Source organism: Marmota flaviventris, chromosome X, assembly GCF_047511675.1.
Source record: "Marmota flaviventris isolate mMarFla1 chromosome X, mMarFla1.hap1, whole genome shotgun sequence".
NCBI lineage: Eukaryota > Metazoa > Chordata > Mammalia > Rodentia > Sciuridae > Marmota > Marmota flaviventris.
The window spans coordinates 22,640,658-22,784,836 of NC_092518.1; positions in this window are offsets into that span (position 1 = coordinate 22,640,658).

Sequence of the window (144,179 nt, forward strand, 5' to 3'; positions counted from 1 at the left end):
CAGTCTATAACCTATGAAGGAGGCAGAAAGAATACACTAAAGTTTATAATGAATATATAATTGTGGTTACTGCAATTGTGATCTTCTGTATTGGACAGACTGAAAGAAAATGATAGAATGGTAATATTATATTAATGCATGGCAATTAGGAACTAAGTCACCCTATATAAAATACAGAGTACCACATATGCGAAGAGATGTTCTTTAATGTCTTGCAGATTTTACTTTGATACAACTCCACCTGTCTTAGTCTGTTTTGTGTTGACTTAACAGTTTGTCATAGACCAGGTTACTGATAAATTTAAGGAGGCTGAGAATTTCAATATGAAGGTGTTAGTAACTGGTTATGTCCTACTTTGTTTCATAATAATTTGGCAGAATTTATGATATCATGAGAAAACATAGAAGAGGGCACAAATAAGAGAGCTCATTTTTAATAACTCACTCCCATGATTAATTTATTGATAAAGGTGGAGCTCTTATGACCTGTATACCTCTGAAAGGTCCTTCTTCTTTTAATTAAAATTTTAAGTAATACAAAAACCATAAAAGTTTAAGTACTTATATAGTAACATGAATTATGTGTGTATGTTGTATAATGTTTGAATCAGGTTAAACATATCCTCTAATATATATAATTTATTTGTGCTGAAAATTTTCAAAATACTTTTTCTTAGCTTTTTAAAACGTAAATTTTTCTTATCTTGCATCACCATACTGTGCAATAGTACTCCAGAGATTCTTGTTCCTATCTGACTATAACAGTGCACATTGACCAACTTTTCCTGATCAATTCCTTCCCTACACTATTCCCAGCCTCTGGTAAAAACAATTCTACTCTCAAATTCTATTCGATATACTTTTTATAGATTCCATATGAGTGAGATCATGTGGTACTTGTATTTATGTACTGACTTAGTTCATTTAACACAATGATCTCCAGTTACATATATATTGTTGAAAATGACAGGATTTCATTCTTTAAGACAGAATAGTATTCCACTGTGTATATGTATCATATTTTCTTCATGCATTAATCCATTGATAGACTCTCAGGTTTTTTCCCTACCTTGATTATTGTGCATCATGTTGCAATGTCCATGGGAGTGAAAATGTCCTTTTGACATTCTGATTTCATTTCTTTTGCATCTATAACTGTTCATGAAGTTGTTAGATCATATAGTGTTCTATTTTTAATATTTTGAGAAATCTCCATACCATTTTCCATAATGGCTACACTTATTTATTTTCCCAGGAACAGTGTGCAAGTGTTCCATTTTCTCTGTTTTTGCCAGCATTTGCTATCTTCAGTCATTTTAATACTAGCCATTTTTATTCAGTGAGGTGGCATCTCACTGTGGTTTTGATTTGCATTTCCCTGACGATTTGTGTTGTTGAGCATTTTTTTCATATACTTGTTGGACATTTGTATGTCTCCTTTTAAGAAATGACTTATGAATCTATTGCCTATTTTTAATTGGGTTGTTCATTAATTTTGTATTTTTTTTTTACTTTTAGGCTTTAGGAGTCTCTTTTTTATTCTGGATATCAACCCCTTTTCATATATACACTTTGCAAATATTTTCTCCCATTATGTAGGCTGTCACTACATTTGGTTGAGTGTTTCTTTTGCTGTGCAGAAGGCTTTTAGTTTGATGTGATCCCATTTGTCTATTTTTGCTTTTGTTTTCTGTGCTTTTGGAGTCTTTTGAAAACATCTTTGCCCATTCTGAAGTCTTGAAGTGTTTATCCTATCTTACCTTTTGGTACTTTGATGGTTTCAGGTCTTATATTTAAGGATTCAATCCATTATGAGTTTTTCTTTGTTACTGGTGAGATGTAAGGGTCTAACTTCATAGTTCTGCATGTGGATATCCAATTTTTCCATTACTAACTCTTGAAAAGACTATCTTTTCCACAGTATATGTCCTTACCACTTTTGTTGAAAATCATTTAGCTATAGATGTGTATGGGAGTTTACTTCTACACTCTTTTTTTTCCATTGATCTCTATTTCTGTTTCTATGCCAATACTCTGTTATTTTGATTGCTACAGCTTTGTAATATGTTTTGTAGTCAGGTAGCATAGTGCATCCTGCTTTGTTCCTTTTGCTTAATATGACTTTGGATGTTTTTTATAGTTCCATATAATTTTTAAAATTGTTTCTTCTTGTTCTATGAAGATTTCTAATGTTTTTTAGATAGAGAATGCCTTGAATCTGTAAATTGCTTTGAGTAGTATGAACAGTTTAATAATGCTGATTCCTCCAATCTATGAACATGGGATGTTTTGCCAATTTGTGTGTCCTCTCCAGTTTGTTTAATCAACATTTTATAATTTTACTTGCAGAGACCTTTAACATCTTTGGTTAAATATATTCCTAGGTGTTTTATTTTTATGTGACTATTGTAAATAGCTTTCTTGATTTGTGTTTTATATACTTTGCTATTGGAATGTAACAACCCTAATAATTTTTGCATGTTGATTTTTTTTTAATTTATCCTGCAACTTTGCTAAATTATTTGTAATAGTTTTCGATGGAATTTTTAGAGTTTTTTCTGTATAAGATCACATCATCTGCAAAAAGTGACAGTTTGGTTTCTTTTCCAATTTGGATACCCCTTATTTCTAGTTCCCTTTATTTTTCTAGTTCTTTGAGGTGTGGTGGTAGGTTGTTTATCTGAGTATTTCTCCTTTTTGATCTTGGCAGAGACTGCATCATAATTTACTGCTTAATGTTCCTTTTGCTGTATAATGTACATTTTGATATGCTGCATCTCCATTTTTATTTTTTTAAATATATTAACATTTCCTTTATGATTTCTTTTTTGATCTATTGGTTATTCAAAAATAAGTTATTCACCTTTGCTGGTGGGACTGTAAATTGGCACAACAACTTTGGAAAACAGTATTGATTCCTCAAAAAATTAGAAATGCAACCACCATTTGACCCAGTTATATCACTCCTCAGTATATATCCAAAGGAGTTAAAACCAGCATACTACAATAACACAACCACATCAATGTTTATAGCAGCTCAATTCACAGTAGCTAAGCTATGAAACCAACATAGGTATAATGGAATATTACATATCCATGAAGAATAACTTTATGACATTTGCTGGTAAATAGAAGGATCTGGAGACTATCATGCTAAGCGAAATAAGCAAATCGCAAGGAAACCAAAGGTTGAGTGCTCTGTCTGATATGAGGATGCTAACGCCTAACAAGGGGGTTGGAAGGGAAGAATAGAAGTTCAGTGGATTAGACAAAGGGAAATGAAGGAATGAGAGTGGGTATAGGAATAGAAAATACAGTGGCATGAGTCTGAAACATGAATCTGAAATTTTCCTATGTACATATATGAATACATACAGTGAATCTTAGCATCAGTGTACATCTACAATACTGGGTACCTAATTAGAATAAGATATACTCCATGTTTGAATAAATATGTCAACATAGACTCTATTGTCACATATAACTAAAAAGAACAAATAAAAAAAACTAAAATGAGGACATTAAAAGGTATTGTAGAGGGGCTGGGGATGGGGCTCAGTGGTAGAGCACTTGCCTTGTATACGTGAGGCACTGAGTTAGATCCTCAGCCCAAATAAAAATAAATAAACAAAATAAAGGTATTGTATCCATCTACAACTAAAAAAAAAGATATTGTAGAATATGAATTGACCTGGAAAGATGGTCATGATGCATGATTAAACAGAATAAAAGAAATAAAAACTGTGTCTGTGGATGGTCCTATAAGATATGTATATACATTCTTAATATGATTTTAGTTTTTAAAAATTGCTCAGAATTGTTTTGTGGCCTATCTCATGATCTATTCTGGATAAAGTTCTATGTGCTGATAAGAAAATTTGTTTTAGAGATCTACTGATGGAATATTCAACCAGATATATATCTATTAGATCTATTTGATCTAAGGTGCAATTTACTTTTTCTGTTTATTTGTTGATTTGCTATATGGTCCATTGCTAAAAATCTGCCATTAAAGTCTTCAACTATTATTACATCAACTGCTCTCATTTACTATCTATTCATACTTTATTTTTTTGAGGTCTCTGATACTGAATACAAATACATTTGCATTTATTATTTCTTCTTGCTCTATTGAGCATGTTCTATAATAACATTCCTAGTCCCTTTTTAGTGTTTTTGATTTAAAGCCTAATTTATCTGTTACTAATAAGCCTGATCCTCCTTTCTTTGAGCTCTATTACATGGGATATATCTTATTCTATCCTATCACTTTCAGTGTACATATTTTTTTAGAGATAAAGAGAGTTTCTTATAAGCAGCATACAGTGGGGGATATATAGATATGGGTTTAACAATTTAATTTATGTAAATTAATTAGAAAATTTTATCTATTTACATTCTAAGCAATTTTTGGTAGGTAGGCAATATTTTTCTTTTTTATAGATATTATATAAATATTTTTCAAGTTTTGTAGTTTGTTTCTCTCTTTTCTCTTTTGTTCATTCCTATACCCTTCCTTGGTGGTTAAGTGAATTATATTAGTTGTATTGTTTGACTATTTATTATTTTTGGTTTCTCTGTTGTAGATATTTGCTCCGTAATTAGCATGAGGCTTACATATCTCAAACTTTTAATCATATCAAGCTATTTTGAAATGCAGCATCTTAACATGATCACAAAGTTAAATACAGAAATAAACTAATGAACAAGAGAAAATATGAAACATCTCTCCAGTTGCATTCCATTCCTTCCTACATTTTGAAGATTTCTTACCCTATGTTATATCCTTCCCTATTGCCTATTGTCTCACATATTAATGTAGTCATTGTTATTTTAATTGTTCTTTAGCCTTTGTATTAAAGATGTACCTTGTATATGCACCATGCTTACAATATTGAAACATTTTGCATTTGTATAATTACTGTTACTCAAGTGTTTTATGCCCTCCACGTTTTCTTCTTTCACATTAACATATTTTTTTTTTCAGTTTAAAGAACTTCCTTTACCATTTCCTGAAAACAGTTCTGATAGAGATATATTCCTTTGGGTATTTTTTTGTTTGTTTTATTTTTATTTATTTATTTTTGCTCTGGGAATGTCTTTATATAAACTTCTTTTCTAAACAGTAGTTTTGGAGGTACTTTACTTTTGGTTGACAGTGTTTTTTTTGTCACTTTATTACTGTGAAAATCTTATGCCACTCTCTTATAAGGTTTCTACTCAAATGTCTGCTCTCAGTAAAATTGAGGCATGCCAAGTGTTAACTGTTTTTTTTTTTTTTTTCTCTTACAGACTTGAGAATCTTTACCTTTTATCTATAAGAACTTATTCATAAGATGTCTTGGGGTAGACTTAGTTGAGTTTGATTTTACTGGTGACTTTTGACTTTCTATTACTTAGATATTTGTATCCTTCTCTAGGTTTGTGAAGTGTTCTCTTATTATTTCTTCAAATAAGCTTTCTACCATTTTTGAACTCTTTAGTGTTTCTTTCATCCCATTATTCCAAATATTCAGTCTCTCAGTAGTGTTCCAACATTCTTATGATGTTTCTTCATTTGTTTTCACTTCATTTTCTTTTTCCCCTCCAAGTTTTTTTTTTTTTTTTATTTTCAGTTAGCCTGTCTTGAACCCATTGTTTCTTTTATTTGATCTAACCTGGATTGTTGCATGTATCGTGTTTTTAATTTCACTGTATGTATTTTTTTTAGCTCATGAATTTATTTGATATTTTTGTAAATGTCTTCTTTTTGATAAATTTCCCTGTTAGAGTATTTAAACAATTCTGTTTACTTCAAGCTCATTGACTTTTCTTAAATAGCTGATTTAAATTCTCCGAGAGCTTTGCCATACTAATTAGTGCTTGATCTGTTTCTGGTTCCCTGTTTTGAGTACTATGTGAGGTCATGGTTTCAATAAAGTTTGTGATGCTTGTTGGCATGTGCCATTTTTCTAAAATGGGCATTATAAGATTAGGTGTTGTCTACTCTTCTCAATATGGGTTTATTTGTCCCTATCTTTCTACAAATTCTAAGCAGGCTGTTTATTTTCTCTGATCCTGTAGTCACTTCCATTCTTTTCGCACTATAGGATACCCAGGTCCACATTTGGCAGGAGTTTGTTGTTTGTTGTTTTCACTATTTCAGTACTGAAAGAAATCTAAGTCCTGGTTTATACCACATACTCCATTGGTGCTTTGTTCAGAAATAGGGTACTGCCATAGACAGAGTAGTCTGTTCTCACAAGCCCCTCCCTAGGACCAGAGTAGGTGTGCATAACTCATTCACAGTTATTGACCTGTGTTTACACACTGCAGTATTCTGCCCAGGTTTGAGTAAAGTCACTGTAGGTGGAACAGTTCCAGTGTCCTTTGTCATTACTCTGGCCACCAATGATGTCGAGCCATGTATACTCTGAATCCCCCTTCCCCAAGACAAGCACAATACTGGCTTAGGGCCTAGGTCCACCTTTCTGTGTGCTTCTGATGGCTGAAGTGGATTCATGGTCCATAGGTGATATATGATGGAATAGATATCCAATGGGCTGGGGCCTAATGACTTCTCCTTGCACTGTTTTCTTGAAGCTGTTCCAGAATCTGTGTCCATAAGCAGGTCTGTCAATGGATTACTCTTGGATGTTCCCAGTGTTAGATTTCACCAGCTCATTACTAATTTACTCTACTGAATATACTGTCCTAACCAAAACATATAGAATCCTGTCCCACACTATGCTGGGATTGGGAGAGTGTTGGTGACGACAAACCCATGGCTGCCAGGGCTGATTCTAGCTTCAGTTGTGTCTTAGTCTCACACATATAAGGATGTGCACATCCTCAGTGATGCACCAAGTCTTGTGCGATAGCCTGGGTTAATGCTGGCGCAAATACCAACCTCTGTCACTGGAGTGCATATCTCTGCCTGACACCAGGGCATTTCTAAAGCCCCATCTTTGAGCAGTGGTCTGGCAACAGTTATGCTGCCTGAGCTTCAGGGATGGGTGGTGGAAATCTTGCCTCAGTCACCAAGGCTGGTGTTCTTCCTTGGTCACCATGTGTGGACTTCCACCATGGTCTCCAAGGATGGGTTGCAGCTAAATGTCCCAGTTATAGGGGTATTTATAGTGTCAAGAGGAGTGTGGGTATTCCCCAGGCCCAGTCTAATATTGGAACTGATATGGTTGAAACTTTGGTCTGTTCCACAGCATCACGGATCTGTAACTTATGCCAGACCTGGTCTTGAGGATCTGTCTGTGAGCTCTGGCCTGCATAAGGGAACTTCATTTTCTTTTGGGTGGTTTGTTTTACTATGGTAGACTTGGCAGTAGACTCTGAGACACAGTCTTGGCATAGCTTTTATTCCCTGCTTTCTATTGTCAGAATCCTGCTCCCTACTATGCCATCCAAGGTTGATGGTAGAAGCATTGTCTTTATTGCCTGGCCCAGTGCAGTTCCAGTAACTCATTCCGTGGGTATAAGCCAAAGGGTATTGGTCATGTGGCTTTACCTAGGCCTGCATTTCAATGTGGGAAGCCTGGTATAGAGTTCCAACTCTAAGGCCAGGACATAACTCTATTTTCCTCCCCCTAACAGAAAGAATGTCTCTCAATGCTGGGCTTTTTAAGAGGTGGGGATGTGCAAAACTCTTTTGTTTCTGCCTTCTTCAAGACAGATTTTCATTTTGTTATACTAAAAGCAGGCACTGTGGTTTCTCACCCAATATTCAGGGATCATGTGCTAATTGTTTCGTGCCTGAATATCTGTTCAACTTGTATCTGTGGGGAGACAATGCAGGAGGATCTTGCTTGGTCATGATCTTGATCAATCCCCAAGTTGCTAGTTTTTAATACAGTTATAATGACTCTCAAATTTCAACTTGAGTTTTGGAGGGGACATTCAAACCATAGCAATATTTTCTTACGTATTAAATATTGTAATCCCTAAATGACCTTTGGTAGACTACAGTCTGACCTTTTGAATAATAAATGTGAAATGAGGATTTCAGGTTAGCGCATGCAGATGCTGCATGCCAATCAAAAACTCAGTACAACGGATATTTCTCTCTTTGCCTAGTGAATATATTTTTTAAAAAAAGTTGTCCTTTTAGTTTATGAAAATAAATGGAAATAAAAAATGAAATGCTGATATTTGTAAGAAGCATAGGCTCATGGAGACCATTATGCATGTTGCATTAGCCTCAGGTGGATCTAAATGCATTAGATGCATCATAAACTCTTAGACAGTGGGCTCCATTGGGAAGAAAAGTAACAAAATCAGAGTACATACAAAATACTAATATGACAACAAAAAAAGTTGTGTCTAAAAGTTAAGATCTAATTGAATATTTTTAAAAGTAGGTGCTAGATCTCATGGAATAGAAACCTTCCTATCATGTGAGCTATTAAATTTTGCATATTAAAAATTCATTTAGTTCCATAATATGCTATGTTAAATTACATGGGAAATTTCTTATACATTATTTTTTACCAAAAGTGTTATTACTTCCCATTTTATGTATGATAAAATGGATGTTAAGTAACTGGAGAAACATAATGTTTCTGGAAAATTGCATAAACAGGATTCAAAATTAGAATAATCATGTTTAAATTCCATGTTATTTCTAGTTAATGAATTATTTTTAATACATTTATCAGAATTTTACATAGATCACCACAATACTGTTATCTTTCATTACATATAGATAGAATAGAGAGTGAACTTATAACATAAAAAGGAGAAGTCGGAGTATGCTCATTTTTTCTTTTTGTCAAGGATGAAAACCTCATATCCTGCTTTTTATTTAAAACTCACTTGCTTCTCTGCACAGAAAAGATACCCATTTATATTTAAAAATTTACCAAATTTTTCTTCACTAATCCTGAAGAGAGGATTATTTTCTTAGGCTTATGAGTAGTCAATTGTATTAGTATATTGGAAGTAAGGAACAAAATTCTATTAAGGACTTAGTGAATTGGATTTATTACCAGAACAGCCACTTTTCTGAATGTTTTTGTATATGCAAAGTTCATTTTCAACTTGGAGTCATATCTTTGTATTTTCTGTTTGAAAATATTTTCTTGAAAAATATTACCTTATTGATTTTTATAACCTATTTATATATCACCCTGGATACATACACATAAAACTAACTCCTTAGTATCAATTGGTTTTGATATACTGCCTATGACTAATGCTGCCTTCAGAGAAGGTTTGGTTTTAGCTCACAGACTGAAAGTCTACTTAGGAATGTTTTTTTCAGAAGTTACTTGGTTTAGTAGCAAAGTTACTTCAATGTTAGTTTGCTTTTCAAAAATCTATACCTGTCTGATACTTAGATCTCTATACTATGTAAGAAAATTATACTGGCTGATTTCAGAAGTTACTGTGTAACAGGGTTTGGCACAGTTTTACTGAAGATACAAACATGTATGCTTTGGTCTTCCTGAGGTATCCAAACTAAAAAAATATGAAACTCTGACATCCTACATACTCCCTTATCTGAGTTAGAAATATTTGAAAAGAAAACTAAGACACAGGCCTACACACAAATTTATATACTTGAGATACAGACACATTCACATACTTGGGCATCTTTGCATGAATTGCCCCGTTGAATCTGTTACAGAACTCATATACAGATTCTCTTCAGGGAATACAAAATATTGCTATTATTAAGATATTATGCCATACAGTATCCTTACTGGCTACCTACCCTCTTAGATCTCCTTTTTATTAAATTTAAATAGAGAAGTCATAAGTATTATGCAGGAGGAATATATTGACTAATGGTGATTTTTATCTTGATGATTTTACCAAATATATGAATTTACTTACTCAGTTATTAAAATAAGTGTGCTGAATGCCCTCTGTGTGCATCAGGACAAGTGGTCTAATCAAGTTCAACTGTTCTGTGTCTATTTGGCTCAGCTTAATTAAAATTCAGCCCTGCTTTTGAGTAAGCCGCAGTGGTTTGGCAGACCTTCAAAGGGCTATACTGCAGCAAACAATAAAAGTGATAAAGGCACACAATAACTATCAATACAATGCAAATGCCCCTGTTACTAACAAATCAAGTAGAAAGTGGTTCCTTGAAGTATGTTTATTTACTTTCTATGTTAAAATTTTTGTATCACTGTGTTTGTAAGTTTGTCTATACTCCCCTTGTCAATTAACTGCTTTTATTCTTTCTTTTTTTTTTACTATTAATAGAGCAAAAAAAAAACTGACAGTAAGATAAATCAGCAAAATACAGATCTTTTAAACATTTTTATAACTCCATGTTTTATTTTTTGCACACATGGATCAAAATTTGCATGATGATTTTTTACCTATATGAAGAAGAGAGCACTAATTCATCTTCCATTCATTTGTGTGGGGAGTTATATTCTTGGTGATCATCTTTTTTTTTTTTTTTTTTTTCCAGTTCTCTGTTTTTGGCTAAATGCCTTGGTCCCAGATTTTCTCACAAACCGCCATCTGGCATTCTCACTGTCCCCCACATATAGCTCAGTCAGGACCTCCTCCAAGCAGGCTGGAGAATTTCACAGCTTGGGGGCATGGGAGTATGCATGAAGTTGCAGCCACTTCAGGGCAGATTTCTCACCTACAACCCACATATCTGTCATTGCTAGATGTTTAGTGGTAAGAGTTGCTAGGGCATTCAGGATCAGGGAGCCAGGGAAGATATACCAACACACCTCTCATTAGTATTTTTAGTCAGTCTGCTTTTTTTTTTAATCTTCATTTGAAGAATAGAGAAAACCCTCATCTTCTTTTCATATATTCATCTTGGAGCATTCCTGTGTGTGAATTTACATTGAAAATACTTCTAAAAATTCAAGATAGAATTAACTGATCATCACTTTTACAAGTGATTGTTATATCAAAGTTGTCAATGAATGATTTTATCTTGTCAAACTGCATCTGTAAATGTCATTTCATATTGTAACTTAGATATAAGATGAGGAAAGTTTCAGTAAGCATCCAAAATATTTACTCTTCCCGTTAAACGGAAACAGTAATTGTACAAGATACCTAGAAGTTTTTGTTAGTTTTTACCACAATGAAATATCACCTGTTCTTTGTGTATACCTTAGATGTGGCTTTTGGTTTTATTCAAGGAAGTTAATTCATATAAAGGTAGATTTTATAATTTTAAAAAAAGCTTTTTCACTAAATATTATTGCTGAAAGAGATGCTGTGGTATTATAGTCATTACAACTGTTCATAGAATTCTGGCCAGTGAAATGACTGGTTTCAAGTCCACAATTTTTAAACCATTTCTATATTTTATCTCAATATCTCAGTACATCTCTTATCAGGTATAATTGAAGTAATATGCTTTTCACTTTTTTTACATTCTGCCTATTACCTCTTCACTGCTCTTAAATTTCTGTAAGTTTGTTTTCGGGAGACTGGTTTATTGAGAACTTAAAGGCTGAAAATAAATTTTAAATTGCTCTTTTAATATTTAATATAAGAAACAAACTCTCATATCACACTAAAAATTATAAATACTCCAAATTTGAAAGGACAGGAGAAATGTTCATTTATGTTTGAGATGCCATGTTAAAATGATTTAATAATCTTTACAAAAAATATACTTGTAATGATATATTGACACATATACAAGATTTATTGATATTTCTGCTGTTTCTGACATTTCTATTTTGTTTCAATTATATAGATTCTAAATACTTATAAATACAAAGTTATATATAAAACTAATATTTCTTATGTAATTTAATCAGAATTATCATGTGAACAGAAAACTAGTCAATGATTATTTTCAAAGAAAATTTCCATTATTTCTTTCTATAGTAAATAATTCGGGAAAATTATGCTTGTAAAATGAAATTTTCTTAAAATATGGCATGAATACATTGTTCAGCTTCATTCTAATTTAAGGTAGAAATAAAGTACTCATACTCAATTATGTTAGATAGCATTGGGGCAGGCCCAAAATGGCTGTAGTTAGGCTCCCCCTGTGAGGCTTCCAGTAGGGTGTGGAATGGGGTATGTCATTGTTAGTCAAGGCCCAAAATACTCTGATTCAGTGTATATACTCGAGGCCACAAACATTAACTTGTGAGAATATGCCCCCTTATGAAACCTGTTGGCAATGTGCCTTCTTTGTTTGGTCTGTATATAAGAAGGGCCTGTGGAAAAGACTTGGGGTACAAAATGGGGGCTAATACGGGGGAAATGCTACTGACTGGGAACTAAGGCTCGAGCTGAGATCTGGAGGCTATTACCACCTCTGAATAAAGCATGTATACTATTCTAACTATTTCTTGCATCTTCTTCCACCTGCTGAGCCCCAAACTTTGTTTCCTGGATCTGAGTCCCTGCAAGACAGATAGTTACAACAAAAGCCAATGGATGTCTGGTTAACAAATCAAGTTCACAATATTTTCAATAAACTCAACTGGTATGTAAATGCTTGCATTTTAACAAACAGATATATTTTCTGCTACTGCTATTTACATTCTGAATTATAACAGGCAGAACCTACCAGCCAAAAAGCAAAGGTGAAAATCTCAAAGAGTTTCCAAAACTGGGATGGGCCAATGGACTCCAAGTTTGCATTCCCATTCCAACTGATCAATTTCATCCTGTAGTTGACAAAACCATAATCAACACTGGGCATTATTTTCAAACTTCATCAGGCTTTGTTTCACAATTTCTGAGGCAAATGCTCCAGTTTCTCTTTGAGGTCACATCTACAATAAGCTTAACTTTTTGTATTAGATCTCACATGTTTCTTAAAGGAATACTATCGATGTTAAGTGAAGTTTCATTGATTTGGACAGGTGATATTTGGCTCAAATGTGAATTAATCTAAAATCCTTTGACATATTAAATATCTCTCTATTTTATTGAAGCAGACAAGTTTTCATTGCTTCTTAGTAGCATGTTATCTGAAGTTTAGGTTTGCCACCTTTTTGTTCTGTTGCTCACATTTGACCCATATGTAAGATTGTGACTAAAGATATATGCCATGATTTTTAGAGGAGAGATAAGACAGGTGGAATCTAAGGCCAGTGACTCTACCAGTGAACATCCATTAAGGTTTTTTCATGTACAATGTCCACCAATTGCAGGATTTCTCCAAGTATAGAATCGAAAATGCCGTATTTGAAATACTACAATAGTGATGATCTCTATATGTAGTTCTGTTTTGAACGCTTTGCATATTGAATCATTGGTGGCCTTTGGAGTAGGGATTTTATTCTTCTGTAATTTAAAACATTTTGATGCCAATGAGAGATGAAACTCATAGCTCCAATTTCTCAAGCAAATTATAGATCAAATTATTGTTTGGAAAAAGAGCTAAACAAATACACATGAACACACATCAGGCATGCAAATATTTTGTTATTAAAGGCTTACTCCCAGAAATCACAAATATATAGTTTGTCTGCCAGTATATCAACCAATATTTGACAATGATTATTTTCAAATGTCACTCTGTCTCCTTTTTTATTTTTTTTAGTTGTAGATGAACACAATACCTTTATTTATTTATTTATCTATTTTTTTATTTATTCATTTTTATGTGGTGCTGAGGATCAAACCCAGTGCTTCATGTATGCTAGGCAAGTGCTCTACCACTGAGCTACAACCCCAGCACCACTGAGTCTCTTCTTTAGAATACCTTCATGATAAATTCAAAAGAGAAACCCATCAACAGAAAGAAACAGATACTATTGTATTTAAGCATGTGTTTTTTATGAGAACATGTACAAAATATTCATATTTTTAAAGAAGCTCTCACACGAAAATGTTAAAACTATAAACACTAAAATATAACTGTCAAGAGCTTCAAAATTCTGAGAACTACAATATGCTTACAAAAGAACTAGGGAATAGTGTTATAAGAATATAAGGTAGTTTGAAGGTGGATCAAGAAAAGACAGAGAAGATTATTTATTGTTTATCTGACCTTATGTATTATTAAAACTCAGTATTTGATTCATGATAAATAAAAAGTAAAAATCCCCTACTTTGAGATATTTCTGAAATATTATAGGTCAAGATAAAAAATTAAGAAGTTGGGGCCTGGGGATGTGGCTCAAGCAGTAGCGCTCTCGCCTGGCATGCGCGAGGGGCAGGGTTCAATCCTCATCACCACATACAAACAAAGATGTTGTGTCCGCCGAAAACTAATAAATAAATATTAAATTCTCTCTCTCTCTTAAAAAAAATTAAGAAGTTGGATGGAAATAATAAAATGTAATATTGATGAAAACTAGTTATTTTGCAAGGACAGATATTTAAAGTACTTGTTTTTAAGTGTGATATTGAAACATCCATCTATTTGTTAATATGAGCACTGAGACAGAAATTTATCTTCAACTATGATTTATAATAAGCCATATGAAAAATTTTAAAGTACAAAATAAAATATTACATAGGTACATACAGTATCATTCAATAGTAATGTTTATCTTTTATTCAACAATTATTTACTGGGTGTCTGTAGTGTAATAGGGGGAGTTACTACTGTAGATAGTAGTAATTATGTGGGTAATGAAACAGATGCAATTCCTGATTTCATGGACCTATTTTTTAGTTCAGTTCTATAAAACTTGGCATTCTTTCAGTTAAATATAGGTTAAAGATCTGGAAGTGAAGCTCAGTGGTGGAGCACTTGCCTAGAGTAAGAAAGGCCCTGGATTCCATCCCTAGCACTATGGAGTGAGGCTACAAATGCAAGTGGATTAAATACTTGACTTCCATGTTGAAAACATTTACTAACTCAGTACTTTTGAATTGGAATACCTCATTATAAACCTAAGCCTCAGATAGGATGTAAACCTTGATAGTAAATGATGGAACTGGGGGTAGAAAACAATCTTATATAACCTTGAAAGGAATGATTTTTTTCATTATTCTAGTTTAGAATTAGTATAGAATAGCAACTTTAAAACTCCCAAGTACTATACAAATAATAATTTGGTTTTGCTATTCAATCTGATTTAATATTCCTTGGACTTTTTTTTAACATAATCAACCAATATTTATTGAGTGCCTAACATTTGCCAAAAAAATAGTTTGAGACTGTGGGGGGTGTGTTTGGTATGCTCAAGTTGTGAAAATAGACACATTAATAAAAATACATGAGAAAATACCAAGTAGTAATAAATACTATGATGAAAATAAAATATAAGGTTATTTTTGTTTTGTTTTGTTTGTACTGGGGATTAAACCCAGGGTTACTTCACCACTGATCTACATTCCCAATCCTTATTTATTTATTTATTTATTTATTGAGACAGGGTTATGCTAAATTGCTGAGTCGGGTCCTGAATATGCAATCCTTCTGTTGAAACCTCTTGAGTCATTGGGATTACTGGTATGCACCACCATACCCAGCTAAATCAAGGATACTTCTTTAAATTTGATAGTTCCAAAGACTTTCCTGGATAGAATTGAATGACTGAAAGAGTCAACATACAGAAATGTTGGGGAGAATGTTTCAGACACAGGGAAAAGCTTGTGCAATGTTCTGAGAATAAAATGAGGTTGGTGTGATCAGGATCCAAAAAAAGGTAGAGCCATGGTTCTCAGAATTTGATTCCAAGACCAACAGCCTCAGTACTCAACTTGTTAATAGTGGTGAGAAAATGCTGGACTTTGGAGAGATTCTGAGGACAGAGCTAGTAAGATTTGCTGATAGATTAGATGTAGGGTTCGAAAAAAAATAAAAAGAAGTGTCAAAGATGATCCTTTGATTGACCTTAATGACTAAAAAGAAGACTTTGCCATATTTGAAGATGAAGAAGATAGCAGAAAGAGTCTATCTGGATTGCAAAACATGGTTAGGATGTCATCTTGGACCTGGGAGTTTGATAAGTCCATTAGACCTACAAGTGGAAATGCAAGTAGGAGAGATCAGAATTCAAGTAAGATGACCATACCTCTGAGTAGCAAATATCACTCCACTAAATTAAGGAGTAATGTTGCAAATACTTTTATTTTTCATTTGTTGTTGTTATCCAGAACTTAATATACAAGAATAATGTCTTGATGGTTTTAAATATAGTGAAGATTGATTTTAATTGTCCTTATGAGAATTTCATTTAATTTTTTTCATTGAAGAATCTGAAAGATCAAATGCAGCTTAATTATATTAACATTATTAAAAGAATAGGGACTTTAAGCATGCAGTAAATTTAATTAAAATATTACTATCTTATAACAATGTGATCATAGTAAAAGGCTTTTATCTTCTTAAAGGAAAGATTATGTCTTCAGTAGGAGTTATTTTTGCAGAATGTGGAAATTAAATAGAAGATCATCCTATTTTGTGGTAAAATAAGGAAGTACATGAAGCCGTGCTATGCTAGCATGGCTTATCTTTGAATCCTTTGATTGGGAATTGTTTACTTAACAGTGTAAATTATGTATAAGAACCAACTTTTCAGATGAATCTGATCTCAAATAGCTATTAGGTCATTGTGTAGGCTTTGTTTTCCTATCAAATGTATGAGACAACAATACTGATAATAATATATTTATGTTAAAATTGTTTTGTAAAGAAAGGTAATGCTATATGCCCATAAAAGTGAATATTTTCAATTATTCAAGAATATGTTCTTTGAAAGGATATGGTATTTTTCTTATATTTATCAGTCTTTTTGCAAGGAAAGATAACTTTCTGTTTGCAAATAAAGAGGTTTAAACATTAAGTAAAGGTTTAACAGAGGAACAATATTACTAGCCCTACTCTTTTTGTTGTTGTTGTTGTTGTTAATTTATTTTTTTTAGCTGTAGTTGGACACAATTCCTTTATTTTATTTATTTATATGTGGTGCTGAGGATTGAGTCCAGGGCCTTGTATGTGCTAGGCAAGTGCTCTACTGCTGAGCCACAACCCCAGCCCACTAGCCCTACTCTTTTACAGTTCGAGGAATAATTTTTAAAGTGGCCATATATTATCGTGGAAAGAAAAAGAGCAAAGCAGAAGAATTATGGGAAATGATCTCCCTTGAGAGTGTTTTGCTTTCATCAAATGATTAACATGTTTCTTCGAGGTTTTAATTTAGGATTCTTTAATAATTTTATTATTGCTGTCAAAGTATTTATAAGTTCCCAGACCTAGCATATCTATTAAAAAATGCAGAAGAACAGAAATAACCTGTTAACCCATCTTTGACAGATGACAGATCTAAGCTTCTCCCAAAACTTTTCTCATGGCCAAGCAAATGATTCTATTCCTCTTCTTAATGTACCTGGCAATTTCCTAACCTTCTACTTAGATCTTCTTTTGTCTTCTCATCTCTGCAATAGTAGAAAGGTGTATACTTCCAAAAAGAAAGACTTTCAACTAGAGGAGAAATGTTGAAAACCAACTTTGAGGAAATGAATATAGCAGATGAATCTCCTAAAACTTTGTGTAGACACATACTCCCACATAACATTCATGAATTTCTATGAACAAGAGAAGGCTCATTCTTTTTTAAAATAACTCTTATTGATATGTGATTCATATACCAGCCAATTCACCCATTTAACATGAAAATTGAATGGTTTTCTTCATATGCATTGTTATACAACCATTAAAACAATGAATTTTAGAACATTTTCACCACACCCCCCCAAAAAAACCCTCTGTACCCATATATATTCTAACAAACATACCCCTCTACCTGCCTCAACTCTGGGCTACCAGCAATCTACTTTATATCACTATGAATAGGCCTATTCTGGATATTTAATATAAATCAAGTTATATGACACATTGTCTTTAATGATTGTCTTTTTTTAATTTAATATAATGTTTTCAAGATTCATCCATATAGTGGCATATATACTACTCATTTTTATAGCCAAATAATGATCTGTTGCATGGATATACCACATTATATTTATCTATTTGATTTGTTTCCCCTTTGGACTATTACAAATATGCTGCTGTGAACATTTGTATACATGTTTTTGTGTGGACATTCGTCTTAGGTATATTCCTAAGAATGAAATTGCTAAGTCATATGGAAATTTTATTTGTAATACCTTCAGGAACTTCTAGATTGTTATCCAAAGTGGCTGAATCATTTTCCCTTTCAACGAATAGTGTATTAAGGTTCTGATTTCTCTGCATCACCAACCAATAATTATTACCTATCACTTTTTGTGTGCTCAAATATGTGTAACAAACTATTTTAGCCATTTTAATGTGTACATTTAAGTGACATTCAGTGTGTTCATGATATTGTGCAACCATCAACATTCTCTAGTTCCAGAAATTTTTCCATGATCTGATTATGGCCACTATGATGGGGATATGGACTAGCATCTCATAGTAATTTTAACTTGTGTTCTCCTTATCACAGAGTATGCTGTGAAATTATCTGGAAGAGGGTATTCATTTGATAAGTATTACTCTGTATTTGCTTACATGGATGTGCTTATTAATATGTTGGTGATATTAGGGTACTAGATTTTCAGAGCTGAATGGTACTTCTAGTTCTACAGTTTAAATGCAGTATATTTCAAGATTAGACATTGTATCTGATGGGTATTTTGTCACTTACAATGTCTATTATTAATTATTTTGTGCTTTCAAAATAAGGAAATCATCCTATTGAAATACTGTCATATAATTTATGCAGCAAACTATATAAATTATAATGGGAACACTGAGATAAGCAAGAGAGTGGTATGTAAGCTCAAATGGTAACTATTGATATGTCTAATTATTAAGATGAAAAGAAAATAATGGCAAATCAAGATCTTGTTTATCTTAACCATTTTCAGTTTCTCAGTTTGTTTTTGAAAATTTTGAGTCCATTCCAAGATCCCACATACTCCCCCCTCTAAACCAGATTTATTCCAAGCTATAGTAAATACACCTGGGATGGAAGGGAAAATATTCACTTTTAAAGCCAGTTTTGAAAGAGTCTCCAAGACACTGAAGGGATCCAGATGGTGTACAGACCATTCTACAAGGTTTATGATTACTTTGGCTAAAGCAGCTGGTCTCTGCAATGAAAAAGTTGTCATGACAGAAAAACCCCTCTTTCCCTCAGTGCAGCTGGGCTAGTCCAGGGAAGGCTTTTCCCAGGCGAATGTACTTCCTTCATTGGTCATTTGTAAAATCTGTTGAACTTAGGGAAGTTAAACCTTTTCTGGTGAACCAAATTGAAAAAAAAAAATACAAATGAGCCAATGTTATTTATTTTCAGCTCAGGATGGCTTAATTGACTTTTATTTTATTTTTTTTTTAAAGTTTTCACCTCTGAGCAGGCTTTTTCTGACCAGCATCAGAAATAATAAATGGGACTATTCAGGAAAAAAAAAATGGCACTCTTCCAAAAGAAAGTGAACTTCAACACAATTCCTAGATTCAAAAGGATTGCAAAAGGAGGATTATTTCTGCTAGCTTCGGTCATTTGACAGCTACAATTCTCCTTCTCCAATATGTCATCCCAAATCTCCCTCAATTTAACTAATGAGAATCCTACATTTAATTCTTCAATGTTTATGTGTATGTGCATGGTGTGGAATGATAAAGACCTATCATATTTATGTGCTAATATGTTTAAAAGTAATTAACCATTCTGCTTTTACCTTTAAGATGGTATTTTTGAATTCTTGTCATACTGATTTTAAATCAGCAATCCATGCTTTTGCTAAGGCATTCTTGAAGTTGCGAAATGATAGGTTTTATTGCAGTGAGAGGAATATTCATCTGAACAAATACATGAGTGTTTCTGTAAAGAATGGGTCTATTTTACTTTATCAGCAACTAAGGGGAAGGTTAATGGCTATGATGTATCTTTTCTGTTATGTGTGAAACATGTAGTGTTCTGTGCTGTTGAGATTTATGGTTTGGAAGACAAAGCAGGTGCTATTCCAAGCCTTCTTTCAACAGCAGAGTGTAAACTCCGGCCTGAACTTATCTGTCAAAAAGTAAGTTAAAATAACGTTAGGGAAAGCCTAGAATTTCACATTTTTCCATACCTTCCTGTCGCTAGCTCAGGAATTTAGTCAGCGTGATTAATGACCACTGTTATTTGTGAGCTTTCCAAGTCCCTACAGACATAATGAACTTGACTCTTCAGCCACGTAGAAGGAAGCAGGCTGTTAAAGCTGTATAACAGGACTTGTTCATAATTTTGAGCTCTTTGCAGTTGAGAAAGAGGAAAATTCTTCCCATGCTACAGTCACCACTTAAATTCTCCACTTCTTCTATTTTTTCTCTTTGTTTTGGTAATTCAGAATCAAATTCTGATTCTACCTAACCTTGCCTCTTATTTTTTCTTCTTATCAAGCCAGTCAAGCATGCCTATTGATTCCTTGGTTGAAATATCTTATGGATTCATCCTTTGTTCTAGTTTCCCTGTCAACTCATGTTTATGCTAGTCCCTGAGTAATTTTAGACCTCAGGCATTTTCCCCATCTTGAGGTCAAAAACCTCTAAGTTTCCTTGTATTTCTTGTTTTAACTCAGTGATTTCTTTGTTTTTCTTTTCCTAACCCTGCCTTCAAGCTTTTACATTTTTGTTATTTTTGTCCTAATAGACATTTCTTCTCTTTTTCAAATTCACCATCTATTTCCATCATAATATACTTTAGAATGAATCTTCTTGCATCCTCACACATTTGGCTAAGCTGCTTACAGAGTTTTAACTGCATAATACTAATCATATCTTAGGTTCATTAGTTAAAGGCAACTTCTTGTTCATGTGTTCTTTTTAGAAATAATTATTCTGCTGTGTGCAGTCAGTATCCAATGACTTATCAAATGTAATTTAAACCAGGCCAGTTTTCAACTTTGAAGAAGTGAATCGAAGAGTCATTAAATTTAAACTTCTAGCAATCCCACAGCAATTTCCAGCTCCTCAAGAGTATATGTGAAAATTATATTCTTCCTTGTAAACCTTTGAAAAAATTAAGTCTGCTGCTTGCTACAAGATTTCAGTTTGTTGATTATCCTAGTCCTGAAAACCCTGCATTGACCAAAGAAAACATTTACTGAATCTCCCTATGATGTGATCAGGAATTGGGAGGAAATTAATCTTCATCCTCACTGAAGTTTGAGCAGAATGCTGCTTACTTTTCTCCTTGTTACAGTGTATTCTTTGAACTAAAAAAAAAAAAAAAATTAGGTTACATCCTGGAAGAAAGACACAGTCTTGTAGAGTTTATGTGTATTTTCTTTAAAATTTTATGTTATCATGAAATTGCAAATTAGTGTTTTTCTTTCTTCCTTTCATTGCTACCCTAGAAGTCCCATAGATGGATGGCATTATTAGGATGCTGACTTTCTTCTGCATTGGGTTCTAATTCTATTTTACTCCATTCTGAGCCCCTTGAAAACTGGTCCACTCTCTTGTTTACCTTTCATTGCCTACAGTTATCTCTGCACCTTACACACAAGTGTTCAACAACTGCTGAATGGAATTGAGTAATTTAGAGATCTAGAGGTCTAGTAATTGAGTAATTTAGATATTTAGAGATCTATAGTCTGTATTGTGAACTCTGATGATTTCCTATTATTCAAAAATGTTTTTCAAACTAATTTTTCTAATCAGTGTCATACCACTCAAAATACAGCATGCTTTTCTATCAGGCCAGATATATACACCAGCTGCTTAGGTATATGTAATTCCTTCTTTTCATCTAGCCTTAAAGATGTTGGCTATATTTTTCTTATGGAAAGTAGTAGTTTTTTTTTTTTTGTAGTGTTTTTACATGTTTGTCTTCCTCATGGACTCTGACATTTATTTTTTTAAAAGAAGACTATTTCTCAGTATCTCTTGGACATAGTATGATGGTTGATAAATAGTTGTTGCTTTGTTGGGGTAAGGGGCAGAGATTGATCTCCACATGTTTTCTTCTTGTTGTTTTTGCATCTTCTTTTTCATATTTTTAATTTCCTCCCAATTCCTGATCACATAAAAAAATTTCTTCAGCTTGTCATAGGGTCTGTGTGTCATAGTCCCTCCTGGACCTATATGTTACTGCAACCTTTTTGTTCACTCTTCTCAGATGAGAACACATTTATCTTTACTTGTCCTGTAAGGCTTTCTCCTTAAATATTTTCACATATTAAGTAATACACATTACATATTCTGGAAAATGAAACATAATATATGTAAAAAATGTTTCATTGTAATTCAAATTTAATTTTTTGAAAATTTTCCTTGCAACAATAATTTTACACTTTTCTCAAATATCTAAGATAGCTTCATTTAATGAGAGGAAAAAAAATGGATCCCTAGAAGGTAAAAACTAGAAAACACTGTAGGGAGGTTACTTGGTACATATATGAGTAAAACGTAGAAAATTTCTTCATAGCACACAAGTTATAAGTAACAGACTGTCTATATAGCCCAGATTTTCTGGTTTAATTATAAGGCCACATACTGGTAATGGAGAAATATGACTTCATTCATATTGACCCCAGCTTTAATTGTATGGATTATTATTAAAGGGGGGTGTTTCATAAGGTTGAAATGAATTAATACTTTCTGTTATGTACATTCATTTTTTTTACATTTAAGTGTGATTTTAATTTGTTTTGATTTTAAAAAAGAACTACTTGGAAAAATAAGCTTAAATAATAATTTTTTTTAAAACATTTGACCTTTTAGAAGTTAATCTAAAAAAAGAGAAACATTATGTGAATCAGTGGAAAATAAGCAATCTTAAAGTAACATTAATTGCAAATTCTTTCTGGTATCATTAGATATGGAAACAATGAATTTAATGGCACTATTATTCATATTACCAAACTGAAATGATTTATAAGTCTATCAACAGAAGACTGGAAAAAATTGTGGTAAATTCATACAATGGAGAACAATATACAATGAAAATTACAGAAGTCCAAGTGGATGCTATTAAATATATGAAGCTTAAAAATACAATAAAAACATTTATAATTAAAATAATGTTTATGAATTTTATACTTAAAATATTGTTTATTCTATGAATCTGTTTATATAAGATTATAAAGTTCCAAGATTGTGAGGTTAGACATGATGACAGTATTTACTGTTGGGAGTTTGGAAGGCACAATGATTGGTAGAGGCCTGAGGGGACATATGAGTACTTGTAATATTCTATACTTTGGACTAGTTGATGGCATAAAAATGCTCATGTTGTGAGAATTCATTAAATTTTGTATGTACGAATTTTTCTGTATGTAAATATCAAAAACCAAAATTTTGACAAAATGGGAAAACCATTAAATGCTTATTTTTCTTATGTCTTTAAAAAGCATGCACATTTTTTTTTGTTCAGTGTTATTGAAAAATTCTTAACCAAGTAGAATGTGATAATAGGTTTAACTTCAAATATCTAAAGAGTTACTGTTTTTCAATAAAAGATGTGAGGATGGAAAACTGGTTAAAATGATCATAAGGATCAGAGAGAAATGACAGTTTGGGTATTTTCTAGGGGTACAGTGTTAAAAATTACAAACATAAGTTGCCCTTGTGTATCATCAAAGAGCTAATTGAAAATTATGAAGTTCAAACAGTTGTCCTGTGTGTCTGAATACTCACACACACAAAATAAAAACCCCACAAAAATACAAATTTACAAATCTCATAAAGGTTCATTGTAATACTGATTGAATCAAAAAATGTACAAGAAAATGGATATATTTTAGTTAAATGACACAAAAAGTGAAAAAGTTGTCCTTGTATAATGAATTAAATGTAGGAGGAAGAGGAGCAGGTTAGGCCTCCTATGAGATAATGTTTATTTAAGATATAAAGATTTTCCCAAAAATAAGAAAGGGAAGTAGAAGGCTTTCCAAGCATAAATTACAATCTGTGTAGAACAAAAGAGGTGCCAAATCACATTTACTCTTCTGTATACCATAAATGGGTATGTGAGGGTGGATCTACAGATGGAAAGGTAGGTAGGGTTCATGTTTTCTAGACTTATTTACTAAAAAGTTTGGATTTATTTACTCAGGAATAGGGACATCCTGAGTGGTTTTAATCAGCAGGGATATCAGAGACCAAGTCCTCACAAAGTCCTTTCAAGAAGAATTAAAGAAAGTAATGTTTGTATGATTGCAATGATCATGAAACATTTAACAAACATTTAGAAATAAAGTTGGTGGATCTTGTATTTTGATTGGATACGGATGAAAGGTGGTAGAGAATCCACTGAGCATTATTTCTGAGCTTCTATTTTCCCAGGACTTACTACATTGTATTGGAAAATACTTTTAAAGGAATCTGTGTTCTTCTCTAATTTTACTCAATATATTTGCATGAGATCCAATATAGATTGGAACTACAATGATTTTATTCAATTCCACAGCCTCAGTGAATGCTATTTTGTTCAGTTAATTGAAAATGAAAATATATCTGACAGTAAGCTGATTACTTATATGCTAATATGACAGTATTGTAGATCATAAAACACATAATACCTATTAATTTGGTAAATGGGAAAACCAAAGCTGTGCGACTCAGAAAAGAACCTACATTATGTATATAAAGTATAGTTGGCTTAATAAATGATTATGATCTGTGTATATTACCATATTTGGAAATAACAAAACTTGTGTTTATTATAAATTTGAATAGATACTTTAAAACCACAGCAGACATTAGAAATAAAATTTGTTATAGAAAAAGTAATAGCTTAATGTGCTTAATCTAACAAAATAGCATAAGAAAAATATTATGGTTTTTAATATTTTACAGATGCTAAAATTTAAAGTAGGTAAAGGATAGGGTATGTAAAATTCACAGACTCTTACATTAAATTTATCTGTAAAAAAGTAATTTTTGTATGCAATGAACACATAGGAAAGTGAGCCAAGACTTACCAAATGAACATAAGTAGATAATAAATTATCTTTGAGTATTCAATAGGAATAACAGTAAAGCTACAAAGAAGAAAGACATAGTCTATAAGACACTACCAAGAAATGTATATTCAATTTTCATTAAAATCTTTGGGAAAATTCTTATAAATCTAATAAGTACATACCAAACAATGAACAATTCCTAGTGTAATCCTATTGTAGCCACTTTTCATGGCAGTGACAGGTACAGACAGTATTGTTGACCTACTGAAACATTGATGTGAGTCAAATAATGTTGTTTAATGGGTTCCATTTGACATTTTGAACTTGTTTAAGGACATAGCAAATGGAAATATTAATAGTGTACTAAACGTGAATTAATATGATCTGACATTGATTGAATTGTTGAACTCTTCTTGTTAATATGGAGAAAAACCATCTTAAATTTATTAATAACATTCAGTTAAGACATTTTGTAACCTAGACATCTTTAAGCTTATTACCCATGAATAAAACATTTACTCACATGATCTGTTTAATAATTCATTATTGTTGCTTTACGTGGCTTTAAAAATAAAACACTGTAGTAAAAATTTCCCTCAGGTTTGCTAATGATAAGGAACATTGCAAAGTGAATGTGATAAAATACCACATGCACATATACACACATATGTATAATCTGGAATATCTAAAATTTTGTATTAATACTATGTATATTGAATTTCTTAAAGTGAAGTTAAATTCATACTAAACATGCTAATATAGAATACATGTGATTGCAATTAGGTGTTTTTTTTCTTCCATTTTAAATTTTAGCAAATCAACAGTAGCATGGATAAGTACTGTTTTCCTTCAAGGCCTTGAAAAATGAGTCTTTTGTGTCATATTTTATCAGTTCTTTAACAAAGAGTAAACTTTGCATGTTGAGAATTCTATAAAAGCAATTGCAAAAAGCAATTCTATACCTTTAGAGTTTTCATTATAGCCGCAGAGTGGTAAAAATCGACAGCCATTCTTCTTTTAGCAGCAAGAAGGATGTTTGAACATTATTTTAGTAGCTGCTACTTTTAAAGCCAAATGCCTAGGGGTAAAATAGCTCACAGTTTTCTCTGCTTGGGTTTGTCTACATTTGTGAATAAAGACATATCTTAATTAAAAAGTTTTAAATAAGTAACTAAAATCAATATGGGAAAGTCACAATAGAAGGCAAATTCTTCTTTAGTATGGTTCCTAAGTATCAAATTTCCACTTTGGTTCTACATACATTTCTGAAATAAAGTGAAAATATAAGAAACAATGATATGTCTTGACATTAGCACTTTGGTAAAACTATTTGGCTAATATAAAATCTTGTAAGTGGATTATATTTTCACAAATCAACTTAACTACAATTCTAAATAAATCTTAGTTATAACAATAGGTATGTTAAAAGGGAGAAGTTGCACAAAGTCATTTTTCAGGTATATTCTCAAAGACAACGTTTTGGATATCTTCAGTAAGTTTTCCGAGGTTCACTTTCTTCCCCATCATGCAATGCACCTTGGGAGGAGGAAACTGAAGGAATACATTAGTAACCTCCCTGTTCTCTTCCAACCGGGTGTGACCAATGAAAAGCACCAGAAGGAGATCAGTGAAGGGGAGAGTATTGAGTTATAAGTCTTTGTCTCCTTTATTTCATTTTTTATTAAGCAATCTTTGAGGTAAATTAATGACCAGATGAAAATCCATAGCTCCTTTAGGAGAGCCCTTGATATCCGGCTTGCCCTCTTTCTCTTCATTCTGGTTTCTCTTTCATCATATAGTTTTGTCTTGACCACATTTGTATGTATGGGTATATATTTTACTAAACTCTCATCAGATTTCCCAGTTCACCTATGTTATTTGTCTTCTCAAAATAGGAAAGCATCTGGAATCTACTTTTTCTATGTGACTTTGGAAATAATAACAGTTGGAGGCTCAATACCAAATACTTTGAAACTTCAAATTTATATCATTTACATATTTATAAAATTCCTATATTCATTCTTTGTTAATAACAATAAAATATACATTGAGTATTTTGAGAGGTAGTTTGAAAGCCCATTCATTTTGCTGCTTTATAAAATGTTTTATGTAGGTTGTTTCAAAGTTTGGAATTTGACACCGTATCAATTGATATGTGTTTTACTAAAGAATTATACCCTACTTGTAAAATGTCTTTTTGGTAAAGATCTGGAAATTAGATTTAACGTTTGTGAGTTTATACTCCTTAACACAATCAAAATCCATGACACTTTCATTTCTAGATAGTAAATATAAATTGTAAAACTAATGAATAATGAAAAGAAATATGCTGTTACTATTAGCGCTAAGGATTTAGATGATTTTTCTTCCTGTTGCAAGTAATCCTAAATTAAAATGATTACATGTATGACCATTTTTATGTGTAAAATTTCTAGCAGATATGAAGACTTCAGAATTGTTTAGTAATTTATAATCTGAAGGCACATAGATATATAGTGTTTTTGTTATTGTTAAAATTTTATATTAAGAAAGGCTATTACTGAATAGTTAGTTTAAACAAATTTAACCACCATTTGATAGTAAAAAGTCTTTGTAAAAATATGCATTTGGCAGTGGAACTTCTGGCTACAGCTGAATATGATGATCAACAGAAACTTTCATCAAAAAACTAAAAATAAAGCTGGACAGAATTTATGAAACAATAACTTGAGTACTTTGGTGACTGATCAAATGCATACAATAATATGAGGAATATTTCATAGGTTTGTAGTATTGGCATTCAGTGAAAGTATGTGGATCAAGGGAGGGAGGGTCATGTTGTGATTAAAAACTGAAACCTGTACCCTTCGGTTGCCAAGTTCGAAGCCTGACTTTGTCAGTTATTCATTTTGCATCCATGGGAAGCTTATTTATTCCCTGAGTTTCCTTATCTATAGGATGTATTCAGTACTCCTGCAGGGTTGTTATATATAGGTCTTTATATGATATAATGCTACTTACTACTTAGAATATAAGCAGACATATGGGATCATTCAGAAAATGTTATTCTTATTTAATATATGTTCCTTATCATAGATTGTTACTTTTGAAAGGAAAGGAAAAATCTAATCTTGTAATTGTGTGGAAGAGTTAACTTATGTTCCAGTTCCTATAAAATGATCTCATCATACATAATATATATTCCATAGACAAGGGATGCTTCTAACATTTTTTTTGGCCTCAAACCCTATGTTTTTAAATTTTTTGTTAGTGCTTTATGATAATATATAGTAGTTGAATTCATCCAAAGTCATAAATGCATGGAAATCAATTAATCTTAATATACAGATATACAGCCTATGGGGATCAATTGACGGTAGGGATGGAAAATAGCATCACCATGTTGGAAAACAGTTGTGCAGTTTCTTATGAAATTTAAAATGTACTTATCATATAACCAAGCCATTCCACTCATATGTGTTTACCCATGAGAATTGAAGGTATGTGTCCCTGGATAGTTGCACATGAATGAGAAAAGCAGCTGTATTTGTAAAAGCTAAACCCTGGAAATAAACCAAATGTTTATGAAAAGGTGAACTGAAATTTAAAACTACATTTTATCCACACAGTGAAACAGAACTCAATTTAAAAATAAAGGGAATTAACTATCATTACCAGCAGTAATACTGGAAGACTCTCACATTGAGTAGAAGAAAGCCCCCCCCCCCCAAATAGTGTCCACTTGTTTGATTCTATTCAGATTAAATTTTATAAATTGGAATTTGGAATCTAATCTATAATGATAAATAATAGATGAGTAGTTGTTGGGGTTTTTAGCCCCCCCCCCCCCCGTTCCCTCCTGACCTGCGGGAGAGATGGGGAAAGCACACCCTGACCAGGAAGAACCAAGAAAGGCAAAAGTCGACTGACCACCTGCACCCAGCCCTCCCTCTCCAGAGGACAATCAGAGGTGCCAGGGAGACCAGTCAAAGCAGGATCTCATTTAATGAGAAAACACACACAGCTAATATAATGTATAGGAGCCAATCAGGATAAAGGTCAGCAGGGTGGGGAGAGTTCACGTGTACACCCATCCTACAGGTCATAATGGGAGACAAGAGCTGTCCATGAGGGCGGAAGGGTTCTGAGCCTATGCTAGAGGTGGTCCGATTCTTCATCACAACCCACAGCAATGCCTTCTGGCTAATCACCAGACGCTATCTTAGCCACATGTGCCGCCCCAAGACCTGAACCGGATAGCAAGTTAGGTTTTCCTCTTTTCTGATGCAACAAGCCCCACATGTTACATCATGCCCTACAAGTAGTTGCCTAAATACAGTTGAGGTGAAGTAGAAAGGAAAAGATTATAAATGGACAGGAGGAAACTTTTTAGTGTGATGGATATATTTATTATTTTGAATTCTTAGGTGTATACCTATGACTAATCTTATCAAGGATAACACTTAATTTAAAATACATCTTTCCATAGACTAAATTATTCTAATATTTAATATTGTCTTAATTTATGTTATTGCATATTTTAATAGTGAATTCAGTTAGAATTCTCTCACTAAAATCTGGACTTCAGTTTAGGTTCTCAGTCAAATTAATGTCCTGCATTCTGTAAAAGGTCATTATGGCTCAGAGATAAATTATATACCTGGGAAACTGACATTTTATTATATTTCATTTGAGTGTGGTATGTCTGTAATGTACAGGGATCAGCAAGCTCAGTGTGTGTGTGTGTGCGCGCGTGTGTGTGTGCGCGTGCGCTAACACCCCCACATTACATCTATACAAAAATTATATTGGTAGAAGGTTTATGAAAGCATTATCCATGAGTGAATTGTCCTTGATTTTTTTATATACAGTGATCCAATCATATATTTATATAATTATAGGGAGATAATTCATTCAAAGGGAGGTAAACTCATACTGTTAATACAACTAGGCATTTCTTATTTATTTTTAGATAAAATTTATCAATAATCCAAGCAAACTTTGGTAGGATTTTTTAAACAGTATTCTATATAATTTTATGTAATTTTTCTTCTCATAGTGAGGTTTGCAGGAATTTTGTTCTTTATTGTTACGTGAAGTCATCTATGTAAAATAGGCTACATTTATTCCAAAACGGGAATTAATTTTATACTTCTAATGCTTAGATATTTAAATGCCATGATTATGCTATAATGAATATTAAAATCTTTGAAGTCAGACATAGTTGCTACTAATGCCAATCAAATCTAGGTTGACCAAAGAAACCCTGCTTTCATGAATAAGTAATCTTTCTCCCTGTGAGTTATCTGAATAGTCTAAGAACTCATGTGGGAATAGGGAGAACACTGCTTGAATGACATTTTAGCTAATAAATGGAGCAACCACAGGAGCAGATGTAGTATATTAGAATCTGCCTGACCTCCTCACAAGGCTTTGTGAGTTTTGAACTCCAAAAAAAATTCTTTGTTTGATTCTCAACTATAGCTAATAGTGTTGGATCAGTGATTGTATATCTGAATTCTTTATTATTCTCAGGAAATATATGTTGGTCACCTATTATAAATTATAAAATAATTTAATACATGCTATTTTAACTTTATAATGATGATAATAGTAAGGCTCCTACATTTCAAATGTTAGTATTTCATTGGAGCTTTAGTGGTGAAATTTCACACTGACCATATTACTCTGTTTAAAACAATTTCTGAATGTCACAGTGAATTGTATAGAATTCTATTTAAAATTTGAACTGCATTATAGAGATGCTATACTTATTTTGGATATCATGGGTTGTTCATGTTAAAGACAGATTACTAGAGGAAATAATTCAACGGGATAATTAAAGTTGAGTTGTAAGTAATACCTTATATTAGACTTATATCTGTACTGATATCAAAAGCCATGCTATCTATTTGGTCAGTATCCCTTAGGTTTTAATATAGTGCATTATCCATTGTGTCTGTAAGGCCTTATAAATCCATTGCCCCCAAAGAAAGGACAAGAAATATTATTTTCAGATATAATATCAACTCAGAAACTAAAGCAAGTATATCAAAAGCTTAATGGTTTTGGGGGGCAAAATTTCTCCACTGTACTCAGAAGAAAATGCAATAAAAGAAGTAGTTAATTCAATCTAATAGAGTCTTTGAATAAACAGGAAATTTGTACTTTGTACTTTTACATCTTTTTAATTTTATACATATTTAGTTAAATTTTAATAAATGTTCATCATTTGATATGTGCTGGTTTGTGTGCTGGAGAAAGATGCATGCACATGTACACATGCAACAGTCTTGCAGTTTTCAAACACTTTTTTTTAACTTAGATAATGAAAGTGGTCATTAGGAATGTATACAATCCAGGACTAAGGATGTGGGCTCAGTGGTAGAGCGCTTGCCTAGCATGTGTGAAGCCTTGGGTTAGATCCTCAGCACCACATAAAAATAAATAAATTAAATAAAGATATTGGGTCCAACTATAAGTAAAAAATGAATGTTTAAAAAAAGAAATGTATGCAATCTGTAGGAATACACAATAGATTATAATACGTGGCACTCATTTATCATCAATCATAAATTCAGTATATAATCTATTTCAATAATATTTTAGCAATATTGCTAGGAAAATCAGAATGTCTCAAGTATGGTCCCTGGTTTCAAAGAGCTCACAGTCTGATGTGGGAGATAAACCAATTCAATATAAAATGATATAATCTATACTAGACAATTCACAGTGAACATAGAGACAGAGACATCTCATTCTATTTGTGAACGTATGGAAAGTTCCTGAGGAACATCTAGTGGCTTTGGTGATATAAGTTGTGTTTTCAAAGTAAGCATTATGAGTGAGGGAATAATTTAATATATGATGTATTATTACACTATAGTTCCGTTTTCAAGATACATAGGTAGATATTTAATCCAGGGGGATCACATGGATAGAAATATCATACATTAATTTAATATATTTCTAAAATTTATCACCATATTTTGAGCTAAAACAGCTTTTTAAAGCTATTCACTATTGGGCTGGGGACCTGGTTCAGTGTTAGAAGATTCAATACCCAGTACCACCTACACACAGAAGTGTGCGCACGCACACACACACACACACACACAAGCCATTCAGAATAATTAAAAATTTTATTGTAAATATCATAGTGGATTATATTTCTAGGTAATGTAAAAATCTTTATATGTATGTTTATGAGGAAAGAGAACAAAATGTATATTTATTAATGATCAGTTCTTTTAGAATGCCAATGTATCATTTACTATTGATATTTTCAAACCAGTGTTCAAAAATATCATGTTACTATAGCATCAGTACAGTTACTCGGTGATATAATTTTTTAAACATATTTTATATAGTTCTCTGTGATATTTAGAAAATGTTTTTAAGCAGAGGAATACATGCAACTCACGAGGACAAACACAGATAAATAAATATATTTACAATAGGTGTCTGAAAATTATATATTTCAGCAAAATATATTTATTGTACAAGAACCACTGGTGAATTAGAAAATAAGCAAAAGTAGCATGATTTATATTTTTGAAAAATTGAGGATTGAATATTTCACTTGATAGTATACCAACGTCTCACTTTTGCCTTTATTCTGAATGTCACTATTGAATTAATATGACTCTTCCCTGTATTCTCTGACCAAATTATATGATTCAGTGGGAATTAGTTAGAAGCAAAGAGAATAATGAAAAATGTTCTTAGTATGTAGTTGCACTATGTCATTTTAAGAGGAGAGAACACATGAAAGGAACATTTTGAATAAGTGGCGAGTCACTACCATGCATTACACGCTGCCTCAATCAATTAATTTAGTGTGGATTTGTGTGTCTACAACCTGCTCCTGTAGACTACAAATGAATGTGGAGTCTTTACCTGCTTATAGCAAATGCTTATCATTGAAAAACCTTTAATCATCTGAATATCACCAAAGCAAAACAGGACCCAGGTGAATCAGAGAAACGAGTTATTTCTTTGAGCCTTTAGGAACTAGATATTACCATAGCAACAAGGGACTTTCTTTTATAAGGTTTTAATACCTCTGCTTTAGTTTCCATTGCAACAGACGTTTACAAAGCCATGCTTGAAGGCTTTGTTAGGATTTTCTAGAGTGTCAGCATAGCTATGGTGGATGTTGCAGTGAAGGAACCTTACGTTTATGCAGGGGAAAAAAATGTAAGCGTGATTAAAAAGCCAAATTTTAAAGAGATACTCAATTTCTTTGGTTTGGACAACTAATACTCCCTTTATATATGAGACAGTATTTGATGTTTGAAGAATGTAGTATTTATAATAAAGTTGAAATATATTCTCTTATAATATTACATGCAAATCTGAACCTATTAAGATATTAACAAAGGCAGGTGTGTAGCTCATTTTAAATAGTTAATATGCTTTAAAAATAAGTTAGACCGCTCCTTTTTTTAGTAAATATTCCCCTAATGATTGCCTAAGTTAATAATTTTTCTTGACTTTCATTGTTATCCAGTTTGTCTATTTTTTTGTGAATCTTCAGGACACATCATTTATTATTGTTGCATAATAAAGGAAGGGAATCATGACTTTTGAAATCATGGAAATCATTGAGTCTGACTCAGTTGAAAGCATAATTTTCTCAATTCCCCATCTCCAATTCATGATCATCTGCCCTTGCATTGAAACGTTCTAATTAAAAGAAATTCTCCTTGTCCTAATTTCCAAATTTGTACTCTCATTTTTCTACATTTTTCCTCCAGCAATTGGTTGTTTTTTATTCATACAACAGATTATTCTCTCATGCTAAGTCTAGTTATATTTGTTTATTGAATTAATCAATGCTCAATGGATTTACAGATTAATTAATCCATCAATATATCATTAATATATGCATGTGTAACTATGTTTTTAAGCCCTACCTTTTTTCTCATATTTTAGGAATTCAACAGTAAATAGGACTAGAGACTCTGAGTAAATAGGACTATGTTGGTCTTCAGATCTCTAAGACTTCATATTGTTGTAAGGGTGAGACATACTTGAGTAGATGACTATAAAATAAGTGCAGTCATATGAATCAGAATGGGATATTCTGGAACCTTTCAGTAGAAGCATCTGATTTAGTTTACTGTAGCATAAAGAGCTTGTTGAATAATCAAAGATTAGTTTTAAAAGGGAATTGACTGTGGGAAAGTAAGAATAATATTCTGAGACAAGGGACTTTAGAAAAGTCAAATTCAAGTTAAATAACTGGGACTTCATATGTAGGATGTTAGTAACTATTGAGGGGTTTTAATCAGGTGAATGAACTCCTCAAATTTCTGCTTTAGGAAAATATTTCTACTGGCCATATGTCACAGGAATATGTTAGAAGATCATCAGAGTCGTCCATACAAACAGTAATGGAGTTGAGTATTTGGGCTGTAGAAACTATTACATTAAAATAACACTAAATTGAACACAAAAGATGACACTTTTGTCATGAATCTGTGGAAAAACCAAGGATATTAGTGGTTTTCATGTGCTGGGGAATTGGGGAATGGGAAATGACTATTATAAGTACAAGATTTGGGGGGCGATAAAGAAAATGTTCTGAAATTAGAAAATGGTGATATTGCACAACACTGTGAAAGGACTAAAAGCCAGTGAACAGTTTACTTTAAAGGGTTAAATTTCATTATGTGTGTAATTCTACTACTAAAAATAGAATTATAGGCTTAGTGATAAATGGAAAATGGAGAGAGCTAGAGGAAACTAAGAAATTCTCAAGATACTTGTTTTGGGATTGGGTACATAACTGTGCTATCAACAAAACTGAGAACACTTGGAAAGCTGGGAATGAACCACCATTCAACCCAGCTATTCCCCCTTCTCGGACTATTTCCAAAAGACCTAAAAAGAGCATACTACAGGGATACAGCTACATCAATGTTCATAGTGGCATAATTCACAATAGTTAGACTGTGGAAGCAACCTAGATGCCCTTTAATAGATGAATGGATAAAAAATGTGGCATTTATACACAATGGAATATTACTCAGCACTAAAAAATAACAAAATCATGGCATTTGCCGGGAAATGGATGGCATTAGAGCAGATTATGCTAAGCGAAGTTAGTCAATCCCTAAAAAACAAATGCAGAATGTCTTCTTTGATATAAGGGGGGCGACTCAAATCAGAGCAGGGAGGAAGAGCATGAGAAGATTACCATTAAACAGGGACAAGAGGTGGGAGGGAATGGGAGAGAGAAGGGGAATTGCACAGAAGATGGAAGGAGACCCTCATCACTATACAAAATTACATATAAGATGGTGTGAGGGGAAAGGGGAAAAAGAGAGAGATAAATGTGTTATAGTAGATGGGGTAGAGAGAGGTGATGGGAGGGGAAGGGAGGGGAGATGGGGATAGGAAGGGGTTAGGAAGGGCAGCAGAATACAACAGACACTATCATTAATATATGCAAGTGTTAGGTTAAGTTCACATATCAACATCTTGGTATAATTTGCTGATGAATTCCGGGCCTTTAGTGGTATTAGATCTATGAGAATCATCATAAATTCATAACTTTTCAATTGTTATGGCAGTATGTATAAATGTGGCTGTATAACCAATGTGATCCTGCAATCTGTACACATGGGAAAAATAAGAATTCATACCCCATTTGAATCAAATGTATGATATATGATATGTCAAGATCATTGTAATGTTTTGAGCAACTAATAAAAAAAAATGAAAACACTAAAGAAGGGAACTCTAGTCTCACTGTAAGGTGAAAGTGGGGGTGAAATTGTGGTTCAAGGTATCAATTTATGTTTTATTGTGTTTAAGATCTGTGTTAGCTTTCCAAGTCTGTGACTAAAACAATATAAAGGAAGAAACATCTATTTTGGCTTATAATTTCAGAGGTTTCCAACCAAGGTTGGCTGGCTCCATTGCTATGGATCTGTGATGAGGTAGAACATCAAGACAGAGGGCCTGGTAGAGCAGAGCTGCTCACCTCATGGTGATCAGTAAGCAGAGGGAAGAAGGAAAGGGCCAGGACAAGATAAACACTTCGAGGGCATGCCCCCAGTGATCCACTTCCTCCTGCCAAATCCCACCTCCTACAATTTTCAATACCTTCCACTAATTGTCATCAAATTGATGGTTCATCATGAATCCATTCATGATGAGGTTAGAGTCCTCCAGGTCTAATCACTTCCTGAAAACTCTACCAGTGAACATTGATGCACTAGGACCAAGTCTTCAACACATGAATCTTTGGGGACATTCCAGTTCCAAACCATAACAAAGCATGTGTATTAACTCATTATACTTGAACTGGTGGTACACATACTTCATATATGTAAGTTTGGTAAAGCTAATCCTGGAGGTTCAGTGTTACTCCTCATTTTTCTGCCTTCACATATTCCATAGGTACAATATAATACCAGCTGTCTTTTTGTGCCTTTGATTTTCATTCAAGGAGTGAGGTATATTATAATTTACCATGTATAGGATTGTATTTTTAAAAGGCCAACCTACCAGAGAGGACAATGTAAGATACTGAGAGTTTTTGTGCATTTCCCAAATGTTTTTCACTGGAAATTATCGATATTGATGATGACTAAAACCACAGGGTTCCATGCAATCACATACGGCTTTATGTCATCTGAGGAGAATAAATGAAGACTCAGAGAAGGAAGAGTAGTAAAGCTCAAATAAAGAAGGAAAAACTCTAATATTCTCTGCCAAAATAGTTTTTAGTTCAGTATTTATTGGGGAAATGAATGAAGGATTAAGTGAATGAATGGGTATTTAAGGAAACTAATGGAAGAATTTCAAAAAATATAGAAAGATCAACCATTTTAAACAAAAATATAAATTCAGTAATACAAAAACTGAAATTCATGCATTATTTTTGGCAATTAGGTTACTTGGGTGACTACTATAAATTGAATTTCAGGAATGACAGTTAAATAGTAGGAGGGGATCAGCAGACAACGGGTTAGGAGAATACTCATAAGAAAGGTGGATTTTAAAGGAGAGGAACTGATAATATAGAAGAGCTCTAGATTGAAGAAGAAAGGTTTATTTCATTTCCATATAAAGTTATTTTACTAAATAAGAATGTCTGATTTTATCAAGTATCATATGTAATCAGTGTTCAGTTATTCCATGAAGCCAGAATTAGACTCCACCAAAGTTCCTGGTAATTCAGTTTTAATTTGTTTAATGTCGACATAGCTTTGAGCTTATCCCTTTAAAATGTCATCCTTCTCCATATTTTATGTTATTATTTAGTAGGAGGTTAAGTTCACATATCAACATCTTGGTATAATTTACTGATTAATCCTGGGCCTTTAGTGGTATTAGATCTATGAGAATTGTCATAAATTCATAACTTTTCAATTGTTAAGCATTTGGAAGCTGCCTGTGTTATTCATTCCATTCCTTATTCTCATTACAGTTCTGTTTTAAAGCATAGAAATAAAATTTCTACAAGTATTTTGTTTAAAAGCTATACATAATGATGCACAAAATAATTTCATTATATGTAATTTAACCACACTAGTTTCTACAAGCATTTGTGTCATAAATATATGGATCCATTTTTCTTCCTACTTTGTGCTTTCCTCTTGATTCTTCCTTAGATCCTTCTTTTCCTCCATCTTTTAAAATTTATAATCCATTTATACACTGTCTTCTTTGCTCATGCCTAAAACCAGGAACTTGTTTTTCTATTCTATGCAAAAGCAACAACAGAAAGCTTTCATGAATCATTTACATGTGCTTTTGGTTTCCCTTTCCTTCTTTTCAGGAGAGAGAATTCCAGAAATATGTTAATAAGAAGATTTTTGTGGGCAGAATCTGTGCTGTTACTCACTATGTGATTCAATGTATTATATTCTATATAAAATAATTGCTTTTTGAATCTCAACAACAAATATGGATTTCAGGAAAGTAGATAGATCATCCCTAATTAAGGTACTTTAATGAATTTGGTAAACACACCTGATATCTTTCAAAGTAAAAATCAAAGAAGATTTTTCTTGATGAAATTGCTCTGACAGGCAGTGTGACCCAATGTTTAACAGCTGAGATTTCTAAGCAAGGCCCATTTAGGTTCAAATGAAAGTTCCACAATTTACTATCAGTGTGATCTTGAAAAAGTCATTTAATTTATCTCCATGATAATATATACTTCATAGTTTCTCTGACAAATTATATGAAGTAATTGTCAGACATAAGCTAAATAGTGATTTATTATTATTTGCACAATCAATCTCTAAGATTCTGAACTGCTAATTCTTTGAGGGTAATTGTTACAGAGTTTCTAGCTAAATCAGATATATTTCTAATACACTGACTTTCGCTAAAAATCTTGTAAAAGAGAAATCTAATGCTACTAGTTTATGTATGATACTCTGATAGAAATAAAAATTATATCGAGATTTAATTCACATATTCACCTAATTAATACAGATAATCCAGAAAGTCCCCCATAGGAACATATTAAGACATAAGTGGTATTTTAGCCAAATAGTACATGCTAGAAATGCAATTTTATATTATATCCACTGTATATAATATCCCTCTTTTGCATAACACATCAGTGACAGTATCTAAAATTAAAATGACTGTTTAAACTTTCTAAAGAAAGCTTTTCAATATCCAAGTTTTTTATTTGTCTAGGAAAAAAAGATTTGGATGCTCTGTTATTTCCTATTTGCAGATGCATAAAACAATCACTTTAGCAAATGAACACTTTGTTAAATTCATAGCTGGTGTGTTCTCATTTAGACTAATCTATGCTGCTCAGCTTAACTATTGCATTGTCAGTTCCTGTCTCACTAAACATACCCAATTGCACAATGGCCAACATTCTAATAATGCTTTCTATATATTTTTCAAACACTATAATGTAACTGCACACTTTATACAGAAGGAACAACAGGAGAAAATTAAAGGGGGAGAAAAATGCAATAAAGTTGATTTTCATTAACAGCCAGACACCTGAACATTGACATCGTTACTTATTTTCTCACTTGCAGATTAATGACAGTGTTTACCCCTTGATATTGACAAGGACATAATACATCTTGACAAATGATTAAAGAGGCTGCAGTAGAGAGTTTATTTTGTGGTAGTGTCAACTGCCCTTCCCTTGGCATAAAATGAAAAGCTTACATCAGCTGTAATTTTTAGTAACACCCTTCGGTGGGGTTCTTTTACAACTTTATAAAACAAGTGTGATAAATTGATTATGCTAACAAATTTGAGCTGCAGTGGGTGGTTTACTGGAGATTGCATCTTGTTTGTAAATCACAAGAATGATGACAATGTTATACATTAAAATCAATAGTTGTTTAATATTCCTATAAAGCCTAAAGTTTTGTGATAAACTGTTAAAGATAATCTATTATGTCTTATAATACTTGAAACAAGATTGTTGCATTAAATTAATTCTCAATAAGGAAATGAGTAAGAAAATGATGTGGAGATTTGAGTGCTTAGTGAGAGAGAATTATGGCAGCTTTAAGCATAAGCCCTTGAAAGGGGATTTTCTTAATTTTATTTTTAAATTTGAAACAACATGTCTGAGTTAATTGCTCGGTAGGAGTCTGGCAACCAAAAATAAACACTGCCAAACTTTTAACATCACTGTGGCACATTTGAGTTTCAATACAATTTAGATAGTATTTGGAACTAATAAAAATATTTTTGTGTTAAATTTCTATTCTGTTTTTTCTATATTCTGATCAATTGAATTCTGTTTGAAATATTTTTCTGGTGCACATCATGAACTTCACTGAAGCAGCCTCTCTGTCGAGAAATCCATTTATTTATAATATATAGCTTTGAGCATATGAAGATTAAAGTTACAGTAGGAATGATAAGTGAAAGTATCCAAGCAAAAGTGTGAGAGAGTAGACAAGGCCTAGAAGAAAGGAAAAGACTGGGGAAGGAGATCCAATGGAAATTTGGTCACAGAGGCAGTGAAATGCATCTTCATAATAGAGAGGAAGTATTGAACAAAAGTGGAAGAAAAGTTCAGGAAGAAAATTTATACCTTTAAATATATATATACATTGGAGGTGAGGAGGATGAACAGGAACTGATAAAGGGCCTGGTGTAGATTCCAATGGGATACAGATCACCCAGGCAATCATAGTCACCAAACTCCAATAAGGTACCAACAATTGAAAGGGAGGTATAATTTTACTCTAATGTTTCTGGAACTTTAAGGAGAATGAGGATTTATAACATGACACTAGATGATAATAAGGGGATTACTGTATTTCAAAATTACAGGGTAAGTGATATTTTAGGGCAGTAAGTTAAAGCGTATGTATATGTAATTATGACTGTGATATTTCATTCATATGATGTTATGAAAGTTACTTAACCACTCTGTTTCATGATCTATAAGTAGACATAATTACACTGCTTTATCATAAATATTAAATGTGATAATAAATGTAAAGCAATTGAAATAGGGCCTGCAATATAATAACTATTCACCAAACAACAGAAATATCTTACCATTTAAAGAAGCAATATGTTGAGTTCATATATCTATTATGAATGAGAATAAATACCCCTTTTAACTCCATAACATTATTAATATCAATACCTCTTTTCCATTCTTTGCCTATTCCTATCTTTATGGGTTTGACTCAGCCAGCCATCCCACCTGCCTGTCTTCCTGCCTCCCTGCCTTCCTCTCTCTTTAGAATGATATAATTCACATAGGATACAGTTGATTCATTTATAATGTACTATTCAAAAGACAATATATTCACAGGGTTATGCAACCATCTGCACAACCTAATTTTAGAATATCTTTGATTCATGTAACTGAAACACTGGATCCATTAAAAATCTCTCCCCATCCCTCTCCACCAAGCCCAGGCATCCTCTAATCTATTTTCTGTCTCTATAGATTCCCTTTTCTGGATGTTTCATATAAAAAAGTTAGGTACCATACTTTTTTGTGCCTGATTTCTTTCACTTAAAATAATATTAGCAAATTTGATCCATGTCGAAGCATGTGACAGCACATGACTCTCTTCCTTGTGTATAAAAATAGTTCATTTTATCCAATACAATTTGTATCCATTTGTCAGTTGATATTCATTGGGATGTTTCTGCTTTGTGGCTATTATGCATACTACTACTATGAACATTCATGTGGACATATGTTTTAATTTATCTTTGACTTGTACATAGGAGTGGGACTGTTGGGTCAACAGCCTTCATTGTATTTTATTTGAGGAACCAAGTTTCTGCTGGTCCTGTAGACTCTGACCTGGTTTATTCCGTGAATATTTTTACACTCTTTTCCAGAGTGATCTTTTTTAATTTTAAACTGAGACCTTACTATATGTAGAGTGTCTCATCTGTTATTTTGGCAATAAATGATTAACACCTTTACTTGATATACATTTAATTATTAAATATTTATTGCGTTTCTACTATGTCCTAGGCACTGTTCTGTATTTGTGAGCATACATCAGTAACTAAAACAAAAATCTGTTTTATTGTAGGGCATATACTATTGGATGGACTTTTAAAATATGTCCTCATTTTGTTTCAACCTTTTTACCATTTTCATCCTCTCCCCCCACTTTAGCTATGCTTTTTGTTCTCTTTTTCTACATTATATTTACTAACTCCTCAATGTTATTAAAAATTTAGCTGAAGCATCACCTCTTCTTCGAATTCTTTTCAGATAGACTCCTCTTTGTATTCTAATCCCCTTTATAGCAAACACAGTTTTCTCAAATGGCCTGTAATGTGATCTTCAAACACCAATAATAGCCCAGAAGATAGTCCATTATAATTAAGGAGTTATTTGTCTTTGCCATTAGAGTGTGAGAACTTATAGCAAAAACTTCATTTTACGGTGTAGTGTGCATTGCCAGATGAAAGAACTCATAATTCCTGGACAATCAAATTGAAAGAATGGTGACTCCACATGGAAATAGTAGACAATTACAAATGTCACTACTATACATCACCCTTGAAATCAAATCACATTGGAGAAAATTTCCACTAAAATCAGAATCAAAATTCTGTAGGATCTTTGGTAGTAAGAAATAAATTCTTGCTTCAGTATGTTTTTTTTTTTTTTTACTAAACTATGGTGCTGAAGGTTAAAGAAAAATATGAAAAGATAATCAGTTGCATAACTTTTTAAGTTGTATTATTGGAAAGACTTTCTGAGTAATTGAATAATAATGGTATGTTTACTTGTCTCTTTCCGAAGATGCCTATTTTATGTGAACTTCTTACATCCCTGTGAGAGGGATATGGCAAATTACTCATTTCCATCTTAAGCCAGAAAATGCTGAGATCAGATAAGCAAATAAAATACAGTGCTTCCTCTCATGAAGGTGATAAATATGTGTGGAAGTCACATTCAAACTTACCATGAAACTCACTGGAAATTTTAAGAACTGAGTTTTAATTTTCATCTTTACTACAGGAAAAAAATATACAATATAGGTAAATGAAGGGTGAGAAGGCTCTGTCATCAAATTATGATCTTAGTATCCTAGATATTTTTTCATCCTCATATTTTTGGTAAAATATCCCTCTCATGTAATTGTTCTCTTTATAACTTTAATGTTATATTAAACAAGTTGAACCAAATGATTGGTAGGGTTACCACTGAAATAATTTACCCAGAAGATTACCTTTTTTTCTGAAGTACATTCTAACAGCCATTAATGTGCAGCAAGATTTGCTTTTAAAGCTTTTCTCAAATTTCAGCACAATAATTGTCTTCATGCAAATATAACTCTTACTGTATTGTAAATTTGATCAAACGTATTTTGAGAGAAATTTGATCATGTGCTTATTTGACTATGTTCATGACTTATTTTTTCTTTATCCATTTATCTATTGAAGGGCACCTATGCTGGTTCCTAGCTTAACTATTGTGAATTGAGCCACTATAAACATTGATATAGCTGCATCACTGCAGTATGCTGATTTTAAGTCCTTTGGGAGTAAACCAAGGAGTGGGATAACTGGGATAGATGGTGGTTCCATTCTATGTTTTCTGAGGATTCTCTATAATGCTTGATGGAAAGCTTTTAATTTCTGATATGATTTTCTTGCACATGACTGGTTTGTTCAGATTTCTGTTTTCTTCATGACTTAATCTTGATAATATATATGGTTCTAGGATTTTATATATGTCTTCTAGGTTGTTCAATTTGTATTATTTTATAGTAGTTTAGTATTGTTCATTGCATTCTTGTGGTGTCCGGTGCAAAGTTTCCCTTTTAAATGTATGATTTTATATATATTTTTCTTTTCTTCTTAGTATAGCCAGAAGTTTATCAGTTTGTTTGTATTTTAAAAAGTAACTTGTCATTTTATTTACCTTTCTATTGCTTCTCTACTCTCTATTTCATATATTTCTTCCATTATATTTATTTCCTTCCTACTACTATATTTTGGATTACTTTGTTCTTTTCCTGCTCCCTTGAGGTATAACATTAGGTTGCATATATGAGATATTTCTTTTATTTTGATGTATATTTTTATTGTTATAAAATTCCCTTTCAAAACTAATTTTGTTGCATCCCATCAGTTTTGCTATATTTATGTCCATTTCAATTTGTTTGAAGATATTATTTAATTTCTTCTTTGAAGTGTTTGTGATTGGAAAAGATACTTTGTTATTTTTTTGTCTTTAATAAAAGTTTAAGACTTCTTTTGTGGCCTAACTTATGACCTCCCCTAGATAATGTTCTCAAAAGAGCAAATTTTCACATTATACGACTTCAAGAAAAAAGGATAGGAATGAACTCCAGGCAATGAATTTCCCTCTTAAAACTGCTTTCATTGTGTCCCATAGATTCCGATATGTTGTGTCTGTATTTTCATTTATCTCTAAGAATTTTTCGATTTCCTCCTTTATGTCTTCTGTAACCCATTGATCATTCAATAACATATTGTTCATTTTCCAGGTGATGCAGGATTTTTCCTTCCTTCTTTTATCATTGATTTCCAGTTTCATTCCATTATGATCAGATAAGATGCATGGTATTATCTCCACACCTTTATATTTACTAAGAGTTGCCCTATGGCATAATATATGGTCTATCTTTGAGAAGGTTCCATGTGCTGCTGAGAAAAAAAGTATATCCACTTGATGATGGTTGATATAGTCTATATATGTCAGTTAAGTCTAGGTTATTAATTGTGTTATTGAGTTCTATAGTTTCTTTATTCAGTTTTTGTCTGGTGGATCTGTCCAGTGGAGAAAGCGGTGTGTTGAAGTCACCGATAATTATTGTGTTGTGGTCTATTTGACTCTTGAACTTGAGGAGAGTTTGTTTTATGAATGTTGCAGCACCATTGTTTGGTGCATACATATTGATTAGTTGTAGTTGGACACAATACCTTTATTTTATTTATTTTATATGGTGCTGAGGATCAAATCTAGGGCCTTACATGTGCTAGGCATGCACTCTACTGCTGAGCCACAACCCCAGCCCCGCCTTCTTACTTTTTGAAACAGAGATTTGCTAAGTTGCCCACACCAGCTTTGGACTTAAAATCATTCTGTCTCAATACCAAGTCTGACTTAAGTCATTCTGAGTATGAAGAACCATTGATTTTTTTCTTCTTTCTTTTTATCTAAATGGGAATGGACTTTTTGTAATACACTTATTTATTTGTTTGTTCATTTATTTATGTGTTGATGAGGATCTAACCCAATATCTCACATGTACTAGGCAAGCACTTACCACTGATCTACAACACCAGCCCTTTTTCTTTCTTAATTGCCTCATGTAATCCCCTTTGAAAAAAATAAATAAGATAAAATAAAATAAAAAGAGAGAAAAGGAAGAAAATATCCCCATTTTCCCATGAAAGAAAGATGTGATCATGACAAGTATGTCAAATATTGTCCTTTTTCAGTGCTTCTACAGTACTTACTCCTTACCTCTAATCCACTCAATATAATAATTTGATAAAACACTAAAATGCAGTGTTCCCTGAACTTTTGTTTCTTTGTGATTCTTAATGATTCTATAATTATGCCACAACATCCCTTATTGTATGTATTACTTCCACAAGTTCTGTCACATGGGTACTTAGTGTTTATTTAGTATGTTTCTTCTACTAGCTTACACATGTGCATGTGCACACACAAACATACATAAATAGAGAATTAGAATCAAACTGAACTGAGTTTGAATTGTGGGTCTGTCACTTTCTCAGGAACTGTGGGAAAATATGCTTTAATTTTTTTTTAAATAAATGAGAGTGGAGTGCATTACAATTCATATTACACATATAGAGCACAATTTTTCATATCTCTGGTTTTATATAAAGAATGTTCACACCAATTCATGTCTTCATACATGTACTTTGGATAATGATGTCCATCTCATTCCACCATCATTGCTAACCCCTGCCCCCTCCCTTTTCCTCCCACCATTCTGCCCTATATAGTGTTGGTCCATTCTTCCTCTGCTCCCCCTTCCTACCCCACTATGAGTCAGTCACATTATATCAGAGAAAACATTTGGCATTTGTTTTTTGGGATTGGATAACTTCACTTAACATTACTTTCTCCAAAGCCATCCATTTACCTGCAAATTCCATGATTTTATTCTCTTTTATTGCTGAGTAATAATCCATTGTGTATATATGCCACTTTTTTTTTTCATTCATCTACTGAAGGATATCTAGGTTGGTTCCACAGTTGAGCTATTATGAATTGTGCTGCTATAAACATTGATGTGGCTGTTTCCCCATAGTATGCTATTTTTAAGTCATTTGGGTATAGACCGAGGAGACGGATAGCTGTTTTTTTTTTTTTTTTGATAACTAAAAAATGAGGCAACTCTTATTTCATAGGTTGAGTGTATCACATGACAAAGAAGGCTAATTATACCTTTTTCATCAGGCAGTGTGACACAGAAAACTAGTTGTTTATTTTATTGTGTGGACCATGCTAACTATCTGCAAATGGTAATTATGTTGAAGACAGTAATGTACTATACTCAATTATATTCCATAAAGTTCCGAGTGTTAATAAATTTAAAAAAAATTGATTGTTTACTAAATACAAGATACTGTGCCTGGTCTGATATGGAACATACTATAAACATTATATGAGGTCTACACTGAAAGTCCTTATAATTTTCAGTATACAAATAAACACTTATAATAAATATTTCACAATGGAATAATAAAATGCGAGTGTGAATTTTCAAATAAAATGTGACATGAATATAGAAGAGAATTTGTAATTTAAGTTATGGATCTTGTTAGATTGCACAAAGAATGTACAAATAGGTCTAGGACTCTAGGAATGGTGAAAATGTGGCTTTGGAGAATGGAGAGCAATTTTGGGTGAGGTAGTGATGTAAGATGGAGAGTTTGGAGAGATGTGGATGAGAGGGCATATAGAGTCAAGTGACAACACAAAATCTTTAAATGATTTTCTTCAAGCTCCTGAGAACCATCAAACACTTCCATAATATAGTGACATTAGCAGTTCTGTATATTAGTAAAACAATTTTAGTGTTATGCAGACTATTTTCAGTATGTCAGAGATAGGAAATAAAAGTACTATTTATGGTGATGTTCAGAATATTAGCAAAATTGTGAAATAGAGCTTATAAAAAGGATGTACAAAGACATTTTTCCGAACTCTAACTATATAATATGTATCAAAGCCCATTCAGCAACCCTTGTGCAAAGCTGAATTAGGACAATAATAGTGAAAAAGGAAATAAAAATGAAAGGAAAGAAAGGAGAAACATACACATCCAAGAGATGACAATATTAAACTATTTCACACAAAATAAATGCAAATACCTGCATAAATAACATAAGTTGATTCCAAATAAATAAAACACAGCTAATTTGGAAACTGAAGCTATATTCCATATTGTTCTCAAAAGTGTTTTTGACAAAAATGTACATACATATCATAATATTTATCCTTTTCACTTGAGAATGTACCTTGTTTTCTATTCTTTGTTGTCCATTCTATCTCAAAGTATTATTTTTTTTTTTGTACTAGGAATTGAATTCATGGGCACTTTTCCACAGTGCTACAGCTAGCCCTTTTTATTTTGAGACAGGCTCTCCCCACATTGCTGAGGTTGGATTTGAACTCAGAATCCTCCTGCCTCAGCCTTGTGAGCCACTAGAATTACAGGCATTCACCAAAGTGCTTGACCCAAAGTATTATGTTTTATTTGTATATATATTTTCAGGGGTTCATATATTTTATCTTTTATTTTCTCATGGTGATACAAAGGAAATTTATTGATTTGTAAATACCTGTATTTTTTAACCATATTCTCTATTTAGTTCAAAGTGTTTTTCAGTTATTATTTTGTAATTTCCAGTTAGCTATCTTCTCATGATTTATATATCTCTTATTTTTCTTTCATTGTGGCATTAGCCAACACTTCAAAGAAATTGAATTAATATCCACTAAAATATTATTTTTTTAACTTAAGCTTTTACCATTAACTAGGATATTTAAGATAATCATTATTTTTTAAGAATTGATTCCTGTACTTTTAGTTTGCTCCAAATCATCAAGATAGTCATTGAATTATCTCAAGAGCTTTGAATAGATTTTTATTTGATGTTTGACATTAGTTTGGTCTATTTTTCATCTCATCTTTTACAGTAACATTCATACTAGATTACAAAATGCATTGAATTCATATATTTACTGCTTTGTAATGATTTCATTGGCTTTGGGATATTTTATTTTTGGGAACGTGCCAAGTGTTTGCTGATAAAATTATTGGAGCCTGAGGCTTTATCAGATGAACTTCTTCACTAGTGATTCTAATTCTCATTTCACAAAAAATGCCCTAGAATAAATCCATACAACATTCCATTTTTAAAATCATAAAACTATGAATTTTCCTTTCTAGTATTAAATCTCTGAAGTTGTTTTTGAAAGATATTATTGTCCTAGGGATAGATATACATACATGATATAGCCAGGAAGCAGAATAATAAGTATACAAACTGAAACAAGGTTAAATGCAAATATAGTTTGTTATAAGGATTTTATTTCAAATAAGGTCAAAATGGTTTATTTTTCAAATGACTTTTGGACAAATGTCATCATGTGGAAAGAAAATAGTTAGATTGCTACTATATAGTATGTACCAAATTTAGGTGAATTAGAGATATAAATATAAAAATGAAATAAAAAAAGTACTGAGGAAAACTTTACATGACCACTTGTATAGCACTGCAATAGAAAAATGCATTAAACATCATAATTATGGGCTGGGGCTATAGCTCAGTGGCAGAGCACCAGCTTCGCATGTGTGAGGCACTGGGTTTGGTCCTCAGCACCACATAAAAATAAATCAATAAAGATATTGTGTCACCTACAACTAAAAAATATTTCAAAAAAGTCATAATCATGAAAGAAGAAAGGCACTCTGGATAAAGGCTAATATATTTTACTGTATAATATCCTTCAAAATTTGCTCTTAAATATTACCACAGTCTATAGTGGAAATTGTAATCTCTCTTCAAATAAATTTGTTATATTTAAATGATAGATTTTTGTTTTAACAATTTAAAAGTCACCTCCTTTTTCTTCCTTTCAATGCCTTCTGTAGAAATTCCCCCAGCTGCCAGTCCAAATTTCTCACCCAAATTCAGGGACTCTCATAGCCTATCCAACAGGGTATTGTCACTGCCAAGTTGGCATCAATTCCCTTATTAGCTTCAAGAAGACTTGAGACAGAAGCTGTCAACACTTCTTCTTTGGCATCAATGGGAATGTGAAGGATGATCACATTTTAGTCAAAAGACATAATCTTGTCCAGTCACATTTGAAGAAAACCATGTTTAACTAAATAATACTTATTATTCTTTCATCCTGTTTTTATATGGTGTTCATAATATAATAGAATGGTCACTAACTTCTTTTATTCTTTCCAGTTGTATCTCAACACAGGAATTCTGCAAAAATTGAGAATGAGGGCAAAATCACTGAGCTTATTTAAAACAGTTTAAAATCTGTAGCCAATAAAAATTGAATTCCTGAAAACAAAGCAATTGACACTATTTGCAGCCATCATTACACAGACCTCAAAATTCTCCCTTGTTAAAATATAGGAGTTAAGTAAAACAATTTGGTTTTTGGTATATATTTTCTTATACATCTTAATGATTGCTATAAAATATTGTCAAGGTTCAAAGACATTTCCCATAAAATTCAAGCAGATTAAAGTTTGGAGTCTGTATATTTGGAAACAATGAAATCATTTGCTTACTTTGAGTTAACACTGGAAATTAATGATTTCCTTAGTTATCATGCCTTAAAAATTGTATGTTCTCATGTACTAACAAAATTTGATTAATATCTATCTATATCATGATATATATAATCTCTCTCTATATATATGGCAGTGAACCAAATCCATTCCATAGAATGTAATTTTTCCTGTGAGATTAATATATATATATATATATATATATATATATATATATATATATATATATCCCCCTTGGTAAAATAATTTTTTTGGTCAGATAATTTTGAGAAATAATGGAGTCAGTACATGTAAATTTAATTAATGCCAAAAGTAGTTTTCAGATTGTAGTTCTCATATTTTAATGTGTTTTCTGATGCTCTAAAGAATATTCATCGTATTCATTATGTCTTGCAAGTGGAATTCAGAACCCTATTTGGATCCAGCATCTATAAATATATATAGACAAACTTTCAATACCTGAAATATAATTTGGAAACTGCCATTGTAAGACCTTTTAGAATATGTGGTATGAAAAAGTATATACTATGTCCTAATAGTTGTTACTATTAATTTTTCTAAATAATACTTGTTGAGTATATTCCCTTGAGCCATGTGGAAGGGGTCTGTAACTAGACTTCTGCTCTCCTCCAGCTTTATACTCTGTTCTGTTTTTCAATATTTGAGCACAGATAATTAGCAATTTCATGTCAACAAACAAAGGTGTTTTATGTTTGATTATTTAATTAAAAAGAAATTCATTGGTCTTCTAATTTACCATTGTTGGTTAATAACTCTGAATTCCTATCAAGGTCCTTGAAATTAATATGTTTGGATTATTAACTCTTTATAAAATTAACTGTGGGTAAGATTATTCCCTAGGCAGGAACTAACACAGGAGTTTTCTCCCCTCGTTTAAATGCTTTCTAGTTTCTAGTGAGAAAAAGGGCTAAGGTCTTTTTAAAAATATTTACAGAGTTTAACTATACTAGAGATGAAGTTATTTAATATATAACATATAATCCCCTTTTATATTTTGAAAATCTATTCACCTCTAACTCAATTTCTGTTTCCATTGTCTATGAGGTAGTTACTATATACATAAATTGTATGTACATTCCAAATGAAGGATAATGATTCACATTGTAATAATTGTATGGTGTTATGACTGCCGAAGAAGACACATGCACAAATTATAAAGGGATATTTTGTGGATTTGAGAGATGCAGAGGTACAGTATCTCTAAGACAATAGTATACATCTGTTTTCAGGGAAAAGTGGAAATTTCTGCTTTGCCTTATTGGGACACAATTTGAGCTCAAGTGACCCCTATTGGTACTGTTCATCTGGTTTTGAAACTTCCCATTAAGAAGACATGATTAGATCAGTTTTCCGTGATCCAATAAGGAACACCTCTGATAATAAGTTTCCAGTCAAAGAATCTCAGAAAAATAGTTGGATTCCAAGTTTCCTGATTTCTTATTGATTTATTCCGAAATTCATTCAGGTTCCACTTTTATGATGACTTTTGTTCACTCAGATTCAACTGTTCGAGAGTTGCTATGTAATATTTACTTATGATGCCATGATTAGGGGGAGGGCGTGTTTCAGGTACTTTAGGACTTTCTGGTCTATCAAGTATACTTGAATGCAGGTGAGAAATTCTGCCAAAAATCATTGGAAGTTAATTATATGTATAGATATAATTTTGAATATTTATCATATGTAAAAGGCAGATTATATATATAAGCATTCAAATGGACTATGATTAGTAATAGAGAATTAATAAACATATGCATTTAATAAGTATGTTTGTCTTTAAGTTAGTGGTTTTCAACATGGTTTTTTCTTTGACACTATTCACATGATCCAATATGTTCATATCATATGCTTTAAGAATGGGAGATATTGGCATCAATATTCACAAATAGGAAAATAGGAAATATAATTAAAAAATATATTTTTGAGTCTTTTTCTAAAATGGAGTTAACTTATGTAACATAATCAATGTAGTTAGGCAAAAGCATGAAATCATAAAATATATACTTGATGTAAACATTTTACTCAAAAATGTAAGTACATCATTTATTAATCATTTTTGAAAGGCTTAGAACTTTTCCTTAAATATTGGTTTCCTTAGTGAATAACATTATAAGTCTGGTAGAAACCCTATGCTTGATGTATAATATACAATTTTTAATTTTAATTTCTTTAATGTGGTGTAAAGCCACAAACATAATCAGATGGCAATATAAGTACAGCATCCCATATGTGTTATCTGAACTCATCTATAAGAGTTGATTCATCCATGCCTAATTTAATAGGAGTTTTTTTAGTGACCCACTTTAATTTATTATTTTCAAAATTTTCATTTCAGTTTTATTAGAAAATCCTTTTATTTATATTCAGAATTTGTCCTTTTGCACAGTTTGTAATTGTGTGACTACATTTTATGTTAAGCCAATAAATCTAGGTTCTGGAACAAACACCAAACTGTTTATGAAGTAGACAACTTTCCAGTCAGGGAAGCATGCAGTGTTGAGAGAATGGACATGCCTTTAATCCACCAACTCACTGAAAAAAATCTCCCACTTTTGAAACCTCTGTCTTGGAGTTCCTATCCATTCTTCCTAAAGCAGCTGTCCTCTGCTCTGCTTTTCTACTCATCCTCTTCCTTGAGAATTTTCACTTAAAACCAGTCAGTATTTGTTGAATACCACCTTCTGTTTAAATGAATTGTTACCTTCTTCCTGTAAAATAGAATTCTAAAAATGGACATTTTTAGCTCTCTAATGGGCCTCATTTTTAAGGAGGAGGGTCAATCCCTGGTTTGCTTAGAAATCTGAGCCTTGTATGGCCCAGTCAAGAATGAGGCAGAAACTCATCACATCATTATTTCTCTACTTTGCCCACTTCTCTACTTTGTCTTTTCAATTGTGTAAATTACCCAATTCATCACAAAATGGTTTTAGATGCTGCAATTCAATTTAAAGAAGATAAGCTATGTGCATCTTTAGATATAATGGATTTAGAATAAGCCCCAGAAGTCACAATGCTGATTAAAAAAAATGTGTGGTTTTTAATGGACAGAACCCAAAGACCAAATCAAGAGATTGAAGTTTCCAGATTTATCATCCCTCAAGAGACATTTCTCCACCATACACTACATAATAGCTCCTGTATAGCTATAGGTCATTATATTACACAAAATCATTTGTGAAGCTTTCAAAATACAGACACGTGGGTCCTGTCCCATGACTGGTAAGCCAAGTTTAAAAATCCAGCTGAATAAAGATATGAAACATATTCATATAGTTGAACAAATAATTTTCTAAATGATAAATGTTTTCCTCCTAGTACATGGGTATGTACTTTAGTCTAGGTTGGCTTCTACTTTGGCAAATATAATCATTGCAAAAACTAAATATATATCTTCAGATGTAAATCTGCTTTAGAAAAAAAGTGATGGCCCAGTGAATGGATGTCAGTAAGGCAGCCTTTCCTGATAAATTCTAGTCTGTTCTCTTGGACCCAAAGGAGTGCTCCTGCTTAAACCAGCAGATTCTCAAAATATTGATGTGTATAAGGATTAATTGGGGCAAGAAAGTTGTTAAAAGTGGATGTTGATTCATTTGATCTGGGATGTGACCTCAGATTCTCCATTTCCAATGAAGTTGCTGGTGTTGCTGTTTGTGGACCACACAGAATAGCCGGGGTTTAAGCTATATTAATCTATAAGTTTTCACCAGCTGCATCAACTTGACTGTCAAAATTTAAATCTGTGCTGTGTTTTCCATTTACAGTAACTACAGTTTATGTATTACATTCCAATAATTATTTCTCTAAAATAGAAAAATCAAAAAGCAAACCGTATAATCATTTTAACTGTAGACATGAAATGTGGGGTGTATACATGATTGACCATATATAGTATCAATTTTTTGGCTGTGAATACCAGGAACTATTTCAGCTGTCTGTAATGGAAGAAGTCAAATTAGCTGGCCCCTAATGGAACTAACCAAAAGTAAACTGTCTCCAGTCCCAGCTCAGTTCACAAAATGCCAGTGACTTTTTGTTTCATAGTATTTGTTAATTGTAAATATAGAAGATTTGTTAGTGTGTGGGTACAATTGTGGTAGACATTATGGGGGTATTTTGCCTTTCATTCAATTTATTATCTTTGGGTAACATTACTGGTTTATTATGAATTTTCCTTTTTTATAACCAAGTACGAGTTTTGTACTGAATTGTGACTCAGAGTGTATGAATCCTTCTTAAAGATAACTGTGTTTCCATGTTTCCTCAAAGAACATAAATATTTTAGTGAATATTGTCACTATGTTTATCTTCATGCAGCCCAGTGAATGTCTATACCCTTGAGCATTGAAAAATTCTTCCTTTTTCACATACAACGGCATATAATGCACTGAATGTTGAAAATCATTTTCAAATACTAATCTTCTCTCCCTGAGTTCCTGTGGGTCATATTAACTGGGAAGAATTTATTCTCATCTACACTGATAATATATGCTACTCTGCATTTTCATGAACACACAAACCTTAATTTATCAACATTTTCTGGACCCTGCTCAAGCTAAAGTGTGCTGAGGACACAGATACTTTCTTAAAGACATAAGAGAAAAACCTTGCCCCATGGGGCTTACAGTCTAGATTGCTTCAATTTTTAAATCTGAACAGAAAATTGTGTAGATAAAATATGTGTTATTTTTAAGTTCTTTCAAAATGCAGTGTTACCTTTGTGTTCATTTACATCTATGGATAAAAAGAAAGAAAGTATAAAGAGTAGATGATAAAGGAGAGAGAATACCTGGATAGAGAAAATGATGAAGTTGAGATAGAGATATTGGGAATAATAATAATTAGTATAATAACCCACATACTATGCATTAGTTCTTGCTTTCTTCTGAAAACATTTATTGAATACTTATGTGCAACTAAATGTTCATAGTTTTATGATTACTGAATGTTTCCTGTCCAGTGGAAGGACAACTATTGTGTCACAATACACAGTTCACCTTAACACTCAGATTTTGTTGCCTTATCTACTAAAACAAAACAAAACAAAACAAAAAAGATCTTCTCTTTTTTAAACAAAAAAATGAGCTAGGGGGAAATGAATTCTACTTTTCCTTGTATATGAAAATATCCAAGAAGGGAAATGGGAGGAAATGTCAGATGGAGCTTAATAGAAATGTCTAGGAATGGATTAGAAATGAAACCCAATTTGAGTTTCTCTCATTGGATATGAGATCCACACGTAATCCCAACAAAGATATCGGTTTTAATTTTACTGGTTACCCTTACTAGCTGAAGCTCAGAATATAGCCTGCATGTGTAAGAACAAAAAATTATAGATAGGCATTTTAGCTTGTTATAACTCAAAACACAGTGGGTTTGGCACCTATGGGTATATTGAACTTCTCTTGACACTGCCTTTCAAGGATTCTTTCTGTTGCTTTCTGCAAGAATACAAACACTAGTTTTATGCACAAAACTTTTAACTCTGACTAGGCTCCGCCCATTGGAATTTAATTCTCTTTGAAATATCTCATTGTAAGAATGACTCTAGGAACATTGAAGGCATTTTCATATTGACTCTGAAGCCATACATAATGTGCACAATTATTGTAATTTTGGAAGGATTCTTAAATTCTCTGTTTTCAGATTCTCATTTTTAACATGAGAATAGACCTGTTTAAAGATTTAGTGCCTAGAAAATTGACTAGTGCATTTTCATGCCTCATTGTAATTATTATATTGTTAGATTTTCCACAAGATAAGTTTTACTGAATAACAGATAACAGAGGAGACATAATAAATCTCCTTTCCTTTTCTATGTGTGTATATTACAGAAAATATATAAAATTGATATTTCCCTGCAGATCATCTTATTGGTTGGTACAAAAATTAATAAAGCAGGAGATAATTAATAACTACTTGGAATTTCTATGAAAAGTTTTGGAAAATGCACATTGAATTGCTATTTTTATCTTAAGCAAAAGTAAAAAAAAAAAATTTGGAAAAAATTTAAAGTTAACAATCACCTTAGGATATGTTTTTCTCCTGGTAGAAGTAGGCAAATTGATATAAATATTCTTTTGGTTGTCACACACCTGTTCTTTTACCTGAGGCAGTTCAGTATGAGGTATGATATTAAAAGAAAACCAGAGGTGGCCATCCAGAAACATTAACACTCTTGATCTGGGAAACCAATACCATTTGTGATGATGCGTGAAATATTTGTATTTCTTTGTGGCTATCCTGGCACCCTATATTGACTTTGGATCTTCTTACTCTAATGAGCTCTTTCACTCTGAAATCAATTTTCTTTGCCCCATTTATGAAAAAAAGAAACATGTCCCATCTTCATTTATAAACTGCATCCATTATTATTCCTGTTCAGAATAGTGTCTTTCTTATCCAGGTTTTATTTATTTATTTATTTATTTTAAACTTTATTTTAATGTGGTTCTGAGGATCGAACCCAGGGCCTTGTACATGTGAGGCTAGCGCTCTCCCGCTGAGCCATAATCCCAGCCCCTCTTACCCAGTTTTTAGATATATACTACTCTTTTCTTTCAGAGCCTTATGTTCAATAAACTATGTCTTGAAAGGAGAACATATCATAGAACTATTCATACTTTCCCTTGCCTACCTTTTTATTGGAAGATTTTTCACCCATTTACGAAAAGTTCTGAACCCTGTTTCAGAATCTATTTCTATATGGTGCCAAACCTCAACAGTATTTTAAAAATCTTTCCTTTTGTGTGTCATTTCTTCACTTGGCCATGAAGCACAATTCACCCCAAGTGTTCTCTTGTATCTCATGAAAACATAACTGTGCCAGAACACCAATGGCCTTCATTAGCTTGGCTAATCTGTGAATCTAAACCCTCCTGAAATTCATTAAAGGAAAAATAGCTAATTGAAAATGAATGTGAAGATGCCCAATGGGATCTTAAAACTAAAGTCTTTCAAAATGATGTGCTGTGGCCTTAATAAGGTATTTATTTATTTAATTCTAGGATCTCCTTGGTTTTTGTGACAGGGTTAGCAGAGGAAACAAACCCAGACGTCATGTAAGCTGTCAAGCTGAATGCTCATCTCAGGGGAGCTCAAAGGGTATCATGTTTTAAATGTTATCTTTCTGGAGCTTGGATTGTTTCTACTGACAGACGTTCCCCTGGGTTATAGTGATGAGACACTGTTAAGACAATTGCATAAGGTGAATTAGACAAAGTATTTTTATTACAATAACAAGCAGATGGAACTTTGAAACAATTTTCCTATTTCTAGGGTTTTAAATGTTAGGTCTTGTTGCAGAAACCATTTAAAAGATATTAATGATGATTTTTTTTCCTATTTTAAGGCAAAAAACAGAATGATCTCATTGTTCTCTTTTTTATCCCTAATGATTAATATGTGGCCAATTACGGAGAGTCTTTCAGCCAAACCATGGCATATGCACATTAATAATGTTCTTTTGTATTTTCAGATCTTATTTCTTCAGGGTAATGGAAAATGCTGCCCAGCATTGTCTTATTAATCTTCATATCGAATGCTTGGGGCCTAGGTAGGCAGCATTTGGCATTATCCACACATAATAGATTTTTTTTTTTTTAAATGTGGCAATGAAAACAAAATAAGTTCAGAAGCTTGTTAACACTCACAGTGGAAGTTTAGCAGTGGAAATGAACTAATATTATCAGAAGACCTCTTACTCTCTATTGCTTTTGATAAACAGCTAGAACATTTATTATTTTTTTAATGAGTGACAAGATTGCCTATATTGGAATTGACATGTGGTTTTCCACTTTGCAGCCGGCTTTGTGTGTGAGTAGGTGTATGTGATGGATAAAATACTTAGATATTTGATATATGGGATTATTTTGCCCACCAAAGGTCGCTCAAAAGAAGCAGCATTGAATGTTATAGATTGATGATTGTGGATGAAACTTGGGTAGGAAAACTTGAATGATTCAAGACACCTCATTTCCTTTCTACTCTCACAGTGGATCATATTGCAGTGGGACAGGCAGGGTTCAGAGGCTTTATCATAACTATGCACAATGGATATTGATAAAATTACATAGGTTAAATCTTTGCTTTAACTTGGATACCTTAACTGCTAGAATCTCTGGGCATGGTACACAATTCAAAATTTATTGTACTTTTTTTTATTTCTCACAGACTCTCAAAATACAGTTACTGAATGGGTTAATGAAAGCAGAGTAATTCAAACTAATCTATCATCTTGTGTTTGTTTGTTGCTGGCAAAAGTGTGGCTGCAAGTAAAAATAAATTAGCTTTCCTATACTATTATATGCTCACATTCATTTGTAAGCACAGTTTAAAAACACAGTCCAGCTAAGTTATTTTTTTTATGAGGCAGGCTTTTGAAAGGCTATTTATTTCATAGTAGTCTATCATGTTACTAAAATCCAATTATTTTCCCAGTGGCATGTAATTTCATTTCCTGTTTTGTCTTCAGAATGTATGTTTATGGAACATGGATGTGAACAGTGACAGAGAGCAACAAGAATAGCACATGTTCACTAAGTACTCATTGTGTGCTAGGCCAAGGACTTTGTTACAGATAGCCCATATAATCCTCACAAGAATAATCCAATGAAACCCCTCATTTCCTAGATAACCAAACTAAGTCTTAAAGAAGCCAAGTAATTTAGGATCAAATAGCCACAGAACTAAAATTTGAAATCATGAATGATCTCAACAGTGTTTGATAATGTAGATATCCTGTCCCCACCTCTGGTTCTAAAATGAATGATAACTCTCAGCATTATTGAACACTGTCCTTTATAGAAGTTGTATCATCAGATTCTCTTCCCAACATCTCTATAGAGTATGGCAATTACAGTTTTGCTGGGTTTGTTTGTTCTAAGATAGAGAATGGTTTCCTGTTGGCAAAAGAAGGCACACATTTATCTTCAGACTCAATAGGTTTGCATGGATAAAGTGCTCACAACCATTGTTCTGTCTCATTAATTGCAGTAATTTAAACATAAGGGGAAAAACTATCTTACAGTTTATAGTTCATGGGTCTTAATGAAGTTAAGATATATGAAGAGGTATATCCAATCACATAGAATATTTGGGTGGCAGAGCCTGAAAATGAATTCACATGCCCTGCAGTGCTATGTCCATCCATCCACATCACCTGAACCTCTTGTGGTTATTGCTTGGCTGCTGATATCTTTGAATAGAAAATAAAAACTGTCTTTCCTATTTCCATCCCCAACATTCCCCCCCTTTGTCTAATCCACTGAACGTTTATTCCTCCGCTCCTTTTTGTGTGCTAGTATCCACATATCAGAGAGGACATCTGACCTTTGGTTTTTTGGAAAGACAGTAGAATGAATCAGACATAACTTTTTTTTATATTCATGTTTGAGTATACCATCTGTGAAACTCCACATCAACAGCCACAAGAATAGGATACTCATTAGAATAAATTATACTCTGTGTATGCATAATATCTCAAAATACACTTTACTGTCAAAGAACAAATAAAATAAAATTAATAAAAGAAAAACTGAATGTTTATTTTTCAAAACATCTTTCATTTGAGATACATTCTTAATCTATCAAAAGGGACACTCTATCAAAGCTTCTCTGTACATGATGTGTTAATTAAGAATGATAGAGAATAAGAAAACAAAGCAAAGGAGCCATGTAGTGAAGTTCTTTCAAGCCAGACTACAGCTGTTTGAAGGATGACAATATGATATCGCACAACTGCCAGTACTCATAATTAATTGACTTTACAGGTTTTTAGATATTCACTGGTGTGACTTGTACTTATGGCTAAAAATGCACACTAACAATCTGTAGTAGTGTTACAACAGAGATAGCACATTGTCAAATGCTGCCATGGATGAAGGGTTCTCATTTGCTCTGGATCTATTAAAAGGAACCACTTGAGAATTACAGATGCATTTATTACTTGCATTTTACAAATGGCAAGGACATTTAGTCCTAGGAGTCTCTGATGGGAAGAAGAAATTCAGGACTGAGGATGTCATTAGCTAACACATTTTTTGTTCTTTTGAAGTTCTAAACTTCTTTTTGTTGGTGCATATTAATTATTTGGAAAAATGTGTTTCATTGTGGTATATTCATACATGCAAGTAACATAATATGGTTGATTTCATTCTTTTTTTTTAATTGGTTATTCAAAACATTACAAAACTCTTGACATATCATGTTTCATACATTAGATTCAAGGTTTCATTCTTTAGTACTTCTCCTTGCCCTGCCAACCTCCCTCACCCTGATTCCCTTCCTTTTACCTAATTGTTTCACTTTTAATTTCATCAAATCCTTTCTTTCCTCTACCTCCAAATATGAGAAAAAAAATAGGATACTTTTCTGAGTCTGACTCATTTTGCTTAGTGTGATGATATGCAGTTCCATCCATTTTCCTGCAAGACATAATTTTGTTCTTCTTTATGGCTGAATAAAACACAATTGTGGATATATACTATATTTTCTTTATATATTCACGTTTCAACATTCTCCTAGGCTAGTTCCATAACTTGGCTATTGTGAATTGTGATTCATTCAACATAGGCATATACATACCTCTTTAATATGCTGACTTTAATTCTTTGGGGTAAATACAGAGGATTAGCATAGCTGGATTGTAGGATAGTTCCACTTTTAGGGTTTTTTTATTTTTATTTTTTGGTGAACACTTCATGCTTCTTTTCATGGTATGTACCAATTTACATTCCCACCAACAGTGTGCTAGAGTTCTTTTCTAGTTCCTACAACATGTATAATTATTTGTATTTTTGATGATTGCCATTCTCTCTGGGGTGTGATGGAATCTCATTGCCATTTTCATTTTCATTTTTCCTGATGGCTGAAGATATTGAACTTTTTTTCCTCTTTTCTGTCTTTTTATTTGTTCTTTTCTGATCTACATGACAGTAGAATGTATTTTGACATAGTATACATACATGGAGTGTAACTTATTTTAATTAGGATCTCATTCTTTTTTTAGTACATGATGTGGAGTTTCACTGGTGGTGTACTCACATATGAACATAGAAAAGTTATGCCTAATTCATTCCATTGTCTTTCCTATTCCCGTCCTCCCTACCTTCCCTTCATTCCCCTTTTCTTATCCTCTGAAATTCTATCTGTCCCTCCTTGTCATATGTTAGCACCCACATATTGGAGAGAACATTCCCCCTTTGTTTTTTGGGGATTGACTTATTTCACTTAGCATCATAGTTTCCAATCCCATCTATTTATTGGCAAAGGTCATAAAGTCATTTTTTATGGTTGAGTAATAATCTATTGTGGATATATACCACATTTTCTTTATCCATTCATCTGTAGAAGCATACCTAGGTTAGTTCCATAGCTTTTCTATTGTGAATTGAACTGCTGTAAACATTGATGTGGCTGCATCACTATAATATGTTGAGTTTAACTTCTTTGCGTATATACTGAAGAGTGGTAAAACTGGTCAAATGATGGTTCCATTCCTAAATTTCTGAGAAATCTCAATATTCCTTTCCAGAGTGTTTGCACCAATTTTCAGTTCCCCTAGCAATGTATAAGTGTACCTTTCCCACCCCACATCCTCACCAACATTTATTGTTATTTGTATTCTTAATAATTACTATTCTAACTGGAGTGATATGGAATGTCAGTGTAGTTTTAATTTCCATTTCTCTAACTGCTAGAAATGTTGAACATTTTTTCATATATTAGTTACACAATTGCATTTTTCTTTTGAGAAGGGTCTGTTCAGTTCCTTTGCCAAGTTTTATTGGTTTATTTTATTTTATTTTTTGGTGATCAATTTTTTGAGTTCTATATTTATCCTGGAGATTAACACTCTGTCTGAGGTGAAGATGGCAAAGATTTTCTCCCATTCTGTAGTCTCTCTGTTCGTGTTCTTGATTGTTTCCTTTGCTGCAAAGATGCTTTTTAGTTTGATACCATCCCTTTTATTGATTCTTGTTTTTATTTCTTGTGCTTTAGGAGTCTTCATGAGGAAGTCATTTCCTAAGCCAACATGATAGAGCGTTGGGCCTAGTTTTTCTTATAGTATGTGTAGGGTCTCTGGTCTAATGCTTAGGTACTTGATCCACTTTGAATTGATTTTTGTGTAGGGTGAAAGATCAGGTTAAATTTCATTATGCTACATATGGATTTCCAGTTTTCCCAGCACCATTTCTTGAATGAACTTTTTCATTTTCCTATAACTTTTGGCCTTTTGTACTTCTTCTTTTGAGAAGTGTCTGTTCAGTTTATTTTCCTGTTTATTTAAAGAAATTAATTGTTTTTGGTTTATTATGAGTTATTCATATATTCTGAATATTCATCATCTTTTGGAAGAGAACCTGACAAAAAGTTTATGCCTTCTTCAGGCTCTCTATCGACTCTGTTAATCATTTTCTTTGCTGTGCAGAATTTTCTTCATTCAATACCATCCTGTATATCATGCTATTAATTTCTGAGCTATAGAAATCTTATTCAGGAAGTCATTGCTGTGCCTATATGTTGATGTGTTTCCCCTATGTTTTCTTCTTGACTGATACTTATTGAACCAGTTAGCTAATGAACAAGTGAACCCCAAATGTTACTTACGATTATCAAGCCTGGATAATGGTTAATGAAAGCAACCATATTAAAATTTTCAATACAAAGTCAACCTTATTCTTAAAAGCTTTCTCCATTCACTTAGTTAAACATTCTTCAATTTAGCCTCCTCTAATATCTTATATAATGAGTCTAACCTTGAATATTTTTCTGTTTTACTTACATTCAAGCATTGGTCGGACTATTTTTATATCAACATTTACCATTAATTCCCCTTACCCCATCTTATCCACTACAAAAGCTTTATTTTCTGTGAAGGAAGGGCTTGTGCAATTTTTGTCTCCATGTGTTTGTCCCCAATACCTAGTATGCATTAATGTCAGATATTAATGTGTCCATATCATACCAGTGTCTCATATGAATTGAGAAATAAATTAAATTTACAATGTAGTTAACTTACTACTGAAAACCAAGTAGACTTTCCAAGCTGTTTTATAGTTAAAATCAAAATTACCAAGGTATAAATAAATATTAATTTTTCATAAAGGTGTTAGAATTTCTAGCCAAGTATTTTGACATGATCTTATGCCAAAACTTCCATTCATCAATGATTTACTTCAATGATAATTATCTGAAATCTCTGAGAGTAGGTATCAGATTTTGAATATTAGTGTCTTGGTGGTCAGTTTTTCCCAGGCTTTTACATATGCTTCTCAATCCAATTCTAGTTGTAGCCTACAAATCTTTTATTTACTCTCAACATAAGTAGTGTATTTGTTGAGAAAATTGTTTTAACCATATTTCTTGAGTATTCTTCATAATATATCACTAGTTGCAACTTTCCTACTTAATTAACATTGAAGTATAGAGGAAAATTAGGATAGGATACTTGTCTTGTATGTAAGAGAAGAGTGGAAGTTACTCACATGCATAATATACATCAATAATTTTCTCCTGAGCAGTTCTGTATTACAAAACCATACAGAATTGGTCATCAGTTTTTATTAAATAAATGCTGCCAAATTATATTTTTTGGATTATGAGATTTATCTCAGTTTTAGAGGTATTCAATTTAGAATCTGTCTTAGAATAGATGAAATATGATACTTGTTCAAGTACTTATGGACTCTATACATTGATCTATAGATTGAATTCTGATATCATTTTTAAAGGGTAAAAATAAGAATATACAGGGTATTCATGACATATAGTCTTCCAGCAATGTCCAAAGCCTGCAAGCTTTGTAGAACATGTCATTGCAATTCTAATTTCTGAAAGGCCACATATTCTTACATGCAGACTCAAAGAATATGCTGCCACCACTTTCCAGAAGATAATATCTATCCCGCATACATTTCAAATTCTTTTTCAGGTGCCTTTTAGAGCATTTCCTTTTCGTTTCATGTGGCAACCTAATTCTAGTGTTCTGTACACATGAAATTAAATATTTTTGAATATTAAAAACAAACACTGGTATAATGTTTTTCCCCTTCTTTAAAACAAGTCCAGCATTTAACCTTCAATTAGCTAGCAATAATGCAAACCTATTTTTACAATAGTTCTAGGGTTTTAGGACAGGCAAAGAGAATATGAATACAAGTCTCAGCTGATATTTATAGTAAGACGGGTCAGATAAGAAGAGTGTGGTATAATAGGACATTGGAGATGAGGACCCCCAGCTCTTCTATTTTCTGTTTTACATTTACTTGACCTTCAGGTTTTCAATTTCAGGACAGCAAACCATCCAATCTTGCCCTTGTGACCTTTTGTAATTACTTTCTTATCTCCTTTTTCTCCCATATTTTTCTTCATTTCTGCTATGGGCACAGTGTCTAGCATTTAGTATAACTACTATATAGCATTTATTATGTGCTTATAAACATTCTCTCCACATGTGTTAATCAATTTAACTTATTTACCTTAAAAATAAGCTTTTTAGTTTGGGGTCAATTTTAGTTTGTCAGAAAAGTTGCAAAAATAGTACAAAGTGTTCTCATATTCACTTTATCCTTAATGCAATGTTCACACAACTGTAGTATATTCATTAAAACCAAAATAGTAATATTTGTATAGTAATATTAACTATACTTCAGACTTCATTTGGATTTCACCAGTTTATCCACTAATGTCCTTTTTCTGTTTTCAGGATCCAATCCAGAAGTGGTCCATATTGCATTTCAGCATCATACCTTCTTAATGTCTACTGATGTTATGATAGTTTCTCATTCTTTCTTGTTACCTAAGACAATAACAGTTTTGAAGAGTACTGGTTGAATTTTCTTGTGGAATATCCTCAACTTTGGTTAGCCTTATCTTTTGTCCCATTATTAGACTGGTGTTATAGGTAGCTAACTCTCTTTGCATAACGTATGACAGAGCACTCTTATGATTGACATTTACAGATAAGAAAACTGGAGTAGAGAACATTTGAAGTTTTTGAGGGCCAAGGTTTTAAACATGAGCTGATAATCACTGTTGTTTTGAGTCACAATACCTGAATTTAATATTGACCCACCCCTCATTATCTCTATAACATTTATTGTCCCTAATTTTCTCATCTGTGAAGGAACAATAGTTCCTTCTTTGTCCACGTCTCAACAAAGGTGTTCTGGCACTGTGAGTGCCTTGTTTGTTAAGAGAAAGTGTTCTATGAATCCTGCAAAGCTACCCATGTACTGAGTAAGGAAACTTGGATACACTGTTAGTCTCAGCACTTATGAGAATCGAGGGGAAAAGTAAGGCCATTTTCTATGTGCATTTTTAGAATTTCTAGGAATATGTGGCATTCAGAGTCAGACTTCAAGAACAAAAATAATCTCAAATATGGAGATTGTAAAATATTTTGCTTAGCAGACAGTGCCAGCATTAATACTAATGCATTAAAATTTTAGATTTATTTGGGCAGGCAATGATTAACGAATCAGGTAGTACCAAACCACAAGTAATGCGGACTCCACCAAGGAAGTGTGAGGTGAAAACTTTTGTAAGTGTTTGTGGAAGAAATTCAAAGAAAATGTTTAATTGGCTCAAGTAGAAAATCTCCAGTTGCAAGTTAGTAGGCAGTTTCTGATGAGTTACAGTTTCTTTTTTACTGTGTACACTGAGTTGGGTTTTGGTTTGCTTACATAAAAATCTAAGGTGCTGTAATCATCTCAGCTGAATGACCCCCAGTAAATTTTTAAACATATTTTGAATACTAATAGCATTTACCCCCATTGGAATTAATGTTCTAAGAAAACAAGAATCCATCTGTTCTTTTCATTGCCATATCTCCATTGTGTAAAATAGTATATAGCACATAAGAAGAGATTAATGAATACTTGTTGAATAAACATATTTTGAAAGCAGACTTATGAGATGATAGTAGGCCAAATATATGTGTAGACTGACTTTCAATAATCTGTAGAATGGTTGATATTTATACATATATAATATTTAGTCTTTGAAAAATCATTACAATACCCCAAATATGCATATTTAGTATTACAGGAAGGAAAGCTGTCAATTGCTTTAACTTGTGCAAGTGGAAGTTTGACATGGAAGTTTAACTGCTCCTCAGTTTTGTTTTTTTTCTGTAAATCTAATATCTATTTCTGATCCCTTACAGGTTGAGTTCCTACTCATGGGCAAAGGATTTTCTTTTGTGCTAGTTTTAGGTTAATGATAGTTTATAGTTAATTTGTGACAGATATCATTATCCAAAGTACATGTATGAAGACATGAATTGGTGTCAATATACTTTATATACAACCAGAGATGAAAAATTGTGCTGTATATGTGTAATAAGAAATGTAATGCATTCCACTGTAATAAAAAATCAATTAAAAATGATCACTTACCTATTGGACATCCGTAAATGACCCCCATGTTTAGTTATGTGGTTATGGTTGAGTGTTCAAATCTCACACACACACACACAAAAATTAGAGTTTTCAATTCATGAGCAGCATAAAAAAGCAAGGAAGAAAAGGAGTACAAACAATGAAGGACAGCCTAAATATTCAGGAGGACCTAGAGTCAGCAGAAAAATGGTCATATAAAGAACTCAAGGAATACCTTAGACAGATGGAATGGAACCTTAAAGAAGATACGAGACAGCAAATCCAAACAGTGAAAGAACACTTTGAAAATGAATTACATAAACAGATAAAAGAAGAAGTTAAGCATCTTTATCAGGAGATAGAGATTATAAAAAAAAAAACCAAACAATAATTCTAGAAATGAAGGAAATGATAAACCAAATTAAAAACTCAATTGAGAGTATCACTAACAGAGTGGAGCAAGTAGAAGCCAGAACATCAGATAATGAAGACAAAATATATCATCTTGAAAAGAGCCTAGCCAACTCAGAAAGGCTGGTTAAAAACCACGAGAAAAACATCCAAGAGATATGGGATAACATAAAAAAACAAACCTACGAGTCATCGGGATAGAAGAAGGTACAGAGATTCAAACCAAGGGAATGAGTAACCTGCTGAATGAAATAATTACAGAAAACTTTCCAGAAATAAAAAAGGAAACGGATATACAAATTGTAGATGCATACAGGACACCGAGCACACAAAATCACAGTAGACCAACGCCAAGACACATTGTTATGAAGATATCCAATATACAGAACAAAGAGAAAATATTAAAAGCTACAAGAGAAAGGAGGCAGATTACATTCAGGGGTAAACCAATAAGGTTAACAACGGATTTTTCATCACAGACGCTGAAAGCGAGAAGATCCTGGAACAACGTATTTCAAACACTGAAAGACAATGGATGCCAACCAAGAATTCTGTATCCAGCAAAATTAAGCTTCAGGTACGACAACGAAATAAAAATCTTTCACGATAAACAAAAGCTAAAAGAATTTGCAGCCAGAAAACCAGCATTGCAAAGCATCTTGAGCAAAACACTACACGAGGAAGAAATGAAAAACAATAACCAAAACCATCAGTGGGAAGTGCCTCTATAAAGACAGAGGGCGGGGGGAAAGCTAACCATGGAGAAACAAACTAAATTAAAAAAAAAAAAGAAGATAAATAATCAAACATGGCTGGAAGTACAAACCATATATCAATAGTAACTCTAAACGTTAATGGCTTAAACTCTCCAATAAAGCGACATAGGCTGGTAACATGGATTAAAAAAACAAATCCAACAATATGCTGCCTCCAGGAGACACATCTGATTGGAAAAGACATACACAGGCTGAAGGTGAAAGGTTGGGAAAAAATATACCACGCACACGGTCCTCATAAGCAAGCAGGGGTGGCCATCCTCATATCGAATAAAATTGACTTCAAGACTAAATTAATCAAAAGGGATAAGGAAGGACATTATATACTATTAAAAGGAACCATTCACCAACAAGACATAACAATTATCAATATTTATGCACCAAATAATGGTGCTGCGACGTTCATAAAACAAATTCTCCTCAAGTTCAAGAATCAAATAGACCACAACACAATAATTATGGGTGACTTCAACACACCTCTCTCACAATTAGACAGATCCTCCAAACAAAAGCTGAATAAAGAAACTATAGAACTCAATATCACAATCAACAACCTAGACTTAACTGACATATATAGAATATATCAACCATCATCAAGTGGATATACTTTTTTCTCAGCAGCACATGGATCCTTCTCAAAAATAGACCATATATTATGCCATAGGGCAACCCTCAGTAAATATACAGGGGTGGAGATAATACCATGCATTTTATCTGATCATAATGGAATGAAACTGGAAATCAATGATAAAAGAAGGAAGGAAAAATCCTGCATCACCTGGAAAATGAACAATATGTTATTGAATGATCAATGGGTTACAGAAGACATAAAGGAGGAAATCAAAAAAATCTTAGAGATAAATGAAAATACAGACACAACATATCAGAATCTATGGGACACAATGAAAGCAGTTTTAAGAGGGAAATTCATCACCTGGAGGTCATTCCTCAAAAAAAGAAAAAACAAACTAATAAATGAGCTCACACTTCATCTCAAAGCCCTAGAAAAGGAAGAGCAAAACAACAGCAAATGTAGCAGAAGGCAAGAAATAATTAAAATCAATTATTTTAATTATAATCTTCATGTCTTGTATTATTCTGTCTATAAATTTTAACTGCACCCCAATCATGGCTTATAATATTAACCATGTAATTCAATAACTTCTGAAAGATGTTTTCTCTATCAAAGACTATGGTTCATATTTTCATGAATATAATACAAAGCTTAGAACTGATAATGTAGCTATGTTTCTAATTCTTGCTCCAATCTTTATTTGCAAATATATTACCAGAATATACAAAATGTACTTAATGGTATTGAGTTGATACTGACACTATAGTATAGATTGTCCTACAATAATGTAGTCATTTCATTCAATCAGAGAAATAAACATGGCCTAGGAAAGTGAGAAAACAGGTATCTCCTAGTCCATTTTGAGCAGCAAAATGGAGTTTGTATGTTTGGCTTCCTTTTTTCAAAGCAATTAAAATTTGTAGGAGGATGATTTTTAAAATTGTATAAATGATTAATATTAGAAAAATAGGAAAACTGACAAGATACATACTTTAAAGATTCATTATCTTATATAATCACAATACATGGCTTATAAATCATTATTAGATTGACATTTTAACTTATGGAAATTGGTATTACAATTTAGATGCATGTATATGACTCTCATGTCCATTTTAGGATAGATTTTTTTTTTTTAATTTTTTTTTTATTGGTTGTTAAAAACATTATAAAGCTCTTGACATATCATATTTCATACATTAGATTCAAGTTGGTTATGAACTCCCAATTTTACCCCAAATACAGATTGCAGAATCACATCAGTTACACACCCACGTTTTTACATATTGCCATACTAGTGACTGTTGCATTCTGCTACCTTTCCTATCCTCTACCATCCCCCCTCCCTCCCCTCCCATCTTCTCTCTCTACCCCATCCACTGTAATTCATATCTCTCCTTGTTTATTTTCCCATTCCCCTCACAACCTCTTATATGTAATTTTGTATAACAATGAGGGTCTCCCTCCATTACCATGCAATTTCCCTTTTCTCTCCCTTTCCATCCCACCTCATCTATCTGTTTAATGTTAATCTTTTCTTCCTGCTCTTCTCAATAATTTACATTGAGCAAATCAGAATAAATTCACTTTAATAATTAATTGTGGTGTTTTATGGAGTCCATGTAGTTCACATAAATAGGTTTGTCTCAAGGATCATTTTGTATTAATGTTTGTATTGCTACATGGTATAGTTATTTTTTATAATTTTTAATCCAGAAGACAAATTATTGATAAATTGCTTGTCTTTATTTGCTGTAAACTGATGACTTTTAACATATTTTGTATTACATTGGATCATTTCAGCTTTATGTTTCAATATGAACATAGGCTAATTACAAGTGAAGTTTTCATCATTTTCTAAGAATCATTACTTTTATATATTTTCAATCTAGTAACTGAGGATAATTAATATTACAGAAAATTTGGGTCAGTGTAAATTGATCTTTAATCATAGTGGTAGAAATGGAGACCTTGTTTTATCTCTATAATTTGTAATAATATCTATAATAACACATATTAAGAATATAGGTTTATGCATTATATTGTGCATTTTTCTACAGCTTACAATTAGTACAAAACTTCACATAAATATAAAACTTTTGTTGATATATCTATCAGCTGTAATATAAGTGTTTATGACATATTTCTTTGAGTACTTCTGAGTGCTGATATCAACCAAGGAGTAACTATTTATAATACTGGATAATGTAATACACAATGTTACTTCCATTAAATAATTTTTCTCTCTATTTGGGGAGTTATTATTCATTTTGAGACACAGAAGCATTTCATAGTTGTCATCGCAGTTTAACCATTCTGGAGCTTAAAGTAATTCATAATTTTCAAGGCTATAAGGGAGTCTTTGAAAAATCCCATGCACACACACAACAAACTTTTTTCAGGGTTTTAAAAAAATAAATTAAATGGAATTAGCTAATTAACTCTTTCAGGCAAGTAAGATCCACTTACATAGATGACCCTGTTAATATGAGAAGTTGCACCCTACTGATATGAAATGTTAATTGAACTTCCAAAAATTGCACCCAGGGGGTAATTTTTTTCCTGGCAGTGGTATGCACATTAGTACAATTAAAGTGCCAGAGGAATCTCATTTTATTTCTTGGTTGTTATGTCTAAGTAAATTGATGGCTCATTATTAAGATCTGTTCAGGTTCCAGTGATTAAAATAAAAATGATGATCTCATCATCATATTCACATAGCACATTTATCCATTTCTCTTTTGATTTATAGCATTTTTTAACCTAGTGTAGTTTACTCAAGTCTCTTGGGCTTATATATTTTTTGGTATTTATTTCATGTCCATTTTAGGATAGATTTAATCATAAAATAATTTACATTGAGCAAATCATAATAAATTCACTTTAATAATTAATTGTGGTGTTTTAAGGAGTCCATGGTAGCAATATAACCTAATAAAGTAGCTAACAGAATCTTGGGAATGAACTGTGATGATTTGAAGAAGATCATGTTTGTTTAGTGTAATTTTATGACTAATTCACATTATTATGCAGGTTATTTCTGGATTGGTCATTCTGAATGGCTTAGACATGAGTAGAATGGGAGAATATCAGTAGAAGCAGCCTCTAGTAGTTGAAGTTGAAGCCAAACAAATTTTTAAATAAAGATTCTGACATCATTTGGAGTTATCTGATAATTCTGAAAACCCTATTCTCTATTGAACTTTGGTACAATTATTAGATATTCAATTTCATTATATATATGTCTAGAACATTGAAGTTATACATTTTTTTAAATATTTATTTTTTTTTGTTGTAGGTGAACACAATACCTTTGTTTTATTTTTATGTCGTGCTGAGGATCAAACCCAGTGCCTCATGAATGCTTGGCAAGTGCCCTACCACTGAGCCACACCCCAGGCCCTGAAGATATATTTTTATTATCTTCCTTGATGTGATTATTAAGTCTGTTTCATCTATGAAAAATGACCGAATTATAATGTCGAAATATTTTTAAAAGTACATTCACATCCATTCATAGTTAAAATATGACATTTCTCATTAAAATGCTCACTTGGATAAAAGCATTATAAATTGCAGCTCTGAATATACATGTCTGAATATGGCAATTTTAAACATTGTTTTTCTTTGTACTTTATATTTGACACTAGGAAAAAAGTGATTTGTGGAAAATATAGCATACAAGTAAACCTAATGTTTATCCTTGGAACCTTCCAGGTATTACAGCCTGCACCATTCATTAGGGAATTTTGTACTTATCTGCAGAACTACTCTCTTCAAAAGAGAATATGCTGAATTTCTGCATCTTATCCAGCATCAATCACTTTGATTAGGGTCTCACTCCATGAACCAGGCAACTTCTCTTCCACAGAAGCCCCATATGTCTCCTACAGCTGTTCTACATTCTAGGCAGAACATGACTCTCTTCAACAAATAGTTTGTATCCCTGTCAAAAAAAAAAGACAGTCAATAGTTTCTTTGTTCTTTTGATTTATCCTGTTCTTTTATGACTTGTAGGATGACTTGTGGCCAGCCTGAATTAGGATAATGTAAAGCAAGAGAAACTGGGCACATGAATGTTTTGTTAAATGAAATAGTTATATCAATGTTCATGCTAAGGAATAATTTGAAGAATAGAGATCAGTAGAAAGTTTGTGAAAAAAATTTATCAGGGAAATTTTCACTGTAGAACCCAATGATAGGAGGGTACAATAATTTTGGTTTAAGTTAATGGAGATTATGTTGACTTTTCTCTATGGTTGATGTATGACCTGCAGTTTTTATCTTGGAAAATAGATTTTTCCCCAGGGTACTATGCTTGTGTAGCTTGTGTATTATACTATAGAAAGCCAGAATAGATATCTTACATTCACTGCAAAGTCAAGAGAATTTTCTCTGTTTGTTTAGAACCTCTGCAACACCCAAATGTTTGCTGTAATAGTTTTGCTGTATGCAAACATGCAGAATAAATAAAATGGAAGTTAATAGGTTCTGAGTGAAATAAACTATCATTTCTGTAAAGGTGACCTGATTTATTCATATCTAAAATATAGTTTTCATAGAGCTTAATGTGAAAAGGTAAAGAAAGCAAAAATGTCTTTGAGAAAATAGTAAAGTCCTAACTCATGATTGCTGGACAAACATTTTTAGGGGGGAAAGACAATAAAGCTTTTTAACTTTAACTTCTGGGTTTTCCAGTAAAAGGTCAAGCATATAGAAACTTGATTATCATGTTGAAAAAATGAAGTTGGGAAGTCTTTTCATAATCAGGTAATATTTTCGTATACGCTTATTTATTAACCAGAATACGTAACAATTTTAAAAAAACTAGTTATCACAGTATGGCAGTTCTAAATGAAATAACTACTTACTCATTGATTTGGTAGGGATATATGAACAATTATTATCATCAATAACATATGTAGTCTTCATCAAAAACTAATATGGCAAAGCAAAGTGTTTAATTGACTAAATTTTAGTATACTCTCCCTTGAATTTCAAATGGTTCTGTTGGTAGCAACTTTCTTTGCTGGTGGAAATCTACAAGTGATTTATTAAATGTCAGTTGATAATGTTACTCTTTTATCTCAAGGCAAATACACTAGAATAATTCCAACTTCCCATAGAGAATTACACAAACTAAAGTCTCATTGTTTAAATGGAAAAAGGGAGAGGCAGATGAAGTAATGTAATTATAGACTTGATAGGGGGTTTCAAATGAATATGCAATTGCCAATTTGAGTAGTTAAGAACCATTGCACATTTTATTATAGCTGTAATGTTTCAAGTTCATGAAACCATAGTGAAGTAGAAACAAACACACACACACACACACACACACACGGGTGTGCAAACATAAACAACATATGTTTGGTAAGAATGGAAACCAAAAGTAAGTCATTTTGTTATGTTTTTAGTACTAATCCTTATAATTCTTAGCCCCAAACTTCATAAACTATCTTTTAATCCAAGCCATTTCTATCTACCAAACTTCGCTGTGCACTAAAACTCATTTTATCTCTATTTTTTGGATCAAAATATTCATGTTCACTTTAGCTAATAAGTTAGGTGTATCAGGAAGATTTTGGTTAGAACTTGAACAGTATTTAATCATTGGAAATCTTCTAATTGGCTTACACAATTAGCATATTTTTAAATAGCCAGGTAAATAAAATCACTGGAATATGAGTTCATATATGACAATTAGAATTATTTTAACTAGAAGTAATAAGGGATTTTTGAGTGACCCTCAAAAATAGTGGGCTATAAAATCTGTCCACTATGCCTAACCTCAGTGGACCTACTTTACTTCAGCTATGCATACTGTCCATGATTTGCACTATCTCTGCTATTAAATCAAAATATTATTTAACCTCCCCCCTTTTTGGTATATTGTGCTGTGGATAGAACCTACGGCCTTTTGCATGTCAGGCAAGTACTCTATCACTAAGCTACATTCCCAGTCCTTCACCATTATTTTTTATAATCTTATTTCTCAACTATAGTCAGCGAGGATTTTTAATGCCTGGAGAGGATGTTGAGGACTTAGACCAGGAGTAGCCACAAACCAAGGAGAAATAGTCCATAAAGAAATTAAAAAACATTATGTCGTGTCAACCCAATGCATAGTGTTTTAAGTGAAGTGAATTGATCTACTTTTTACAATGATTATTATCTTCTTTGCATAAACTGCTCACAAAACCAATCCATATATGTAAGTTCTATAAAATATGAAACTACAAATGATAGTAATGAATAGTTCACCAACAAACAAACAACAGCAAAAACAAAAAAAAAGAAGAGAGAGAATTCATTTGGTTATTTTGAAGCACATGGTAGACGACTACCAAAAGAAGGAGGATTCCAAACCTACCAGTAATCAGCTATATTTTACTCTTATTAACAAATACTGATTGAAATGTATAGGAAAAAGATTCAAAAGATACTAATATTCCCTCTGTTCAAGACGATTTTCATCTGAGTGAGAAGTAGAAATTTATTCACTGAACTTATGTTTACTTACTGCTTCCTGAGTGTCAGAAACACATATACTAGGATATGAAGATATAGAAAATATGAGCCTTGAATGCAAGAATTTCTCAAGCTTGATTAATATAGACATTTTATATTACTCTGTTTTCTCTCAGTTGTTGATATTTTCCCCACCAATAACTTTCTTCAACTGGACATCTAATTCTGTGATTCTGTCTCCTAATTTGTTCACACAATTAATTGCATTTAGTTGTTTATTCATATTACTTCCACTCTCATGTGACGAACACCTCAAATTGGCATCAAATTCTGGTGCTTAAATATTTACTAAGTGAAGGAGCACAAAATGTATGTAAGAATGCAAGAGTTACAATTTATGGATACAGAATAAGGGAAGATAATTTATAACTACTGGAAACAGTGAAAGCCTTGTGATTAATATGAACTTAGTCTTACTCTTGAGAGTTTGAAATTGTTAACAGTAGGAGTTGAGGCATATAGATCACCTACTTGTTGTTTTTTCTACTTTAAACGTGTGAAGTGAATATTTAAAAAATCTAGATCTAGATGTAAGGTTCCAATCTCTAATTTTCTGTTTCTGTACTCACGTCCTATTGTTAATGGGCATTTAGATTCCTATTTAATTCTAATTTTTAGAAACCAAATTTCATTTATTTTTTCTATTGGTTATGCTGCAAAAGATAAGGTGGCATTTTTTATTGTCTTTTTGATGAACTATTGTATATGTGTGAGGAAGTGCTATTGAACAAATATTAAATTTACAGAGTAATATTTTTATATATTTTACCAAAACAACTTTCTGAGATAATTTTGCAATACTTGACTATATAGAATAAACTGAATTCAGACAGAAAGATTGAAATTCTTTTTATTTCCTGTGCTCCCTTATTAAGTAAATCTTATCTGTTGCTATTACCAATTTCTTAAATGTTCAAAATGCATCTGGAAACTACTACCTTTTCTGTTAAATACCCACCTCCATGAACTCCCTTATCTCTTTTACTTGTATCCTATTTTACACACCCATGCTGGGATTATCCTTTTAAAACGTATCTGTTCATATAATTAATGATGCTCATATATTTCCTTATTGAACACAAACTTCTTGACATGTCATGCAACATTATTCAGTCTGACCCAAACATATAATTTCAATGTTTTCCATGTCATAATTCTTTGTAAGTTCTCCAACATTGTGATGCCTAAATTATATCTATGTTTCATGTTGCCCAGTCTTTCAATGGTATCAAGTTCAATGGAACAGTCTGTTATCCAAAAGATAAGTAAAATATTTCATAATTACTTACTCTACAATGAAAACCAAGCTGGGAGTGGGCACTGTTGATTATTCACAGCTAAAATCATAAAATCAGTGTACACTATTATTGTGTCTCCCAGTGTCCTCTATTAAAATAATTCTCTTATTTCATCATCTAAAAGATCCCCTTACACTGTTCAAAATTCTGCTGTTATTGCATTACTTTTTCTACTCTATGCCCCTCAACTTCATAGTTTTAAATTAATATAGTTTTTCTATTTCACTTACTCTTGTTTTGGATAGTAAAGTTCAGAAGCTGACAATATATCTAAGAATTCTTTTCTGTCAAAAAAAAAACAGTGAAAGGAGAAAAATTTTGAAATATAGATGCTACTTGACTTAAAATGAGATTATTTCTTGTTACACCAATCCTAAATTGAAAATATTGTAAGTTAAAAATGCATTTACTATACTTAACCTATCCAACATCCTAGGTTAGCATCCAAGTATACTGTGGAGTTTCAGTGGTCTCTCTTTGTGATGCTGTGAGGATGACTGGAAGCTGCATCTCACTGCCCAGCATTGCCAGAGATGATTGGATCAAATATTGATAGCCTGGGAGAAGATCCAAACTTAAATTTGGAAGTACAGTTTCTATTACTAAAGAATGTCACTTTCCTACTATCTTAAAGTCAAAAAATTGTATGTCAAACCATTGTGAGTTGGAGACCATCTGTATTCGTTTTTAAAATAACTTCTATCCCTGTTACAAGTCTATCCTATAACAGTTATTCAGCATATGCTACTGATAGAGATTCCTCCTTTTATCTTTTTTCTTCCTTCTCATTATTCACAATTTTATGTTTCCTCGGCTTGGATGTCCAAATTCCTCATGTCCAGAGCTGTCTGCACCCTTCGTTACATTCTTTTGGCTTTTTTTGCCTACTCATCGAGTACACTGCCTGCCTTGAACAATTATGTCTTGGTTGTTTGTTCTCCTAGACTGTGAATACTTGATCCACTGATCTTATTTACAATTTATCACCAGTAATAGTCACAGTGTCTTTTATATAGGAGAGATTATAAGTATGTTTCAAATTGACTTAAACTGAAGGACAATATTTCAAAGGTAGATCAGAATAAATTCATAAGCAGTTACACTTTCAACTGTCAATAAATTCAAACTAGTTTTAAAATCAGAAGGCATATGCATCGTTAATCACCTCACAACATTTATCACTGATTTCAATATAAAATCCAATCACAAGGATGACACGAAGCATACAAAATTATAACCAAAATAATTTTCTTTTCACATTTATAATCTTATTGGAAATATACCAAAGTTATGAAACATCGCTTTAATCTGATCATCTTTACCTAGTATAGACTTTTTTCTTTATAAATGTAGTTATAGATGAATTGCTTACTTTTGAGTATGCATGGAAAATGTTTTCTTGACTGATGTTACATCATTAAAATTTTTAAGTTTAATATATAACATCAGAGCTACCTGTGGGATATTTAAATTAAACACATGCACACTTAATTTGGTTGAAGTTTACAATCTATGATTATGAAAACTTTTTTATTTTTTAAAAAAGATATATGCCAATATATTATATGATACAAATATGAATATAAAATGTCTTTAAAAATAAAACTTAAATATATTTTATTCTTGTGAATCTAATTGGGAATTTTAGCATCTGTATTATTATAGTATGGTAATTAGAAAAATGAAGATGAAAATGATATAAATATACCTTAAATATTTGATTAATCACCTTGGAAGCTGTAATTTTTATCAGGTATAAACTATTAATATTTAACATAATTTGTAGACATAGTGCATAATTTCCATGTTGTGTTAAAGTATATTCTCAAATTGACACAGTATATATATGAAAAACAATTAAGACTTTTTAAAATCCAGAGAAATTCTGGAAAGGTTTAGAAGTTAGAAATAAGCCATGTGGACATGTTAAGACACAATTAAATGTGTAATAAGGAAACATAAAGTTGTTTTTAGATCTAAATTTTTAAAAAATTTGCATGAATTTTTGTTCATTAACATGAAGCAAAAATAGTTTCCCACACTTACTAAGAGAAATAACACATATGGACCTGTCAGCATTGATAGAATGAGGTGATTCTTTATAAAACGGGAATATTTCAAAATATCCATCTTGTAAAATGGTTTTTATTTTTAGGCATTGTCCTTCAAAGCTAACTGATAATACACACTCATATTACTCTTATTTGCTCTCAGATGGCCTACGATTTTGTGGTTTACTTGCTCTGCCTTCCATTCCTTCCCCAGCAGCATCCAATAGTCTGCCATGCTTTGACTGTCTTGCCTTATCTCTCCTTGCTTACTGCTATTAGGTAGTGACTTGCTAATGGTAGGCATCAATCAGTAAACCCTCTGATATTAACTCAAGTTTTTTCCCTGCTTTATCTTCTGTCATTTGAACAACTCCTTCAAATTGTCCTTTTTTCTCCATACATCAACCTACACTTAACACTTAGTAGATAAAATTATGTACTTTTCTATGTCTAGAATCTAGTAGTTTACTAATGACAAGGAATAAAAAGAAAACATGACCATGAAGGGTGAGGTCCCTATAAATTGTTGTCACCACCTTGTGTCCTCAACTTGATCAGTTATTGTAGATTTTATTGGTAGTCTCCCTCTGACCCATCATCAATGTCTGCTGATCCAAAATTCCATAAATAGCTCATAAAGAACAGAGGGTTTTTTTTTTCTAATTCTGAAGATCAAAGTGCTGGTTGATTTTTGTATTTAGTGAGGGCCTTGTCATAGATAGTAAATTCTTGCTGTGTAATCACATGATGGAAACAATAAGTGAACTGTTTTGGACTTATCTCATAATTGACAAATCTTGTTCCTGAGTATTCTGCCCTCATGACCTAATCTTCTTTATAGAGGTCCCACCTTTTGATCAACTACATATAATAGGCACATATTATATAAAGTATTTTTCACTTAGTTTAAATGTAAAAATACTGTTTCATCCTTATATTTCAGAGTACATTTCAGATTACTATAACAGGATCACTGTCCTTATAATGCATATATCAAATATTTGACCATGGAAGTGGTTTTAATAAATATAGCTTTAGTATAGTTTCTGAATAAACTTAACCCAAATTGTCATTGTATTCTTAAGTACATTATTTTTATTATTAGAATATAATACTTTAACAAATATAATAGGTGCTTGCCTAATACTAACTAAACCATCAAACAATAATTCTTAAAGAGCTTTACAAACTATAAAACACTGAAGCAGAATAAAATGTTTTTACTAATCAATTTGGAAATCATAACACCTGTTCTGATGAGCATGCTTTTTTTAATTTAAACAGATGCAAGGTGTGATGATACACCAAATTAAAGTTATGAGTGAAAGATTTCCTTGCAATTACAAGTAATAATAAGGTAGCTATGGTGTGTGTGTGTGTGTGTACACACATACATCATATATTTCTGTCAATGAAGAAACTGTTTAATTTTATATATTTAAATGCAAATTGTAAACTAGACTTTAGAATAGTTATAACATGGTGCTTTTCTTCAGTATTATTATGTAGCTGTTCTTCAGTCACTTTTAAAATCAAAACTAAAGTTTATACCAGGAAATATAAAGAAACTTAAATTAATTCTATGCCCAAACTTAGCATTATGGATTTACATGCATCCACATGCTAGATTTGTTTTAATTGAGCCATTTTGAAATTTTTAATATTTAGTATTAAAGATTCTTACAACAAGGTATATGGAATGCAATGAAAAAATATTCCTACTCCAAAAATCTTTGTTGTGTATATTTAAAAATACAATTCATAATAACTTAGTACAATATGTTGCAGACAAGAGAATAGTGTTCTAGTGAATTAAGTTAAAGGTAATATGGAAATTAATTTACAGTGCAAATGGAAGCTTCAGTTTACCTGATTGGTTATGGGTAATGTGAATATTCTCGGTTATACCAATAAGAGTACCAAGTAAACACAGGTATTCTACTAGAAAATTAAATAATCCTTCTGTGAACTTTTGAAGTGATATAGAGTAAAAAAAAAACCTGCATTACATTTTCCTGAAAAGGCCTTGTTTCTAAGTGTTACTGAGGAATATCATAATGATACCATAATTTAATGAAATTTGCTCTAGTAAAATTATGCATAATGATAATCATGAATCAGCTAAAGATTAATATAAGGGATTATGTAAATAAATTAAAGTCTGAGATTAGGTAAATGACTACATGGATAAATCAGTTATGAGTTTCTAGAAATATGGATATTGTAATATGTAGAAATATTTTCTTTAAATGATGCTTAACACTACTTGGAGGTATGCTTAATGTGAACAAATAGTAAAAGCAGTAAAATTTTCATACAATAAAATTTTATACTAATGATGTGATATTGTGTTTTATAACTTTGTTTATAACTCTACTGTGTATTTTCATCTACCTATCAAATTTTGCATATTCCCGCATGCTTATTTCATTAAGCTTCCCTATTAATATTTTTCTTTATTTTAGCCTCTTCTGTTATTCTTTGATCCATTGACCCCAACTTTTTTCTGTGACACACATTTTAGTATTTAATGGCTGGCATCAAGAAGTTTTCAAAAGTTCTGTCTGCTTTATGTGGGAAAAAAATGCAAAGACTCTTGCATTTTCTAAGCTTCAAGTTTAATATATTTGTGCCAACTCACAAAATTTCTACTAGCAGGTTCTTGTTGCTTATCCTGAGATTTAAATTAGTACAGTTGTATGTAGACCTATTGATAGGTACTGGAAATTATGTATTGATATTCTCTTCTTTTTTTTATGACTAAAGATTGATGTATATTGTTAAAACCCATTTTCTGCGCCTGATCAGTCTTTACCCAGTAATGCTTTTCTAATAGATGTGGAAATTTCTCCCAAAAATAACAAAATCCTCTAACCATACTAAAAAGTCAGGTACAATTTAAACTGATATTGAAATTTCCAAATATATACAAAATAGATAACAGTAAGTGCAGATTCATGTACCTTTTAGCAAATTGCATGTTGTATAAATATTTACTAATCTTTATACTTCTATGTAGGAAGGAAAATCCCTATCCCTAGAATGTGAGGTTCCAGACTCTTCTCTCTACACACTCTTCTGTTTTTCCTAAAGTGCCTACCTATCTGTGCAACTAATATGCCCACCCATTCACTTTTACTCCCTAATTATACTCTATGATTTATACTGTCCAAATGGATATATGAAAGAGAAACTAGTTCATAAAGTCCAAATGAAGAAAAGGAGTAATATCATATGACAGTGGTAGTTCTAATGAATTAGGGGAGTAAATGTGTGATAGATGGTTAGTGCAATGCTGTATGCTAGAGTGTTTTTCCAATTTAACCCCCCCAATTATTCAGACAATGAAAATCCTACCTGATTTTTTTTTGCATTTGGCCCTATCATATTTTTATAATTTAGTAGGTTTTTCTGTACTACATATTTTAATAAGTAATTAAAGGTGTCATTTCAGGCATGGATATTTTTAAAATATCTTAGTGTGAAAATTACTCTACAGTCTATTTCCTGAAATAGGTCTATTTCCCTGAAATATTAGACCTACTGCTATATTCTAACTTTCTACAAACTGCTCAGTTGATTCTGTGCCTTGAGATCTAACCATATTAGATATATGTATTTGGAAAGGCATACACCCAAGCTAGCTACAAGAGAAAGTGAGTGCTCTACACCCAAGCCTAGGACAGAGAAGAAACACAAATTTTCTCATCCATGAAACAAAGCTGAATGAATATCAGTCTCTTATGATTCTGCCAATCAGATTATTCAATCCTTTTCTTGAGAGGATTGAATAAAAGGTGGAAAAAAAAGGCTTGATGTATTTTTTCCAGTATAACTCATACCAAAGCAGTATTAGGTGGAAGAAGACAGTTCCTTCTAATAATTTCTGGCCAAGAAATAATTACTGACCAAATAAGTTTAAGAATACCATCCAGCTGTAAAAAAAAAAAAAAAAAAAAAACACACACACAGAGAGTCCTTATTTTTATTGTATCTTTACTGTTGTTTTTTTCTCTTCTTCTACTTTGCTCCTGGAGATCTATCATAAACAGCAGATAGGGGATTGGGAACCTAGGGTTCACGCCTGAGAATAAATCCATGATTTATTTTAAAGGAGCTGATTTAATATGAGAATAAGAATGTATTTATGGAATTTTTATATTAATTTTTTCACTTACAATTTCTTTAGATTTTGTTCATGAGGACGTAAGGTACCCATTGGTATCATTTCTTTATTGAAATGTAGCTTTGATACCACCATTCTATTTGTATATTTATTATCAAATATATTATGTAATATATGTGTCTTTAGATTGACAATAAAATTATGTGCATATTGTCTTATACAATTCCTTTTAAAATCAGTTTAGAAAGGGTAATAAGTTTGCCTTCAGTTTTATAATTATATAATTACCTTTATTAGTGCTTCTTGTTCTTCTGTAAGGATGATTATAATCCAGTGCCACTTAATTTCAGAGTTGTTTGTCTCTTCAATATTTTTCTATTTCATTTTTGCAAACTCTTCTACTATTTTAATCTACTATTGAGCCCTTCTAGTGAGTTTTTTTTTAACAGTTGCTATTCTTTTTTATATTTTAGTTGTAGATAGACACAGTGCCTTTATTTTATTTATTTATCTTTATGTACTGCTGAGGATTGAACCCAGGGCCCAACGTTTGCTAGGCAAGCACTCTACCACTGAGCTACAACACCAGCCTAGTTGTTAAAATATTTTTAAGTGAAGAATTTTCAATTGTTTCTTTCTCTTCTTCCATATCTCTTTGACATAGCATGATTATCATAATTTCCTTAAACAAGGTTTTCTTTGTTAATTTGAGCATATTTATAATGGATGAGTTGACTTCCTTTATAGGTGCCCTTTCACCAAACATTTCTGTTGCCTGCTATGCTTTGCTCTTTTCTTGTCGTGTCTTGTATTTTTTTTTTAAATTGGACATTTTAAGTAGTATGTTGTAGTAACTCTGGATATTGATCCCTCTAATATGGTGATTGTTGTTATTGGTGTGGACTGTATACCTTTCTTGCTATTGGGCTAGACTATTTATTAATATGTATAAAGAGCAGATAGCTATATGTTCCTGGCTTCCCTCTGATGTCCCTCCTCAGGAGGTGCAACTAAGAACATGTATGTAGTTACCCTTCGATGACATTGGTTTTAGGAGGACTCTATTTGACTGCCTCTTTCCCTGATCTCTCTGTTAGAATATCTTCCTCTGCTGATATTAGGCCAAAATTTTAGGCTCCATTAATTTCTTGCTAATTGCTGTATTGTTTTGGACAGTACCTTGGGGTATAAATTGCTCCACACTGTGATCTAATTAAACTCGAGCCCCTTCGAAAGACAGTTTCTGAGGCAAGACTTTTGAGTGTTTTTCTTACCTCAGGAGGACTTATCTAAACTGTCTCTTTTCCTGGTTCTGGTGAAATATCTATTCTATGGGTTATCTTTCTGCTCTGAATTGCTTATCACCAAAATCTCCATTGATTTGAGAGCACCATTAGGCTTGAACTTGCCTGCCTTGTTTCAATATTCCCATTCCTTTGGGGGAATATTTTCAAACTGTCTTTTCTTAGGGATTGCTTTTTTTCCCCTGAGTTTTCACTCCAAAGTTGGGGGAAGTGTCAATGACCTGCTTTGTTTGAAGTAGCATCTCTGCTTTTTGAGAAAAGTCTGTAGTCTTGGATTTCCTCAGTTTATCACTCCCAATAAGGTCCCACTGCCCAGGACCATGATGAAGGTAAGGTCTGTGAGTGCCCAGACCCCAATACAGAGGCTAGAGTCCCTGTTCTCTATGAGTTGGGAATGGATGAAGGGAGCTCCGATTTTTTTTTTCCTGGTGTACCTACCAGGACTTTGTCCTCTTCTACATGGAACTTGGGTATGTGAGAAATACATAGTAGCCTAATTCCTAATAATAATGTCTAAGTCTGTGTCTGATTTCATCTCATGTAGACAATGTATCATCTCATAAAATCACCAAAAGAAGATGGATAAGTACAGATAAGATATTTTGAGGGAGAGGCAGGAACCACCTTCACATCATTTATTAGATTTCATTGTTGTTTTGGTCTCTCTCTATATATATGTATTGTTTGGTAGGTATTTATATATAGAATAATTTATATGAGTTTTTGTACTATCCATGGATTTTAGGCATCCCTTGTGAATCTTGGAATAGATCTTCTTCAGTTAGGGGAAGACTAATGTATACAGAATTGATCACCTGTGCAGAGTGATAAGTAATTCCTTAATTTGTAATAAAATTTAATGTGTTAATCATTATGAAATTAATCAAATCACTAATTAAATATTATTCCTATAGAAGCTTGTCATGATCAATAGATAATTGAAGTTTATGAAATGTCTTTTTAATTTTTGTATTTGTTCTAATTAGTTATACATGACAGCAGAATGCATTTTAACTCATTGTACCTGAATGGAGCATAATTTCTCATTTCTCTGGCTGTACAGGATGCAGAGTGAAACTTCTTGTTGAATGAAATGTACATTTGGGTAATAGACAAGAATTTTCTGAGAGTTCTTATATTCACTGGTTTTAATTTATTGGTGTTTTCAAACTTTATTTCTAAGAATACCATCTCCACAAAAATAGAATTTGTTAAATGTTAGCTTAGTCCACATAAATTTGTTTTATCAAAGTAAATAACCTAAGTTTTGAAGCTGTTGATATATATATATATATATATTTAAATATCATTTTGAGAACCCAAATTGCACCTGAAGTAAGATGAACTTTTATGCTTTCTCTCATTTCATATTGACTGAGTGGCTTTTACCCAATCTCCTTCTATTGTGTTAGGTACTCTAGTGGGCTTTTGGTATGCAGAATGAATGATAAATGGTTTCTTCAGCTAAAAGATGAAGATAATCATTTCAGCACAAAATAAGGATAAATTTTTATTTGTATTATTGAAGAGATATCCACGGCATGTCATATAAACACAAAAAGCAGACTCCCTGGAGTCATTTAAGCGAAAAGCTTAAATGAAATCATGAAAGTGAAGTCATTTGAGGTTGGTTATAAAGTGATTGTTTAGTGGGTATACCAATATGTAGGAAGGCCATTTCTGGCACAGAGAAGAAAGAACACAGAAACATGAATTATTGAATATGCTTTGTTGCTTAAGAGATGCTGAAAAGTTTAGGTATTTGGGAAGTTCAATGAATGGGATGGGGAAGGATACTTGGAGTAGAAAGAGCAAAGTGGTCTGTTCAAGCCAGTATGTAAAGAACATTGTTTGCCTTTTTAAAGAATTTAGACTTCATTCTGTAGGCAAAGGGAAGCCAGAGAGCATTTTAACCATTAGGAGTGACATAGTCAGTTAGGTGTTCACAACAGTAACTCTGGCTGCAATTTGACCAACTGAAGATTGTGGTGCTTTCATTTTGTTTCCAGTATTCTAGGTCAGGATAAGTGAGAGTTAGATGAAAACAGTGGGATACAAAACAGTTTTTTTTTTTTTTTTATTAAAGTGGTTCCTTTCCAATTCCCCATCTCCCTCAGAAAATATATTTAGTCTTGTTTTATGAATCCTGTAAACCTATTAAAATTCAACCACCCATGTTTCTTTACTTAGCCAGCCTGGGAAATTGTTTTAATGATGCACACATTATGTAAGGAAAGCATATTCTAATTTAGGAAAAATATTTAAATACATATTTTATATATATATATATATATATATATATATATATATATATATATATATATATATTTCTCTATATATGTATATATACACATGTATAGATACTATGCATATATACATATACATACACATATATATATATATATATATATATAATGCCTTTGAAATTATGTATTTTAGTTCAATGAGAGAATTGAAGTATATAGTGAAATGTTTTGTAATGTTGCTTGTAATGTTATTATCTAGTACCTACATGATGTAATGGGCATTTAGAAAAATAAAGTTATTTATTTTTAAAAATTTTTAATAGTTATTCCTCCTAAAGGAGTGCAATGAGAAAAATATATCAGTGCATACATATGGCAATCAATTGATTTGGTAGTTGACATTTATATATTACTTTTATAAATGATTTTCAATTGCTATTACTAATCTACTCTTTTACTAACTTTAGCTGCAGATTTTTGTATAGGTCACTATAAAGCACATTAAGTAATTCATCCACCATGCGCCTTTCAGACTTTTTCCTATGGATTATGCACACACACACACGCAGATGCACACACACAGACACACCTTCTCTTTAATTTCATTATTTTTCAGAGATACCTATACATGATCTATTGACATGGAATTCTATCCAATATACATTTTTAAATATTTTTTTAGTTGTCAATAGATCTTTATTTTATTTTTTGATACCTGCTGCTAAGTATTGAACCCAGTGCCTCACACATGCTATGCAAGCACTCTGCCACTGAGCCACAACTCCAGCCCTCCAATATACATTTTTAAGGCTGCTTATTTTCATTTCTTACTCTGTGCCCATGCTGGGAAGCTCATCTATAATTGGTTGCCTTTCCTAAATGTTGCCTTCTACAGTCTCATCAGACATTGTGGATGCTGTTATCATGTTAACACATGGGGTGGGTAGATTTACAAAAGTTGGAATGAAATTATTTTAGAGATAATAGCTCTTACATTTCTCAAGAATAGATAACCCCATGACCATCTGGTCCTATATTAGTTATTTCTCTTATAATTCAGAAATTAATTCATGTTTTGGGACTGCATGGGATATGAATTACACCTAGAAGCTTTACTTTATATAGGAGTCTCTTGAAATTTATGAATTAGTCTGTTAGAGAAAAATTTTAAATGCTTAATAGTAGAAATCAAATTTCTGATCTTTATATTTTTATGTTTCCTGTAGGCTTTTAGGAACTAGAACAAAATGTTTTTCATTTTGACATCCTGTTTTGGTTTTCATTGTCATGAGCATTAGAGTGATATATATTGTTTCCTGATTGAGTAGACTATATTAGCAGGCTTACACTGTAATTCTCAAAGTATAATTTATCTTTACTGTATGACACTTAGAATGTTTATAATTTACTTTGAAGTAGCAGATATCAGCACCCTAATTAACACCTTCTATCATTCCTCTTCTGGCGCTTGAGAAATTGGCGTCACTACAAATGAAACAGAGGCTGTGAAACTAAACATGAACCTGACACAGATGGACATCAATTGTATTTCATGGCCCTTGGGGTTCTTCCAAACTTATTGTGTGCAATAGTTCTCCTGAATCCTGATCCAGTCTCCTAATACAATGTTTCCCCACATTGTTCATTGCCCAAATCTGATATCTGATGCATCAAATTTAGCAAGGGAACAGACAAATCTGTCCCTTCTGCTACATTTCATGTGGGATTAGGATATGGTTGGTAGAAGAAAAAAGGAAAATTTATATGTGAACAACTCGGCATTATTAATATTTTTCCTATACACAGTATCTTACATCCTGGAACAAAAGTGGCTGATAGTTTATAACAATAGTAATAAAGGGTCTATATGTGAATATAATATAGAAAAAAATTAAAAATATTGACTCATCATGTTAATAAGAGCTTAATATTAACCCATACATTTGCTTGTATCTTTCCTTACATATGTTCACAAAATCTCAGTTCCTAGAATTCTATCTATATAGAATAAATTAGCTGTATCTTAAATGATCAGAAATCAGTATTACTCTATAAAACACATTTGTATGACTTAGGAAAATGAAAAAAAAAATATTACCATGTAATTGAATAATTTGGGGGCATGAATATTGGAAAAAATGTGTTAATTTTTTCAGGTTTAGAAATAGTACAAGGTAATATTGTCAAAGCCTACATTATATGAGAATTTATCCATTTATGTCACTAGTTTTTATTTTTAATGTAAGGAAGGCAACCTGACTCAGATTACATTAATAAAGAGGAAAGAACATATCAAAAGAACAGTGGATCAAATACATAGTTTGTTGTTCATCATAGATCTCAAGGATGAACATGAAAGAAAATTTCTAGGAAGCACAAAAGCAGTGTTTTATGAACAGTCTCTAGAATATTCTAACAAGGATAACCCTGTTCTAACCATTTTGCCTCTAAGTTCTCAAGATGATATCCGACTGGCCCAGGTGGCACATCCCTTAGACTTATATGGAGGGGATAGCACTGTGGTTGATACTACTACGAGGATCCCATTCATTCGAAAAAGGCATTGCTCTCTTTTTTTTTTTTTTCAATTGCTGAATTATATTCCTGAGTGGATCTCTTTGTCCTTATGTTTTCAAAAGAAGATATAGAACTTCTTCCCTGCCATACTAATAGCTAAATATATTTTTGCATTTTTAATAATTTGTAAACTGAAGCTAATGACCACTAAAAAGACAAGCAAATTATGCTATCAGTCTTTATCGCCCCATTTCTTCTGTTTGTTTTGTTATTCCCACTGGAATTGTGAGTTTTTCTTCCAGGAATACGCTTTCATTTAGATGAGATAAGAAATATAAGCAATTGGGCTGATTGTTTTTAAGTTGGTATTTCATAGATACATGAAATATTTTAGCTGTTAGAGCTGGAAAGATGCTATAGATACCCTAGCATTGTAGGCACATTTTGTATTTTACCCTAAAATACTGAGAAAGGAAAGGTACGTATATTTTTCTATTTTTTTCCTGAAGATGTTTCATAATTTTTTCTATTTCTATTCTTGGGTATACCTCCCATTTTCTTTCAGTTTTCTTAAGTGCAGTATTCTAAGAGACCAATGCTGTCTTACAACAACTTGAGAGTCTCTTAATTGATTGTCTGTCTTTCTACTAGACAACTTACATAGAAATATATGACACCTATCCAATGATTCCCAACTAAAATATCTAAAATAACCAACTAAAATAACTAAAATAATCATTAACTAAAATACCTATTTTGTACCAAAAAAAATGTGGATATTTTCCTGGCTCAGGAGCCCATCTTTCTCCTCTTACATGGATTCTCTGGCTCACTAAGGAAAGAAAATTGTTCTGTAGTCTTTCTTTATTGGTTTGTATCAACATATCTTCAACTATACAAGGAAAATGACAATTACAATTTTAGTAGAGTGCTCTTACATCACTGTCATATCACTCAAATGAGGAAAGTAAAGTAGAATCCGTTATTTACAGTAAATAATCTAATCTTTCTTGCTGTGCCATGAGGTAAAGTAACTTTGATCTAATCTGGTCCATACTCATCTTAATTCTATTATATAATCAGTCTCTTTAGTTTTAACACTGTCCCATTTGAGGGCTGCTTTCTCTTTAAAATGTTTCTCCTTTGTTCTTCTAAGATATCTTCTAGAGTGTGGACAAGTTGGTTTCTTGACATTGTGTAGCTGAGAGGAAATGGATTCCCTGAGTTCATGCTGGGTTTATTGGGACTGCTGACAGGATCTGTCCATTGAGGGTTTTGATGGCATCTTCTGATTGAAATTTACACATGTAAAAATTAATAATCCAAATTTGCTCTTTTTGATTATGTCCTTGTAAGGATTCCTGCTTTGTTTAGCCACTGTGAACACATCCCTTGAAGTGTCTGGCTTGTTTTCCATCCTTTTCATAACACAGTCTATAATTCTGTTGTGTTGTAGAACCTATTTACAGTGACTAACCCAGTGACCAGCCTACAAAAAAAAAAACACCTAGGAAAACTTGGGAGGGCAAACTAGGCTGTCTGGTTCATCATTATCATTTGCTTCCTAAACTAAGTTACATCTCTTGTGTTTTCATAGTCATCCTGAAGTTAAGCCTCCTCCTAGTGTTCAAAATGGAGGCATAAATGCTCTTACTAGTTTACACAATTTATGGAACACTTTGCTTCCTCTTAACTAAAGCATCAGGCAAAATAGAGATATGCATCACTCTCACCTATATCTGCCTTGTTTCTTTTCTCTGTTTAAGGGAAAAAGAAAATAGATTATTAGGTTTCAAAAAATATTAATCATAGTATCAGTAGATATTAGTACTCATATTTTCATTTTTTCTTTGTGATACTATTCCCTTTACCTTTTTTTCACTCATTAAATATTCAATCTGTTATATTTGATTAATTGAAATAATTTTTAATTGTCTTTGCCTGTTTTTCTCTTCCCAGTCTGTGTTATTTGCACCCTGTTGTCAGACTATTCTGATCTTTCTGCTTTGAGTATACCATTTGTTTTTCATTAAGACGTTCCAGAATTATGTCTCATTTATCTTGTATTTTTTTTCAATCCCAGGCCTGCTGAATCCTAAGACCCTTTTCTTATTGTATTTTTCTTACTAGATTAACCTTAAATTTATTTATTCTTCATGCCTTTGATAATCATATTATCCCTTATTGATAAAACATCCATATACTGCTTCTTTTTGTGGCATATATATGGAGGCAATTTTTATTTATATTTCTACTGTAGATTGTACCCTCCTCAGTAAAACTAACTCCTTTTTAAAATATTTTTAAAGTTGTAGATGGACACAATACCTTTATTTTAGGTATTTTTATGTGGTGCTAAGGATCAAACCCATGGCCTCACCAATGCAAGAGGGGCACTCTACTACTGAACCACAACCCCAGCCCCCTTAACTTATTTCTTATCTGGACTTTATTGTATGGCTTCATTAGAATATTTAGTCTGTAGGACATAAGTGATTTGACATTCTTAGTATGGCCATTCCCTTTTTTCTTTGCATCTGTTTTCCCTTCTCACTCAGTTTTAAGTATCTTGAAGAAAACTGCCTACTATTTTTCTACAGGTTTTATAATATCTAATGGAAAGTATTAAGTATTAAATATTTATTAAGAAAAATATAATAAGGGTTAAAAATAAAAACACAGAGACTTGTGAATTTGGACAATAAGCATTTTGCTTTGTTGCTTTTTTGTATTTCCTATGTTTTCATTCCTAAGCATGTAGTATTATAATTTAAAACTATAATAGTTCAACAATACTGCAATTTAATTACCTTGTGATCCAAGCAATTAGAAGGCTCAATATTTACAAAACATCACTATGTCTGCAGTTAATCATAATACAGTATTTCTGGTATTCATTTCTAAACATTTTATCTACATTATTAACTTAGATTATTTGCAATATGCTGTTTCTCAACTGTGACCCTGATTATTCACTTGTATTTTTATTTCATTCTTGAAGAGAGGTCCTCAATTCCTCATTATTTTAAGCTAAACCAACCTAAGAATCTAATAAAATTAGAGTTGTTCAGGATATTTAGTTCACCTGAGATTTGAACTGAGGCAAAGAAAATTGAGTAGAGTCTGTAAATACTCAAGGCTTTTTATTTTAACCGATGGCCACGTTACAATTGTGTTTCAAAAATTTAAGGATTTATATATAACACTTCCTTAGATCTTATGTACATAAAATGAGAGGATTGCTTTGGTTTATGTCTTTGTTTCTTTCTATCACTTACATTCTGTCATGGTTATGAAGTGTCTGGTAGATTCTGTAGGGAAATGCATGTACCAGAGTTAGAGGAGGTTCACAAATGGTAATTTTCTGTGTAACCTGATGACATATTTAGAAATGAAAAACACTTTGCTTCTTGGACTATAAAGGTATAGGACCCTCTCTTTTATTTGCATGCCAGAAAGGTCTTTGAAATATCAGTAGAAAAAATCTTACAGATAGGATGAAGAACACAAGAGAAATGTACCTATTTGATTTAAAGGGGCAATTACTACATTCAAAAACTACTTTGGTTGAAAAAGAGCAATGATATATTCCTTAAGAAGGACCATGTAATTCTTTACTCTTGGAATAAGAACTTCATCTCTAAAATAACTATAGAGTTTGTAGAAACTGCCAGGAAAAAAAAAAAAAAAACAGTGCAGTAAATGTTGAATTCAGGACATAGGTTTTCCATTTTCTTAGTAACCTCAATAATATCATAAGAGTAATATTTTCTTAAGGATAAAATGTTCTCCTTTAATTGCTACACAGAGTAAGGACACAAGTGTGTTTGTTGCCTTAATATTTGGACATACTGGCCATCTTTTTTCCACTACTCTTTTTTTCCTTCACCTTGATTTCTTTATTTCCATTACTTTTTGGATATTACTCCATAGTAATATCTGGAGATAATTCTTACCCTTTTTCATAGCAACACAGAAAGTAACCTACAATAGGGGGCTATTTGAAGAATAGAAATTCAGTGGATTAGACAATGGAGAATGAAGGGAAAGGGGGGATGGGAATAGGAAAGATAGGAAAGTTATGTCCAATTAATTCTACTATGTACATGTGTGAACACACTACAGTGAATCTTACTATCATGTATAGTCACAGACTGGGATTCTAATTATAATATTTTATATCCCATTACTTTTTAAAAATATTTATTTTTTAGTTTTTAGGTAGACACAATATCTTTATTTTCTTTTATGTGGTGCTGAGGATTGAACCCAGTGCCTCATGCATGCCAGGCAAGCGCACAACCACTTGAGCCACATCCCGAGCCCGCCATTACTGTTTTTAAGAGAAAAAAGTGTGCTTATCCTGAGTTGGGTATTACCCAGGACTGATTCATAAAATAAAAATCTATTTGAGATATGTACATATTTGAGGACTTCTTTCTCTCTAGGTGTACCTACAAATAAAAGGTCAATCCAAACATAGGAAGACAAATATCACATATTCTCACTCATTGTGTGCAGTATAAAAACAACTGAATTCTAAAACCAGAGATTAGAATGGTGGCTACAAGAAGAAAGGGAATAGGGGAAAGGGGGAGATGATTACCAAAAGGTACAAAGTTCTCAACAAAACAGACGGAATAAAGTTTGATTTTGTAACAGTATTTGCAGAGTGTGGTCAATAAAACTAAAAATGGAATAAAATACATTTCAATGTCACTGGAATGATGGATACAAAATATTTTCATCATAGAAGATTCTAAATGTTTGTTGTAATGCATGAGTTCATTTGCTTGCTTTGTCCATTCCACCTTATATTAAAAATAATAATTTTATTCTGGACCCTATGAATACATTCAGCTATAATTCATTAGTATTTAATTTGGAAAGGTCATGATTCCTATCATTTTCTTCTTAAGTCTTTTTTGCTGAATTATTCTTAGAATTCTACATTTAAAATATTTTAATAAACATACCTAGATATAAAAATTAGTAAATTAGTTTACCTATGGAAAAATGTGTCTGCTACTTTTCTAGTATAATATTATTTTTCTCATGAGGGCTTAATATGACTCAAGGGAATGAATCACTGAAATGATTTATTAAAATTAAAATGATTAAAAGTATTATTCTTAATTTTCAAAAGAAAATACTTTATCATCTTTTATACTCAATATTTTAAAGTACAATTCCATCTTAATACATTAATTCTATATATTATTTATAATTGTTTGTCTACTTTCTTCCACCTATCTAATTCTCCTTTACTTAAAAAAAAGTTTCTATAAGATACCACAGGAGAAATGGTCAGAAATATCAAAAAAGAATTTCAATATATACCTAACTCCAAACGATTATTATTACTGTCAAGGCCTACAGACATATGAAACATATGACAAATTTAGTATTTCTCCCGGGGTACATTGTAATATATTTTCATAACATATGCCAGGCAACTGGCATTTATTTCAAATTGCAAAGTATAATTTTCAGTGGAGAAAGGAAAATTTCCTCATTCCATTCCTTCTGAAATCTTATCTTTATACTTGTTGATCTAGAATTATTAATACATTTTTCTTGTTTTCATTTCATCCATTCATAAAGATTATTTTTATACTATAGGCCATATACCTCATTAGGCAAGGGAAATATTAAAATCCAAACGTTTTGTTCTCCATTGAAGTATGCCATTGTGGAGAAAACAGACATATTTATCTATAAACTACAATGTAAATCAGATTGTTTAAGCAAATGAAAAGGAAATGAAAAGCAAAAAAAGGGGAGAGACCATTTCTAGTTAAGGTCATCCTAAAGGATTACTGTGAGTATACCATTCAGCCAAAGGTAAAGGAGCAGGAATGGGTAGGAATAATCCAGGTAACATGGAAAGAATTTGTATCATATGATATATTCTTGATGTAAAAAGGCTTCTCAGGAAGATTCCAGATATGTGCAATATTGAGATATGGGACTAAAATAGTAATTATGGAGATGATAATGACCTTGAAGTTGACATTCAGGAATTTGGCAGATTCTGGAGAGCTATTGAAGGATTTTGAGCAGCTTGCACAGTAAAGGTTTACTTGTGGGAGTGCAAAGTTGGCTGGGTTAAAATGCCTAATGGGGAAAAGACCTTTTTGAGCTGTTGCCTGAGCCTAGAGTAGTATAGAGAAAAATGATAAGAAAACTTACCAAGTGAGTACAGATAAAGTAAAAAGTTAGGAACATATCAGGATATACAAACAGCATAAAATAGCCATTTCAATGGCTATGGGTGATAGCATCTAGTGTTAGAGCAATATGAAAAAGTGTAGATCTAGTGGGAATACCATTTCGTTTGAGGCATGCTGCATTTGAAGTACCTGAGTTGAAAAGCATTGGACATTTATGAAGTAAGGGTAGAAGTCATCAATCTGAGAGTCACAGGGTTCAGACTAATCCACAGAAGTGTCTATTATATCTGTGGGATGAGAGTAATCAGGTTAAATATATAAAACATGCCATCTCATAATAAGACTCTGGAGAATGTCAGTATAAGGAAAAGCAAACAAAGACACATTTGTCAATCATTGTTTTAAGAAGTTAAGTCAACTGAGGATAATCAGGTAATATTTCAGTCATTTGAGAGTGACTATATACACTTTGTATACCTGCAATAGAATTCTAATCACATGAAATTTCAACAAGATTTCAATTTGGTTACTCAGGGGAAAAAATGAGGTCATGATCTAGATTTGAAGGATAACAGAAGTTACATACCTAGATTTGAAGGCTAACAGAAGCTCTATAAATTAGATATTACATAAGTAGCTGTACATTTTAGTCTGTAAAGATTCAAATGTTAAGTTCATTTACTCATGTAACAGTCTACTTCCTATCAAAATTCCATGGAGAGATAATCGACCATTGTTTATTCTATATTAAGTGTACATGATGAAGATGATGAAAATTAAAAATAGCTCATGAATAAAGGAAAGAGAAACTTCTATATGTGGGATTTTATGTAATTTTGGTAACAATTCCGTGGAGTCTGTTATGTAAATATGTGTAATTATGATAATTTCAAAAGACATGTTATTTACTCAGTAGTTTAACAGCTCCTTCACAAAACAATTACTTTCGGAACTCAGGAGGGGTATAGCAATACTTTCCATAAAAAATGATGGTGATTTTAACATTTAAAGTGAATTTAAAATGTACTTTTAAGAAATACTTCAGAATTTAAGGATCTATTTACCCTATTATTATTTTCACACAAAAAAGTACCAGTGTAACACATACTTATATTACCCAGGTTCAGGCATGAAGATTCTTATTGATGCATGGTCAAAGATGAATTGATGTTAGTCTTATAGATTTTTCTGGACATAGTGGTTTTCCCCCCTTGGGAGTTTCTAATTTCATCAGCTTGTGAAAATTGAACTTCATCTGAACTGTTACCACCCAAGTAAGATCTAGTAGACACTGCCTTCTTTTAGCAATTATATCACACAATCCATGTGGAGAAGTCTAAACAAGGAAGCCAGGGAATCTCTTGTGATTGTCCAAATTATAGAATTTATATGCATAATAAACTCTATTTTGAATTTTTATCATCCATAACAAATTTTTTAAAAAAGTAAACCCCAAAATGGAATTTCTGCAACAGGGTTTTCCATCTTTTAAATTCTTACTTACCATGTAATCATCAATGTGTTCATAATAGATCATTGCAAGGTAACCACAAGCATGACTCAACAGAAAATAAAATTTTGATTTCACATTGTTATAGTCATATATACAATTTTGAAATGAAATTATCTTATGAATATGTTGGTAGTAGTTTCTAAGTGAAGGGCTCTTGGAAATAATGGTATAATCATTAGCCTTTGATTTTATGCAATAATATTTGGGTTATTCATAGTGTTCCCAAGCATTAAGAGTAACTATATAATTATTTTTTGTGTGGAATATCCAAAATATATGGTATTTTCTTGCTTTAAAAATGTGAGATCATTTAGAATGAGGCTGTGATTATTCTGTTGAGTTTACCTTAGTAAAATATATAATCAAGAAATATTTACAGGATAGGGTTAAAGTATATTCTGAGAAAAAGCTACTTATTACAAAGCATTCATATTACAGTTGTTAGCTATCATTCTACTGTAACAAAATCATTGTTTAGCTTTGGGCAACCATGTACCCTAAATTGAAAATTTTATAATCCATTCCATGACATGATGCTGAAATGCTCTAGAATCTATCTAGATCAAATCAAATTCCAAAGATCATGAAATTTTGGTCAGTTTTCTTTTACATATACACGGAATACTGTTCTGTCAAGCATAAAAATTGAGGCAATTGTCATGAGTCACCATACACCTGTAAATAAGCTGTATGTTTATTTACCAAATGTTCTCATCGTGATGTTTCTTTGAATTTAAAGAAAGAAATGTCTGTCTGAAGTCTTAACCCACCAGTACCATTGAACAGGGAATAAGTCAAATTCAAGGAGACTGTAATATCCTTGTTTTGTTTACATTATTAATTATAACAGTTTTAATTTAAGCCATCTTTGTGCCTATCACAGTGCTAAATCTTTGGTAGATATGTAAAATGACTATCATATAATCACTGGTCTTGTATTTGTGCATGCTGATATATCATTTTCTTCAGTAGTGTTTCTGGATTGTATGTACTCTCATGGAAATTAGTTAAAGGAAACTAGAAAGCATCGAGGATGTCAAAACATTAAGAATAATATGAATGTTATTGGAAATCCTGTATTTATTTCTATATATGCTAGTGATGCATTTATCCAAATCAACCTCATGAAAATTCTAGAAATGAAACCTAGAAGATGCAAACAGTCTTCTGAACAAACAGGGTTTGCTATGCCCTACAATTCAAGCCCTGATACTAAAAGAGCCAGCCCATCTAACCTGTGTTGACCAAATTAGAAACTTACTTAATATGCAATTAAAAGCATAAGAGTTCATGGTACTCTAATATATCCTAAACCATATTTCATGGACAGCACCAAGTTGTGGATCCGTCCTAATTAAATATAGAAGTATGCACTCTGGAGAGTCAGACTTTTGCTGCTTGGCATGCTTTTATTCAGCTCTCCATATTTATATTGTAGTGGTCAGTGTGGTGTGCTTAAAGTTAGAAGACTTGACTTGCCATCAATTAGGGCAAGTAAGGTTGGAAAGACTCCTTAAGTTCTCCTGTTATTTCAGGCATGTATAAGATGATGACTTTGAAGTATGTATGTGATTTCTAATTTTTTTTTTTTTTTTGGTACCAGGCATTGAATTCAGGGGTGCTTAACCACTGTGCAACATCCAGAGCCTTTTTTGGCTTTTATTTTGAAACAGGATTGCCCTAAGTTGCTTAGGGCCTCACTAAGTTGCTGAAACTGGTTTGAACTTGCTGTCCTCCTACCTCAGTCTCCCCAGACGCTGGAATTACAGGCATGTGCTACCAAGAGCAGCCTTCTAATATTGTTTTTTTCCCCTTGGTTATTTTTAGATATACATGACAATAGAATTCATTTTGACATACTTATAAAAGCAGGGAATATAATTTGTTCTCATTCTGCTTCCCCTTCCCCTCCCTTTCTCCCACCTCCTATTCATTTCCCTCTACTCTACTGATCTTTCTGCTACTTATACATTTTAAGTTGGTATAATGTATAACAATTGTATTAGTGTATTGCTAGGATAATAGTGCAGAAAATGAAAACTCTTTCCTGTGGTAGGCAGGTATAGTTAGTGAATTCTGACAAAGGTTATATATAGAAAACAACCTAAGATTTTTTTTCTATGAAATAATCGATTAAAAACTATTTCAAAGAAAAGAGAGTTACTAGGGTAGAAATCATCCAAGATTGTGCTTATTTCTTCAGAAAGAAAGAAAAAGACTAGACGGATCTGGTTGGGATATTGTTGGAAAATAGGTAGCCAAGCAACTGCTTGAAAAGACACCAAAGGGAGCCTTCTTTAAAGGGATGGAAGCATCACTGAGATAATCCCTAGTTTAGCCTTGGACAGGCTTGCATCTCAGCATTCACTCCTGTTTGAGCTATTATGTGCTGACTTCAACAGAGAAGTACTGAAATTGGGGCATGACTACACATTTCATTACTGACTCTGCTTTCCCAAACTCCGGGAAAATAATAGTTATAAAAAAAAAAAGTATACCTGCCATTCAATAACAGGAAGAATACATTATATAATTGAGTTGTTTTATTAGTTTTTTCATTTATAAACAAAATATATCATGAAAAAAAGACATGATTTTTTTTTCAGTGAAATAAACCTAACCTAATGGAGAAAATAATTTAGTGAAAAGAGCTTCTTAGGCTCTTTTACAATGTAACTAAATAGTTATAGAATTGACTGGTATTTGTTTCAAAAAAATCTGCTTTGTAAAGTATGTAATTAAACACAGCAGAAGAGTTAGACTTTTCAATGTAAGGATTTTAAATCAATATTATTTTAGAATATTCATATATGAGGAGTTTTTGTATTAGCTTAACAAACATGCCAAGTCTCCTAACAGTTAAGTTTATAAAATTAAAAGAAGTATGGATAATGTGGGCTTATTTACATATCGTACAGCATTATTTGCTGTACCAATGAAAGTCTGTGATCATTTGTTGCCTAAATAAGCATATAAATATTGAAATTTCACTAAATTTGAAGAGATACATAGGTGAATAAGGGCCCTGCCCTGAGAAGCTTTAGTGATGAAATAATAGTATTCTATTAGAATTGACTAATAAAGCAAAATTTTATAATGATAGTACATTAATAACACTAATAAATATATTAATATGTAAAATAAATTGCATGGAACTTAGAGGAATTTCAGAGTTGAATCTACATAAGCCAGATGTATTGTGAAGTGTTGCAAGAGGGGGTGGATTGTACATATTAAAGAGCTGTAGTAGTAATGGTGATGATGAGGATGGTGCTGTGATAATAAAAAGAAAAAGAAAATGAAAGAAGAGGAAAATGAGAGGTTTATTAGATAATATTATACATCTTTCCTGTTTTCTATATATTTTTCTAAAAGTTTTTATATATAATTTGTGTTATCTCTGTCATAAAAATTTCTTGATGTATTTACTATTATTAGTCTCACTTTATAGTTGTGGAAAATTAGTTAAAGAGGACATAGCCTACTGAGTGTCATAGTCAGTTAGTAAAAGAGTGTTGGTAAAACCAAAGTGTGCCCATGGAATATGAATACCAATATCACAGAAAAAGAGAATTGTCTACGTTTTCTGTCACTCAAATATCTATATTGGACAAATGCTAAAATATTTGTATTGAGAATAAGTACAGATATAAGTAAAAATCCAAGTTCAGGAACATATTTTCAATTTGTTGCCCTAGCTTTATGTTCCAACTTTGTGCCAGCATCCCTAAGTTTACTCTGTTAACTTCTTATAGGATTTGGCTGAGTCCAAGTCTCTTATACTAGATTACAAAGATCACAGGAAAAAAAAGAAAATAAAATCTTATTTCTAAAGAAAAAGATACATAAATATGCTATAAATCTATATGACAATATTAAATCCTTTTATGTGGCAATCTCAATGTAGATTTGCTTATATTTTTGATAATGCCAAAAGCTATGAAATGTTTCAACAGAGACTTTTCATATATTTTTGGTGTTTCCTGACTTATTCACTTACTTTTTCCTCCTTTTCTTCCCTTTCCCTTTTATGCCGACCCAGTTTGTTCATATTCTATGTCTTTCAGTTTTTTAATTTTATTATCCTTGATCTTTAATCCAATCATACCTTGATTGTTGTGGCACCAGATGTTCCTTTGCAACATAGGGGATTAAAATGTTATAGACATATTGATACCCTGGAAAATATATTAGGTAGAGTGATGTAAATGGTGACAGTTGTTGATACCTACCATAGGAAGAATGTTTAAGAAACAAAAGAATATTTAGGTGAAATATGATAGCTCCTCTGAAATATTTGAGAAGTTAACAATGAAAAGTTGTTAGTGTTTGGACGTGGAAAGTTTGAAGCTATTGGAGGTAATGTTTAGTTGAAAAAGAATAAATTTTGCTAGGTGCAGTAGCACTCACCTGTAATCCCAGAGGCTTCGGATGCTGACACAGGAAGATGGTGAGTTCAAAGCTAGCCTTAGCAACAGTGAGGCACTAAGCAACTCAGTGAGACCATGTCCCTAAATAAAATACAAAATAGGACTGGGAATGTGTCTTAATGGTTGAGTTCCCCTGGATTCAATCCCCGGTAATACTCCCCACCAAAAAGAAAAGAAAATTTTTATCCATAAAGTGATCTATCTAAAAAGTATAGTAGATATCTCAAAAATAGTCAAGAATGTGGTAAGGAGAATTTTCTTGATTGTCAGGAAAAAATATTTACTCTCTGAATATGTGCTTTGTTTCAAGAAGTCCAGAGCAAAACTTTTAAATAAATAATGCAGTCATTTCAGATCATTTTTAAAATCTTAAAGAGGACATATTTTATCTATTATAACTTCAAATGTTGAAATAGATTACATAAAAATTGATATTAATACAGAGACAAGTCTTGTTGCTATATGAATAAAGGCCATATTGCCATATAGTATTGAGCTTGTTTTCTCAATGCATTGCTGAATAATTAATAATTGAACAAGCTAATTCACTTGGAGAAAACATTAAGAAACATCACAATGACTATAAACTATTCCCTCCAGTATATATTTCACAAATTATAAAATTATCAACTATATCAAATGTTTTTGTTTTAAAATATTAGTGCATTTTCATTATATATATAGGAGTTCATTTTACTGAACAAATATTAGTGAACTAATAATTATACAAGCATGCAATTTAATTTGCTCCAATTCATTTCCAGGCACTTCGCATATCCCTGCCTTCCCCATCCCCCTGCTCCCTTTCCTCTATTCTTTCCATCTTTCTTTTAGTTATAATTTTTAAAAAATATTTTCTTAGTTGTCAATGGACTTTATTTATATGTGGTACTGAGAATTCAACCCAGTGCCTCACACATGCTAGGCAAGTGTTCTACCATGGAGCCATAGCCCCAGCTCTTAGTTATAACTTTTTAAGTTCAAAAAATTTTATAGCACTTTTGCCTTGCTTTGATTGTCCATAAAGATATTAAAATACATGCGTTTCAGGCTGAGGTTGTATTTTAGTGGTAGAGCGCTTGCCTCATGTTGGAGGCCCTGGGTTCGATTCTCAGCACCACATAAAATTAAAGATGTTGTGTCCAACTACAACTAAAAAAACTAAATATCCAAAAAAATACATATGTTTCATATATGTTCTTCAGCACTCTACATTTGGTAATAGTTTGTCAAATATATGTTAAACTTGCTATTTTAACCCATATTATTAGAATATCATGGCAATTATCTAAGACAATCAAACAATTAATATTTCTCAAGAAATTTTGTATTCTAAATTATGTAGTTATTGACAATCTTTGCTTTCATTATAAAGGTCTGTCTGAATATATTACAAAGTTGGAGGAAACTGTGGATTTTTAAGTGGTTATTGTTACACATTTGTGTTAGAAATATTAGGCTATTATAGACCATCCTAATACTTGTCTTTAGAAGAAGTAGATTTTAAAGATCTACCAAATAACACACAGTGCTTTGCAAATGAAGCGGAAATAAATTTCCACACAATTATGCTTAATATAACAAAGAATAGTAGAATATCCTTTTAAAGAAAATAGCAAATACTGCATTGTAATCTTAGTCTGTGGCCCTGAAAATTTTAGTTGCTACTATTATTCTCAACAGATTTAAATATGTCATGCTTCAGTGTTTATGAGTTGTCAGGGAAAAAAATGTTTGTTCCCTGGAGAAAATAAGATCAGTCTTACCTGGAAATAAATTAATATTAAAGCCTCTTGTACTAGAAACATGTTTGCATTTTATTAATGTTCATATGTGGATTGTTTTTCTTTATTAGTGATTTTTCCTTGTTATTTTGCATGGGGAGAGAGAAGAAAACGGGAGTAGTAGAAACAGGTAGAATAAAGCACCCTTGGATTTAGGTAGAAATAGCTTGCATTACAGAAAGATATAATTTCCCAAGATTTAATTGAGATATAATTAACAAAATTTTATAAAGTGTGCTTATGATATGTGTAGCACAATCAAATTAATTAAAATACTCATTACCTCATAGTTTTCTTTATTCTTGTTGGCAAGAGTAATTAGTGTCTCTACACTCTTAATAAACATATTTTATGTATAGTTATAATGCAACAATAAATTTTTAGAAATTTTTTATACCTTTAGTTTTTAATTTATTTTAGTGTGCCAAGGATCACACCCAGTGTTTCATGTGTGACATTCAAGTGTTCTTTCTACCAATGAGCTACAACCTCAGCCTACATCAATAATTTTTAATTTTTTTATCTAGTACTTAATTAATCTTATAAGTTAAAGTTTGTACCCTTTCACCTTTCACTCTTTTATTTCAGTATGTTTTTGTTTTGTTTTGTATTATACCTTTCATGAATTATGTGGCTTATGTCCAACTTACTCTTTGCTTCTGCTCCACAGTTCTGGATTGGGGATAATGAGGAAACATTGGTCAAAAATGTATTTTATTTTAAGATCTTAAAATTTATTTAGTGTAATGATCACAGAAAGCAAACTTCTTTAGAGGCAAGAACTTTATTAAAATTTAAATTAATATTTTAAGATAGAAACTGTATTTTCAATGGAAAATGATGTTGGAGAAATTATATATTTTTTGTGTATCTAGAAATATGTAACAACAAATCCCACCCTTATGTACAACTAGAAAGCACCAATAAAAATATAGAAAAAAGTGTACTTTAATTTTGAAATCTTTACCTCCTGTTTTCTTATGGTTGCCATTAATTCTTCATATTTTACTGGTGCATTCTAATTACAAATAGTAGTGGGATTCATTGTGTCATAATCATACATGCACGTAACATAATTTGAACTACCTCATTCCCTAGTACCTTCCCCTCCTCCCTTCTCTTGATCCACTTGCTTACTTTACTGATCTTCTTTTATTATTATTTTAGTTAGTCCATTATAATTATACATATTTATGACTCATTGTAGTGTTTTCATACACGGGTGTAGTATAATTTGATAAATTTTATGCCCCAGTACTTCTCCATACCCTCTCTTCTTCCCTCCCTCTCAATCGCTTTCTTGTACTCTATTGGTCTCCCTTCTATTTTCTTGAGATCCCTTTTTTAATTTCATTTTTTCTTTCTCCCCAGCTTCCATATACTGAAGAAAAAGTAGAGAAAAATGTATATACACATATAGAGCACACGTTTTGCCTGAAGGGTTTTGTTGTATGTGCTCAAAGTTCATAGTAAACTGCTGTGTTGGAAAATGAGAGGAAACCCATCTGATTCAATTCAGCATACTGAAAAAAATTGAATGATTTTGTTTTCTGAAATCTTTTTCTTGTTCATTTCAGAAATCCAGAAGCTTTTATACACATTAAATTTGGAAACTAGGTATCAACAGGACCAGTCACTATGAAAGTACAATTATAATTAAGTGGCCTGCAGGTGATTTAAATGCTACTGCATTCTATCAGATTCTGGGGTGCATATCATATCTCAAGTTCCTTATTTCTATTTCTTCACTGAAACATTTTACTGTTCAATAATGCTGCCTTTTTAATAGTAAGCTACACATTTTAAACACAATATTCTTAAAGCTGGTTCAAAAATTCAAATATAAAGGAAACTTTTAAAGCAATCTCTCTCTTTTTCTCTGTCTCTCTCTCTCTATACACACACACACACACACACACACACACACACACACACACATTTATACCTATGAATCCATATCTTTCTCTCCTTAAGGAGATATAGATATATAGGTATAGTCTGGTTTTCATACTGGGGTTAAATCTAGGGCCTTGTGCTGGCTAGGTAAGAAATCTACCACTAAATTACTTCCATGGTAATTTTTATTTTAGAATTTTATTTTGTGACAGGCTCTTATTAAGTTACCTGGCTGCTCTAAAACTTGTGATCCTCCTACCTTAGCCTCTCAAATAGCTGAGCTTACAGGCATGCTCCACTATGCCCAGAAATATAAATATAAGTAAGTAAATAAATATATAAATACATATTAGCTACATAATTTTTGCCTGTTTCTTACTACCATGCATTATTGAATATTGCCTACTGAAAATTATATCCAGAGAAAGAAATCATTTCAAGTAGAAGAAGTGCTTAAATGCTTTTTTATACAGCTGAAATGAAAAGGAAAGTTTTAGATTTAATTAATGAGGATTCACTTTTAAAAAGTTTTATGACTTTTGAAATTTACATAATTATATAATCTGATTCCATCTCTAGGGAGAAAAAAGACACTTTGGTTTCATTAAAGCAGAAATGACTGAAAACATTGACCACACATTTGCTCTTAAAGATAACCATATTTAATTCAATAGGAATTTTTTTTTTTTACTGAGTCTAAATGACCTATAGCATTATAGAATTGGCTGCTAATCTCAGTCAGAAATAAGATTGTGGAAAGCCAGGACTCTGCTCTGTATCTAGTAGTATAAAGATTGTGCTTAGGGTTTAAATAAAATGAAAAGAATATGGTCAAAAATTAGGATATGCTGAAGTTTGAAAGTTCCTGTGACTTTTACATAACTCCAGAAACAGTAACCCAGAAACAAGTCAAAAATCATAGAAGTTGAGAACTTTCTCCACATAGATTTTCAAATGATTTATATAAAGATGTTAGAGACATTTGCAAAAACCTGGATAATGTTAGACATTCTTGTGTTTTGAAGACAGGATGGAGCTGCCTGATGCAACAATGCCATCTATTGGCTTTCAAGAAATGACACTGACCACAGCTAGTTAGGAATATCAGAAAAGGGTTGAGGTTAGCAGTTCAGAACATGTGAATCAAAACTTATTAAAAGACAAGGTATTCCTAATATGGTTCACTCTTCACTATGAAACTGTATATGGTGAGCATACTGTACATATATAAATATAATACAGATCAATATACTCACCCACATCCTAACAAGCCTCTACTTGATGTGAGAAGATGAGCTTTCATCATTATGTTGTTACAGTAGCTGGGTGTTTTCCTTCCTGTGGATTAATTGGCGTCATATAGAAGTACATATTTTTATTGGAATACACAGCAGTCTGTTTTCTCAGTATGTTACTCTTGTCTTAGTCCTACATGCCCCCATACCAATAATCACTAGGATCTTTAAGCAGACTTGGAAAGAGAAAGTTCTGGGGCCTTTCTCAGAGAGGTGAGCTAAATTAATTCTACCTTCAATGTTAAAATTTAGAGGGTGATAGTTTTTGCTACTTCAAGGAAATAATAAAACATTTGATTTTGATTTTCTTTGTTTCATTGTTTCCTTTTAAGTTCATTGAAAGATGAGTACTGTAAAAGTCAGCAAAACTGCGTAATCATTTGAAGGATGAGACTAGATTAAAAATTAAATACATGCATAATATACACATGTATTTTCAAGATATATAGGGCACACATAATATTTCAAATAATATTAAAGGGCTCAGAAGTACAATAACCTAAAAACAATACAGACATCAAATTGCCCACCTAAAATGGTGGTTGAAGTTAATGAAACAATAGTTCCCAATACACTTGTTCTTAAATATTGAGAAAATGCTAAAGAGTAAGGATCTTGGCAGGCAGTAAATTGTGATGAATTTATCTCTGGTTTCCTCAATGATGGCCAAAAAAGAAAAAATAAAATAATTGGTTCAGGAAATGCTTATTTTAGGGCTGGGTTGTAGCTCATGGCTGGAGCACTTGCCTAGTATCTGTGAGGCGATGGGTTTGATCCTCATCACCACATAAAAACAAATAAACAAACATAAAGGTGTTGTGTCCATCTACAACTAAAAAAATTTAAAAAGAAATGTTTATATTACTATTAATTTTTGTTGTCAGTACATGTATATAATAAATTTTGAGCAATCATGAATAGAAAATCTGTGCTGAACATTATCATTTTTGTTTAACCCCATTTGCATTTTCACCAATTTGATCACTTGACTCAATTCTTGGGTGGATTTAGGTAGGACTTAGCTGACAGGTACTGATTAATAATTTAGCTAATTGTTTGTCAAATTGTAATTACTGCTATGTAACATTCGTGTTTACTTTAAGATAGTAAAGACTACCAACATTTTTCTCATTTAAAAACTTCACACCATGCTGGCAGAGGTGATGCATGCTTGTTATCCCAACCACTTGGGAGGCTGAGACAGGAGGATTGTAAGTTCAAAGCCAGCTTCAGCAAAGGTGAGGTGCTAAGCAATTCAGTGAGTCCTTGTCTCTAAATAGAATACAAAATAGGGCTGGGGATGTGGCTCAGTGATTGTGTGCAGCTGAGTTCATTCCCCAGTACCAAAAACAAACAAACAAAAAAAACTTTACACCAATAAGACTATTCAAACAAAAGCATTTTTATTTGAATAGTATGACTCATTTGAAAGAACAATGAGGATAGAAAATAAAACCAACTGTATTGCTTCCACTGAGTGAAAATTTAAAATAGCACATTGTTTTCCAAACTCCAATGCTTCTAGTCCTACCTTGCCTGTGTCTGCCATGTCTAATTACTAATGCTTTATATACTAAACATCTTTCTTTATAATGACACTTACTTATTTTCTGTTCTGTTTAGTTATACATTACAGTATTATGTATTTTGGTATATTATACATACATGGAGAATAACTTTCGATTCTTATGATTGTACATGATGTGGAGTTACACTGGTCATGTATTCATATTTAAACATAGGAAAGTTATATTCAATTCATTCTACTGTCCTTCCTTTTCCCATCCCCACTTTCCCTTCATTCCCCTTTGTCTAATCCACTGAACTTTTATTCTTTCTGCCCCCTTATTGTGTTAGCATCTGCATAATAGAGTCTCATTTTTTACTAAAATATATTTAAGAGTAAATTTTATATTACTTCAGAAAGTGAAAAATGGGACTATTCTCACATTGTTTTAAAAGTTAAAAATAATTATAGCATTGTTTTAATTAATACAAGTAAAACAAATGTAATTAATTTATAAAAATAACATTCTTATTAGCATGTTTTGCTTAATCCAAAAAACAAAGTTCTTAGTTAATGGGAAGTTTTCATTTTTTTAAAAATTCTAATGCTAACTTATAGTGAGAATCCAAGCTTTCATATATTAAGTCTAGGAAAGCTTGGAGATCATTAAGTTCAATTCTATACACTTAGGCATAAGTCGTTTTCATTCAGCAAACCCCTGTGTAATGTTTTTGCATTAACAGTCCATTTTAAGCATGTGCTCTTCAGAATGGGTCACATTAATAGAATCTGGATTTACAAATTCCTGCTATGTATCTCAGAAAATATTTTCAAAGAAACTCAATCAAATTATTTGCCCATTTCTTCATGCTTTACAGAATGTTTTCAGTAATGTCTACTGAAGAATTCATTCACAAGCCAGTCGGGCAAGTGTGACTCTCAATAATTATTACTTGGTTGAAAATATGAATGGCAGGGAAGACACATTCTCAGGATGATGGTTGGCATAGTGTGGAAACATTTATTATGTGTCAGGTACTATGCTAAACATGTTACATTAATTATTATATAATTCTAGTACAACCTTCCTAGATAGGTGCAATTATTATTCTCATTTTTTACCTTGTCATCTGAGGATCAGACAAGGTAAGCTGTCATGACTAGTCTCTTATGTTGAACTTGCTGCTTTGGTGAGTAATCACACTGTTGAATGCTATACCTCTGCCTCAGACCCAAAGGACTGGGTCTTTGGATCCAGGTTTGGTCTTTGGGTCCTATCCTGGAATCAGAATGCAAACTAGCCAATCTTAAGTGACTTTTCCTCAATTTCCACCCAAACCTTTTTGCTCAGCTCTTTGTTGCCTTTAAACTGAGTTTATCAAAGATGTGTAAATGTAATTGTGAGGAACCAGGAATACAGAATTTATCCTCTTGTTTACTGTGCATTCTGGTTCAATCTTTTCCTACCATTCACCTTCAAGTTTACCTACTTACACTTTATTTTGAATACAATTGAAAATTAATCTCTTAAACCAAAAGTACACATATTTCACTTTAGGGACACTGACCAATAAAGCCAGTTCCAAATTTACAAGACTTTTGGAAAATATTTGACTTCTATATAATTATATTTATTTTATGTATTTTTTAAGATGCCCATTTTATAATATGACAGGAATGAGTGCTATACAAATGTAAAAATATGTAATGCATTTCTGAAATTTATGAATGATCACCAATTCAGAATTTCATTATAGAGTTAAGGGGTTGTATCTTAGTTGTATCTTAGTTGTAACTCCTTGGTTTTCTTTCACATTTATAGATTTTTTTTTGTTTTACCAAAGGGAAAAAAAAACGTATTAACCTAAGAAATTTTAGTAAATACACATAAGAAACTCTTTAAAAAATAATACATTATCATTATCACTACCTAGATCTAACCATTTTTAAGATATTTGTGTGATTTGTTTTCCTCCATTTACATTGATTTTTAATTTCAGGTAAGTGAGAACTCCATTTCTTTTTTATGGCTTTGCTTTAAAGGAGCAATTTCCTTTACACAGGAATTTAATATGTGTATTAAAGTCCTTCTTTTTATGTACCATATTAGCATTAGGAGGATTAGTTTACTCCTTTTTTTTTTTAATACCAGGGTTTGAATCTAGCCACATTCCTAACCTTTGTATTTATTTATTTTTTTGAAACAGTTTCTTGCTAAATCACTTAGGGCCTCAATTGCTAAGGCTGGTTTGTACTTGTGATACTTCTACCTCAGCCTCCTGAGTTGCTGGGATTATAGGTTTGCACCACTGTGTCTGGCAGTAGTATACTCTTAATATCGACAAAGTATTTTTGTTTTCCTAAAAGGAAAATTATACATTTCAATAAAATATGATGAAATTTTCCATTCAAAGGATAGATATGTTTTATTTCTTTGTTCTCAGAGACTTGTTTATCATTTCTCCTCCTCTAAATTTTGTGATGGTACTGCTCTTCCCCTTCTTCCTAGGTTGCTCTTGAACTGATTCCTGATAAGGAAGGCTATTCTCAACCTAGTCACTACCTGGCAGCCTTCCAAGCTCCAGGGGTAATGTCTTGGAAGTTTTGCATTGCTGTAATTCAGTAGTTTTCAGAACTGAATTATAAAAATAATAATATGTTTAGCATTTTAAAGACTGCAAATATTCCAAGTGCACCTTTAATATAGTCCACAAGACATTCCCAAGGCTTAAGGGTTGAGATTACAGCGTCAAAAAGCCCACTAACCATATAGTGTCATAATTCTTAGAACATGCTAAATATGATAAATAAAAGATGCATATTTTAGAATTCTGGCAAGACTCACCCATTTGTATCATGTAAAGCATTGTTTTTGTGTCCCTCTAATCTTTTGTACAGAAATAAATTAGATATTGCTAATGGTTTTCTCAAAAATAATCATATATTTTTTTAAAAAAATAGTTTAATTCTGAGCCTTCTGATAGTTTGAATTCATGGCAATACTGTATTTGGCATTTATTTTAGTATCTTTTAAGAACTCTACATGGAGATAAGAAGTTGGTGGGATGGTTGTTGGATTTTTGCCAGTATCTTGAAAGTTATTTTGTTTTGCTTTTAATAGGAATACAAATAAAAGGCAGAAGTTCTGGACTAATTGGAAAAAAAAAGTTTGGCTATTTATTTGGCAAGTAAATGCCTCAAATGTCTTGTTCATATCACTTCGATGAGAGATTGATTGAATGATTGATAAGTACAAAATATGACTGTCTTACAATTAAGGAGGTATCAAAATTTTGTAAATTTTTACTTACTCCTGATAAGTACCATGAAAAATTTTAGGAATCACATGAAAAATGAAGTCTATTTGAACCTATCTCAGACAATATTTATTAACATACTGTGCAGTTTAGTATTACATAAAAGTGTCCTGTGGTTGCTTTGTATTATTTTTTTCTGGTAAAGGATTTTTAAAATAAAACAAAAAATTAATAATAGCTTAATGAAACATAGTCAAATATGGCCATTGTTCTTATAATCCAACTGTTTGCATCATTCTTCTCCCCAAAGAGGAATAGTGGTGTAGCCAATGTAGCTTTAAAATTAGTTTATGTATATTAATGTAAATATAATTTCATTATAGATACAAATATCCATACAGATCTAATTTTTATGGATTTTTTGAAACACTGGACAGTCCCTAAGGGAAAATATCCAGAAGGTAAGGTCATTTATAAAAATCAATGCTTAGATGGAAACCCAGAGTATTCACTCACTGTAGTAATTACTTGTGCTTACACATGGTGTTTAATCATCTTGTTGTTTAACAATTTATTCAGGTACTAGTATTCCATTCAAAATATGCTTTCTCCAAATAAAGAATCCCTTGAAAGTAAAATATTTGAACGAGGAAAGCATGTAAGAAATATAAATTTTAAATATATGTTTATCTTTTAATATACACATAAAATAGTTTTTCAAGGTGTTATGGTAAAAAAGATTCATCAAAGTGGCCTTTTACATAAGCTGTATGGTGCAGATATTAGGATTTAACTTCAAAAGCACTCACTTTGGTCATCACAGAATTGTCTGACAGAGACCATGTAGAAAAGTTTATCATGGTCAGAAAAATTTAACCTTAGACTAATATTGGTTGGCCCTGCCAAAAATAAAAGAGATAATAAAATAGGATTTAAAAAAAGAAAATGACATAAAAGGGGACATACCATTTTATTCTATGCTATCTGTATCCAGGGGATTCAGTGAAAAATAAAATTTAGACAACTTATTTAAGCTATAAACTTGATCAGTAAACTCTTCTTTAAATCTAACATTGAAATGTTAATTTATGGAATCAGAAAGTTAGTAACATACTCTAACTTCCACCTAAATCTAAGAGAGCATTGGAGCAACCTCACTTAGACTAGTCTTTAGCTGTCATTAAATATTATAAACTTTTCATTGACACAAAAGAGGAACAGAAAAATCAAACACATAACTCTTTCCTGACAAATATTTGTGTTACTATTTCTGCTTTTCTTCTTACTTTAACAGTTATTTCAGAAGGTCATCTTAAACACATCGTTATTTTAGATGGACTCTTGGAACTCCAAGAGAAAATACTTTTAATTCATGTGCTCTGGTTTCTACATGAATGCTTTAAGTACATGGATAAGACAAGGTCTCTGTCCCCAAAGCACAGAGTAAGTACTGAAGCTTCTCTACTTGGGGACAAAGGCATTTGCTTACATGACCAAGGTATCCAGGAAGTTGTTTAAACAAGCTTTTTGCTCCTTAAGCATTCCCATCCAGTATGTACAAGTCAGTCCTTCTAATAATTAAGTCCAGTTATCCCATTTACTCCTGATAAAATTATCAGGTGTTTAATTATAGAACATTTTAGTCTGCATTGAAAATTGGTTCACTTATTTTGAGTTAAGTATACTACCCACAACACTCAGGCTGGTTTTGGCAATTATCATATAGCTTTGCATGTCCCCACCTCTAGATCCTCTAGCATTGGTGCTATACAAATAGAATGGCACTTGAACTTATGACTTGGCGAAAGTGTCATCAAAATCATTTTTACCAAAAACTAAAAGTACACTAATTGTACATTTTTCAACACTTTCATTAATGTTTAACCTCTACAGATTATGTACTATCTCTTATTTGCAGTTGTCTTACAAATGATCAGATATGATACACTTAATCATGTCCTTAAATCATCTTAAATCTGGTCACAGGCTCAGGAAACATGTTGGGGATGAAGGAACTTAAGTTTTATATGCCCTTGCTGACTTTGAAACACTTTGGTTAATTGTAGGCAGAACTGATATGTTCTAGCTGTAGGATATAACTATCTATGTGTTGATAAAAATTGTCAAATGAACCTTCTGTATTCCTTATCTGCTTTACCAAATTTACTAGCAAGGAAACTATTTTTTCTGGTTAAATATAGGCTGTGAGAAAATCTTGAAAAATGTAATAAAATTTCAGAGCTGTTCAACTAGTATTTGATGAAGAGTTTACTTTTACAGAGTAGAGTTAAGTTTATAGTTCTTTCATTTGTTTTTCCTTTTTTTTTCTTTTCCCTGTATAGTAACTTCTCCCTCCTAAATATCTGCTCTATTCCTCTTTTCATTGTCCTTCATGTCCACAATGCACTGCCACCCATGTATCTATTTCTCTCCATTTTTTCTGTCTTCAATCTTCCTCTTATTCATTGTATCCTTTGAATTTTTTTTTTGTTTTTGTTGTAGTAATTTCAAAATGTAGTCTCTGTGGTTATCATCCTCTACTTAGGTGTGAATCCAGCAATTAAAAAATATAATGATGTTGCTGGGTATGGTAGTACACATCTGTAATCCCAGCACCTCAGGATGCTAAGGCAGGAGGATAGCAAATTCAAAGTTAGCCTCATCAACTTAGTGAAGACTTATGCAACTTGAGAGTTTTTTATTTTGTCTCAAAATAAAAAAAAAATAAAAAGGGCTGGGGATGTTGCTCAGTGGTTAAGCACTCCTGGGTTCAATCCCTAGTACTATATTTAATATATGTATATATCCTTTATTATTTTCATGTTTCATATTAGAGCTTTTATACTCAATATGTGATACATGGATCCCCAACTTCAATATCACCTAGGAGATTGTTTGAAACAGAAAATCTCATTTCTCCACTAGACACCCTGACTCAAATTCTCAAATTCCACAAAATTTTGTGGTTGTTGAAATGTTCCTATAAGCTTGAGAAGCATTGTGTTAGAATACATTTTTATTAAAGTAGGGTTTACCAAATACTGTTAGTTAGTTCTCATTTAAAGGGAGTTATGCTTAAAAGCTGTATTTCCTTTTTCTTTTACAATGGAAGTCATGAAAGGACAGAAAGATTATTCTTAGGGATTTAAAATGTTCATAAAACTTTAAGATCCCATGGTATTAGCTGTTTTCTTGGGAGATTTTTAATCATTAAATATCGTGAGCATTATGATTCATCATGTGTATGCAGAATAAGGTTAAAGATTATGTGTCAGTTTTTTCCTCTTAAGTCTGCTGACCATAAATTATAATATATTTGGTTGGCAAAGCATATTCTAATAGTAATTATTATTATAGGTTGCAATTATGAAATGTTTACAGTTTGACAGTGTGCAAAACACTTTATAAAAGTTAGCTTAGACCTTACAATAACATCGCTATACAGAAAATTATGATTCTCATTTTCAGATATGGAAACTGAATCCAGGTTTTATAGGCTAACCAGCGGCAGATCTGGAGTTTAAACCCAGGTCCACTGCATGCTAAACCTGTGGTATATAAACCTGATTTTAAACTGCTTCCCTTAGTGGATAATGAATGGTTTGGTTCATTATTTATACTAGGGGTTAAAAAGTATAACACAGTAGTAGAAAGTATAGATATTTATAAAGTTTCAGAATGAAAAACTGAGAATTAATGTTAATTACACCAAAACAACAAACTTAATTTTTTTTTCCGTTATATACATTCCCTCAGTAACTTCTACAATCCTCAAAATGTTGCACACATATATAGTATTAAGGGCTTTTATTTTATAATTTATGATTATTAGTTTATTTCCCTTCCTGTATTACCTAGTAGTTCAATCATTTGATCTGTAGTCAAGCTCTCCGAGTTCCTGTTTAGGCTCTAGCATATATTAAAGATATATTCTCAGGGATATTAACCTTCTCGATGCCAAAGATCTCATCTTTAAAATGGAAATATGAAAGATCACTTATGTTACAGTTTTGTTATGAGGTTTAAATTACAAAATTTATGTAAATTCCTTAATACATTGTCTTATTAAAATACAGACAATGCAGAAGCTAAATTGTGGGGAAAATCATCTATTTTGGTGCCAACCTTAGTCAATCAAGGGCAACCATACTAATGTGGTTGCTTTCAGAGTGAAAGTCAACCCTTTTTGGTTAACTAGCTCTTTAAAAGCCATCACTGTTTCCCTATAGGAAACTCAGAATGTTCCTCCATCTTGGTCATATAAATGGTATTCTTGGCAGTGATGACTCAACCATTGGGTGAAAAGACAAAGAGAATATAAGATTATTCATTGGTTTTATCAGTAGACAGTAGGAAGTACAGCCTGATTTGGAGGGAGGAAACTGATTTGTAGTCCCCAGGGTAAGCACAGCAAGCTGTCAGGAGGAGGATCTACAGTGGAATCCTGAATACCTGAAGAAGATGTGTCAGAGTCACATTGCTGGATTATTTGGTTTGCAAATATTTACCAGGTCTAACTGCCCCCCCAAAAAAACAACAACAACAACAACAACAACAACAAAACTCCTCTCACTTTTGGTTTCTGGCCTGCTGCCTATATACAGAAATAGCCATGACTCATCCAGACCCATTCACCTGGAGCATTGGTTCTGGCCCCAGACTGAACACTCACTGTACATTCAATAAAGGCCATCATGCGTGTGCCACACTGCACCATGCAGTGGCCTCTATGGGTGTTTGTGGTGCTGGGATGGTCCCCTAACAATGACAATGTGGGATGCACTTGCTTCTCACATAATCACAGTATGTAGAACTCTTGATAACCCTTTCTATGGTCTCCACTGGGGTTTCCTTTATGAGATAACAACTGAGATTTTTGTTTGTCTGTGTATTTGATTCCCTATCACCACTAGCTTTATGATGGATTCTCACAGGATGCAATATAATAACTCTTTAGTTACTCACACATTAATGGTGAATTTTCCTATTTGTTATTCACATAGGTTTATTTTTTTTCTTTGTGTATCTTAATCCCCAGGAAGGGGTCCAAATATTAAATAACAGTTAAGAAAGCATCAATGGGAATGAAAACACACACACACACACACACACACACACACAGAGAGAGAGAGAGAGAGAGAGAGAGAGAGAGAGAAAGCAGGATCCACTTATACTCTTTTCAGTGAAGTAAGTGAAATGAGACTAAATGAAGTCTCACAAAAAATAGATAGTAGCTATTAATATTATTAGAATTCTAAACATTGAGTGTAGATATTTGATCATTTGCCTCTTTGCATATAACAATTGTAGTATATAAAGGGTAGTTTCGATAATATGTTCAAAGCTGTAAACATCAAAACACCTGTCAGTAATAAAGAGATAATCACATGTTTTTCTCATATAAAAAGAAATCCAGAGGCAGGCATTTGAGCAGTGATATGCCATTAAGATTTCAGATTTCTTCCAACGTTCTGTTTCCTTATTTTTAATTTTGTGTGTATCATCATCATGTTCTTAGAATGACATTATGAAGCCAAATATTACATTTATATTCCAAGTAGATATAAGGGAGAAGGATGAAAGAGGAAATTCCAAAGGAATGGTTTGGGGGAATGTCACCTGAGTTGGTCTATGCTAAAATGTATCCTGGTCCTCTTATCAAAGGATATCTGCTTCTATCATCTTGGCAAAAACTTTGTTATATAGCTACTCCCAGCTACAAGTCTATTTAGGTAAATATTTTTTTTTTATTCTAACCTCTGTATAAAGAGAGACAGTGGAGGCCTGGGGTTGTAGATGAATGGGAAAGCACTTATCTTGCACATGTGAGGCCCTGGGTTCAATCGTCAGTACCAATTAAAAAAAAAAAAAGATATTTTGTTCATCTACAACTTAAAAAAAGACAATGGAGAAGAAGATCCTGAATGTCATGGGGTAACTAACTGATCCATAATATCTACTATAGTATGCATTAGTCAGTCTATCAATGAACCAAAGAGAAAAGTTAATATGAAACCCTTTAAATGGAATGTATCAAGTTTTTTACTGTAAAACAAAGTCTGTATGTATTTAAATATGGTGATCTCTTTTCTCCAGTATTTTGCCACTAAAGTGTTTGAAGTAAGGAATGAAACTTTGCACAGATAATTTATTTTGGCAGCATTGCCATGGTGACAGGGAAAAAACTGTCCCTAGAACAGACCCTGGGGGGAAAAACTGCTCTTAGCAAATACTGAGAGGTGTTTCTGCTGCTTCAGATAATCACAGAAGTTGTTAGAAATTAAAATGTGCAAAGGATAAATACAAATCTAGTGCCTTCTTTGCAGTGTTGTAGATATATGTTGCTTCTTTTCAAGTCTCCATAATATTGGTGCCATATTTTTCAGAATCTTTCTTCACAATATTTGTGGGACAACTCAATTTTCACCATTTCTATCTTGGTCATCACTCAACAATCTTTTGTCAATTGTAAGTGTGTTATCTCAGGAAATTCTTACCTGGACTCTTTATCACTGATCATTCCTCCTGAAAGCCATCCATTCATAATGCTGCTACATGCTTTCCACCTCAGACTCAATGAGCTTCTGTGGATCTTTTAAATCTTCTAAGCCACAATAGACTGTACTTGATATATGGTGATCTCATTGCTTTTCTCCTTTCCACTCACCTTTACAACTGCACATTCAGGAAGGTCTTTTCTTTTCTTTTCTATCCCTACAGAAATCCCCTCTTACTCAACTTTGAAAGGGATATCTACTACCTAAAGTGTCTTTCCTTACTTCTCAAGGCTATAATGGAGTTCATCCATAGATTTGACTTCAGCTCAACTGATGCCATGTTACAGTGTCTTGTCAGTCTTTCTTCCTTTTCTTTATTGATTCCTTGATTCAGTATCTGATTCCTTTAATGTTTTCTGAGGATAGAATATATACCAGATATTTTGTTAAGCATACAATTTAAGGAGGTAAACAAAACTATGGGCATGTTATCAAGGAATTAACAATGCATTGGGAATCGTTCTATGTTCCTATTAGGATGCCCTCTAGATATTTTTAATATTTATTTTTTAGTTGTATTTGGACACAGTACCTTTTTTAGATTTATTTGTTTTTATGTGGTGCTGAGGATTGAACCCAGGTACTCGCACGTGCTAAGTGAGCTCTCTATGGCTGAGCCACAATCCCAGCTCAGAACCCTCTAGGTTTTTAAAAATCTTGATCTGTAAATGGCTATCCCCTCACTCTCCCTTCTGTCACCCTTTCCCCAAGCTCATACATACACATTGATATGAAAGTTTCTTAAGGGCAAAAGGATTTTATTCTTCCCCTTTATTTTGACATTGCATTCTCTATCACAGAACCAATAGGATTCTAATAAAAATGAGGTCTTTTTTAGAATATTCCAGAAAAATAGTTGAGATACAATAATGCTAAACTATTTTTTTATTTGTAAGAAAATAATGCAACCAGACATACAATTGGATTCAATGAAGAATCATGAACAAATGCAGTTTTAAATTTAAGAAATAATAAAAGGCATTAGAATATTTCCTTCTGTATATGTGTAGTGTTATGTTGTTATATGGTTGAGTAGCAGACTGGAAATTTGAACATAATTTAGGTAGGGAGAAAACCTCATGATTCCTATTCTGTATTTCCAATATGACATGTTCTCCAAAAATCTACCAAAATTGTAAATAAATACTAATTAATATTTTCTGTTGTACACAATTTATATATTCCATATTTTCTTATTAATTTTGGAACAATGTGGCTATGGATTTTGGTTTTAAACATATTTTCCACTGTTAACCTCTTATACCTGCAGTCTCTGCCCACTGAATGGTAAGAGGCTCCATTAAAATAGATATAACTCACTGTCTCAATTTATCATCATACATGCATAAAGATTACCTCCTTTTCTATCCTTGGGCAGCAACTAAGTGATAATGATATTTTTTATGTGACCACGTAATTGTTAAGGTTTCAATGAATGTTTCTTTATCTTATTTAAGAGTAAGTAGTGCTATTTTTTTTCCCTTTCCATAGTAAGGTAATATTTTTCAGTGATCTGAAATATTTCCCAAGAACTTAGAATCTTTGCAAATGTTTGAATCTTAAATTATTATTTGCTCTTTGTTGGCTCTAAGAACTCACTCATTGGAATTACAAAACCCTTTCTCTTCATTGCTGAAAGCATTTAATGTATGCAAACTTACATTTGGCTTCAGAACATTTTTTTAAAAATAAACTTTTCAAATTGGAATGTTCTTACTGAATACAGGCTTTTATGATGCTGTTTGATTTGGCATATGTTCCTTGTGATATCTGCATTGAAAACACTTTGCATTTGAGAGACTTTTCCTGCCTTATTGGGACATTTCAACTCAATTTATAGTTATCAGTGGGAAAAGAAAGAAAGCATTTCCATCCAAAAGTGGTTTCAGTAGGATTTAGCTGTAAGTGCTTTAAAAAGAACAACAGCAGCAAGCTTGAACCATTGCCAATTTTTTTAAAACAAAGAAACATTGTAAGAGTCTCTCTCTCCTTTTTAAAAGATCCACATAAAGACGATTCTTCCTAGTGTATTTGAAAATACCAGTATTTTTTGAGAAACTTTTTCTCTATCTTACCTGATCAATTTATATTCAGAATGAAACTGAACTTAATACACAATACTAGCTTTAATGCTAAAGTGTTGGTAATTTGTTCAGTGATTGTTTCCTTCATAGAAAAACCATATCCATCAGGATGCATTTGCCTTCACATAATAATCAATTCTAGGGAAGCTTAGACCATGACAATGATGGTTACTGTTTACTTAACAGATTCCTGAGTAGGTGTTTCCATGGTTATAAAGGTGCACATATCATAGGTAGATAGCTCCCAAATTCTTTACAAATGGAACACTCACGGGGTACTAACACATAGCTCAAGAACAGCAAGTTACTAAGATGCCAGAAACTTCCGTTTTCCTGTATTTTAATTTTGATGCTCTGAAGGTAATCAATCTTCAGAGTTCTGACAACCTAAGATTTTTGTTTCTTATTTTTATACATTTCAGAAATGGGTTTACACATGATACAATTCTTTGTATCTGACTTCTTTTCTTCAACATTTTGTTTTCAAGATTTATTTATATTGTTGCATAGTTTTACATACATGTAGTTCATGCTCATCATTGATACAATGTGGAAAATATGCTACAATTCGTATATCCATTGTACTTTTTAAATAGTTTCTAGTTTCTGACTATTATGAATAGTGTTCTAATGAGCACTTAGTATATGTTTTTAGTAAACATAGGTACAGAGTCCTATTATACATACATATATATATATATATATATATATATATATTTTCAATACGTGAATATGTATACATAGGTATGTAAGATAGAATAATTACTGAGTCATTTGAACACCAGTGTTGAGCTTCAATAGACACGGAAACAGATTTCCAGACTAATAATCTTGTTCCTTCATTCTGAGATCATATCTTAAATTTTGTAAATGTATTTCTTAATCAGCTGGGAGGAGGTGCAATATATAAGCTAAAACATGTTTGAAGTTAATTGAATTCAATTGAGAAGTTGTGAAACCTTTGAAGTTGAAGCATATATTTGTATTAGTTTACATTAAGAATATAGCCAAACAGCAAATAATTACACCTTGAATGGATTGCAGAGTCAAAAAGGATTAAGCCAGGCTTTTAAAAAATTTAGCTAATTTTTCCTACCCTTTTAAGAAATAGCATAGGTCATTCAGAAAGAAATAAATCCTTATCATTTCAGAAAGTACCCATTCTTTTGTAACAAGTAACGTCCAAGTATCAACATGAAAATTAAGCTCACACTAAAAGATCACAGAAGATGATTCAAGCCACACAGAAGCTATTTTGTTCTTTCTCTGATTTTTTCTAATATAAAGCTAAATCATTAAATAAAATATTGTTAGCTATATCCAAGTTCCATTTATTTTATATTTTAGTAACATTGAATTATTTCAGGATACCTGATCTTTTGGTAGGAAAAAAATCAAGCCTTTGATGTAATTTTTGTCACTGGATTTTTGATCACCCAATTCTGGGCTATATATAAAGGACAGAACAGTGCTATCTCTTGCATATTAGCCTGTCTTAGAATGTAGGAGATGTTACTTAAAGTACAAAATGCCAGTTTATACTCACATGAATTAGCTACCAATTTTCCAAAGAAAAAATTTGAAGTTTGGTGTATTATTTTAGATTATCTCTCAGATTATCTCTCACCAACAAAAAGTTTCCTTCATGGTTATTTAAGTGAGAGACAAGTGGCATTTGGAAATTTGAGCTTATAGAAAACTGCAGTTCAGTTTGCTTTGATGAGACGGCAAAATAATTTCCAATATTAGATTACAGTGAAAATATATTTTAAAAATGAGTTTTACTGGAATATCTTTGCCTTTTACCTTTTTAAGAGTTCATGGAACTATTATGAAAATATTCTGTTTTGTATATGATGTTCCTTTAAGCAACTTTTTAAGTCTCAAGGCATTTATCTTACCCATTGTGTACTTCAGTTACATTATCTAAACTCTTTTGTTTAAAAAGCCTTTGGTAAAATTATTTAAATTTGAATTTAAGCCTGAACAACAACAAAAAAGTACTTACTATTGTTGCCTTTCTTTATGTAATGATCAACTCTTTCTATGCTCTTCTTTCTATCAGTGAGACATTTTCTTCAATACTTTTCTAAAATGAGGTTAAAGAATAATGTGACATAAATCTTATATGTATGTCCCACTTTTTAAAGAGCCTTTATTTTTACTTTTGTTGGTTTAAATATAGAAATTATCTCCTCGCATTCCCCCTCTCCTCAATTAGCTGCCAATGGTCTGGAACTTAATGATTTTACCTCATGTGATTCTATTTGTTTGTAATCCTATATTCAACATTGTACTGAAGTCTGTTAAACATTGATAAGCCGGTTTTTATGCAGCAGGTCCTCAGAGAGCATTGCACTAAAATGCTGCAAAGACTGGGATTAGGTTTATGTATTGTAAGGTGGTTTTGAGACATTTTCCTAGTGTCTATTCTTCCAAAGGTGCCAAATCAACTTGGCCTTGATTTAATATTGCTAAAATTGTAATGCTGAGCTCACTTGGAGCTTCATGTACTTCAAAATGAGTTTTTCTGGGGGTGATTTAACAAACTCTTCCATTTTTTTCAAGAGCTATGGAATGCAAAGCACACATGGGACATTACCATGTAGTTGCTGTGAGACACTGAGTTCTTTGGCAAAATTTAAGGTTGTTTCATTATCATTCAAGTTATACCCTCTTCTGTTATCTCCTGCCAGGATTTTAATGGCATCATCTGATACTGTTTTTATTTAGTAAGGAAAATTGCATTGTATTTAAATTATTCCAATTCATACAAAAATAAATCCATTCTGCAGTTCATCAAAAAACCACTATCACCATTTGGTTATCTCTCCTATATATGTTTATTTATACACACACACACACACACACACACACACACACACACACACATATATATATATATATATATATATATATATATTTGAAAAATAGAACTGTATTTTGCTTAAAAGATTATTTTGTAACTTGCCTTAATTTTTTATTATAATACTTCATGTAACAAAAGAATATATATTCATATGTAAGATATAAAGGAAAATAACATGAATATTCATGTTAACACCATCTAAAGAACTGTACTGACATTTTTGAGGCCCCATATTTCTAGACCAAATGTTAATGCTTTCTCACTCTAAAAGATACCTGTGCTTAATTTTGTATTGATCATTCTCTTCCTTTAAAATATGGTTCCACTATATACTTATGTATTCTCAAATAATGTATTGTTAGTTTTGTGTATTTTTGAATGTATTTATTCATTTATTTTTTATTTATATATGACAGCAGAATGCACTAAAATTCTTATTACATAGAGAATTATATATATATCTTATTATATAGAGCACAATTTTTCATATCTCTGGTTGTATACATAGTATATTCACACCAATTTGTGTCTTCATACATGTACTTTGGATAGTAATGATCATCACATTCCACCATCATTAATTACCCCATGAACCCTCCCTTCCCCTCCAACCCCTCTGCCCTATTTAGAGTTCTCTATTCCTCCCATGCTCCCACTCCCAATCCCACTATGAATCAACCTCCTTATATCAAAGAAAACATTCAGCATTTGTTTTTTGGGGGGATTGGCTAACTTCACTTAGCATTATCTTCTTTAACTCCATCCATTTACCTGCAAATGCCATGATTTTATTCTTTTATTGCTGAGTACTATTCCATTGTGTATATATGCCATATTTTTTATCCATTCATCTATTGAAGGGCATCTAGGTTGGTTCCACAGTTTAGCTATTGTGAATTGTGCTGCTATAAACAATGATGTGGCTGTGTCCCTATAGTATGCTGTTTTTTAGTCCTTTGGGTATAGACTGAGGAGAAGGACACCTGGGTCAAATGGTGGTTCTATTTCAAATTTTCCAAGGAATCTCCATGCTGCTTTCCATATTGGCTGCACCAATTTGCAGCCTCACCAGCAGTACATGATTGTACCTTTTCCCCCCACATCCTTGCCAACACTTATTGTTGTTTGTATGCGTAATAGCTGCCATTCTGACTGGAGTGAGGTGAAATCTTAGAGTTGTTTTAATTTGAATTTATCTAATTGCTTGGGATGATGAACATTTTTCATGTATTTGTTGATTGTACATCATCTTCTGAGAAGTGTCTCTTCAGGTCCTTGGCCCATTTCTTGATTGGGTTATTTGTTTTTCATGATGTTTACCTTTTTGGGTTATTTATATCCCTAGAGATTAGTGCTCTATCTGAAGTGTGAGGGGCAAAAATTTGCTCTCAAGATGTAGGTTCTCTATTCACCTCACAGATTGTTTCTTTTGCTGAGAAGAAGCTTTTTAATATGAGTCCATCTCATTTGTTGATTCTAGATTTTAATTTTTGTGACACAGGAGTTTTATTAAGGAAGTTGGGGCCTAATCCCACATGATGCAGATGATGGAGAGTAGGGCCTACTTTTTCTTCTATTTAATGCAGGGTCTCTGGTTGTATTCCTAAGTCCTTGATCCATTTTGAGTTGAGTTTTTTTTTGCATGGTGAGAGATAGGGGTTTAATCTCATTTTGTTGCATATGGATTTCCAGTTTTCCCAGCACCATTTGTTGAAGAGGCTATATTTTCTCCAGTGAATGTTCTTGGCACCTTTGTCTAATATAAGGCACTTGTAGTTTTGTGGGTTAGTTTCTGTGTCCTCTATTCTGTACCATTGGTCTACCAGTTTGTTTTGGTGCCAATACCATGCTGTTTTTGTTACTAGTGCTCTGTAGTATAATTTAAGATCTGATATAGTGATGCCACCTGCTTCACTCTTCCTACTAAGGATTGCTTTAGCTATTCTGGGTCTCTTATTTTTCCATATGAATTTCATGATTGCCTTTTCTATTTATCTGAGGAATGTCATTGGAATTTTTATCAGAATTGCATTAAATCTGTGTAGTGCTTTTGGAAGTATGGTCATTTTGATAATAGTAATTCTGCCTATCAAAGAGCAAGGTAGATCTTTCCATCTTCTAAGGTCTTCTTTGATTTCTTTCTTTAGCGTTCTGTAATTAAACATTTTCTCAGAGGTCCCTCCACACTTATGAGCACAGCCATGGCTCCATTGTTCTAATATTTCGTGTTCTGTGGCATTAACATATGACACTTTTTATTTAAGCTTTCCTTGACCCTTAATTTGCAAATGATTATGTCACTACTGCTTATATTCCATTGGTTAAACCTAGTCACTTCGTCCTATACATATTGAATAAAGGTATTAGAACACATAGTTGTTTGAAGGAAAGTAGCTTCTCAGGAGCATCTCTACAATATGGGACAGTATAAATTTGGGATGTTTAACTAGCCTTCTCTTTAACATCAAGGTTCTGTGAACTGATCTATTTCTTTTAGGACAAATCACTCAACTTTGTTGATTGGCCTTCTTAAATCATGTGTCAGCTATTCTTTGTCTCCTTGTCCAGCATCACAGTGAAAAAAAGTTGCCATTTTAATAGGAATGCACTCAAACTACAGATCGATCAGGAAATAATCAATATATTTTCTTAATGAGTCCACTTTTCCATTAAAATTAATAACAAATTAATAGTATTTTAGTATTTCATTAGTGTTTTGTTTATTTACTTACATAGGTTTAAATGTCTTTCAATATACATTGCAATCTCATTCATAAGTGTCCTTTTCTTTTCCATTTTTTCTTCAGTACTGGGGATTGAACCCAGGGATACTGTACTACTAAGGTTTAGGGTCTCACTATGTTGCCAGGCCTCCCCTTGAAATTGAAATCTAATCCTCCTGCATCAGATTCCTTATCAGACTGGATTAGAGGCATGTGAGACCATACCCAACTTTATGTAACTTTTGTTAAATTCATTGCCAGGGATTATATTTTTGTTAATATTATGAACTATCCTTTATAAAATTATATATATATATATATATATATATATATATATATATATATATATATATCTTATCCCTTGACATCTTGGCTTCATTTGTTATTAATTTCAATATTTGTGTTCAGATTTCTTTGAGGGGGTTGTATGTGCACAGTCATGTTATAGGTTAATAATGATAGGATTTTATTTTACTTCTCATTATTATCTTTGTCTTAGCAGTAGTGATTGATATTCTTCATTTTAAGTGGAATTATTTTAATATGTCAACCTCAAAGAGAAAGCTTAGTATAAAATGGTTTGGAATGCATTGTATCTTTTTTAATATGTTGTTTGATTTTGTTTTCTAGTGTCTTACTAAATTTTCCATTCATGTTTATGAATATTATAGGTCTATGATTCTCTTTTCTTATACTGTCCTACTTAATCTTGGAATCAAGATTCCTCCTGTAGGTATAATTATAATGCACCAATAAAATATGGGAAATTTTCCATGAGCTATATGAAATGTTATAAAAGTTTCAGAAGAATTTATTAAGGAATTAAATGCCTCTAAAAACAATTAGCTCAAATTTAGAATCTTATTCTTTCAAAATAAATCACTAGAAAAGATGATGCTAGATTCATTTTGGAGTTGATATTGTCCAATTTTCTGTTTCCTAAAAGGGTTTCTATGAGTTTGAAATCATTTCATTTTTTGTATGTCTCATAGTACTCACCTGAGCCTAGTGTTTCCTTTAAGGGAATGTTTGAACTACTTATTTAGTTTCTCTAATAAATACTTAAACAATGTTTCAGGTTTATTGACTTAACTTAGATCAGTTTTGATAAGGGTTATGTTCCATAAAATTTGTTCAATTTATTTTAGCTTTCAAATATCTAGAGTTAATTTCTTAATATATTTTATTTTATTTATTTATTTATTTATTTATTTATACACTGGGGAATTGAACCCAGGGGCACCAACCACTGAGATATATCCAAACTCTTTTAATTTATTTATTTTTAATGTAGAGTCAGGTTCTAAGTTGGTTAAGGCCTCACTAAGTTGCTGAGGCTGGCTTTGAACTTGTGATCTTTCTGCCTCAGCCTCCTAAGCCCCTGGGATTACAGGCATGAGCCACTGTGCATAGCTCCTTCTCTCTTTTGTGTCTTCTCTCCTTTTGTTCTTATTTCTTTTTCAAGAAGTTTTTAAAATTCTGTCTTTTCAGATATTATCTATTTTCACACTTAATTGTACTCTTATTTTTATTGTATATCAACCTATTTTATTAGAAATTATTTTGTTTTTCTAAATGATTATGATATACATTTAGGTTAATTTTCTACTATAAATAAAATAATTATTAAAATATCAAATACTTTGCTCATTTACTTCTAAGTATGTTTAGGTTTCCATTATTTCTTCTTTGACTCATGATTTTAAAATTGTTTTAATTTTTCACATGTATTTCTTTTCCTCTTAATTTGGTTATATTATGTAAAATCATTTTTTAAACATTTACTTATTCTTGCTTTATTGCACAGTGTATGGCAAATTTTCACAACTCTTTCATACATGAATAAGAAAAATGTATTAGGTACACATTTGAGAACATTATTTTTATAGGTTCATTAAATCAGTGTTATAAATATCTCAATGAGATTGTTCACGTGTATTGAAATTGCCGAGTAAGCTTATTGATTTGATTAGTTATTGTGAAGTCTTTCCAGCTGTTTTCCACCTTGTATGTAGAAGATATTTTCAGACCACATTTAATATTTAAAATAGTTTTATTCATCTATAGGAGTGATCATTTTATTATTATGTGGTATTTTTATATATCATTATATAAAATCTGTCTTAGCTTTCTTTTGGTTTAAATTTTCTTGTCATATCGTTATATTGTATCTTCAGCTTTCTAATTTTTTATGCAGGTATGTGTCTGTGTGTGTTACAAAAGTTTTGATAGCTTTTAAAAATTTGTGTTCATCTAGATAGGTATCTTCTCAGACCATATTTATCTTGTAACTGGAGAATATGGTTAATTCATATTTTCATGTTTATTTTATCAATATAAATTTTTATGTTAAGTTACGTGTAGCAGTATATTTTCTGTCATCAATGTGCTTTGTCTTTGCTGTCTTTTTATCTCCGTTTTTTTTTTTTTTTTGGTGTTACACAGTTTTATACTCTTATTCTCATTTTCTCTCTTCTATTTTGGAATTTATGTACTCTGTTAGTTCACTTTTTCCCATCAAAATTTAATGATTAATTATTTCATAAATAAAAAATAATCAGCTGCTCAATTCTTCTTCCCAAATAAATAACTACTATGAATAATAACCTTCTTCTCATCACGCCTGATGTCATTATCCAGTGTTTAGTTTTCTTTTGTATAATCTTCAATATTGAATAGTTTAATATGATTAATTTTACTTAGGATTACTGACAAATTTACCATACTCTTTCTGTATTTTCTTAGTTGGCTTTTTCACTATAGTCACCAAAAAATCTGAAAAGAACAGTTTTAGTAGAGGAAAACTAAAAACTAGAGGAGGTGAGTGATTTGGTGCTCACAGTTTCAGAGGTCTCAGTTCATACACAACCAACTCCATTGCTCTGAGCTAGAGATGAGGAAGAACATCATGGTGAAAAGGTGTTGCAGAGGAAACTAGAGCCAGATATTGCACCATGTAGCAGAGTGGATGGGGAAGACACCAAAAGAGTACACACTAGCTTCCTTCACCATGGAAAAGATATAGACCCCAAAGGCATACCTTCAGTGACTCACCTCCTCCAGCCACAGCCTACCTCACTACAGTTACCATCTGGTTAATCCCTATCTGGGGGGGGGGGTAGTGCACTGATTAGTTTAAGACTCTTGTAAACCAATATTTTAAATCTAAACTTTCTTGCATTATCTCACACATGAGGTTTTTTGGGAAAATTCTTATTCAAATCATAACATGTACTATTTCTTGAATGCTTATATACGAATTGACATTTTATTCAGTGGGAAGGGGGATTATGGACTTTTTATTATCTGAGGAAATATATTATCACAATGATATTAAAACTGATCTGTGAGGTCATGAAAAAGGAGGAGGAGATGGGAAGTAGAAATATAAAATTTAAAAGCTGTAATTCTGCAGTTTGGTAAAATGATCTGAAGTAGTGGGGTGGTAAAGAAAAAAATGAGTAAAGACCAGAAGTAAAAGGCACTATGATAAGGAATTTACAGAATTTAACAGCTGATTTGATATAATGTGTTGACAAAAATGATGATGAGGTTTTTTTGAACCCAGATTATTGGATGGTTGGTAGAAGAATTAGCAAGTGTGGAAGTCAGAGAGAAGAGCTGCTTTGAGGAGAAAGATAAAGCAATTCTTATGGCATATATACCAATAATGTGCTCTGCACCAATGTGCAAATATGATTGAGTGCTTGTGAGCTAAGTGTGGGAAAATAGAGGTTAAAGTGACAAGTGTATCCTGGTAGTTAGTGAATACAAATATAGGAGAATGTGAATGAGTGATATTTAAGTGATTTGTCTCATGCTTTCCAGATATATACCCCAAAGAAATGTTGATATTTGGAACTCCAACAGGAATCAGAGCTGAAGATACAAAGATTAATTCAGGGAGAATATACTGTTGTGGAATATTATTTCTGTGGGGTATTGAAATAAGTATTTCATATTGTCTCACATAACTATCAAATCAGTTTAAAATTGTTTAAAAATGAATTTTCTCAAAGTGTTAAATGATTCAGACATGATAAGAGAATTATGAAAGAGAAGTTGTATGGTTAGGAAGTGACAGATGAGTTTGCAGAGAATGAGTTCTTATGAAAAGAAACACAACTTTAAGGATTTGACATGGGGATGCATCCTGTGCTAGTGAATACTGAAATGCAAACAAGACTTAATAATTCAGGCACAAAAGATTTTAGCAAACCTGAGAGAAAATGCTTTTGATTTAAATTTTAAAAAATTAATTATACCATGAGCATGCTCTCTATACATAGTAGGCATTAAATAAATATTTGTTGAATGCAGAGCTAAATCTTCAGAGTTTGAAAAATAGAAACCAGAAGGAAAGATAGATAAGCAATTGAAAGTTATTGAATTGATAAGTTATGTGATTTAAAATTCCAACAACATCTATATAAATACTATTTTGTGGAATCGTACAGATAAAACATAAAAGCTGTGGACTTTTTTGCAGTTGTTTTGGGGAACATATTTTCAAATATACAGCAAGATTTAGAAAACATAAGAGGTACAGGAAAAATATTGAGAAATGCTAATTCACTATCAAAAACAATTGATCTTTATAATTTAAAAGACCAAAGAGAAATGTGATAAAAGATAGGTTCTTACTTGAAAACATGTATGTATAGCATTTTATAGCCCATCTCAACGGTTAGCAGCCTCCTTGTATCTTTGGCTTTCAACACTCATCATCTCTTATAATACCAAACACTTGGTTCAGATCTCACAGTTGTGTGCTGTTCACTTAAATGTGCCAGTTCCATATGACTTTTAAAGTCCCCAAACGAGTTTTGGCAATGTTGATTTTTTTTTCTATATCTCAGGTTGTAGTAGCTACCGAAAGTGATTTCAGTAGCAAGATGAAAGTTTGTTGACACATTTAAAAGGCTTGCTTTTAAACAATCGATAGACTCAAATGTCATCAGACAGTACAAGGTGGGTTGTTTATGCCAACAGGTTTCTGTTTTCCATATTTTAGTCTAAATCCTAAAATTTATGTTACATTATTATTTGTCTTATTCATTATATTGCCTATTTGCCTATATTTATTTTGTTTATATGTAATGGATGATTATATAATTTTCTATGATTACATAATTTTTGATACAAAAAGCATTATTAATTAATACAATAACTACTATTTATTGATTGCTTACTAAGTGTCAAGCTATGACCAAATGCTTTATAGGTATCATTGTACAAATCACTCAAATAAGGTGATATGGCAGATATAATTGTAATTCAGATTTCACAAATGGGGGTAAACAAAGAGTCTCAGAGAAACTCTAACAATTCTTTCATGGTTACAAAGCAAGAAAGTTCAAGAGTTGGAATTCTAACCCATGCAAGCTTACCTTGACATCCACCCACTAGTAAACAGAATCTATAGTAATTTTATATTATTTAAAATTCAAAGATAGGAAAGTTGTAATAAAAGTTCCTATCTCTAGCCATTTGTTTTGCAGAATAAAAATATGTTTACAAGTTTCTACACCTCTGATAACCTCTTAAAGAAATAGTCTATAAGAAATAATATGCATTACAATAAATTGCTAAGTTGTAAAACATGCTAGACACTAATATATGTAGTTTGCAATAATATACCTAAGTATGGAAACTTCTTATGGCCAGGTGGCAATAGTATTATTCTACTGAATTGCTTTTCTACCTTTGTCAATAATCAGTTGACTATATTTATGTGGGCGTATTTCTTGGACTTCTATTCCACTACCTATACTATATTAATATTCTTTTAGCAATACTGTGCTGTTTGGATTACTCTAGCTTTATGATCGGTTATTATCTTCCAATAAAATCCAGCAATTACACTCTTATTAAGTATCCAGATGTATTGAAAGCTCATGTCCACACAAAGACGTGCATATGAACAAAACAGCAGTCCATCAAAAATCCAGAAGAAGTATCAACTGTAACATGCAAATATTTTAATTTTCCAAATTCTGGCAAGTGTGTGACGTCCATCTGCCAAATATGGTTAGGTATCAATCCTCTAGGATTGACTCCAAGATTAACTTGTGGTAAAAAGGTCACACAATTTTGACATTGTTTTATTATTTGTCTAGCTTGTTCCTTAGTTATTTTAAAACGCTTTTGTAAAGTATTAGCATTGACATGGAACTTTTTATGAAAATTTATAGCTTCTTCTAGTGTAGAGAAAATATGTATGTCATGTGTAGTTTTATCTGCTAAATCATTGCCCAAACTAAGGGCTCCAGGCAATCCTGTATGTGCCCTGATATGTCCTATAAAGAATGGATCTTTTCTGTCCCAGATTAGACTTTGTATAGTGGAAAGCAAAGAGAAAACAGTAGAAGAAGGGGAAATCCTACCAGCATCTTCAAGAGATACTATAGCATTAACTACATACTGACTATCAGAAAATAAATTAAATACAGAATCTTTAAACATCACAAAAGCTTGTAAAACTGCATTAAGCTCTACCTTTTGAGCTGATTGTTTGGGTACTAAAAATGTAAAAGTTTGATCAGGGGTAACTACTGCTGCTGTACCATTATTTGACCCATCAGTGAATATATTTGGAGCATTCATGATAGGTGTTTTTCTTGTCATTTTTGGAAAAATTACAGGATGCAATGACCAAAAAGACAATAAAGGATTAGATGGTAAGTGGTTATCAAATGAAACATTAGATTTGCACATGATTATTGCCCAAGTATTTAACTCATTAGCTAACTCATCAATTTGATTCATAGTATATGGAGTAATAATTTTATTGGGAGAAATTCCAAACACTCCCTTTGCTGCTTTTATTCCTTTGAGTATTAATTGTCCTACAGCCTCAGGATACCTAGTAAGAATAGTGTTAGGAGAATAAGATAAATGTATCCATAATAATGGACCTTCTTGCCAAAATACTCCTGTAGGAATATTTTTTGTTGGTAGTACAATAAATAATAAAGGCAAACTTATATCAATTCTATCCAAATGCATATTTTCCATATATGTTTCAATGATTTTTAATGCCTTTCTTGCTTCAGGCGTTAACATTCGGGGTGAATTTGGATCTGATGGACCTTTTAGGATATCAAATAAAGGTCCCAACTCTCCTGTTGGTATACCTAAATAAGGCCTTATCCAATTTATGTCTCCTAATAACTTTTGAAAGTCATTAAGTGATTTGAGTTGATCTACTCATATTTGAATTTTTGGTGGACGGACCATGGTTGAGGATAATAGAACTCCTAAATAATTAATTGGAAAATTTAATTGTACTTTATCTATTGCTATCTCTAGATTATAATTTTTTAATAAGTTTGTAAGTGTGGCATAACATTCTATCAATGTGTTTTTATCTTTGTGTGCTAATAATACATCATCCATATAGTGAAATATTTGTAGTTCAGAATTTTGATTTCTAAGTGGCTGGATTGCTTTGTTAACATAAATTTGACACATAGTTGGGCTGTTAGCCATCCCTTGAGGGAGTACTTTCCATTCATATCTCTGATCAGGACCTTCATGATTCAGTGCAGGGATAGTAAATGCAAAACGTGGACTATCCTCAGGATGAATTGGAATTGAAAAAAAACAATCTTTAATATCTATAACTAAAACATACCAGGTTTTTGGCAAAGCAGACAACTGAGGAATCCCTGATTGAGCAGGTCCCATAATAACCATCTCATTATTAATGGCTCTTAAATCTTGCAATAATCTCCATTTACCAGATTTCTTTTTGATGACAAAAATGGGAGTATTAGGGGGAGATACAGAAGGTTGTATATGTCCTTCTGCTAATTGTTGTTTGACCAGGTCATGGGCTGCTTGTATCTTTTCTTTAGTCAGGGGCCACTGAGGAACCCATACTGGTCTTTCTGATTTCCAAGTAATTTTTATTGTCTCAATGGCCCTTTCTGAAAATCCAACCCATGTCTGTCTGTTCCTTGATCTATTTGTATTGGTGCTGCTATACCTTGTTCTTGTTTTTCTAATCTTTTTCCTTTCCTAAAACCTTGTCTAGTCATAATAGTGGGTGCATTTTGGTTGATGTTATTTGTTAATGTCAAACCTAATTGATCTAGGACATCTCGTCCCCATAAATTTACGGGAAGATGATCCAATACATATGGCTGTATAGTTCCTTCACATCCTTCAGGATCCTTCCAATCTAATACCATTGCACTTCTATGGGGATTAGTCGCCACTCCTAGGCCTCGAAGCGTTTGAGTGGCTTGTTGTAATGGCCAATGTTTTGGCCATTCTTGACGAGAGATGATGCTAAGGTCTGCACCTGTATCCAGTAGCCCATTAAATTCATGTCCTTGAATATTTAGTTTTAGCATGGGGCGAGAATCTAAATTTAAAGAAAGCATAGCCCAATCTACACCTGTGGAACCTAATCCCTTGGAACCTCTTTCTACAGTACGACTAGAAAATTTATCATGTAGGCTGGGTATTATTAGTAACTGTGCTATTCTATCTCCTGGTGAAATTACTGATATACCCTTTGGAGAACTGGCTATAATTTTTATTTCACCTTCATAATCGGGATCAATTACCCCAGGACTTATCATAAGTCCTTTTAGAGTAGAAGAGCTGCGTCCCAATAATAAGCCTACTGTTCCTTTGGGAAGAGGTCCTTTTACCCCTGTGGGAATGATTTGAACTCCCATCTCTGGAGTTAGTACTGCTCTGGCAGAGGCGCAGATGTCCAACCCTGCGCTCCCTCTGGTTTGTCTGATGAGGGATCTGATGGACAATGTGTCCTGGGCACTACCCTGATGGGGTTGCTGGGTTCCTCCAGTGCTCCGTATATTTGTGGTTTTGGGCCCCGGAGCATTGGGCCCCCTTGTCCATTTTTTGGCAATGGAGCCTGATGCCTTTCTCCACGATATCGTGGATAAACACCTGGTCCTTGTTCGTTTTTTGATAATGGAGTACCCTCTATGGTGGTTTGAGAACGGCATTCATTAGCCCAATGTCTCCCTCTACGGCATCGTGGGCAAATACCTGGTATTCTACTCCTTGGATACCTAGTTTTGTTAAACCCTCCTCCAATGGGGCAATTCCTTTTAAAATGTCCTGTTTGTTCACAATTGTAGCATGTTCTTGGCCTGGCATCTAAAGCCTGTTTTACTGCAGCTGCCACAATTTGCCCTTGTTCATTAATGTCTCTGGCATCTAAAGCCTGTTTTACTGCAGCTGCCACGACTTGCTCTTGTTCATTAATGTCTCTACATAATTTAATATATGTGTTTAAATCTTCATGTTTCCATGGTCTAATGATATCTCTGCACCAACGATTCGCTTGCTCATAAGCCAGGTGTTTTAGTAATGGCATTGCTTGTTCTGTATTCCCAAAAACTCTGGTAGCTGTTTGAATAAGCCTATCTACAAATTCAGCATAAGGTTCATTAGCTCCTTGTATTACCTTAGATAATTGACCTTGTAAACCTCCATGTCCTTGTAAAGTCTTCCATGCCTTAATTGCATCTGCAGCAATTTGTGCGTATACGCCAGGATCATATGCAATTTGTTGCTGCTGATCCTCATAAGGTCCCTTTCCTAACAACATATCTAGATTTCTCTGAGGATAACCAGCTGCTGCATTTCGCCTAGCCGTCTCCTTGCAAAATTCCTCATTGGCAACCTTCCATAACAGGTATTGTCCTCCATTTAGCACAGCTTTACACATATTAGCCCAATCTGCTGGCGTCATGTTCAAGTTGTTAATGGATTCGACCAAGCTTACAGTGAAGGGTGCTTGAGGACCATAGGTTGTTACAGCCTCTTTTAGCTGCTTCACTGTTTTGAAATTTAAAACTTGGTAAAATCGCTGCCCTCCTGCCTCAAATACAGGGCATGTTAATATTTGAGATCTTGTCTCAGGATCCCAACTATCAACTGCGGGGGTTGGGGACCTCCCAGCATATGGAGGTGGCCTTGTTAGTTGGACACTTACGTCCTCTGGTGATAGAAAGGTGTTAGTAGCAGTCTCCTGTAGAGGTGGTGCTGTTGGTTGGACACTTACACCCTCTGGTGATAGAAAGGTGTTAGTAGCAATCTCCTGTTGTAACTTTCCCCCTGATGGCTTTTTCTGTTTTACACTTTCTTTCTCTGTCTGACTAACTTGAGAGGCCTTCTCTTTTACTTGAATCTTTTCCTCTGTCTGACTAACTTGAGAGACCTTCTTTTTTACTTGAATCTTTTCCTCTGTCTGACTAACTTGAGAGACCTTCTCTTTTACTTGAATCATTATGTCTTCTCCTTCCTCTACCATTGTCTGAACTGAAGGCTTTGGACTAAGCAAACAAGATACGAACGTCCACAATGGCAATGTGCCAACTGGCAGAGTCCCTGGGCTTTTCTTTTCTATTCTTTTTAAATCTTCACCATGATGGTTCCATTGTGATATATTTAACAACTCCTCCTTAAAAAGCCATGGGCTACATTTTTGTATTGTATCAACGTATGCCCTGACTGTTCTTGATTTTACTGAGATGCCTCCTTCCTCTAACAATTTACTTAACACTCTTTCAGTTTGTTTTTTACTAATTTCTGATCCCGTATTTCTACTATAATACAACCCAACAAGATGACGCCAAACAAAACCGAGACAGAATGAGATAAAAAGGGAACAACAAAAAGTCATTATAGCCTTTCTATCCTCCTGACATGTGCATCTGTCCTTTCTCCCTATCTGTTCCTCAGACGTAAATAGTTTTTCCTCAGATGTGAGCGGTTTTTCTTCCGTCTCACTCATCTCCAGGGACAGGCAACTTAAAACAAAAGTGAAACAAAATAACAAAAGAAGAATCTTAAAATGGCTACCCATCCTCTCGCCCTGCCCTCAGGGGCGAGCAGTTTCACTTACCCTCAGTCGCTCCCCGTACGGGCCACCAAATGCCGCAGTCTGGCTGGGCACAATCAGGAGCCACTTGTCAAAAGAAACTAACTTTATTTTTAGAACCACACACCAAACAAAACAGCTCCTCAGGAAAAATCCTCAGAGCCTCAACTGCCACCACCGGCTTTTTTCAAGCCTCTCTCCCCCCCCTCAAGCTTCTTCTCCACCTCCCACAAACCTCCTGCTCTTGAGGCCGATTGGCTGGGTCACGTGGGCAGAGCCAAAAAGTCCCCCAATGAGCAGCTCCGTGGTCTGAAAGGGCAGGGAAACAGTCCAATGAGCATCACCGCAGAGGAGCCAATCAGCTAGATGTTGCTGGGGCCGAGGAGCCAATCAGCTAGATGTTGCTGGGGCCGCTGTGAGCCAATCATCAGCCGGCAGCTGGATTGCTGGCAGCTGGAAGTTTGCTGGGGCCCCTTCGGCTGTGGCTCTCAACAGTTTTATCCTTTAATTGCCAAAACTTAGAAACAACCAAGATTTCTTTCAGAAAGTAAATGGATAGGCAAACTGTGTTACATATGGACAATGAAATGTGTTTAAAATATAGATCTATCAAGCCTCGAGATAATATAGAGAATTATGTCTTAGATGTATATACTAAGTTAAAGAAGACATTATGAAAAGGTTCCATAGTGTAAAATTGCAGCTATATGATGTTCTGTCAAAAATCTCCTGACAGCTTGAAGATCATTGACTTCTAGGGTTAGGAAAATAGGAGGGATTAGGAGACAGATCATAGGTGTTTTCAACCATAAACTATTGTGTATGATACTACAATGGTAGATGTGTCATTATACAGTTTCCAAACTTATAGAATACATAACACTAGATGAGAAACACTATAAAATGTGGACTTTGTTGAGAATCATAAGTTGTCTGGGTTCATCATTTGCAACACTTGCACCACTTTGATTCAGATTGTCTATATTAGGAAAGTTATTTATTTGTGGGGTGGGTAAAAGAAAATACTGCACTTTTTGTTCATATTAGGTGTGAATCCACAATTGTTATAAAAATATGTTGATTATTTAAGAAAAGTCAAGTTGGGAATAAAAACCTCTGTAATAGATTTTAATTCCAATGAAATCCCTATTTGACCATGGAACATTTAAAATTATTATTGGCTAACGATGTTGAACATTTTTTGCAAGTAAGAATGAATAAATATTATCACTTTTGTGTGATGATATTGGACATTATATCATCCTATAATATTTTATACCATTTTACTATGCATATTTTTGTGATGGAGGATTCTCTCACCTACTAGATTCCTAAGAGACCATGACTTAGTGACTGATATTTGCTATAGGGTAGGCATCAGTCTACTGTAGCAGGGTATTGATGCAAGGTACAGCTAGACCAGCATTTTTAAAAATACTTCTCCCTTATACATCCATGGTATATTTTCAGTGAAGGTTTGGAAAAGGATTGAATGACTAAACATTGCAGGGCTTTAGTCTACCAAATTACTTAACAGGTAGTAAACTTGAATTCCTTTTAGGTCCCAGAGAAGTACAGAGAATTATCCAGCACTAAATATGCATTTATTGTGATATTTGAAACTAGATGTAGTAATTTTAAGAAATCCTATAGATCTAATATTATTTGATTTTTTTTAAAGAATATGCTATTTTCTAAAATATGAGAATGGCTTACAACAAAGAACAATATTCCATAATAACAACAATTCATTTAATTGTTTTTTTCCTATTGTTTAGTGTTTGGGGATTATCCTATAAGATTAAATTAAAACATTTTAGTAGGAAATTCTACAAATCAACATTTGAAAGAACAAAACAGCAAAGCAATGAAATAGCATCCAGAGATAACAGTAAACAATATGAAGGTGGCACAAATATTTGGTCATTTTTAATTCTGGATTTTAGTAGTGTTGAGGAATGTAAGTGAATTAAAGGCCAGAAATAAACATTCTATCAACAATATGATTGAAATGTGGTAAAATAAATAAACTTGTTAAAGTTTTTCATATTTTAATGCATCATAGTTTTACATAATAGTGGGGTTCATTTTTATATTTTCATAAGTAGATGTAATATATATTCTCCATTTAATTAGTGATTTTTGCATTATTAAAAATTCATAAGTTAAATTGCTGAAATTGAACTTCCCTTGCATTTATCAATGTATATCTCAAACAACTTAGAGACTTAGATGTAAAAATAAAATGAATCCAACAAGTAGTAGAAAAGATGTCCTGGTGAATATTTCTATTACTTGGGAGTATGTAAAATTTGCATGGGAGTTAAATCCCAAATCATTAATAATATAAAAACTCACATATGCAAACTTTTAATATTAAAAATTCAAAATTGTTTTTCTGTGTCCAAATCAGTATTCAGTAAGGTAAAATGATGAAGTACAGCTGAAATAAATATCTTCAAAGTTTCCCTTTTCATGAACATGTATTAATTTTATATATTAATGAGGTTTAGTGTGACATTTCAGTACTTATGAATATTTACACCTTATCACATCTAAAAGATTGATAGTCCAACTAGTAAATAATAATAATAATTAAAAAAAACCTCTACACATTTCTTAGTTTTGTCCATGGACAAGACCTAGAAATAATTCCCCACACATTATGATGAGCACTTTTCTCAAATATCATTTCCTCCTAAAAGATAAATATGTTTGAAGGAATGACAGCACCCTGGCCTGGTTTAAGGAATACTCAAAATAATCCTGGAACATCTGGTCATACCAGAAAATAGGAAAGCTGTGAAAGCTTTTTGAATTGTTACCCCAAAACCCTCAGAGGTTCCAGGAGTTCCTTGTTCACTCCAGAGTTGAAGGGGATCAAAGTAGCAAATTGCCAAAGCAGATAAGCCTCAAAATCATGGATATCTTAAGTCAAAATGCATAAAACCTTTTTAAATCTACGAATTCTTAGTGATAAATAAGTCCTCATTGGATGATTTTGGAAAATATAAGAGAACTAAATTATTATTATTTTCACTAATAAGAGAAAAATTCAAATATTCTCTTTATATCCAAACAATAAAATAGATTATGAAGTATAATTCTTGCATGATTGTCCCTTTCTTCCATTTTCAAATAGAGAAATTTCACACATCTTTGAACTTTCTTATCCATTTTTACCATAATCACATATCCCTCTTACCCTAAATAGGAAAGATTCTCCTCTTTAAGGACTCCTGTCATTAGAGTGAAACTACTCAGATAATCCAGGATAAAGTCCCCATAACAAGTCCTTATCTGTACCATATGAAAGGATTCCCAGAATTAGTACATGAAAATTTTCTCAGGGGCTTTATTCTGCCTACAACATCCATTCAGTTACTTCTAGTTTAAAACTAATTTATGAAACACATGACATTGGACAGGCATCATGCTAGGTGATATTTAATCCTTGAAAATATCCTGTGAAATCAATTATATAGACGTTTAAAAACATATATGGAGGGGTAGGTCACCACTTGATATTCATCTGAAATAACATCTCTGATTTTATGTAATTATTCTCTATATGATTCTTATTCAATAATCAAGAATATATATATTCAGCATTGAGGAATAATTTTCTTTAAATTTTACTTGGAATGTAACTCTTTAGAAGAGGGCTGTCATTATTTAAACTCTTCAAGTTGTAGTTAATTAACATTCATACAATTTTGTCAATATAATGAACTATTTATAATTAAAAGCAATATATATCACATATAATGTGAACCTGCATTAACTGAAAAGATGAAATATTATTTTCTAGTTTTAAAACTCAATGACTATGAATATTGTAAAAGGTTTTTCAAAATTGATGTATTTAGATTTTTCATTTTTTAACTCTTTCTTGCCTGGCTGTATGTAGCAATTACTAACAGTGGGAAAACTAAAAGGTATTAGGTTTGATTTGAAAATGTTTTGGAATCAATGCAGGAGACTACTGGTTGCAGAAACTCCTAGTGTTTTATATTACTCTGATTTGATGCTGTGGAATCATGTTTTTGAAAGGAATAAATACATCCTAGCTCTGCTCTCATACTTGAGGAAGTACAAAGATTCTTCTCTTATAGCTGCCTATTCATGCCCATAGGCTAAAGCAGTTAGTACTTTTGAAGATACAATGTAAAACAGAAAAATTAGAAGTTTTCTTTTTTCTATTTTCACAATCTAAGTTTGTACATTTAAAGATATTATATTAATTATATGATAGAACAGTTTTAGAGTGAATTTTTGTTCATGAAACATAAAAAGAAAGATTCCTTGAAATTTTAACTAGCTTCTGGAGGGAAACTTTGTAAACAGATAAAAATCAAACTCGATAATTAAAATATATATTCATAGTTATGTGAAAGATTCATCTGTAAAATATGATTAAGACCTCTCTTTAATAAATGTCATTATGATAAAATCTGTGACAAAATGTACAAAATATGTGTTGATGTGATTTTATTTAAATTCATGGGATAGTCTCATAAAATTATTTACTGAAACTTGAATGTCAATACAGTTGATGAACCATATGTCACCTTTTTCCTGGAGAAAAAAATACATATTTTGCATTAAAAAATATACAGCCTATAAAAGAATGAAAAAATAATGATAAAACCAATGTTATAATAATATTAATTGGATAAATATTTATAATAATACTTTTGATACTGAGAGATAATTAAGTCAAAAGGATAATTTGCTAACAAATGGTTCATTTGGGCAACAGGTATATAACCATTGTATCTCCAAAACCCAATCCAATGGTAAGCATTTTGTAGAAGGGAAAAGTGAGTGAATTATTAGTATTTTATATAACTACATATCAACAGGAAAAATGAGATAATACAGGAGACAGAAAGAAAGTAATTATTAGCTCTAAATATGACTAGTATATATTCATTCATTTTAGTTTTTCCAACATAAATACCTCTAGCCTTCACTTATATTCTTACACAAGTTGCATATTTAAAGCAACTTTGGCTGAGTAGCACATTTTTTTTTAAAATTCTCCTCTGCACTGTTTCTAAGATTCATAGGTCAAATTAGTCAGACTGCTGTTCTAAGACTGATAATTAGATCCACCCCCTACCAAAATCCACAGTTAATTGGTAGAAATTTAAGCTCTGTAGATTTTACTTGTTAAAAGCATCATATGGAGAAAGTACAAAGGCTGTCCTAAATAAATGACTTTTAAATTACTTTTAAAGCATTTTTCTCCAAAAAAAAAAAGTCATGGCAGGTTTAACATGTCTTAAAATGGACTTCTTGTTGTGTTCATCATTATTATATTATACATTTTCATATTAAACTGCAGGTGATGAAAGTGTTCTTTATGCTGAATATCATATAAGGTACACTGCATTTTGAAAGAATTTAATAAGCCTTAGGATGAATATGTTCTAGAAATATATTTGATTACATGCAGATTTTCTGCATTCTCCCTTCCCCTATTCACCATTTGATAATCAAATAGGGGATATGCCATCATGGTCATCTTTTTCTATGGTGTAGAATATCAGTAATTCCTAGATGTAGGTTTTTTATCCTGACTGCCAATATTCTGCTGTGTATCTGTTGATAAGGGATGGAAGGGGCAATGGGGATTAGATAACAAAAGAGTATACTCAGAAAAATCCTTTGGCTCTGTGTATGGAATTTCTTTTAAGTAAATTTCTGGAATGTTTGAAAGTAAGAAGGACAGAGGTAAGTTAGGTGAGGTGTGTTGAACAAGGTAGCTGAGGGGTTACATTCTGGGAAACCACAACATAATTTTTTAACACTCAAATGTATCATCAGTACAATGTAGATAATTACATTTACATCTAGGTGTTAGAAGAATCAAAAGGTATAATATATTTAATTCAGTTAACAGAGTGGCTGCTTCTAAGAACAGTGAATTTTACAGTATAGTAACAGGAATACAGACTATCAAAAGCAAAAGAATGGTTTCAGATTGAATGTTTTCCACATATGGCTTTGAGTTCAGTACATATTTTAGTCAAAAATATGTTTTTAAAGAGACATTATTTCTAAGGGTGATTAAAAGATTGATTATAACCACTCTTGGGTTTCATAATTTAAAAATATTTTCACAAGTCTGTGATTAATTTTTCCCATTTAAAATTTTATTCTCAATAATATGCAGCATTAAATATAATTACAATTTGACAAGGCATCTTGGGAGTTACACTTTCACATATTAAACTATGCAGAAAAAGTTAAATTTCATAGTTGTTCAAAAATTCAGAGAAAAATGAAAAGAATACAGTGAAACCTGTTTCATGGTCCTTAAAAGACCTTTTAATGTGGTTAGTTATTTCCTAATGAATGCAAGTAACACATTGAATGCCCACCTATGAACAGAAAGTAAATTAACAATTTAGAAATGAGAAAGTGACATAAAATTAAATGAAACTTTTACCTTCACCACTTTACACAGGGTCATTTGTTGATTAAATTATCTCTCCTGTGCTTGCTGCTTGTCTTACTACATCAATCACCCATGAATTTAAATTAGAGGCATTTTGAAAATATAATTAGTAAGTCATCACTTGTATCTATTGAGTAGTAAATTTATATTTTTATAGTACCTCAACTGTGGTGTGAACCTTTGAATAATTCATTTCTCACATGAAATAGGCAAATTACAAATATCCAGCAAGTTGTAATTCTGGATAATGGTTCTTCAAAAGATGAGGAATAATGGATAACCCATACCTTTGTTCATACATGGCAATATTTAATTACTTTCTGTACTTCCTTCAATTGAACTTAATCTCTGATGTATAACTCCAACAACTCTTGAAGTGTACAGTATAATACATGGATAAACAATCCTAAATGACTCATTTTATAAATACATACTATTTTTTGTAAATAGTGTTTTTAAAATAACTTGAAAATTATACTTATGAATCATGTTGATAGTAGTGGTGATTATTTTATTCTCCTTTTCCTTTACATTCTCCTCCTTATTTTTGTCATTATCATCATTTAAACTTACTACATATAATGACAACATTTTTACACATATTATATTATATGATTTAATAGTTCTAAAATTCTGGAGCCATCACAGTCTCCTGAATGTCTTGTCAAAATACACAATGTCAGGCATCTCCCCCAGATTTTCTTGTTCAGTAGGTATAAGATAAGAGTCTTAAAATTTGCATTTATATGGTGTATCAATTTGATGCCAGACCTGCCAGTCTACAGACCATATGTTGAGAATCACTGCTCTACCAAATGTATCTTTGTGTCTTTATCATTTGCATGGTATCTATACTCAAGGCTATTTCATTACTACTCTTTGTCTCATTGTACACAGATCTCTACAGATGATTCACCCACACATTACAATCTTGCATAAGTATAAATCACTAGCCCTTACCTCTCTTTTGAGTGTCACACTAATATATAAACTCCTTTAATAAGTCCATCTCTACTTGAAGATCTTACAAATTCTTTACATTTCACAGGCCATGTTGGAAATTTATAAGTCAACCCTCACAAAGAGTTTCAATCAAGAAGCACAATTTTTCATGAGGATCATATTTGTATGGTCTTAAAGAAAATTCCTCCCAAGTTAGTTATTACATACATAGGAAAAATAGTACCTCTTTTAATAACTATACATTTAGTAAATTGAATACCACCTTGAAGATGGAGATCAGAAGTATCACCAAAGAAGGGCAAATGGCCATCATGATTACTATCATAATTCTCTGAGGAGGAAACATAACCTCATTGCTCTTTGATCTGCCTCAAACCATAGTGTAGCACATCAGTTCCTGCCTTCCTAGCCTCAGTCTCCCACTTCTCATCTCACAGTCTGTTTTTCTATTTTACTAATGGCTTTGAATAGCTTTCCGTATTATATCTTGCTTTAGGGTCTTAATTTATGCTATCTAGTTTCCTTGGCCCATACTTCCTAATCCCCAAGTCCTTTATGTCTCTTTGCCTGTTAAAAAGCAACAAGCACTTCAGACTAAAATTAATACTATTATTTCCAGGATCCTTCTTTTGTGTATCCCCTTAAATGTACGTATTCTGTTCTGACTAGGACTATCATGACATTTACCACACTTTATTATAATTTCTTGTTTATTTATCTCTGTATGCACTGTGAGTTATTAGATAGTGGGAACTGTCTGATTGATATTTATTTAGTTTCTAGAACCCTGCTAGTAAAGATATAGTTTCTTGTCTAAAGGATACATGGATACGGGGAAGTAAATTTTAAAGGGCCTGCATTAGTACTTAAATATTCATTTTTATTTGGTGGAGCTCTGATTGGAAAAAAATAAGAATATTGTTTAATTTTATATTTAAAGGAATTATGTAAAATTTTTAAACAGCCAGCATTTATCACTAGTACAGGTTTTTGAAGATCTCCCTTTTTAAATGGAAGATTTTGGTTTGGTATCCTTTTCTGACCAACCACCTTTACTCCTTTGGATGTACAGTAAACTGATACAAAAAGGCCTTAGGAGCAACTTCTTATCCACCCTTAGCTTTTTTATTATTCCGAGGAGTGTTGCAAGGAGACAACATCATTCACAGTTCCTTGTAAGTTTGAAATAATTAAAGAGAAAACAGTGTATTTAGTAATATTAATTATCCAAAATACAGCTGGGCACTTTGTTAATTTGTGTATAGAAATGCTGATGTATCATGATGGGAACAGGCTCACTGATTTTATTGATGTTAAAAAAAAAACTTTCTAGATATTATTTAAATTTAATTATGAAAATAAATATATAATTGGCTTTTTAAATTCCTGAATATGTTCATTCTTTAGCCACACCTTAAGGAGTCAAGGCATTGTCATTTATTTATCAACATGCTAAGAAAATAGACAAAATATTACAAATTTATTACTTAGTTTTTAATTTTTTTATTTATATATGACAGTGGAATGCATTACAATTCATATTACATACATAGAGCACAGATTTTTCATATCTCTGGTTATATACAAAGTATATTCACACCAATTAATGTCTTCATACATGTAATTCTACCATCATTTCTAACCTTGTGGCCCCTCCCTCCCCCTCCCACCTCTCTGTCCTATCTAGATTTCCTCTATTCCTCTCATGGTCCCCCTCCCTAACTCACTATGAATCAGCCCCCTTATATCAGAGAACACATTCAGCATTTGTTTTTTGGGGGGATTGGCTAACTTCACTTAGCATTATCTTCTCTAACTCCATCCATTTACCTGCAAATGCCATGATTTTAATCTCTTTTATTGCTGAGTAATATTCCATTGTGTATATATGCCACATTTTTTATCCATTCATCTACTGAAGGGCATCAATGTTGGTTCCACAGTTTAGCTATTGTGAATTGTGCTATTATAAACATTGATGTGGCTGTGTCCCTGTAGTATGCTATTTTTAAGTCCTTTGGGTATAGTCCCAGGATAGGGATAGTTTGTTCAAATGGTGTTTCCACTCCCAGTTTTCCAAGAAATCTCCATACTGCTTTCCATATTGGCTGCACCAATTTGTAGTCCCACCAGCAGTGTATGAGTGTACCTTTTTCCCCACATCCTCACCAACACTTATTGTCCTTTGTATTCATAATAGCTACCCTTCTGACTAGAGTGAGATGAAATCTTAGAGTAGTTTTGTTTTGCATTTCTCTAATTGCTAGAGATGTTGAACATGTTTTCATATATTTGTTAATTGATTGTATATCATCTTCTGAGAAGTGTCTGTTCACTTCCCTGGCCCATTTATTGACTGGGTTATTTGGTTTTTTTGGTGTTAAAATTTTTTGAGTTCTTTATATACCCTAAAGCTTAGTGCTCTATCTGATGTGTGAAGGGTAAAAATTTGCTCCCAAGATGTAGACTCTCTATTCACCTCACAGATTGTTTCTTTTGCTGAGAAGAAACTTTTTAATTTGAG